Consider the following 144179-nt stretch of genomic DNA (forward strand, 5'->3'; position numbering starts at 1 on the left):
ATAGAGCTGCAGAGTTGGACACAACTAAGTGAATATACACATCATTCTTACCAGTGTTACATCTTTGGAACCGCTATTCTATCTTAATCTTTTTATCCAGAACATAACTTTGAAGCTTATCTTAAAATTCCCTAACCAGTTTTGCTGTTGCATGTGTTAGAAGCTTCTGTTTACTTTCTAAGAAGCCACCCTTGATGACATCTTGTTTAGTGGTTTTTTTATTGTCTTGTACAAACTCATGTGCACTAGATTCACCTGGAAGGCTCATTGTAACAGACTGCTGGGCCTGGGCTGGACATTTCTATCAAGTTCCCAGGTTACAGTTGCTAGTTTAGGGGCCACATTTTGAGAATAACTGGTCTTACAGAAAGGACAAAATCTAACAGTCTGATATATTGTGAAAGTTCTGCGATAGCTTAAATAAGTGTATGAAAGGATTAAAGAGGTTTAGCTTGATGCTATTCTAAAACCTATTAAGATCCTGACACTCCGATGTTTCCCAGTTACAGCCTGCTCATAAAACTCATCATTTGTTAAAAACAGTGTGTACTGGGAAACTGACAGATGAGCAGAACCTCTCAATGAGATGAGTAGTACAGTTTATTTCAGTTAAATCTTTCCTAGTCTTATTTTCTTTCTAGAAGTGGAATAAAGGGGGGAAATTCAGATTAGTTAAAGTTTAAGGCAAAGTACCAATACAGTTATAAAGAAGACCAGAGGAGGAAGGTGATAATAACCCAAAGTAACCAAGGGAAGAGAAAAATGAAAAACCCTGACACGTTGGCTGTAGCACAATTCAAGTTTATTCCATTTGTTCTTGCAACACAAAACTTAAAACACAGTATTATTTAGCATTCTGATGTACATGAACTAGGATAATAAGAGAAACCCAACTGTGTCAAATGTATTACACTGTGGAAAAAATGAACTCAAATATATCAAAATGCACAAAGCACTAGTCTTCCTCCATTACTGCTTAGAAAGATATGATTGTTTCTCCATTTACAAAATAGAATCAGGACAATTTAAATTTTTTAAAATTTTGCATGCAAACACTGCAATTGCTTATGTAGGAGGGCACTCTCACCAGCTTCTTCTATACACAATCGAGTATACAATATTGCATGGAAGAAAACAGCAGCTTAGTTGAAGTTTTAGGGGAAAAAAATCAAATAGGTACATATAGATTTGAAATCCATTATTTGGGGGAAGGAAATCAATGAAGGAAGGGCCTGCTTGCTGGCAGCTTCCACCCGTGGCATCCACCTACTTCTCCTTCAGGCCCCACTGGTTTAGAAGGTGAGCTGTGCAGAGAACTACTGGGTCGATTCCGGGGCCGTGAGCTGAACTGTAAGTCTGCGGATGCCAGTCTGAAGCTGCAAGGGGGAATGTTAGGATGCTAATGTAGACAGGTAAACCACCTGTTTTCACTTGAAATAGTGCATATAAAAAGACTGACTTAATATAAAACTACAGAACATGCAAGAGTTTTTTCTGAGATGTTAAATATTACTGCAGTGGAGAACAGAACTTACTTAACCTTTTACTAATGCATGTAGTACCAAAAAAGCAGACAAGGTTTTAGCTTTCTTTACTCAAAATATGAACATTAAGTGTTGTAAATTTCTCTGCCAAGTGGTTCAGAAATACATTATAAATAACCTAGTTAAAAAAAAGAAACTAAACCATCTTGGTCAGTCTATTCTATGTTTATCTGTTATTTTCTCAAGCAACCGCTTCATAATTACGGGGTTTACAAAATGGTTGAGAAAGAAGAGGGAAGGCAAAGTAGCCTCTACTGCATTACAAGGAACACCAGGATAAACTGTACAAAGAATCACATGGTCTCTGGACCAGGTGGACTGGAGGAAGCAGACCAGGTTTAGGAATGGTAGAACAGCACTCTCTCTACAGTAGCCCACTACAGAAAACACTCGGAAAGTAAAGGTGAAAACTGTGCAGAGAGTAAAAGTCGAGCCTTTTAAACAGCAGTATGCCAAGAAGCGAAAACAAAGATATCAGAACACCTGATAGAGTGCCCTCCATCTTCAGCGAGGATCACTGTGTTTCAGTTCAGTGATGTCATAAAGCACTAATTACTGACTTCTAATCCAACTCGAATAGCCTGCATCAAGACAGCAGAATTAGCCACAGGTATCAAAGTATTTAAACCAGTATTCTGTGATTGTTTTCTTGGACGCAGGAAAATTCCAGGGTTAGGCTAGTTTTAAGTGAAAAAGCCACAGGATAAAAAAAGGGTTCACCAGGGAAAAATACACACAAACAAACCCACACATCAACCAACCAATCAGCAACTGGTAAGATTTGTTATTGGCCAGGTTGACTGTTCTTGGTACTAGTTTAACCCTGTTGTTAGGATGCTACATGGCCTTAAAAAATTGTCATTAATTCTTTATTAACCACAATCTGAATGTAAGTCCCTAACCCACCCTCCCCCCACTTTTAAAAATTTGAGGTACACTCAATTATTGCATGACATGGCTAAGGAAAAATGCTAGTATTTTTAGTAAGCATATATGGATGGCAAGTCAAATGAATCTTATTTTATATGCAGGACAGCAAATTTAAGGGTATATGTATGTTTTAATCAGCTGTACTGCTCAAGAAATAAACATAAGAAAATGTGCCTAACTATTTTCTGCAGGTCAGAACACCGTTTTAGGGCACTGTATTTTTAATACAGAATACAATTTGAAGGTGTCCCATTTTATGCAGTACATAAAAGAGAAAAGAAAAATATATTAGGCAGGTGGGCTGGCACACATTCAGCACAAGTCTATCAACAACTCTGGGAATCCTGGTGACATGCGTATTTTTAAGAGATGGGGTTAAACTGGTCCGAACAGTACATCTCACCCCAGTGAGAGCTTTGGTGTAGTAAGTAATTCCAAGGTGGGTCTGACAGAGGCATTCCAAAAGAATGTTCCTTGATTCTCCAAACAGAACTGAGGCCAATCTACTCAAACAGCAAATGAAGAAAATCCATAGGTACTAAGACAACTGTTCTCTCTTTATCTAACAGGCTTATGGCTATGATTCTATTTTTAAATCCCCTTTTACTACCAGCAGGAGTTGGAAAAGTGTTTCAATGTTCTATGTGTGAATCTAGAGGACGGGAAAAAAATGCAGACTGGAATGATTTCTCCTTTAGACTTCCAAAATTTGAGATTTTATAAATAAAACTAGTCAGTTTTACCTAAAGATACATGAAATCCATGTGAAGGGGGAGAGGAAACCCAAAGTCCAGCCGTCCAGCAGCGGAGGAGTGTGCGCCCCCTCGCCTTAACCGAGCTCTCATGTAAAGCTGGAAGTCACCAGGGGAGATTTGGTCACCAACCACAGGCAGCGCTCTTAACTACGCCGGGAAATCCCCACTAGAGTGCATCTTAAGGCAGAAGGCTAGAGCTAATTGCTTGTCTCAGCACCCTAAGTTTTGTCACAGCAGCCACTACTGCTCACAGATAGGGCTACCAAACGTATAGTTGGCCTTGGTATAATCAGACCCTCAACACAATCTAATAAATTAGCTAGGGAGCTGAAAAGGTCAAATATTAACGGTATGTTTTGTCTTTGCTCTCCCATGGGTATCAGTTTTTTTTTTTTTTTTTAAACTGGAAATGGAAAAGAGGCTGACCTGATCAGGAATCCTAGTAAAAGCCTGATCTTGTTTTTTTTTTTGTTCATTGTTTTTTTTGTTCCTGGTAGTCTGATTTGTTATGAATTTCTCTCTCCCCTCACCCCTCTAAAAGTATTTTAGCTGAAGAAGCTGGCAGATAGAGAGTAACAGACAGACAGGCAGCAGTGTGAGGCCACAGGAGAGTCATTCTTCCAGAGCTGTTAGCCCATCCGTCCATCACTGAAGAAGGGCTTTGATTGCCTGGTTGTCAGTAGCTTCAAAGGCAGTCAGTCCATCGGGACCTTTCACAGTCTTATCGGCACCCTGGAAAACAGAGGAAAGAACCTTTGTCATTAAGCCTACAACCAAGAGAAGAGAATGAAAGGCTAGATTACTTGGCACATACAAAACTTCTTTGTTCCTGGAATCTGTTCCACTGAAGGAAAAGCCCCAAGTTGTCAAGGATACAGATTAAGCTGTAAAAGTATCAGATTATTTTTCAGGCACTAGAAATATACAAACTACAAACACAACTTGCCAATAATATAGGCAATGACTGGTTTTTATTTATAATACCCAACTAAGTTTTAAACAGGAAGATTCCTGTGTGTAGTATATAATGTGGGTGGGGAGAGAACACTTTTGCTAAAAAAAAAAAAAAAAAAAAGCATTACTGTGACAACACTTTCTTCTTTGCAACACTTTTTGGAGAGTGCATAAATATTACACACATATTTTTAAAATCTAGAACTTATAAATCTTTTAGACAAATTCCTAAAGAACATGTATGGTACTGGCCATTATACTTCCAAAAATTGAGCAGTAAATGACTGGAATGTGAGCCAGGAAAGGAGGGTCCCTGTTATACTCCAGAGAGATTCTCTCCAGTTTGCTCCCTTGTGCTTCAGGAGGAGAGTGCTGTTCTGAACATTTTACTTGCAACATGGCACTTCAGTTTTGAGAATGTGTACATATGCTTTGGTTGGTGTCTGTTGTTCTTATCCATCTTCCCTTATTAGAATAAAAACTCAATGGAGGTAGAAATCTTATTCATATTATCCACGACTGTGTCCCCAGTATTTAAACAAGTGCCTGGTGCACGGGAGGTGGATTTGCTCCCAAACCATGTCTGAGCTCTCTAACTCCCAGCGACAGCAACACTCCGCCGTCTGAGGGCTCTCTGATAGCTCCAGCCCAACCAGGATGTATTCACCACATAACCTCTAGTGTCCTGTCCTCCTACCACTGCCAAGGCTCTTCTCTTCCTGAGGCCTATAGAACGGTCTAAACTTGGAGTACATGGTCCTGTAGAGACCAATGTCAGTCAAATTCACCAGTCTCTGTTCCCATTCATCGTTCAATGTGCTAATCCTCTAGAATGTCTCACCATTCCTAAACCATTCCATACCTTTACATTGCTGGGTTCCATAGGGAATGCCCTGCCCCCTTTCTCTGGGGAACCCATACAGTCATTCAACAAATATTGACTGAATGCCTGAGGTCTGTGTAAGGGGCTGGTGGTGATTCAGTCACTAAGTCGTGTCCGACTCTTGTGACCTCATGGATGGTAGCCAATCAGACTCCTCTCTCGATGGGATTTCCCAGGCGAAAGGGGCTGGAGAATCAAAGGAAAAACAAGATACACTCTGCCAGTCTGAATCGTGTGAGAGACAAACAAATGAACAAATATGATACAATGGGATGAGAACAAAAAGAGCACTATGCACAGTGGTGAGTGGCCCATAAACCAGAATGGGATGAGGAAGGAGGGTGCAGGAGTCTTTCTGGATGAGGTAATGCTTGAGCTGGGTCTTGATGAGTAAGTACAAGCTGATTAGGTGAGCCAGGAAGGAGATGACAGAAATTCTAGCAAGTGTTAAATTATCACAAAGTCCTTCCCATTACGAATATAAAGGTTTGCTTTCTCATTTTCTAAGTGATTTTAACTGCACTATGAGACACACAGAACTTACAGTCAAGTGACAGAGAAATCTGCAAGTGAGAACTTCAGTGGCGAGCATGCCAACCCAGGTTCAGTTCAGTTGCTCAGTCGTTCCGACTCTTTGTGACCCCATGAATCGCAGCATGCCAGGCCTCCCTGTCCATCACCAACTCCCAGAGTTCACTCAGATTCACGTCCATCGAGTCAGTGATGCCATGCAGCCATCTCATCCTCTGTCGTCCCCTTCTCCTGCCCCCAATCCCTCCCAGCATCAGAGTCTTTTCCAATGAGTCAACTCTTCGCATGAGGTGGCCAAAGTACTGGAGTTTCAGCTTTAGCATCATTCCCTCCGAAAAAAATCCCAGGGCTGATCTTCAGAATGGACTGGTTGGATCTCCTTGCAGTCCAAGGGACTCTCAAGAGTCTTCTCCAACACCACAGTTCAAAAGCATCAATTCTTCGGCGCTCAGCCTTTTTCATAGTCCAACTCTCACATCCAGGTTGGTGACAATAATTGGGTCAGTTGTATTCAAAACAAATTCTTTAAATTTTTTTTTTTACTGAAGTCTAGTTGAAGGACACTGTTGTGTTAATTACTGTTGTACAGTAAAGTGATTCAGTTATATGTATATACTTTTTTTCATATTCTTTTCCATTATGTTTACGTGGGACTGTAGTGTTCACCATTCTATACGTACCAGTTTGCATCTGCTAACCCCAAACTTGGAATCCATGCCTCTTCCCCATCACTATCCCTCTGCAGCCACCCGTCTATTCTGTGTCCCTGTTTCTGCTCCACAGGCAGGTTCATCTGTGTCATAGTTTAGATCCCACATATAAGTGATATCGTACAGTATTTGTCTTTCTCTTTTTGATTTACTTCACTTAGTATGATAATCTTTAGGCCCATCCATGTTGCTGCAAATGGCATACTTTCATTCCTTTTTATGACTGCGGAGTGTTCCACTGTATATATCTGCACCACATCTTTATTCATCTGTTGGTGGACATTTCGGCTGTCTCCATGTCTTGGCTACTGTAAACAGTGCTGCTGTGAACAGAGGGTGCATGTATCTTTTTTAGAATTATAGTTCTGTCTGGCTTATAAGGCCAGAAGTGGATCGTATAGTGGTTCTATTTTTAACAAAACAATGTTTCTTACTCTTATTGGTAACTGTTTTTATGACTAGCATTGTAAACTGTAATTCTGCATTAACAAAAAGTCAAATATCACAGTGAACATCTGTTGCTTTTTAGCTGCCAGAGTTCACGTCCCTTCTTCTGATAACAGCATCCTAATTTCATTCTAGGGAATCATTTGTCACCACTGTGTGGACTCCTCAAACTATAACTTAAGGTGCCAGGTACTTTTCTGGCCAACCATCAGAGCAGGACACTCACTCCTGGATTTTGAATCTTGACTGAAAAGAGCAAATGAAAGGCAACAAGAAGTTGGACCTCTCTTATTTCTGTGGCGTCACTCAGAAAAGGCAGCAAGGAGAGAAGTCTCTCCTATCTAAAGTCTCACAGCTGGCATAGTTCTGGCCTCTTAGCCCAGTACTCCAACTTGCCAACTGATTCTATGATTAGTCCAATCATCTTCTACTTCTAAGAGTTAAATCCTGCTATTTGCAACCCCCAAAATCTGGCTGATAACAGTATCTAAAATTTTATATAAGCCATCTCTTTTTTCCTAATTATAACACAAACTAATCACAGAACTCAGACACACCAAAAAAGCCCCCATAATACTTATTATTCTATAAGCCAGATACAACTAACATTAACATTCTAGTGTTTCTATCTACTCATGTCCTAAATATGTATGTGCATGTACCGTTTTAAAAATAAATGAGTAACCATAAGAGAAACAGAGTGACTCTTACACCACACAAAAGAAGCTTTAAGATAAAGAAGTATTACCAGAGACAAAGTGGGACATTTCGTATTATTAAAAGGCTTAATATCCAAAATTTAAAAATAAAACCAAGAAAACAATTCCATTTATGATAGCATCAAAAATAAATGTTAGGAATAAATTTAATTAACTCAAACCAGTTCCTCTAAAAGTGATAAAGCAGTTCTGTCAACAAGGAAAAAGATATTAAAAGAAAATGATTTTTGGTAGCTGATTAGAGAACTTAAGAAATATCTGGCCTCATCCCTTCCTCGAGGAAACCATTTTCAATCAATTGTTATTAGTTCTAAGGATCGTTTCATGGCTGTAACAAATACACTTATGCCACTAGAGTTATTAACTTTAGATATTACCTTCTGATTCTCCACCACACAGATGCAGCTCTAGCACACTACCACCTTCTACCCCAGATCCTCCCAATTTTTTATACTTAAAAATAGCAGTTTTGTTTCTCTGTAAATTTGTGATGTATTTATTTAAACCTGTGTTTATTATTCCATCAATTCTGACAGTATCTCTGCTTTGTAAGATACTTTCTCTACCTTCACCCATTCCTCGCACCCAAATGAGTTTTGAGATTCATACGAATGAGATAATACAGTATTTGTCTTTCTCCAATATATCTCACTTAACAATGCCCTCAAGGCCTCTCTGTTGTTGCAAATGGCAGGATTTTCTTTTTTAATAGCTGAATAATATTCCATTACAGTGTGTATGTGTGTACACACACACACACATCACATTTTCTTTATTCACACAGGTTATTTTCAAGTCTTGGTCACAGTAAATAATGCTGCAGTGAACACAAGGTACAGATATCTTTTTGAATTAGGATTTCTGTTTCCCTCAGATAAATACCCAGAAGTAGAACTGCTGGATCATATGGTAGTCCTATTTTTAATTTCTGAGGCCCCTCCATACTGTTTTCTACAGAGGCTGCACCGACTTACACCCTGACAATAGTGCACTGCTGCTGCTGCTAAGTCGCTTCAGTCGTGTCTGACTCTGTGCGACCCCATAGATGGCAGCCCACCAGGCTCCCCCATCCCTGGGATTCTCCAGGCAAGAACACTGGAGTGGGGTGCCATTTCCTTCTCCAATGCATGAAAGTGAAAAGCGAAAGTGAAGTCGCTCAGTCGTGTCCAACTCTTTGCGACCCCGTGGACTGCGGCCCACCAGGCTCCTCCGCCCATGGGGTTTTCCAGGCAAGAGTGCTGGAGTGGGGTGCCAGTGCCTTCTCTGGCCAATAGTGCACAAGGGTTCCCTTTTTCCCACATCCCTGCCAACACTTACTGTTTCTTATATCTGAGATAACAGCCATTCTAATAGGTATGAGGTGACAATTCATCGTGGTTTTGATTTCTATTTCCCTGATGATTACTAATGTTGAGGAACCTTTTAATGTACCTGCTGGCCATCTGAATATCTTTTGTAAAAAATGTCTATTCAGATCCTCTATCCATTTTAAAATAAGGTCTTTTAACTGAGTTTTTTTTCTGGTTATGTGAATATTTTGTTTCGGATATTAACCCCTTATCATATATATGATTTGCAAATAATTCTCTCCCATTCTATAGGTTGCCCTTTCATCTTGTTGATGGTTTCTTTTGTTTTTGGTGCCAAATTCAAAAACTTATCACCAAAATGAATGGCAAGGAGCTTATCATCCATGTTTTTTTTCCTCGAAGTTCCATGGTTTTAGATCTTATTTTAAAGTCTTTAATCCATTTTGAGTCAATTTTTGTGTGTGGTGTAAGACAGTGGTCCAGTTTCATTCTTTTGCATAGACCTGTCCACTTTTCAATATCATTAATTGACCACACTGTCCTTTGCCGATTGTATATTCTTAGCTGCTTACGGGTAAATTCGTTGACTGTATGTGTATCAGTTCAGTTGTCCAGTCGTGTCCGACTCTTTGTGACCCCATGGACTGCAGCACACCAGGCTTCCCTGTCCATCACCAACTCCCAGAGTTTACTCAAACTCATGTCCATTGAGTGGGTAATGCCATCCAACCATCTCATCCTCTGTCATCCCCTTCTCCTCCCGCCTTCAATCTTTTCCATCAGGGTCTTTTCCTTCTTTGCATCAGGTGGCCGAAGTATTGGAGTTTCAGCTTCAATATCAGTCCTTCCAATGAATATTCAGGACTGATTTCCTTTAGGATGGACTGGTTGGACCTCTGTGCAGTCCAAAGGACTCTCAAAAATCTTCCCCAACACCATATTCAAAAGTATCAATTCTTTGGCGCTCAGCTTTCTTTATAGTCCAACTCACATCCACGCATGACTGCTGGAAAAACCACAGCTTTGACTAGATGGACCTTTATTGGCAAAGTAATGTTTCTGCTTTTTAATATGCTGTCTAGGTTGGTCACAACTTTTCTTCCAAAAAGCAAGCGTCTTTTAATTTCATGTGTGTGTGTGTGTATATATATATATACACACGGGTTTATTTTTGGGTTCTCTATTTTCTGTTCCACTGATCTATGTACCTGGTTTTATGTCAATACTGTACTGTTTTGATTCTTGTGCATGTATGCTCAGTCATGTCTGACTCTTTGTGACCCCATGGACACAGCCCACCAGGCTCCTCTGTCCATGAAAATTCCCAGGCAAGAATACTGGAGTGGGTTGCCATTTCCTACTCTTCGCAGCTCAGGGACTGAACTCACATCTCCTGTGTCTCCTGCATCAGCAGGGAGATTTATTACCACTGGGCCACCTGGGAAGCAATTTTGCTTCCTACATATTTGTTAATATAGTTTGAAATCAGGAAGTGTGACACTGCTAGCTTTGTTCTTTTTTCTTAAGATTGCTTTGAGTATTCAGGATCTGCTGTGGTTCCATACAAACTTTAGCACTGTTTAATCTATAAAAATTGCCATTGGAATTCTGAGAGAAACGGCGTTAAAGCTTCTTTGGGCAATATGGACATTTTAACAGTATTAATTCTGCCAATGCATGAGCACAAAGTGTCTTTCCATTTATTTGTGTCTTCTTCAAAATTTCATCAATGTAGTTTTCAGCATACGAATGAGTCTTTCGCCTTCTTGGTTAAATTTACTCCTAGGTATTTCATTCTTTTTGATGCAATTATTTTAAGTGGAACTTAAATTCTCTTATAATTTGTAATTAGTATACAGAAACACAACAGATTTTTGGATATTGGTTTTGTATCCTGATACTTAACTGAATTAGGTGAATAGTTCTAACAGTTATTTTAGTGGAGTCTTTAGGGTTTTCTATAATATATGTTGTGTCATTGGCAAATAGAGAACATTTTACTTCTTCCCTTTCAAATTGGGATACCTTTTATTTCTTTTCTTCTCTAACCACTCTGGCTAGGGACTTCCAGTACTATGTTAAATAAGCAGTGTGAGTGGGCATCCTCATCTTGTTCATTATCTTAGAGGAAAAGCTTTGTTTTTCGCAGTTGAGTATGATATACAGGTTGTGGTCATAATACAGCCTGTGTTATGCTGTGGTATATTCCCTCTCCATCCGGTTTATTGAGTGTTTTCATTATGAATGAATGTTAAATTATGTCAATGCCTTTTCTGCATCTACTGAAATAATCATATGATTTTTATCCTTCCTTGTTATTGCATTATATCACAATGATTGATTTGCAGATTCTGAATCATCCTTGTGTCCCTGGAATAATCTGATCATGGAGTATGAACCTTTTAATGTATTGCTGAGTTTGGTTTGCTGACATTTTTTGAGGATTTTTGTATCTATGTTCATCAGGGATACTGGCCTGCAATTTTCTTGTGGCATCCTTGTCTGGTTTTGGATGAGGAAATGCTGGCCTTGTAAAATGAGACTGGAAGTGGTCCCATCTGTACTGATGTTTTTGGGAAGAGTTTGAGAAGGACTGATATTAACTCTTTAAATGTTTGGCAGAACTCACCAGTAAAGCTATCTGATCCTGGATACTGATAGATTTTTACAGTTAAAATATAAAAACAATGCTTAAATTACTTCTGGGTAGACAAAGATGCCACACAAAAAAAGAAAACTACAGGCCAATATCACTGGTGTACAGAGATGCAAACAGAATCCAACAACATGAAGAAGATCAAACATCATGACCAAGTGGGCTTTATCCCAGGGATGCAAGGATTCAATATTTGCAAATCAATCAAGGTGATATAGCACATTAACAAACTGAAAGATAAAAACCATATGATTATCTCAACAGATGCAGAGAAAGCCTTTGACAAAATTCAACGCCCATTTATGATAAAAACTCTCCAGAAAGCACAGAAGGAAAATACCCCAACATAATAAAGGCCATATATGATAAACCCACAGCAAACATTATCCTCAATGGTGAAAAACTGAAAGCAAAGAATTACCTCAAAAATATACAAGCAGCTCATGCAGCTCCATACCAGAAAAATAAATGATCCAATCAAAAAATGGGCCAAAGAACTAAACAGACATTTCTCCAAAGAAGACATATGTGGCTCAAAAACACATGAAAAGATGCTCAACATCACTCATTATTAGAGAAATGCAAATCAAAACCACAATGAGGTACCATCTCATGCCGGTCAGAATGGCTGCCATCAAAAAGTCTACAAACAAATGCTGGACAGGGTGTGGAGAAAAGGGAACCCTCTTACATTGTTGGTGGGAATGCAAACTAGTACAGCCACTATGGGGAAGAGTGTGGCGATTCCTTAAAATACTGTAAATAGAACTGCCATATGACCCAGCAATCCCACTCCTGGGCATACACACTGAGGAAACCAGAATTTAAAGAGACACATGTACCCTAATGTTCATCGCAGCACTGTTTACAATAGCTAGGACATGGAAGCATAGGCTGTATATTGTCACCCTGCTTATTTAACTTATATGCAGAGTATATCATGAGAAACGCTGGGCTGGAAGAAGCACAAGCTGGAATCAAGATTGCCTGGAGAAATATCAATAACCTCAGATGATACCACCCTTATGGCAGAAAGTGAAGAGGAACTAAAAAGTCTCTTGATGAAAGAGAAAGGAGAGTGAAAAAGTTGGCTTAACATTCAGAAAACGATCATGGCATCTGGTCCCATCATTTCATGGGAAATAGATGGGGAAACAGTGTCAGACTTTATTTTGGGGGGCTCCAAAATCACTGCAGATGGTGATTGCAGCCATGAAATTAAAAGACGCTTACTCCTTGGAAGGAAAGTTATGACCAACCAAGACAGCATATTCAAAAGCAGAGACATTACTTTGCCAACAAAGGTCCATTTAGTCAAGGCTATGGTTTTTCCAGTGGTCATATAAGGATGTGAGAGTTGGACTGTGAAGAAAGCTGAGTGCTGAAGAACTGATGCTTTTGAACTGTGGTGTTGGAGAAGACTCTTGAGAGTCCCTTCAACTGCCAGGAGATCCAACCAGTCCATTCTAAAGGAGATCAGCCCTGGGATTTCTTTGGAAGGAATGATGCTAAAGCTGAAACTCCAGTACTTTGGCCACCTCATGCGAAGAGTTGACTCACTGGAAAAGACTCTGATGCTGGGAGGGATTGGGGGCAGAAGGAGAAGGGGACAACAGAGGATGAGATGGCTGGATGGCATCACTGACTTGATGGACATGAGTCTGAGTGAACTCTGGGAGTTGGTGATGGACAGGGAGGCCTGGCGTGCTGCGATTCATGGGATCGCAAAGAGTCGGACAAGACTGAGCGACTGAACTGATAGAATATAACCACTATGCTGCTGCTGCTACTGCTAAGTCGCTTCAGTCGTGTCCGACTCTGTGCAACCCCATAGATGACAGCCCAACGGGCTCCCCTGTCCCTGGGATTCTCCAGGCAAGAACACTGGAGTGGGTTGCCATTTCCTTCTCCAATGCATGAAAGTGAAGTCGCTCAGTCATGTCCGACGCTACTTCAAATACAACTAATGAGACAGCAACAAAAATTCAATCTAATTGTAAAGTACATTAATATCATGGATCTATAACCACTAAATAAAAACTTAGCAACCGTGGTTTGATATATTCAACTCACTTCTGGAAAAAAAGCGAGTTAGAATCAAATACAAAGTGAATGCCTGAATGAATATATCTGGTATTAAATGTCCCAGAGGACTCTTAAAATGTAAAGGAACAAAGCAATTCTTTGTCCTCTCCCTTTAACCACTCGACTAACTCTTATTCAACTGTTATTCTCTGTGAAGCCCTTCTGGAATTTTCCAGAGAGTGACTTGGCTTGGCTTCTCTCCTCCTGTATGCAAGGGCATGTTGTTGACCACACTTCAAGGCAGACACTGTAGCTTGGCTTATCTAAAGTCTAGTACAGCCCCCTTTTTTTCTGTGCTTTCCTCCCCTACAGAGAGGAAACTGAATCCCCAGACTCCCTTAAAGCTGCAAGCGGCCCTCTGGCACAGAGCTGGCCTCTCCTGTGGACAGCTTTCTTTCTCCATAAAGCCCTAGGGACGAGAGAATCCTTAGTTGTCTTGAGACAGTAAGGACTACGGGAGACAGGGGAGAAGAGAGTGTGAGATGCTAAGGACAAGGGGAGCCAGTCATTCAGCCTTGGACTGTCATACCTTCAGGCCACCTTTTCTTTGAGATATAACTGACACAGAACATGACACTAGGTGTACAATATGATGATTTGATATATGGATATACTGCAAAATGATTACCACAATAAGACTAGTCAATATCTATCAGTACACAGAGTTACAAAATTTTTTCCTTAGGATGAGAACTTGTAAGGTTTACTCTCTTAATAAACTTTCAGATGTATAATACAGTATTGTTAACTATAGTTACTATGTTTTATGTTTCATCCCCAGGACTTATTTATCTGATAATTGTAAGCTTGTATCTTTTGAACCCTCCCACCTCTGGCAACCATCAACATCATCTGTTCTCTGTATTTGTGAGTTTTGTTTTAGATTTCATATGTAAGTAAGATCATATGGTATTTTTCTCTGACTTATTTCATTCAGCATAATGCCTTCAAGGTCCCTCCATGTTGTCACAAATTTTGGAAAGGATATACTGTACAACACAGGGAATATAGCCAATATTTTATAATAATATAAATGGAATATAACCTTAAAAAAATTGTGAATCACTGGATGGACCTAGAGATTATCCTAAATAAAGCAAGTCAAAGACAAACATTATATGGTATCACTTACATGTGGAATCTGAAAAACAGTACAAATGAACTTTTATATAAAACAAAAACAGATTCACAGACATAGAAAACAAATTTGTGGTTACCAAAGTGGAAGGGGAGGGGAGGGATAAGCTGTAACAGATGCACACTACCATATATAAACACGGGTTTATATTCAGTATCTTATAATAACCTATAATGGAAAAGAATTTAAAAAGAACAGATATACACATATATATGTATAATCATATCATTTTTCTGTACACCTGAAACAAACACAATATTGTAAATCAACTATACTTCATTAAAAAAATATACTGTACACCTGTAACTTATACAACATTGTCCAGCTACACTTAAAAAAAAAAAATCAAGCAGGTGGTGTGGATCAAGGACATACTGAACCTGACTGTGAATCCCAATTCTACCCTGAAGTAGCTGTGTGACTTTAGGCAATCCTTAATCTCTCTGCAGATGTTTTATTTGCTTTACAATTTGTAAATAAAATGGTAAGGCTTACATGATCCCTGCACAAAGTCCTCCATCAAAAATTCTGTTAATCTCTTAAAAATAAGAGTTAAATAGTGGAATATTATTCAGCCACAAAAAGAGGAAGCCACTTTGTTTAAATCTCCATAGCAGGAGTTTTGTTACAGTTGAACTCCACTTCTCTTAAGAGTGTTTGTCACAGTCTTTAACTGTGCTTTATTGGCTGTGAAGTCACAGGTGGTGGTTTAGTCGCTCAGTCATGTTCGACTCAGACAATCCTGTGGACTGCAGCCTGTCAGGCTCCCCTGTCCATGGAATTCTCCAGGCAAGAATACTGGAGTGGGTTGTCATTTCCTTATCCAGGGGATCTTCCCAACCCAGGAATCAAACCCGGGGAAGTCATAGGACCAGGTATTAAATCTGTCTTTGCTAACTTCAGGACCATACACCCCGTCTGCCTCTCTAAACAATGTGCTAGACAAGCAACAGGAAATGGCATGTATGAACGACAATACTTGCGAGGACTTCTAGTTTATATGGTGGGCTGTGTTGCTATTTTAACCTTTTAGTTTGAAAAAAACAAACAAACAAACAAACTGATTCTTATAACCTTGATTAACTCTTAAAGAGAAAAGTAGCCACTCCAACCTATTTACATAACAAAACCTAACAAATGAAGCCCCTTTTCCACCCCCGGAGCAATGAGACACATTCTATGTTTCACTGTACTTCTCATTTGGAGACAGTGACTACAGTTCATTTTCAGCTGCATATATAATGATCTTGGATTTGTTCTTATGTTACAGCTCTGGTGTCAAAGTAGTGGGCCTTGAATCCTCATTCTCCTCCTAATGAGCTGTGTGATCCTGGGAAAGCTTCCCAATGCTTGCCTTAGTTTCCCCATCTGTAAAATGGATTAAAAATCATACCCACTTCATTGGGATTACTGTGATGATTAAATGAATCAACATATGTAAAGCACTTAAATGACATTTCTTAGGTATAAGTACTATTTTAACTAGGAGCTAATTCATTTACCTTCCCATCAATTCTACGTGGTAAGTACTAGCCCCATGTCTCAGAAGAGAACATTTAGGCTGAGATGATGAGGAATTTATTTGACATCACAGCACACACTTTATGTCACTAACAGAAACTATCTAAAATAACGATGCACTCCAGTCTGAAAGAGCTAAATAAACAAACAAACAAAAAAAGCTTACAAAGGACATAGCTGTGGATGAGATTTGTAAGGTGTATCAAAACAGTGAAACAACTGGTTTCTACAGTATCTGGGAGGTACTTTTCTAGCTATATCAAGCCTGCTAGTTCTTTCCTCATGCAGTTTCTTAAAACAAGGCAATTCAGAAAAGGTATTGCTCAGTTCTTTGCAGGTCACTAGTCCTAAAATTTTTTTGAAACTAAACTTGCCCATGTTACATGGGAAAGAACTTTGGGGGTTAAAGCAATAATCAATAATATGTGTGCTTTGAGAATATGCAAAACTGTTTAGATTTTACCAGGAGTGGAATTGTGAGTAATTTGAGTAAAAAAATGTTTCTACCTACCACACATCTAGTTGTTTAAACTGAAAAGGGGTTGACTTCTAAGCCCTTGTATCTTCATTCTCAATTCAAGCAGCAGAATCTGTACCACAGACACCTCTTTTGACAATGCCGCTATTTGAGAGGGATATTCAAATTTTATTATCAACTGGCTGCTTGAGTTTTTTCAAGTACAGCATAGAAAACATATTGAGCAAAATTTTCAGCATTATCAGGTAAGGTGCTTTTCTAATATTAGCAGTTTTAGTACTTTTTATTCTCTATAGCAGTTATACATAAGATGTTAATCATTTTAACTTCCTTTTTATAAAAGGAAGGCCATTGAGTAAAGCTGTTTTTCACTCATTTATCCACACAATGAACACACAGTGGTCTGAATCAGCTGTGCATCAGAGTTGCACAAACATCAGTGGTTACATATTTCTCTTGAAAGGTTACAGGAGATGTCCTAAGGAGGTAAATTCTGTGACACAAAAAAGCCAAGTTTATTTTGGACTTTTCTCTCTCAGATATAGCTTAGTATGCTAAATGTCTCTACCAAGAAATGAATTTATAATAACAAGTATATTGTCAGTTTGATTCTATAATAATAAAACAGTAATTATGTTTAAAAACTCATTAAATTTTATAAGATTTGTGATTCTCTCATGCTAGGGTGCCTTTTCTCTTTATTTAAAAGAATTCTTATTGAATAGGAGGTTGAGTGGTCATTTTTAATAGCAGTATATCGCATATAAGGGACAGAGTATAAACATACACTAGAGTAATGAATGCTTATCTGTCTGAATTCTAAATGATAGTAAACTTAAATGTTACTTTGATGATAAGTATTTCCCTTTTCCTTACAATACCCTAGAGTGGATTATTTAGAAACAGTTTTCTTAACAAGACTTCTTAAAATCTTTTATTATCAAAAGAATTACATAAATTATAAAGAATTTTAGTAAGTATAAATACAGAAATCTGATATATATTAAATACTATACTAGATTAGAGGAAATGTCTAGCCTGATAGTGTATTAATGTTACAGGCAAACAATTACTTCTCACAGAGAACTGTTTTTTTAACCACACAGAAATTAGATGCTGCCAAATTATATGTAACTGTGAAAAATAAATGAAATTTAGACTTACAAATATCCATCAGCTATAACATAGTTCAAGAGTACCATTTTATGATTAACTCTCTTCTACATAATATGTGCCTGCAACATTACTATTATTCAGGCATTTGAGATTTTAGTCAGAAAGTCAGTAATATTTTTATACATCTTTTAAATATCTTTTATTTCAAAAGTTTCCTGTTAAGATTTTTTTCAGGCAAAAAACAAAAAAAATCTTATTCAACTGTGAGATAATTACAATTTAAAATGACAGGTGCTTAGATGGTCTGTTTTTGCTTTCATAACATTAGGTCGAGGTCTGTTAGGTTTCTTTTTAGTGACTGTGGGGCCGCTGCCACTTCTGTTTCATACCCTCACACGGGCTTCTTACTCCCTAAGACTACTCTATTCCCCAGGATGCTTCTGGAGCCTGAATTTTTAATCTGTTTCATCTGTCTCCTTTCACCAGTTTTACCACTGTTTCTGAGGTACTCTGGATTTGGTGAGTACCAGGAGTTTTGTTCATTTTCCTTGAATTTTATTTAGTATTATTTAGCAGTTCTATAGTTTTAGCTTATATTTTTAAACATTCATGTTCATTTTATATTTCAATATTTGTTTTCATTCACATAGTAATTTCTTGCGTATTCATTTTTACATCTCAGTCTTCTCCTTTGGGTTTAATTTGTTTTTTCACTTGTTTGTTGCTCAAGGGTGCTGACCACTTCTGGGCTTCAAGCTGCCTTGGATCGACTCCTAACTTGCAACAATCCTCTCTTACTAATGTTTGGGAATGCCTTCTTCTTCAGCTTCATCTCACCTGCTTTCTGTCTCTCAAAGATAATTTATTGTCTCATGAATCCCATCTTATGGTTTAAAGCAGATGTTGATTCATTTATTTTAAAAAACCTCTTTTCTATTATCAGAGGGTTAAAGGGGGATACCCTGGCACATGCTCAGACCTCAGTCTTGAAGTGAAAGGCTCACAAGTGTTGATCTCTACATTTTTAAAATCATGAGTGTAACAATAAAAAATAAGGCCAAATAGCTTTTACCTGCAGAAATATAATCATTTCTCATAATTGTCCATGATGATAAGTCTGAAAAGGAACTCTCAAGGAGAAAGAACATGTGTGGAGTCATATCTTGGAAAAAATCTTGATTCCATTACTTTCTGTTAGACTTCAGGAAGTTGTTTAACTTCCTTTATGGTCACCTTATGTATTTGGAGATTACATAAACCAAAGTTATATTTTCCATAGATGTTACCTTCCTTTTTTGCTATATGAATAATAAAGAATTAAACATCTTAAATTCCTACTTGTGTCATAACTTCATCTTCTACTGCATTAAAATAAAAATTGTCCAGTAACTGGCACAGCTTGTTTTAATATAAAATCAAATCACATAGTTTGATTTTATACATTCTAGCAACTTTTTTGTTTTTACCATTACTTGTGATCATATTGAGTTTTAAAATATTATTTTGGCTTTTCCCTTATGCTAATGATGTATCAGTGGAATAATACAGTTGACCGTCTGTGTAGCTGAAAATCCATTTGTAACTTATAGCTGGCTCTTCGTTATCTGCGGATCCTCCACATTTGTCAATTCACCCAACCATGCATCTTGCAGTATATTCAGCATTTACTACTGAAAAAAATCTGCATGTAAGTGTGCTGGTTCAATACAAACCTTTGTTGTTCAAGAATCAGTTGTATATTAGAGCTGTCAACAAATCTGGAAAACTTCTAAACTATGTACTTTCAAATGAATTCATAGTAATTGATAAGGATTCTAACTTTGATAAAAAGCAGGACAAACCAGATTACATAATATAAACTCTGATCGGACTTTAAATAAAGGCACTGGAATAGCCTTATTTTAGTTAATTAAGGATTTTTGAAAGAGCACAATTTCCTCCTTTAAAAATTTTGTTAACAGAACTATTGGGTATCCATTAAGAAGCTTATGCAAAAATAAAATCAACATAATTAACTTAAAAAAAACCCACTACATTGTATTACATTGCTTTAAAAAGGTAATATGTTGCTTTCAAAAACATAAAAAGAAAATCTTTCTTTCATCTAAAATAACAACTCTACATGGTTACAACTGGTTTGCCATCAATACAGCCACCACTGAATGTCACTTATTTAGCTACAAAAATTAAGGCTCAGATATAATGACAGGACAAAATTACAGGCACAAATAAAATTAAAAACTACTTTAAAGTCAGGAAACTCAACTTATAACCGATAATTCAGCAATATAGTATATATCTATGAAGACCCTTCTGGGATAACATATAATGGCTTATCATACATTCAAATCAAGCCAGCTTTTCAGGAACTTATCTAAGTAGAAGATTAAGGTCTTAATGACCTACAGCATAGTGTTTTGGGAATAAGAAATATGGAACAATGGTCTGTGCTCTCTCTATCTTAAGAGTAATCACTTCTTGTTTTGTTTGTCCTAGGTGGAAAAAAGCTGAAGTTGAATGGTTCTATGAAGACCTAAATGACCTTTTAGAACCAACACCCAAAAAAGATGTCCTTTTCATTATAGGAGACTGGAATGCAAAAGTAGGAAGTCAAAAAGTAACAGGCAAATTTGGCCTTGGACTACAGAATGAAGCACCGCAAAGGCTAATAGTTTTGCCAAGAGAACAAACTGGTCATAACAAACACTCTTTTCCAACAAAACAAAAGAAGACCCTACACATGGACATCACCAGATGGCCAACACCGAAATCAGATTGATTATATTCTTTGCAGACAAAGATGGAGACGCTCTATATAGTCAGCAAAAACAAGACCAGGAGCTGACTGTGGCTCAGATCATGAACTCCTTATTGCCAAATTCAGACTTAAATTGAAGATAGTAGAGGAAAGACTAGACATTCAGGTATGACGTAAATCAAATCCCTTATGATTATACAGTGGAAGTGAGAAATAGATTTAAGGGACTAGATCTAATAGAGTGCCTGATGAACTATGGACGGAGGTTCGTGACATGGTACAGGAGACAGGGATCAAGATCATCCCCATGGAAAAGAAATGCAAAAAAGCAAAATGGCTGTCTGAGGAGGCCTTACAAATAGCTGTGAAAAGAAGAGAAGCAAAAAGCAAAGGAGAAAAGGAAAGATATAAGCATCTGAATGCAGAGTTCCAAAGAATAGCAAGGAGAGATAAGAAAGCCTTCCTCAGTGATGACTGCAAAGAAATAGAGGCAAACAACAGAATGGGAAAGACTAGAGATCTCTTCAAGAAAATCAGAGATACCGAGGGAACATTTCATGCAAAGATGGGCACAATAAAGGACAGAAATGGTATGGACCTAACAGAAGCAGAAGATATTAAGAAGAGGTGGCAAGAATACACAGAAGAACTGTACAAAAGATCTTCATGACCCAGATAATCACAAGGGTGTGATTATTCACCTAGAGCCAGACATCCTGGAATGTGAAGTCAAGTGGGCCTTAGAAAGCATCACTACAAACAAAGCTAGTGGAGGTGATGGAATTCCAGTTGAGCTATTTCAAATCCTGAAAGATGATGCTGTGAAAGTGCTGCATTCAATATGCCAGCAAATTTGGAAAACTCAGCAGTGGCCACAGGACTGGAAAAGGTCAGTTTTCATTCCAATCTCAAAGAAAGGCAATGCCAAAGAATGCTCAAACTACCACACAATTGCACTCATCTCATACACTAGTAAAATAATGCTCAAAATTCTCCAAGCCAGGCTTCAGCAATACGTGAACCGTGAACTTCCAGATAGCCAGTTTTAGAAAAGGTAGAGGAACCAGAGATCAAATTGCCAACATCCTCTGGATCATCAAAAAAGCAAGAGAGTTCCAGAAAAACATCAATTTCTGCTTTCTTGACTATTTCTGGTTTATTGAGTATTCCAAAGCCTTTGACTGTGTGGATCACAATAAATTGTGGAAAATTCTGAAAGAGATGGGAATACTAGACCACCTGACCTGCCTCTTGAGAAACCTATATGCAGGTCAGGAAGCAACAGTTAGAACTGGACATGGATCAACAGACTGGTTCCAAATAGGAAAAGGAGTATGTCAAGGCTGTATATTGTCACCCTGCTTATTTAACTTCTATGCAGAGTACATCATGAGAAATGCTGGGCTGGAAGAAGCACAAGCTAGAATCAAGATTGGCGGGAGATATATCAATAACCTCATTATACAGATGACACCACCCTTATGGCAGAAAGTGAAGAGGAACTAAAAAAAGCCTTTTGATGAAAGTGAAAGAGGAGAGTGAAAGCTCAACATTCAGAAAACGAAGATTATGGCATCTGGTCCCATCACTGCATGGGAAATAGATGGGGAAACAGTGTCAGACTTTATTTTGGGGGGCTCCAAAATCACTGCAGATGGTGAGTGCAGCCATGAAATTAAAAGACGCTTACTCCTTGGAAGGAAAGTTATGACCAACCTAGATAGTATATTGAAAAGTAGAGATACTACTTTGCCAGCAAAGGTCCATCTAGTCAAGGCTATGGTTTTTCAGTGGTCATGTATGGATGTGAGAGCTGGACTATGAAGAAAGCTGAGCGCCGAAGAACTGATGCTTTTGAACTGTGGTGTTGAAGAAGACTCGAGTCCCTTGGACTGCAAGGAGATCCAACCAGTCCATTCTAAAGGAGATCAGTCCTGGGTGTTAATTGGAAGGACTGATGCTCAAACTCCAATACTCTGGCCACCTCATGTGAGTAGTTGACTCATTGGAAAAGACCCTGATGCTGGGAGGGATTGGGGGCAGGAGGAAAAGGGGACGACAGAGGATGAGATGGCTGGATGGCATCACCGACTCGATGGACATTAGTGTGAGTGAACTCCGGGACTTGGTGACGGACAGGGAGGCCTGGCGTGCTATGTATGATTCACGGGGTCGCAAAGAGTTGGACACAACTGAGCGACTGAACTGAACTGAACTCTGGTGGAAAGAAAGGCTTATCAGAAAAAAATACAGTTCTGATCTACAGTTTGAGATCTGACTACAAAGAAGGAGCTGGCTTAGGGGTACCTCATTTGGTAAATGACCAGAGAGCCCTAAGCTAAAAAAGGATCCCATGGAGGTTTTTATTTTCAGAGAACCAAAACCCTTGGCTAGGTACAAAAGGTCACAGAAAGAGGGAGAAAGAAGGAGGAGTAGTCATTCATTTCTTGTTTTTATTCTGACTTATTAATTTGTAATTGAGATATAACTGATAGTATAATGACAATTTAAGGTATACAACAAAATGATATGTGTATGTACTGTGAAATGGTTACCCCAATAAATTTAAATAAAAGTCACCTCACATAGTTTAAACTTTTTCCTCTGAGAACTTTTAAGCTCTAAGCAACTCTCAAATATAGTATTGCTGCTTCTTTTGCTCTACACTCAGAAGCTATATTGAGGTGGGAGAATTAAGCCAGCCCTGAGGAAGAGAGCTGAGAGATACACACAAAGAAATCCCATGTTGGTCATGCTGCTTGAATCCCCGGACAAGCTGTGCCTCAACCTAGAACTATGTGAGTCAACATGATCTCTCTTATTGCTTGAGCCTGTCTAAGCTGGGTTGAGTTACTTTCAATAGAGAGTCCAAACCAATAAAATATTACAATTAAATAAACCTTTCATGAACTGTAAATTAATATTTTGTAGCCTGCGACAACCAGTTTTTAACATAATACAAAAACATTCCCCCAAGGCTGAAATTTTCCATAGTTCTCAAAGGTTCTTTTTAATCTTTACATGGGTGTGGGGGACAGTTAGACAGGAGAAAGATACAGTGGCTGGAAATCTTCATGACCACATCCTACCAAAGATGCTGGATCCATTACAGTGGCAAAGAATAATGTGTTCCTTTATTTTGGCTTTTTAAATCAGTGTGGTATATAATATCTAAAAATTACCCCAAACCTCCCAACTCTCCAAAACTTGCAAAAACCACCACCACCACACACTTCAGGAAATCCAGTATTTGTGCTGAAGGTACGGGTAAAACCCCCTAATTTTAAAGGACCTGGGTTAACTGCTTTCAGATAATACCTTTGAAAAGTTGTCAATAAAGTGCTGGGACAAAAGTACTACTTTCTTTCCCAATGTTCTCCAAATCCTACTGAAACTGAATCTATGAAGCATCAAATCCTCTTTAGTCTTAAACATAATAAAAGCTACTATTTATTGACTATTATGACGTGTCAGGTACTGTGCAAAATGCTTCATATATATTTACTCATTTTATTTCTAATTCTTTCTTGCTTCTTTTAGCAGGACTTATTGAAAATTCCAAATTAAACATTATGAACATCTTATGGCCATGAAAAGATAATCTTGGGATTAATGTGAGTGCCTTATTTTATGACTATTTCTTGTCTTCTAACATTTGCAGTTTCCATCTAATACAGTTAGAATGGTTGCAACTGACTGGTTAATTTCTAAGGCTGGACTCTGATCTTCATTTGAGAGCTTGTAATGAAAGACAAAACACCGGAAAACTCCAAATGTACCATGATCTCAATCACATCAAGAAACCAAATAACTTGTTGGAGAGCCCTTACAGCAATCCTCAATAATCTTGCTCAGAAAGATCACTACATACAAAGTTTACAAATTTCAAAGGCAAGGTTATTAAAAATGTGGTATGTGAATGTGACACCAGTCTGCAAATTGTTACTAGCACAGGACAACATTTTAAATACAATGTCTAGTTCAGCTAACTTTAAAAAATTGCAAGATATTCTTAATGAAGGAGACTGTGTTGACTTATTTTCTAGCTCAGGCTCTTTACCCACCAAGAACCGGTAACAGCGTGTGGATCAGCTCTTTCAAGCAACATTGCTCTAGACTTCAATTTTGGCTGTTACCTCTAATTTTTCTGTTCCTGATGCCACACAAACTTTAAGTAAATTAATAACCAATTACTTAGCTTGAATGGTTATAAAACAATAGAAAAAGCAATAAAAATCAGCAATTGACCTCACCTTTGACAGAAGCAATTTCACGCAGGAAACATGACCTTCATAGACGGCAGACAGAAGAGGTGTGATATGATGTTTATCTGGAGCCTATGAAAGAATGAGATATAGATCACTTTATCCATTTTTCATTTCTTCCTTCTCTCTAGATCATTAAGGAATGCTTATAAATAATTGAAAATCAATGTTCTCCCATTTTTAGCCTCTTACAGAGCTGACAGAGGCCTAGGCTCACAAGCAGTTTCTCCTTAGAAGCCAGTGAAACAGAAGGAGCAGGACTTTGACCCCTGCTCAAATCTGGACTCTGGCACTTAACTGTGTGACTAGTTACTTAACCTCTCTGAGCCTCAACTCCCCACTACTGTAGGCACGCCAGTATGAAGAGGTAATAGATGCCCACAGTAGGGCCAGGTGACATGGCAGCCCCTGAGATGTGAAAAGTTCATCTCACTTGGTGTTATGGTTAAACATTTTTCTGAATCTTTGAAATGCAGAAGCTACAAAAGCCAAGAATCAAGAGATAACTGCTGCCTGACCGTTGTCCAAAATCCACTTTTAGATTTTTCATATAACTACAGGGCCTATCCTCCATTGGGTGATAGCCATTTGCCACCTACAGATAGTGCTAACTCTCAAAATGCTTTAGAACATGAAAAGGAAGCATGAATCTATCTATCCTGTGTCTCCCACCCCCTAGTTTTATCAGTTTAAAAAAATAAACTTGTTCTGCTTATTAAAAAAAAAAAAATCACAACCATGTACTTCTAAGCTACAGAAATTCGGCAATATTTCAGACTATATTCTTACTTCACATGAGATTTCCACCAGTAACTATTTCACAAATCTACTGAAAACAACTACCCAAAAGCATACAACAGGAGTTTTTTTTCTAGAATGACAATGTTCTTTACATACATTAATATCTGCTCCTTTCAGCAGCAGAAATTCCAGGATTTCAAGCTGTCCACAATCTGCTGCATAATGAAGAGGCTTTCTTCCACCTTCTAGTGTCCGGTTGACATCTTCTCCCTTAGAAGCCAAATGAAAACAGTATTCCTAAGGATGGTAGACTGAAGAAGGGAAATGAGGCACCTGGTAGCTTTACTTTCTTAAAGCTACAAGGGTTTCATTAAAGAATTACATATCCTGCCAAGTGAAAACAAGCAACCGAGAACTTGAAATTAAATTCTGCACAATGGTTAGCACACAGTATGACTGCAATTCAAACCATTAGTCAAGCTGAAAACAATTTTAAAAAATGCTAAATGTAATGAAATATATTACTGGGCTCTATCTCTAAGGAATTTTAATCACCATGATGTCAAGATGTAACCAGCAAAGAAAAAATGTTGAGTTTAAATACTTAAGATTTTACACAGATCATATGACATGAATTTTAATACTTCAGAGAAAGCATCACTACTTTGATGGAGGCAGACATCACCATCAAAAGGTAATCAGTATTAGCTGTTAAGAATTCATTTCATTCATTCATTCAAATTTAAGCTCTATTGTATGGTCAGGTCTGTGGACAGAGTGAACAATGGTAAACAAAATCAGAAATGGTTTCTGATTCCACAGAGCTTACCACCCAGTGTGGGAGGCAGATAGTAATCTAATAATCACGTGATTAAACATACATTTAACGGAGTTGTGAGAATTAAAGTAACTGATCCATGCAAAGCACTGAAAATAAGGTGGGATAGCTAAAATTAGCAGATATGTGATTAGCTTTTATTATAAGCTACCTATGTAAATAAGTATTTATTTAAATACTGAGTCAAATCCTTTACTCAGTATTTTCATTTTAAGGTTCAGTTCAGTTGCTCAGTCATGTCCTACTCTTTGCGACCCCATGAATCGCAGCACGCCAGGCCTCCCTGTTCATCACCATCTCCCGGAGTTCACTCAGACTCACGTCCGTCGAGTCCGTGATGCCATCCAGCCATCTTATCCTCGGTCATCCCCTTCTCCTCCTGCCCCCAATCTCTCCCAGCATCAGAGTCTTTTCCAATGAGTCAACTCTTCGCATGAGGTGGCCAGAGTCTTGGAGTTTCAGCTTTAGCATCATTCCTTCCAAAGAAATCCCAGGGCTGATCTCCTTCAGAATGGACTGGTTGGATCTCCCTGCAGTCCAAGGGACTCTCAAGAGTCTTCTCCAACACCACAGTTCAAAAGCATCAATTCTTCAGCCCTCAGCTTTCTTCACAGTCCAACTCTCACATCCATACATGACCACTGAAAAACCACAGCCTTGACTAGACGGACCTTTGCTGGCAAAGTAATGTTTCTGCTTTTCAATATGCTATCTAGGTTGGTCATAACTTTCCTTCCAAGGAGTAAGCGTCTTTTAATTTCATGGCTGCAGTCACCATATGCAGTGATTTTGGAGCCCCCCAAAATAAAGTCTGACACTGTTTCCACATCTATTTCCCATGAAGTGATGGCACCAGATGCCATGATCTTCATTTTCTGAATGTTGCGCTTTAAGCCAACTTTTCCTCTCTCTTCTTTCACTTTCATCAAGAGGCTTTTTAGTTCCAAGGGTCATTATATAGATAAAGCATCTATTTTACAAACAATAAAATCATTAAATTCAAACAATTTGAAATCATTAAATATATAGAGGTATTTTTTTTTTCCCTTAAGGAAAAAGTTTACCTCCAGGGTTTTACATCCTCGAGAAAGTATTAGCATTATCATCTTGTTTTTCAAGGGTTGGTACTTAAAAAAAAAAAACATTCCAAGAGGTAAAACCACCTGCCTGTCACATCAGTGGAGGCCTCAGAGCATTAAGTCAGGAAACTAAATTACACACAGTGTTTCTGAGTTCCAGGCCTGATGTATGTTTTAAATATATTGTCTCTATGTCAAGAATTTAATCAAAAATAATTTTTCTCCTTTTTAATTCCTCGATGATAAAACAACCTTTTTCAGTTACGAGGACATGAGTAATTTACAGCAGTAACTTCTAATGGATTATTCAAGTCATCTGAATGCAGAGTGCCAAAGAATATTAAGGAGAGATAAAGACTTCTTAAGTGAACAATGCAAAGAAACAGAAGAAAACAATAGAATGGGAAAGCCTAGAGATCTCTTCAATAAAATCAGAGATACCAAGAGAATATTTCATGCAAAGATGGACACAATAAAGGACAGAAATGTATGGGCCTCACAGAAGCAGAAGATATTAAGAAGAGTTGGCAAGAATTCACAGAACTGTACAAAAAGATCTTCACGACCCAGATAATCACGAGGGTACAATCACTAACTTACAGCCAGACATCCTAGAAGGCGAAGTCAAGTGGGCCTTAGGAAGCATCACTATGAACAAAACTAGTGGAGGTGATGGGATTCCAACTGAGCTATTTCAAATTCTAAAAGATGCTGTGTAAGTGCCACACTCAATACGCAAGCAAATTTGGAAAACTCAGCAGTGGCCACAGGACTGGAAAAGGTCAGTTTTCATTCCAATTTCAAAGAAAGGCAAGGCCAAAGAATGCTCAAACTACCACACAATTGCACTCATCTCACACACTAGTAAAGTAATGCTCAAAATTCTCCAAGCCAGGCTTCAACAGTACATCAACCATGAACTTCCAGATGTTCAAGCTGGATTTAGACAAGGCAGAGGAACCAGAGATCAAATTGCCAACATCCGTTGGATCATCCAAAAAGCAAGAGAGTTCCAGAAAAACATCGATTTCTGCTTTCTTGACTATGCCAAAGCCTTTGACTGTGTGGATCACAACAAACTGTGGAAAATTCTGAGAGAGATGGGAATACCAGACCACCTGACCTGCCTCTTGAGAAACCTGTATGCAGGTCAGGAAGCAACAGTTAGAACCGTACATGCAACAACAGACTGGTTCCAAATAGGAAAAGGACTACGTCAAGGCTGTATATTGTCACTCTGCTTATTTAACTTATATGCAGAGTACATCATGAGAAATGCTGGGCTGGCTGAAGCACAAGCTGGAATCAAGATTGCCAGGAGAAACATCAATGACTTCAGATATGCAGATGACACCACCCCTATGGCAAAAAGTGAAGAAGAACTAAAAAAGGCCTCTTGATGAAAGTGAAAGAGGAGAGTGAAAAAGTTGGCTTAAAACTCAACATTCAGAAAATGAAGATCATGGCATCTGGTCCCATCACTTCATCGCAATTAGATGGGGAAACAGTGGAAACAGTGTCAGACTTTATTTTGGGGGGCTCCAAAATCACTGCAGATGGTGATTGTAGCCATGAAATTAAAAGACGCTCATTACTTGGAAGAAAAGTTATGACCAACCTAGACAGCATATTAAAAAGCAGAAACATTACTTTGCCAACAAAGGTCCATCTAGTCAAAGCTATGGTTTTTCCAGTAGTCATGTATGGATGTGAGAGTTGGACTATAAAGAAAGCTGAGCGCTGAAGAATTGATGTTTTTGAACTGTGGTGTTGGAGAAGGCTCTTGAGAGTCCCTTGGACTGCAAGGAGATCCAACCAGTCCATCATAAAGGAAATCAGTCCTGAATAGTCATTGGAAGGACTGATGCTGAAGCTGAAACTCCAATACTTTGGCCACCTGATGCAAAGAACTGATTCACTGGAAAAGACCCTGATGCAGGGAAAGATTGAGGGCAGGAGGAGAAGGGGACGACAGAGGATGAGATGGTTGGATGGTGTCACCAACACGATGGACATGAGTTTGAGTAAACTCCGGGAGTTGGTGATGGACAAGGAAGCCTGGAGTGCTGCAGTCTATGGGGTCGCAAAGAGTCTTGACACGACTGAGCGACTGAACTGAACTGCTTCACTTACTGCACGAAAGCCTTTGACTGCGTAGATCACACAAACTGTGGAAAATTCTTCAAGAGATGGGATTACCAGACCACCTTACCTGCCTCCTGCGAGACTTGTATGCAGGTCAAGAAGTAACAGTTTGAACCAGACATGAACAATGAACAAACTGGTTCCAAATTGGGAAAGGAATATGTCAAGGCTGAATATTGTCACCCTGTTTAACTTACAGGCAGAGTACATCATGCAAAATGCTGAGCTGGGTGAGGCACAGCTGGAATCAAGATTGCCAGGAGAAATATCAATAACCTTAGATATGCAGATGATACCACCCTTATGGCAGAAAGCTAAGAGGAACTAATGATTAAGGTGGGGAAACAATGGCAGTGACACATTTTATTTTCTTGGGCTCCAAAATCACTGTAGTCGGTGACTGCAACCACAAAATTAAAAGACACTTGCTCCTTGGAAGAAAATGACAAACCTAGACAGTGTATTAAAAAGCAGAGACTTTACTTTGCCTACAAAGTTCTGTATAGTTTTTCCAGCAGTCATGTAGGGATGTGAGATCTGGATAATAAAAAAGGCTGAGTGCCGAAGAACTGATGCCTTCAAACTGTGGTGCTGGAGAAGACTCTTGAGAGTGCCTTGGACTGCAAGGAGATCCAACCAGTCAATCTTAAAAGAAATCAACCATGAATATTCACTGGCCGACTCACTGGAAAAAGACCCTGATGCTAGAAAAGACTGAAGGCAGGAGAAGGGGATGACAGAGAATGAGATGGTTGGATGGCATCGCTGACTCAAGGGACATGAGTTTGAACAAACTCTGGGAGATGGTGAAGGACAGGGAAGCCTGGCATGAAGCAGTCCATGGGGTCATAAAGTCTGACACAAGTGAGTGACTGAACAACAGGGCTCCTTATACAGTAAATTAACACATTAGTAGAAAGAAGGTGTATAACATACTTAATATCACTGGAGACTGGGTGAGAGCTCCAATTCTACCACTGAGTTGTAGGACCTTAGACTACTTTCTAAATTTTTGTTTTTTTTTTCCCATTTTTATTCCCATTTGGGACTAAAAACACACCTCACTGGATTTTAGTGTATCATCAAATGAAATAATCCATGCAAAGTATCTAACACAGTACTAGACAAGGTAGTATGTTTAAAAAGGTTAAGTATTATTGCTGTGGATTGATTCACACTAGTTCTAAAAGACTATCCAAAATTAGGTTAATGAAGGTTCAGAATAATGGCTGAAAAATAAAGATATGACTTATTATACTTTATATTCAGAAACAAATTTAAAAGTAAGGCCAACCTGGAGTACCAGCTTAATCTTTATTCACAACTGCAGAAATGTGAGGCTTTGAGGCAAAGAAGTATTGCTTAAAATGATTTAGATAAAACTAGTTTTCCTTTCACTTCCTTTCCATTATTCATGTTAATATTAACTGGAGAGGATTAACTAGATAGGCCTTTCTAGTGGGACAAAGTAAAGAAATAACTGCAGTAAGTAGTCAGTAAGACAGCTTTGTCAAAAGTTGTTTTCCTGAATTAAAATATGTGATACCGTCCTTCTCAACTTGGTATAAATGTGCAAAAGGCATATGAAAAAGAACAGTTGTGAGTTTAAACTCCCCTTTATCCCTGCAGATGCTGCCTTTACAATTCTTATTTTAGCAGACAAAAATGACAATACTGGAAAGGCTTAGTGTGACTGACAGGAAAGAAAGCATCTTCTTCTGCAGGCCTTTGAGGACTCTATAGTACTAAATACCTATATTGGGCAAGTAGAAAGGTCTCGAATTAACCATCTCTGTCCTTCTACAGTAAGAAAATGCATGGGAAAAAGACATATGGAAATCTCTGTACCCTGCTGCAAACCTGAAAATGCTCTAAAAAGTAAAAGTCTATTTAAAAAAATTAAATTCAAAGTGAGCAGAAATCAATGAAATGGAAAACAGAAAGATAACAGAAATCAAAAGCTATTTCTTTGAGATCAACACCATTGATAGATCTCTAGCTAGAATGATTAGGGGGGGAAAAAAGGACAGAAAGTGCTAATATCAGATTTTACAGACCATCTTCTCACAAAGAAACTCCCACGTCACAGATGGCTACACTGTAAGTTTTACCAAACACTTAAGAAAAAATGAATAATAATAATTCTGCACACTCTTCCAAAATAACAGGAAGGCCAAAATGTGTTCTTTGAGGTCAACATACTCTGATTCTGAGACAAAGACGTTACAAGTCAGGAACAGCACAGGATAATGTTCCTAACGAACACAAACTCTAAACAATTTTAGCAAATTCAATCAAATAATGTATAAAAGTACAAGAGGCCATGACTAAGTAGTATTTATCCCAGGAATACAAGGTTGGTTGAATATTTGAAGACAGTCCACATAATTCACCATTTTAACAAACTGAAAAAAGAAAAACCGTACAATCATCTCAAAAAGCATCTGACAAAATCCAACATCCTTTACTGATAAAAGCTCAGCAAACTAGGAAAAGAAGGACATTTCTCTGGACTAATGAAGGGCCTCTACAGAGAAACTACAATTAACATCATACTTAACTGGTGACAGATTGAATGAATGCTTTTCTCCTCAAACCAGGACATCTTTTTTCTACCACCTATACTGTACACTGTTCTAGAGGTTCTGAACAGTGCCACTAGGGAACAAACAAACCTCATCCATTATGAAAAGGAAGAAGTATAACTGTCTTTGTTTATAGATGATGATAGCTACGTAGAGGAAAGTCCAATGGGATCTACCAAAAAGCTACTAGAATAAGTAATTTTAGGAATGTTAAAGAACAAAAGATCAATATACTGACTCAACTGCATTTTTATATAGCACCAGCAATTAATAATTACAAATCAAAACTAAAACCAGTATTATCTACAATAGCAAACAAATTTATAAAACATCTGGTAATAAGCCTTAACAAAAAATACAATACGTATATACTTAAAATCACCAAACACTGTTGAGAAGAATTGAGAGGATCTAAATAAATAAATGGAGAGATAAGCACATTCATGGGTGGGGAGACTGAATATTGCAAAGATGTCAATTTTCCACAGATTGATATACAGATTCAACGCAACACCAATTAAAATCCTAGCAGGCTTTTAAAAAAAGAAATTGACAAACTGACCCTAAATTTCATGTGGAAAAACAAACAATCTAGAACAGCCAAAACGACTTTGAAAAGAAAGAACACACTGGAGAGCTAACAATATCTGACTTCAAAAATTATTAAAAACTGCAGTAATCAAGAAAGCATGGTACTGGCATAAAGGTATAAAATACAGAAACTAATATATACTAATAAAAAACCAGAATAGTAGTTGCTTACTGGGGTATTATGGAAGGTAGGGACTATGAAGGGGCACTTGAGGGTGATGGAATCCACCAATTCATTATCTTGATTGTGGTGATGGTTTCATGATTGTATACATGTCAAAACTTATCCAGTTGCACTCTTTAAATATCTGCAATTTCTTGCATTTAAATTATGCCTCAATAACATAGATTTTCCTAAATCAAGTCTCTGTGGCTCTATTCTTGATGCTAACTAAAATTTGATATAGAAGAGGGGCAGTAATGACTAATAGTGCCTTCATGGGAGACTTAAAAGGAAAAGCTACTTGGGGTCAAGTTATTTCACTGTTAATGCTAAATGAAAAGCTCCCGACCTCTGTATTCTATAACTCAACAAACTAGATGGAAGAAAAGTTTTAAGGTGGAGTAAGTGTGGATCAGTATGGCCCCTACTAGCTGAATGGGCTTCAGATATCAAAACAAGGTAAAAAAAATCTTACTCAGCACCTCAACTTCCAGACCCATTATGCCGACACCATTCCTTTCCACTGTCTTTTACTCAGTTAATTCCTACTAATCCTTTAGAATCAAGCTTTAATCAAACTTCCTCTGAAAAGTCATCTCTGAGTAATATGACCTTCACAGGGGTGCCCAAAGCAGCTTGTATTTATTTCCCTGTGTCACATTCAACTCAACCTGCCTTTATCTGTATCCTCTATGAATGCAGGTCACACATCATGTCACTATTAGTTACTTTTGCAGCTCTAATGCCTATATAGTTCTGATACATAGTAAATTTTACATAATAGAAGCTTTTATACTGAACAAATGTGAAGTTGCTCAAGTGACAGACTTGGAAGTCAGTCATACACACCATCTTCTACTTCAAGCAACTACTGATATTACTTATCCAGTAATAGCAGCAGTAACTTGAGGCCAGTGCTGTTTACTGACGGAGGGATTGGAATGACAGTTTAACCAGCTCCCCAGCAGTTGGAGAGGTGTTAACTTCAGTAGTGGTGTTGAAATAGGGAAGGAAGGCAGCGCTCTATCTAGTTCCTTTCTCCTCACTCTCGGTCGGCATCAGCGATCAGAAGAAAGGATGTCAGACATATTCTTCACCTTCATTCTAACTTCATGAAACATTACCAGCTACGAAGAAAAATCTAACCCTAATTTTGTCACCCAGATTCTGGGGCTAGAAGTGAGAGATGCACAATTTCAACAGGTCCCTTAGCATTACATGGCAATCCTACCATGTTCCTGTTTTTCTTGCTTTTCCATGTTGCACAGAGACTATTTTAAATCTCTTCCACTTTTTGTAAGCCGCCTCCTTTCTTTTTATTTTCAGTAGTTAACCTTGTATTCTTCTCCAAACAGAAAACGGTCTTCAGACGTGAATTTCCTCCTGAACTTCTCTCTACTTTCCTGCAACGGACAAATCCTTTCTTATCTAAAGACAATCCCTCACGTAAGTTTTGGATATCATCCTTTTTTGTTGTCTTACCAAAAAACTCATTCCTTTGTTATCCCTTTTCTTGCCTGTGTTTTCAACCTCTCCTGCTCTACTTGTTCCCTTTCATCAGAATATGCCACTCACAACTCTTCATTAAAAAAGCAACAGCAACATAAAAATCTATCCTTAGGCCTGACATCCACCTTTTAGTTACTATTCTTTCTCCTCCCTTTCATACTAAACTTGCCAAAACAATTGTGAATATCTGCTATCTCGTTTCTTACTTTCTGTTCTAATCTGGCTTCCACCCTCATTATTATACTACAGCCATTTTTGCTGATGTCAAAGACCTCCATGTTGTGAAATGCAAAGGTTATCTCTTAGCCCTCACCTTAACTGAGGTCCCAACATGACAAAGTGGATCACTTCTCCCCTCTTAAAGCACCCTTTCTCCCCTGGCTTTAGGGACACCACATTATAGTAGTTTTCCTTCTGCTATTTCTTTGCTGTTTCCTCTTCTGATTTGTCCACTTCTAGGAGATGTTTGGAGAAGGCAATAGCACCCCACTCCAGTACTCTTGCCTGAAAAATCCCACGGACAGAGGAGCCTGGTAGGCTGCAGTCCATGGGGTCTCGAAGAGTTGGACACAGCTGAGCGACTTCACTTTCACTTTTCACTTTCATGCATTGGAGAAGGAAATGGCAACCCACTCCAGTGTTCTTGCCTAGAGAATCCCAGGGATGGGGGAGTCTGGTGGGCTGCCATCTATGGGGTTGCACAGAGTCGGACACCACTGAAGCGGCTTAGCAGCAACAGCAGGAGATGTTTAAAACTAATTTTTGAGACCTTGGTTATGAATTCTGATTATCATATATAATTCAGTTGATAAAAACTGGTTAGCTTTATAGTCCAGTAATAGTATACACCTTGATTACTTCTTCAGTGATAGTTTTCATGTTTTTAAAGACATTATGCAGTAACATCGGGCAATAGTATCATATCATGTGTCACAGAGTTGCAGCAATAAATTCTCATCATTATGGGTGTGTAAATAACCAGGCAGGTGACAAATAACTGCACACAGCTTCTGTTTACCACATCAGTTCAGGTAAAGCAGGCTGACAAATCTAACTTGTCAACACATCCAGGCTGGTTTAGCTTCACTTTTCCCTTTTTAGCAAGAATAATTTATCCAGTATCATTTTACTCTCCTTTCCATCATCACAATGTGAAGCCTGTTGGTTGTTAAATATACAACAGATTTTTGTTACATTAAAATTATACTTTTTACTATATTTTTCTTGTACCAAGAAATCTGTTTTGAAGCTATTTTGTTTCTAAATATGATATATTCTACTTGACAATCTCTGAAGAGACTTTCAAAAAGCTTACAAATTCTTTTGCGTGTATACATTTTCTAGGTAAAGAGCCCAGGTCACTTTTCATCAGATTTTCAAAGGGTACCATGATCCCTGAGAAGTTAGGAACCCCTTCCTTTAACTTTTCTACTTTATGATGGGAAGTAGTATTTAAACAGTGGAAAGACCACCAGACAGAAACCCTTAGTGCTAAGTTGCCTCTGCAACTGCCCACAAGGAAGAAGCAAGAAGCTTGAAGACCTTAGTTTCCTCACTGAAAACTATGCAGCTGGAGCAGATGGCCTCTTAAGTCTACAACTGTTCCCCCTTATATTTGAGAAAATAGGTGTTTCTACACTTCTGGCCATGAAAACAAAGTAGTAGCTTAAGAGACTGGAAGCGGAAAATGGCTGCTACATAGGTACATTTAACTTTCCACACAAACTGGACCAAGCATGAAGGTTTAATACAACAACACGAATCATGTAAAAAATACATCTACATTTCAAAGTAAAAAACTTTTTTTCAAACCTATTCTTAGAGTTGTTTTGCTAACAAAAGCAGGCAATGGTTTTTAAAAAGACGCAATATGGTATTTGAAAAAGACACACTACTTGCAATCAATTTAATTCAACATTTACTGAGCCTACTATATATAAGTTAGGCACTGTGCTACTTGCTTGGGATAAAATAGGACGGCCGAACTCTGATTAAAAGAATTTGCTACCTTCTTGGGAAGCTAGCATGCAAATAAATGAATGCCATTTAGTTAAGTACCACAAAATACAGAGGAACCTTAATGAACTGAATGTTCGACAACTTTGTTGGCAATTCGTCTTTTACTGCAATTTAACCTTTCATCTATTTATATCTTGTATTGTTAATTCAATGGCCTTAGGGGTCAGACACCACATCTTATACTTTTTCATTTGTACCATAATTTTAAACGTGGCTCTTCTAAACCTTCAGGAAATCCAGGTGCTCATTTGGAAAGCACCTACAATAAACTGTCGCTGTGAACTGAACTGAAAATCACTCAGTCCTGTCCAACTCTTTGCAACCCCATGGACAAGAATACTGGAGTAGGTAGCCTTTCCCTTCTCCAGGGGATCTTTGCAACCAGGGGATTGAACCCAGGTCTCCTGCATTGCAGGCAGATTCTTTACCGTCTGAGCCACCAGGGAAGCCCAATAACACGGGAGTGGGTAGCCTATCCCTTCTCCAGCAGATCTCCTGTCCCAGGAATTGAACTGGGGTCTCCTGCACTGCAGGCAGATTCTTTACCAGCTGAGCTACCAGAGAAGTCCCTGTTGCCGTGAGGCTTCACTGAAATAAGGTAATGTATCTGGAACAGGAAGCACTCAATAAATGTTAACTGATAATATTATCAGAGGTCTCAATAGTTCTCATTTGAATAGTTTTCCAATCAATTTTCCCACTTTCAACAATTTAAAAAATGTAAATCAATGTTCCTGAAGAGTAACACAGGAACACTGATCACACCTCTTTCTCACGCAAAAAAATTTCACCTGCTCCCTTTCGTTAAACAGAAAATCTTTGCCACGATACTAAAGGCATCTTCAGTACCAACTTACCACTCTGGACTTTTTTATTCTCAGACACACTGCCCCCAATGTATCTGGGAAACTTCACTTTGTTGTTCTTCTTGGTCTACTGAAATTCCATTGCCCTTGAAGATCTATTTTATCTATGAAACTTTTACCTGATACTCTCCCTGCCTTTCACCCTTGATACTCTTGATAAACAATTTCCTCCGTTTAATTCTTACAGTTCTTATTTATATGTCTTTTACTACATTTACCTTTATTTAATTAGGTGTATGTCATTTCGATGGTAACGCCACTAAAGAAAGGACAATGCCTTATGCACATACTGCCTACCTACTACGTCTGTGGGTGACTTGTACGTGAGAGTCCAATTCAAAGAATTAGTGTACTCATTTATACCATGTTTGTCACACTGTGTGGCCTTTTGCTTACCAAAACATATACAAAACAGATATAAAGAGGTATTTAAAAAACGCTGTTAAGAGTGTCTGAAAGCCACCTAATCTCACTGTTGGAAAGGACTCTGTCATCTAATTCAACCACCCATATTGCATCTGAATCCCTGCTTGTGTATGCCCAGCATACAACTGAATTTCTCTAATGAAAGGCAATTCAAGACCTTACAAGTCAGTCTATCCTTGCTTTAAATGCTGGAAAATTCACTGCTTACTGGTTTTGATCCTGTTCTTTGGGGACACATGGAACAAGGAGTCCTCCTTTCATTAGATTACTGTTTAGTAGCCATGGTACTCGGAGAAGGCAATGGCACCCCACTCCAGTACTCTTGCCTGGAAAATCCCATGGACGGAGGAGTCTGGTAGGCTACAGTCCATGGGGTTGCGAAGAGTCAGACGACTGAGCGACTTCACTTTCACTTTTCACTTTCATGCATTGGAGAAGGAAATGGCAACCCACTCCAGTGTTCTCGCCTGGAGAATCCCAGGGACGGGGGAGCCTGGTGGGCTGCCGTCTATGGGGTCGCACAGAGTTGGACACGACTGAAGCGACTTAGCAGCAGCAGCAGCAGCCATGGTACTAAAATGAGATTTTTTTCTATATGATTTGCTGTCATCTTGAATTTCAGTTACTTTCTGAGTATACATGGAGGACATAAACTGCTATTAAACTGCATCTTAAAACAGTCATCTTCTTTTTCCAGGCTCCCAAGTTCTTTCTAGATTTTATTAAAGAGTTTTATTAGTCCTCATCTGCCCCTCCCTCCAGCTGTATCTCACCTATCCTCATTATGGTCACCTAAAGACATTTATTAAAAAAGTAAATAAGAAAAAGACTAGGGAATGAGCCCCATGAGTGTCAGAAAACTTCCTTCAATTTGCTGCATAAAGAGATAGGTATTGTATTTGCGTACTACCATTCAAACTATCTTACATCTAGTTCATCACACTCTCTTCTAACCATCCTTTCCCATATGGCCCCAAGCATAACATTCTATCATCTATAGTTTCAATGAAATGCTTGAGATTTCCTTTATCTAACAGTCAAGAACTGCAAAAAAGAGAATAGAATATTTCATACTTTGAAAGTAATTTTATATGATTTTGACATAATGAAGAGATTAAAGTTAAACCCCAAAAGGACACATTAAACCCCAATGCTAATATAAATGTTTACAAGTTCTGACATTATCTGAATTATGTCCACAGACTTAAAAGGAAAGTAAACTGAACTCCAGTTTAAGTAACATATTCTAAGGGAAACATTTTCTGATATGCCTGTCCTAACTTCTGGGAAAACAAGCAAGAAAAGACAATCCAAAAAAAAGTTCAGAAAACTACTTGCATATTCATTCTTAGCTGCAGAGCCTGCTCCCATGAGACAGAAAAAAAGTGATCTACTATTTCTCTACTCACAACGGATTGTCTTATGCAGAGTCAAAGAGACCTAAGGCACACTCCTGTCTGAAGAATTTTTTTCTGAAGTTTATTAGAAGCAGGCAATATCAATATAAAGTATAAAATATCTCATATCAGGCCAACAAAGTCACCTCAAACTAGAATTCTAGCACACGAGGCAGAAGCAATCATCCCATCCTATCTGTTCACGTACCCTGAAACTGGACAGCTTTCCCACTTTAAAAGGTAAGTAACAGAAGAAAAACAATATGAGAATGCATAAAAATTAATCATATAGCAAAAGAAAAGGAATATCACATTGAAATCTCAAGAAACTTAATTTTAGCAAGCACTTATAGTGTGACCAAAATGGAATCCAAAAGACATGGTTTCTTTGAAACAGGTATTTTAAGAAGAAAACAGGCAAACATACACAGTGAACAAACTGAGATGCCAGCTGATAGGAAAAGCAAGTTGGCTAAGAAAGTAAAATGTAGCAAGAAAATGAAAACTGTAATAGCAAAACTAAAATCTGCACCAAAGTCAGTAGTATTGGGCAGCACTACTCAAGCTAAGAAAAATTAAATAAAGACTTGAGAACAAGCTTATCTTCAAGAATATAAAGGTGATAAAGAAATAAAATTCATTTTAAAAAAAGGATAATTGGTATGTCTAAAGTTCAAACCTATAAACACAGAAACAGACCAAAGGGAGCAGAAACAGTGATAAAAGTAAGTTTTTTGAGCTCAAGAAAGACCTGAGTCTGCTGACCATAAAAGGTAATTATATTACAAACAAAACTGAACAGATCCTCTCCATCAATACAGCTTTTCCATTTTTTTATAAGAATAAAGCAAAAACAAAAAGTGTAAAAAAGAAAAATACATTAATACAAAAAAAAATTAAATTAGCGCGATCTTATTTTGACCTCTCCACAACACAGTTCCAAAGAGGGAGGAACAATCTACAACAAAGGTATCCAGGGGAGGCTTGGATATCAGATACAATCCCCTGAGGAGTTATTGACACTAATACTAATGGGAGATGTGTGAGGTGCTGGAGGGTTGGTAGAAGGTTGAGAATCTCTGATCTCCAGTTTGCAAAGAATACGTTATGCCAAATCAATATTCATTGATTGTAAAGGCAACTGACTGTAAAGGCAGTCTTGGGAATCAGCAAATCAGAAAATAGATCACCTGTGCTCCCTTGAGAGTGGGAGAAAAAGGTGAAGAAAATCTTAAGATTTCTAGTGCAGTATTCGCCAACATTTCAGTTCCAAGATCCCAAAGAACTTTTTCTTTTAAAGGGGATTATATCTGTAGGTATTTACTGACTGTGAAATTAGAAAGCCTTTTAAATGTTTATTAATTCATATACAAATAATGACATTACATGCTAATGTAAATGCAATTTTAATAAAAATAACCATATTTCCCCCACCCCAAAATTGAGAAGGGTGGTACTGTATATTTTTTTTTGTAAATTTTTAAAATGCTTGCTTCAACAGAAGACAGCTGAATTCTCATATCTGCTTCCACATTCAATTTATTTTGACATACTGTTTTGGCTGAAATATATGAAGAAAAATGTGGTCTCCTGAAGATACATAGTTTAACAAGTAAAAAAAAAATTTAAGTCTTTTTAGTCAATTATGGATATTCTTCTTTGACATTATAATAAAAACTAAACAAGTGGTAGTTTATTAAAGGTTATTTACAATGTGCAATTTGAAACTGTATCAATGAACTTCATACTGTTACAGTAAAATCCATCAGTCAGTCTACTTACACTTTGAATAGCTATCCATGCAGCATGATTCTGTAATCTCATGCCCTGGCCATTTAGAATATACTGGATTACCCATTTATTAGAATATATTGGTTTACCAATATTGGTTTTTCAATATATTAGAATACACTGGTTTATATTTAGAGTTATGCAAATCTTCCTGATGTTGACAATTTTCTTTATACAAAGCAAAACATCACATTCATTGATATCATCTCAGATTTCACTGAAAAAGTCTTTAAGTACTGAGAAGTTGTCAAGCTCAGAACGGCAGATATAAGTGTTCCAAAATTTTAGTTTTCTCTGAAAATCTGAATTTTGTCATTGGCAATAAAAATTATCACCTGTTTTCCTTGAATTGAGTCTCATTAAATTCATCCTCAACACAGTATCTGCCAAATATCCAAGTCTGAATAACTGAACTCATAATTTAATCAACTGGTTAAAAAAACAACAACAACCAACCAAACAAACAAAAAAAAACTGATGTGGGCTTCCAGTTCAAGATGGTGGACTAGACCAAAATCACAACTAGCTGTTGAACCATCAACAGGAAGACACTAGAACCCACCAAAAAAATACCCCATGTCTGAAGACAAAGAAGCCGCCACAGTGAGATGGTAGGAGGGGTGCAAACACAATAAAATCAAATCCCATACCCGCTGGGTGGGTGACCCACAAACTAGAAAACATGATACCAAAGAAGCTCTTCCACTGCTGTGAAGGTTTTGAGTCAGGCTTCCCAGCCAGGGGAAGCAACAAAGGGATTGGGAATCCCCAGGGAATCTAACATTGAAGGCCAGTGGGATTTGATTATAGGACCCACAGGACTGGCGGGGAAAAGAGACTCCAGTCTTGGAGGGTACAAACAAAATCTTGCACTCACCAAGACCCAGAGGAAAGGAGCAATGACCGCACAGGAGACTGAACCACAACTACCTGCTAGTGCTGGAGGGTCTCCCACGGAGGCAGGGGTCAGCAGGGGCTCACCACAGAGACAAGAGCACTGGCAGCAGCAATCCTGGAAGGTCCCCCTTGGCAGAGGCGCTCATAGAGCTACCAGGGCTGGGTTGCCTTAGGCCAAACAGCAAATGGGGAGGGGGGAGGGCAACCCCACCCATCAGCAGAAAACTGGATTAAAGCATAACTGAGCAAGGCCCTGCCCACCAGAACAAGACTGGTTTTTCCCATGACCAGTCCCTCCCATCAGGAAGCTTACACAAGCCTCTTAGCCTCCATTAGAGAGCAGACAGAAGCAAGAAGAATCACAGTCTCACAGTGGCTAGAATGAAAACCACATTACAGAAAGTTAATCAGGATGGAAAAGCAGAAAGTTACATCCCAGATGAAGGGACAAGATAAAATCCCAGAAAAACAACGAAATTAAGTGGAGACAGGCAACCCTGCAGAAAAAGAATTCAGAATAATGACAGTGAAGATGATCCAGGATCTCGGGAAAACAATCAAGAAGATGCAAGAAGTGTTTACCAAAGACCTACAAGAACTAAAGAACAAACAGAGATGAATAATACACCAGAAAGAATCAACAGCAGAATACCTGAGGTGGAAGAATGGATAAATGATCCAGAGAATAGAATGGTGGAAAGCACCGCTTCAGAACAGAATACAGAAAAAAGAATGAAAAAAAAAAAAAGACTGCCTAAGAGACCTCTTTAGTGAAAGTCACTCAGTCATGTCTGACTCTTTGTGACCCCATGGACTATACAGTCCATGGAATTCTCTAGGCCAGAATACTGGAGAGGGTAGCCTTTCCCTTCTCCCAACCCAGGGATTGAACCAGGTCTCCTGCATTGCAGGTGGATTCTTTACCAGCTGAGCCACAAGGGAAGCCCAAGAGACCTCTGGGAAAACATTAAACTCACCAATATTTGCATTATAGGGGTCCCAGAAAGGAGAGAGAGAAAGGACCTGAGAAAATATTTGAAGAGGTTAATAGCTGAAAACTTCCGTAACATGGGAAAGGCAATATCAACCAAGCCCAGGAAGCAGAGAGTCCCAGGCAGGATAAACCCAAGGAGGAACACACCAAGACACACAGGAATCAAACTGACAAAAATTAAAGACAAAGATAAAATATTAAAACCAATCAGGGAAAAACATCAAACAAGGAAACTCCTATCAGGTTAGCAGCTGATTTCTCAACAGAAAAGCTACAAACTAGAAGGGAATGGCACGATATATTTAAACTGATAAAAAGGAACAACCTACAAATAAGAATACTCTACCCAGCAAGACTCTCATTCAGATTTGATGGAGAAATCAAAAGCTTTCCAGGGAAGCAAATGAGAATTCAGCCCCACCAAACTAGCTTTACAACAAGTGCTAAAGGAACTTCTCTAGACAGGAAACAAAAGAAGAAAAAGATGGACAGACAATAAACCCAAAACAATTCAGAAAACGGTAATAGGATAATGTGCTGTGCTTAGTTCCTCAGCTGTGTCCAATTCTTTGCAACCCCATGGACTGTAGCCTGCCAGGATCTTCTGTCCATGGGCATTCTCCAGGCAAGAATACTGGAGTGGGGCTGCCATGCCTTCCTCCAGGGGATCTTCCCAACCAAAGGATCAAACCCAGGTCTACTGCATTGCAGGTGGATTCTTTACCATCTGAGCCATCAGGGAAGCCATAAATATATTGTAAATTACCTTAAATGTAAATGGGTTAAATGTATCAACCAAAAGACAAAGGCTGTATGAAAACGTGCATTTATGCTCTTTCAATTACCACACCACTCTCCTTGAGCCCCCCCAAATGTATGCATTTATTTTATACTCTTAGGTTAATCATGTTCCTATTATGGCTTGCAACTATAATTATCTTTTATTTTTTGTATGGCTATGGATTGTGAAAACAGATGAACATACTTTACTACTGTGATTATGTAACTATTATTCACTTAATAGCATTGTATCATGATTGATCAACAGAAAAATAACAGAATTCTATAACATCAAAACTACCATTGATAGGAAAACCTTTAATCACTTTTTAAAATCCAGATGCCTATCAGAATTATCTTGGAAGTTTTTGAAAAATACAAATGCCCAAGTATTGCTTTTTTTTCCCTCCAAAGTTCTAGATATGTTTCTCGTGAGCCAGCCATGTTTAAAAACAACTGGACTATACGATGATTTTTTACTTTTATCTAGTTTGTTTCCCTTTTTCTATTTCATATTCAGTGCTCCCATTTCATTTATTTTTCAGTCTCTTGTTTTTTATGTTCTTTCTCAAGGCTTTATCAAGCATAGTGGAAAAAGGTTTTATATACATATATATATAATATATATTTTAGAAAACATGAATTTTTGCCTAAAAAATTTATGACATTTTGATTCCACTGGTTTGACTAAGCATGAACAGAACGCTAGATTTCTAATTAAAAAAAAAAAAACCACCAGATATGCAACAAGCAGGAAAAGCTTACTGTATAGCACAGGGAACTATAGTTAATACCTTGCAATAACCTAAAATGAAAAATAATTTCAAAAATAATGTGTATATGTACAACTGAATCATCTTACTGTGTACTTGAAGCACTGTAAGTGAACTTTGTGTGTGTGTGTATTGGTCGCTCAGTCATGTCCAACTCTCTGTGACCCCATAGACTGTATCTCACCAGGCTCCTCTGTCCATGGAATTTTCCAGGCAAGAATACTGGAGTGTGTTGCCATTCTCCAGGGCATCTTCCTGACCCCAGGATTGAACCCTGGGTTCAATCTCTTGCATCGCAGGCAGATTCTTTCCTGTCTGAGTCACTATTTCAATAATATATATATATATATTTAAAAGTTTCATATAAAAGCAGCTAGTTTAAGTTGCAAGTCCAACAAATGTAGGACATTTGCACACAGAATAGTAAAGATGTGCACTCCACAATGAAGATTTAATAAAAGCCTGGCTTCCCTGGTGGTAGGGGTTGGGAATCTGCCTACCAAGGCAGGAGACATAGGTTTGATCCCTGGTCTAGGGAGATTCCACATGCTGAAGGGCAACTAAGCCAACATGCCACAACTACTGAGCCCACACGCTGCAACTACTAAGCCAACACAACCTAGAGCCCATGCTCCACAACAGAGAAGCCACCGCAATGTGAAGCCTCAACACGGCAACTAGAGTAGCCTCCACTTGCTGCAACGAAAGAAAGCCTATACACACAACAAAGACCCAGCTCAGCCAAAAAATAAATATATACAATTTTAACAAACATTTAATAGAAATAAATTTTTAGTAGGAAACGGCAACCCACTCCAGTACTCTTGCCTGGAGAATCCCATGGAGGGAGGAGCCTGGTAGGCTACTAGTCCATGGGGTCGCAAAGAGTCGGACACGACTGAGCGACTTCACTCACTCGCTCACTTCAACAAGGGCCTGTTTCTCAACAACACATGTGTGTGGGTAAAGTTCACAACAACTGGCAGCTACACATTTTGATGCCACTGCCTTGATTCACACACCAGGTATACTTACCTTTGTTTTTGCATCATCAGTAAAAGTATCACAATCAAAAGAGAAAATAAAAGTCTTAATACTATTATGAAAAGAGTTTTGACCTCATGAATCTCTTGAAAAGGTCTCTGGGGCCCCAGGAGATCTATAATACTTTGAGAACTGCTAATCCAGTGAAACAAAAGAGGGGAATTCAAAATTAGAACACAAAAATGGGGAGTTTGGCATAAAAGAATAATGAAAAGTAAAGCTAAGTGAGCCTTTACTTAGGCAAATATGATTAAAAAATAAATATTGAGAGAGAAGATATACCATGTAACAAGTATAAATAATCACACATTTATATAAAGTAGTAATGGGTAGAAAATAAAAAGCCTATTACATTTTGTCAGATACAAGGTCTTATTAAGTGACACACTGAGCTAAATGCTGTACATGGGAGATTTTTAGATAAATACAGCATATTCTCCCTGAAATACTATGCAGAATCATTCAAAATGAAAATGAGAATGGCTCATACTCCTTGAATGCTTACAACATGCCAGGCACTGTTGTAAGTACTTTCTGGGTATTAATTCCTAATTCACTTCATTAGCACAAAAGCTTTAGAAGTTAGTACTCTTTTTGTACAAGAAAACTGAGGCACAGACAAGGTAACTCATCCAAGTTCCATATTGTTGAAATGTGAGATGACCATGCTATTTCGTCAGTAAAGGAGGTATGATCCCCTTTATTTCAAAACTCAGATGATGCTTATAATCATAAAATTTCAGAGAATACATACAACAAATTTATTAGTAGTTATCTTTAATAAGAGGATTATGAGAATATTCATACCTTTGTATTTCAGTAACATATTTTTAAAAATGAGCACATATTACTTTTAGTCAAAGCAAGATAGACATTTTTCTTTTGAAAAACTAAAGGCTGCTGCTTAGCAAAATCTAGACCTAAACATTTTTTTTCTGATGAAATTAAAGTTTTAGTAGACTTAAGTAGACTTTCAAGTCATGGAAGAAAAAGAAGTAAATTCCTACACCTAAAAAATGAAAGCAAATTTAAACAAAGTGAAAACGAAGTCTAAAAAGCAGAGATTTTAAATGTGAATAGGTTTATCTACAGAAGATAAAAAGAATCAATCTTGGATTTTGTTAAATTACAAAAGAAAGAAAAGCAAACAAAAAACCCAAATAGAAGCTGATATTGAGAAACACAACTAAAGACAAAGTAATATGAGAAAGAATATAAAAGAATGGGCAAAAGCATATCAGGCACATATATCTAAAAAACTAAGAAAACTAATATTAATACACAACAGAGTAGAATTAAAGACAAAGGAAAGTAAATGGGGAAAAGATGTTTATTTTACATTTTTTAAAATGTAGAAGGTAGTCATGAATTTTTATCTGAAAAATATCAATAAAACAACATAAATAGCAGTGCACACAACTTAACATTAAAAAAAAATCAATTAAAAAATGGGCAGAACTGAACAGACATTTTTCCAAAGAGGAAATAAGGATGCCAACAGAAATATGAAAAGATGCTCAACATCACTAATCACCGGGGAAATGCAAATCAAAAACCACAATGAGACAGCACCTCACACTTGTCAGAAAGGCTATCATCAAAAAGAACACAAACAACCAATGCTGAAGAGGATGTGGAGTAAAGGGAACCCTCGGACATCATTGGTGGGAATGTAAATTGGTGCAACCACTATGGAAAACAGTATGGAGGTTTCTCACTAAAAATAAAACTACCATATGACCCAGAAATTCCACTTCTGGGTATGTATCCAAAAAACCAGATACACTGACTTGTAAAGACACATGTATATAGCAGCACTACTCACAACTGCCAAGACACAGAAACAACCTAAATGCCCACTGACAGATGAATGGATAAAAAAGATTAAAAAGAGATTTATGTATGTATCTTCCCTGGTGGCTCAGACTGCCAGCAATGAGGGAGACCTGGGTTTGATCTCTGGGTTGGGAAGATCCCCTGGAGATTTTCTAGGATAAGGAAGTAAGATCCAGGAAGGTGCCTGGAGAAGGGAACAGCTATCCATTCCAGTATCCTTGCCTGGAGAATTCCATGGACAGAGGAGACTGGCAGGCTTACAGTCCATGGGGTTGCAAAGAGTCAGGCACAACTGAACAACTTTCTCGTGCGCGCGCGTGCGTGCGTGCGTGTGTGTCTGTGTCTGTGTGTGTGTCTGTGTCTGTGTGTGTGTGTGTGTGTGTAGAAAATTACTCAGCCCATTAAAAATACGGAACTTTTGCCATTTGCAGCAACAGGGACAGACTTAGAGGGCATTATGATAAAGTGAAATAAGTCAGACATAAAAAGACAAATACTACATGATACCACTTATATGAAGAATCTAAAAATACAACAAATTAGCAAATATAACAAAAAAGAAGCAGACTCACAGACATAGAGAACATGCTAATGGTTACCAGTGGGGACAGGAAGCAGGAGAGGAGTGGTATAGGAAGCATAAGGAAGTAAGAAATACAAACCATTAGGCATAAAGTAAGCGTCAAGAATATACTGCACAACTAGGGAATAGAGCCAATATTTTATAGTAGCTATAGCATATAACCTTTAAAATGTGATTCACTACGTTGTGTATCTGTAACTTATATAACATTGTACAGCAACTATACTTCAAAAAAAATCTATCAATCTCCTGTTAAGAAAGATGAAGGAATCAACAAAAAGAAGTATACATTAAAAAAACAGCACTGTAGTGAGGGTCTATCATAATAATCTAAGTCTCTGGTAGGTAAGAATATAGCAGGGCCTGATTAATAATTAATGAGACTGCATGAGTATATATTAAACTATGGACTGTATGGAAACAACACCTTCTATTTCCATGGAGTATTAAAATTCACAGACCAAAGGAAACTTCAATACATTCCCAAGTTCAGAAGCTTACAGAACCTATTCCCTAATCACAATGCAATAAAACTAAAAATTAATACCAAAAGCTTTAGCACAAATACAAAGCAGAACAAAAACCAAGAGAACAAAGAACAAAAATAACACAAAAAATAAAGCACAAACACAACATCCTAAATTACTGATGGAGTAAAAAGGAACACAATACTAGAATTACAGACTCTTGAAAATAAAGGTAAAAATATTAATTATATTATAAAATATTACTTATAGTCAGAACCAAAACTGACTGTGAAAAAAACAAGTGAGTTTCTGTGAGATGGTTGGTTAAATCAAAAGTATGAATTTGAAGTCTGTCACAGTTCTTTTATTTCACATTAGATTTCGGAAACATTTCTAATTCTGCTTAAGTCTTGAAACAACAAAAAACATTTTTTAAATATTGGTGGGCAGAGGGGTCTGCACTGTGCAGTATGTGGAACCTCTCTGATGAGAGATCTAACACGTGACCTCTGCAGTGGATGGATGGAGTCTTAACCACTGGATCACTAGGGAAATCTGACAAAAGTTTTAAGTATCCTGTGATAACTTTTCATATTAACTGAAAGGTAATGACAATCTTTACAAATTTAAAAATCCATAACAAAGTCTGATTAGAAACATCATTCAATCCATCTTCCTTCCTAAGAAAATTGAAAATTAACCTCAGAAACATCTGACTTCAAAGATCTATCCTTCCAGTTTTGGGAAAATCAGTGTTAATAAGAGTTCATTAAATAGAGTTCTTAATACTTGAGAAAAAAACCCAGTATTTATATATATTTATAAATATATCTACACATACATAAAAAAAATACATTCCATCAATATTTCCTTTAAAATAATTATTCCCAAACCTGACACTGTTCAAAATATATCCTTATAAAATAAGTATTCTAAACAGAAACACAGAGAAGGCACTGGCACCCCACTCCAGTACTCTTGCCTGGAAAATCCCATGGACGGAGGAGCCTGGTAGGCTGCAGTTCATGGGGTCGCGGAGAGTCGGACACGACTGAGTGACTCCCCTTTCACTTTTCACTTTCATGCATTGGAGAAGGAAATGGCAACCCACTCCAGTATTCTTACCTGGAGAATCCCAGGGACAGAGGAGCCTGGTGGGCTGCCGTTTATGGGGTTGCACAGAGTCGGACACAACTGAAGCGATTTAGCGTAGCAATTACAGCACTAACTGATGAATATCTCCAAGCTAATTTAAAAATACAAGTATTAATATTTTGGGCCAAAGTAGCTGCTGAATTAATATTTCACTTTAAATAAAACTTGCAAACTAATATCTGGCTTTAGTGGTACTGTGTAGCAATTTGACTGTTTTCTCTTGAAATACAATTAGGAAAAAAAAAAAAAGAGCAACATTCTGTGCCAAAGGTAAAAATGTTTACAATGACTTAAGTTAAATTATTATTTAATTACGAAGTCTGAAATGCTGAACCATTTTTTTCACATGATTAAGTCAAAGCAGTCTGGCATCTTTATTTGATCTCCTGTCCTTTGTTTACTTTCACCTTAGAAGAGTAAAAATAGTTGAAAGTATCAAAGAACTCAGAACCACTCTCCCCTCAACCCACCCACCTTGTAATCAACTGGTTGACAAGAATCAAATCCTGTAAGGATGCCACTCCCCTCCTCCATCCCTACCCGTCCAGACACCCTATCTGCCAGTTTGCTAAACCCGAACTCTGCTAATGCTCTTTTTCCTATTCAGACTGTGGATGCTCCTCTTTCCCTGTTATTTAGGCTCCAAATTTTGCCAATGACTTTCACCTCGATCTGATATTCCTTAATCTTATCTCCATTCTGCCTTCTGGATAAAGAAGAGCTGCAAGCTCTTTCTATACACACACTCCTCTTACCCTGGTATGTATACACGGCTCTAGATCTTTCCTAAGACCTTGAAGCTTTAAAGAGCTTATTATTAGTCACTAGTCATTTATTTAGTCAGTCAGTCAGTCAGTCATTCAAGGAATATTTATGAGCTCCCATTATGAGCTTATACATTATCCTCAGTGATAGAAATACAGACATGAACAAAAAAGGCAAAGTTCATCAGGTCAAGTCATGGCTGTAACCTACTCAGCATGAGCTGGTCTATGGTCACTGAAGTTCTAAAAGTTTCTCTTTTGACAACAGGTTTGTGCTAAGTCAAACAAAAGTTCAAACTCCATTCCTCCTCTCCCCTCTTAATCTTAAATAAAAATAATAATACTCATGTTCCTGTAATGGAGTTAGAGTGGTTTCTGGAATCTAATGGGTCCAAAAACAAATTCTGGCTCTGCTGTCTATTAGCTTGGTTATCCTAGGCAAGTTACTTGAATTTCTCCAAGTCTCATTCATCTCATTTGAAAAAAACAATCTTTAATGGTTTCTTTGAAACAAAATTTTCTGACATAAAAATGTAAGCACTAAGTAAACAACCTCACATTAAACAGGGACCACAGCCTGCTGTCCAGGTACCTGTTAATCCCATACTCTCAATTTATCCCTTACCCACTTCTCTCCCCTTTTTGGTTTGTTTTCTATGACTAGAGACCTAAGATTTGCCCTGTGCTATGAAATAACAATAATCACAATACAGATACATACTACCATACATGGGCTTCCCTGGTGGTTTAGACAGTAAAGAATCTGCCTGCAATGCAAGAGACCTGGGTTTAATCCCTGGGCTGGGAAGATACCTGGAGAAGGGAATGGCTACCCACTCCAGTATTCCTACCTAGAGAATTCCATGATGGAGAAGCCTGGCAGGCTGCAGGCCACGAGGTCACAAACAGTCAGACACGACTGAGCAACTAACACTGACTTTCTCTACCATATATAAAACAACAGGATTCAATATCTCATAATAACCTATAATGGAAAAGAAAGAGGACGAGATGGTTGAATGGCATCATCAACTCAATGGATGTGAGTTTGAGCAAGCTCCAGGAGATGGTGGAGGGCAGGGAAGCCTGGCGTGCTGCAGTCCATGGGGTTGCAAAGAGTCAGACACAACTGAATGACTGAACAACAAATATATATGACTGAATCACTCAGCTGTATACCTGAAACAAACACATTTTAAATCAACTATATTTCAATTAAAAAATTAGGCCTCTGGTTTGGTTAATCTGTATTCTAAGGATATTACTATTCTAATCACATATGGTCCAGAGAGAAAAATTTCTCCTGTTGGACTGCTGTTACTATTTCATTGTAAATGCAGCTATGCGTTAGGCAAACAAAGGGCAACAGTTTAGGTACACTGGTAAAGAAAAGGCAAGTTCAAGGAGCTTTATGATCAGAATTGTTCTAACACCCACAATCCAAATACAGAGTAAATCAAGAAGAGTCTAGTTTACCTAGTATTTCTGTTTTTTTTTTAGAGCTCACTCTTCCTTTCACTGGAGAAGGAAATGGCAGCCCACTCCAGTATTCTTGCCTGGAAAATCCCATGGACTGCGGAGCCTGGTAGGCTACTGTCCACGGGGTCGCAAAGAGTCAGAGATGACAGAGCAACTTCACTCACTTCACTTCCTTTCACTAAATTTCCTCCAGTTTGTCTCCATCTTTGCCTTCCTCACTCTTCTAAATGGCTTTAATATGGAATAAAAATGTATTTTTAATAGTTTTAGATTTCCTATCCTTAATGGTAAACTTTTTAAAATGCATCTCAAAAGTGTAGTTTGGTGGAGATATTTACCATAGAGCCAGTACTTCTTACAGGCCTCTACTACACAGCATGTGGTTCACTTGAATGATTTCTTTTTTAGGTCTTTCTTCGGGTAAAAATAAACTATTTATTTTCCTTTGATCTATAAGATATGTATACATTGCTGAGTTCTAAAGCAAAAGTACATACTGTACTGTCATAAGAAATCAGTATGCTGAAAAGCTCCTTAACAGAGTAAATTAGCACAGGTGTGACCATTTTGGAGCACAGCATGTAAATTAATACTAGACACCTGACTGATTGTAGAATGCAGTAAAACTATTAAATTTAAATGCTATATAGTTGAGTCAACATCCCCAGTAATTCAGTTACAGCTAACCCTACATTTCCCCACTTAGAATTCAGGAGTTGGTAGGCTGAGTGTTTAGTCATGATGACAGATCCTTTTGAGAACTAGATGGATGCAATCAATTCTCCTTTCCTATGAATCTCCTGTCCTCCTCCCTCCCCTGCCACTCAAGGTTAAAAGTCCCTGCTGCTGCTGCTCCTAAGTCGCTTCAGTCGTGTCCGACTCTGTGCGACCCCACAGACGGCAGCCCACCAGGCTCCCCTGTCCCTGGGATTCTCCAGGCAAGAACACTGGAGTGGGTTGCCTTTTCCTTCTCCAATGCACAGATGTGAAAAGTGAAAGTGAAGTTGCTCACTCGTGTCCGACTCTCCGAGGCCCCATGGACTGCAGCCTACCAGGCTTCTCCATCCATGGGATTTTCCAGGCAGGAGTACTGGAGTGGGGTGCCACTGCCTTCTCCGATCATTTCTCTAGTCTAAAATAAATATAAAATATGCTTTCAAATTGCAGTGCTGGAGAAGACTCTTGTGAGTCCCTTGGACTGCAAGGAGATCAAACCAGTCAATCCTAAAGGAAATCAACCCTAAATATTCACTGGAAAGACTGATGCTCAAGCCCAAGTATTTTGGCCACCTGATGCAAAAAGCCGACTCATTGGAAAAGACCCTAATGCTGGGAAAGACTGAGGACAGGAGGAGAAGAGGGTGACAGAGGATGAGATGGTTGGACAGCATCACCGATTCAATGACATGAGTTTGAGCAAACTCCGGGAGACAGTGAAAGACAGGGAAGCCTGGCTTGCTACAGTCTGTGGGGTTCCAAAGAGTCAGACACACGACTTAGTGACTGAACAACAACACAGCAAGTAATACATCATTAGCAAAAACATAAAAGTGAGAGATGCAAATTAAAATGATGTATAACATAACCACACTTATTTAGAAATATATTCTAATATCAAACAGCAAAGTTCAACAATGCAAAACTGCAATTACTTTTGTACCAACCTAATAACTGAAAATGTGAACTATCAGAATTTTTTACTGGTGACTATGGTTTCTCCAGGAGTCACGTGTGGATGTGAGAGTTGGACTATAAAGAAAGCTGAGCGCTGAAGAACTGATGCTTTTGAACTGTGATGTTGGAGAAGACTCTTCAGAGTCCCTTGGACTGCAAGGAGATCCAACCAGTCCATCCTAAAGGAGATCAGTCCTGGGTGTTCATTGGAAGGACTGATGTTGAAGCTGAAACTCCAATACTTTGGCCACCTGATGAGAAGAGCTGACTCATTTGAAAAGACCCTGATGCTGGGAGAGACTGAGGGCAGGAGGATAAGGGGACGACAGAGGATGAAATGGTTGGATGGCATCACCGACTCAATGGACATGGGTTTGGGTGGACTCCGGTAGTTGGTGATGGACAGGGAGGACTGGCGTGCTGTGGGTCATGGGGTCGCAAAGAGTCGGACACGACTAAGAGACTTAACTGGTGGTATAAAATTTTTAATTTAACAAAATACATATTTCTATGTAAATAAAAACTACCAAAATTAATAAAGTCCATCCAAAACAGTATAGCAGTAACTGAATGTGGAAAAAAGATTAGTATGATAAAAAGTAGCTTCATTTTCAATAAACTAATTCATGGCTCTGTAATTGGAATATATTCCCAAAAACTTATGGACCCAGGGAAAGACCCTGTGTTCTGTTCTAAAGGTCTACATTCTTAAAAACAACATCTGTAAATAATCCTATGATAGGAAGAGAGATGGGGAAAAGACAGAAAAGAGGGGGGCAAGAGAGAAGAAAGAAAAATTATCTCTCTACAATTTCAGGCATGGTCTCTGTAGAAATTTGTTGAGTGAGAAGGGGGGGCGGTATATACTTTCTTAAGACTGTTTTCTTTTGTCACCATCATATGTGAATGACAACTTAAATATATTTCTTTGTATCTTTTATTCCTAACGGAATTGCTTATTTCACTGTTTTCTAGTAACATAGCTAACATAAAGGTTAACCTCTTAGCAATTAATGTTATTTTGCCCAGAAGTTTGCAGACTAAAAAAAGAAAAAAAACAAAGTTCAGTTAATCATTTTAGCCAGCATCATCTATCTTGTTCCTCATTTGGGCTTATTAACTTTAAACAGAAATACAAGGACCCTCTTATTTCCAATCTGGGGTCTTTTTTCTGCAAACTTGTATCTCTATCAATCAATTCAAACTTATAAGTTCTCCCCTAACCAGCAAAAGCTAGTTACAATGTTTTATTTATTGTAACACTCAATCTTCAATTTTTTTCCACCTATAAGAAGAGAAGCGAAAAGCAAAGGAGAAATGGAAAGATATAAGCATCTGAATGCAGAGTTCCAAAGAAGAGCAAGAAGAGATAAGAAAGCCTTCCTCAGCGATCAATGAAAAAATATAGAGGAAAACAATGGAATGGGAAAGACTAGCGATCTCTTCAAGAAAATCAGAGATACCAAGGGAACATTTCATGCTAAGATGGGCTAGATAAAGGACAGAAACGGTATGGACCTAACAGAAGCAGAAGATATTAAGAAGAGGTGGCAAGAACACACAGAAGAACTGTACAAAAAAGATCTTCATGACCAAGATAATCACGATAGTATGATCACTCACTTAGAGACAGACATCCTGGAACATGAAGTCAAGTGGGCCTTAGAAAGCATCACTACAAAAACAGCTAGTGGAAGTGATGGAATTCCAGTATCATCCTGAAAGATGCTGCTCGAAAGTGCTGCACTCAATATGCCAGCAAATTTGGAAAACTCAGCAGTGGCCACAGGACTGGAAAAGGTCAGTTTTCATTCCAATCCCTAAGAAAGGCAATGCCAAAGAATGCTCAAACTACCACACAATTGCACTCATCTCACACGCTAGTAAAGTGACGCTCAAAATTCTCCAAGCCAGGCTTCAGGAATACATGAATCATGAACTTCCTGATGTTCAAGCTGGTTTTAGAAAAGGCAGAGGAACCAGAGATCAAATTGCCAACATCCACTGGATCATCAAAAAAGCAACAGAGTTCCAGAAAAACATCTATTTCTGCTTTATTGACTATGCCAAAGTCTCTGACCATGTGGATCACAATAAACTGTGGAAAATTCTGAAAGAGATGGGAATATTAGACCACCTGACCTGCCTCTTGAGAAACCTATATGCAGGTCAGGAAGCAACAGTTAGAACTGGACATGGAACAACAGACTGGTTCCAAATAGGAAAAGGAGTAAGTCAAGGCTGTATATTGTGACCCTGCTTATTTAACTTATATGCAGAGTACATCATGAGAAATGCTGGGCTGGAAGAAGCACAAGCTGGAATCAAGATTGCTGAGAGAAATATCAATAACCTCAGATATGCAGGTGATACCACCCTTATGGCAGAAAGTGAAGAGGAACTAAAAAGCCCCTTGATGAAAGTGAAAGAGGAGAGTGCAAAAGTTGGCTTAAAGCTCAACATTCAGAAAACGAAGATCATGGCATCTGGTCCCATCATTTCATGGGAAATAGATGGGGAAACAGTGTCAGACTTTATCTTTGGGGGCTCCAAAATCACTGCAGATGGTGACTGCAGCCATGAAATTAAAAGACGCTTACTCATTGGAAGGAAAGTTATGACCAACCTAGACAGTATATTCAAAAGCAGAGACATTACTTTGCCGACTAAGGTCCGTCTAGTCAAGGCTATGGTTTTTCCAGCGGTCATGTATGGATGTGAGAGGTGGAGTGTGAAGAAGGCGGAGTGCCGAAGAATTGATGCTTTTGAACTGTGGTGTTGGAGAAGACTCTTGAACGAGTCTATTCTGAAGGAGATCAGTCCTGGGATTTCTTTGAAAGGAATGATGCTAAAGCTGAAACTCCAGTACTTTGGCCACCTCATAGGAAGAGCTGACTCATTGGAAAAGACTCTGATGCTGGGAGGGATTGGAGGCAGGAGGAGAAGGGGACGACAGAGGATGAGATGGCTGGATGGCATCACTGACTTGATGGACGTGAGTCTGAGTGAACTCCGGGAGTTGGTGATGGACAGGGAGGCCTGGCGTGCTGCGGTCCATGGGGTCGCAAAGGGTCGGACATGACTGAGCGACTGAACTGAAGTGAACTAAACTGATGTATTTCAAATGTGGTTCTGAAACATTTCAATGCAAATGATGCAGAAAGAATACTCCGCTGGAATGAGTCAGACCAAATCCAATCCTTCCACTTATCAGTTGTAGAACTGAAGGCAATTTACTTACTTTCCATTTCCCTAACTATAAAACGGAGACAAGACCTACATGTGTAGATATAAGGATTAAATTTCATACACATCTGTATGTTCATTAATTCTGTGGGACCATAGCTGGCATAAGTACTCAAAGAGAAGGCATATATTCTCACTATCTTCCCTTCTGAATCTGATGTTCTATAGCGTTCATTCTCCTCTATATTGCAACCAAACATAACTTCTTGGCTCTTAAGGCTGTTTATTCTTTTTATACAGTTGTATGTCTTCTTAAAGCGTTTTTACAGTTGCTAAGTTTTATTCATAGATCATGTATTAAACAGGGAAATAATTCATTGAAAACCTACATATCTACCTTATTTGTTGTTGGTGCTAAACACCCTTTTTGTTCTTTCCTGGTAGCTCAGCTGGTAAAGAATCCACCTACAATGTAGGAGACCCCAGTCCAACTCCTGGGTCAGAAACATCCCCTGGAGAAAGGAAGAGCTACCCACTCCAGTATTCTGACCTGGATAATTCCATGGACTATACAGTCCATTGGGTCGTAAAGAGTCGGACACAACTGAATGATTTTCCCTTTCATACACCCTCTTATCAGAACCTACCCAGGAAAACTCATCCTCAACAGTTACTGAATACACTGGCCAACACTACAGGTCTCAAATGATACTGGCTGAATGAACTGTGAATGAACCAGTGAGAACTGTGCTAACTAGCCTTCTTTTTCACTTCTAGTGTTGGAAATCAAGCCCAGTCATGTGACTGGCACTAGTGCTGGAAAGAGAAGAATCTGGCACATTTCTGAGGATGGGTGACCTTTGATAGCCAAAAAGACTTTGTAAAATTCCCTTTCAGTTTTAAGATTTAAATTAGCTTGTTTGCATGTTTGTAAGTAACGGTCTCTTGCCTAAGGTTCAAATTTACAATAAAAGCTCAATACTTTTAGAGAACTTCATTCAGCCTCTCTCATCTTATCCCAATCTACACATGGCTTTCCATGACTTGCTTTTCCTTATAGTTCAGTATCTAAACCATAAAGATAATTTTTTTGGAAAGGCTGATCCCCAAAATAAGTTTCACATTTGATCATATATTTTAATTATTTTAGTTCTCAAAAACTCAAGGGGAAAAAATGAAATTTAGTTTATTGGACAATCTAGTTTTGGGAACTTGAGTGTTACACAGGAGTGAAGAAACTATGTCCCATGTGCCAAATCTAGTCTGCTGCCTATTTCTGTAAGTAAGATTTTATTGGACACGCTCATTTGTTTACATATCACCTATAGCTGCTTTTGAACGATAACAGACATGAAAAGCTGTGATAGAGACTGTAAGGCTTACAAAACCTAAGCCAAAAGAGACACTAAGAAAAGGGTCTAAAACAATACAAACAGCACCCATTTACTATACAGTTACAATATGTTAGGCAATTGCTTTGTTAAATTTTATCTTAACTATCTCCTTTAAAAATTGGGTAAAATTTTTGGATAAAATTTATGGTTAAAACATATGAATTGGGAAGTATTATAATTCCTGTTTTCAGATGGGAAAGCTGAGGTCTGGTCAAAGTTAACAGGTAGACCGGGAGTCAAACCTAGGTTTACTGGAAACAAGAGTAGAAGAATAATTACTCTTCTTCAGGGGGTTTTAAAAATAACACTAAAGGTGTTTTCTAAGGACTTAGTCTGTGGCTAGAAAGCTTTCAATTTTATTGGTTTGATGGTCCACATGCTTTTATACTGTAAACAGTATGTAAGTACTACTACTTATAAGTAGCAGTAGTAGTAGTAGTATGTAAGTACTACTTAGTATGTAAGTATGGAATTAAGTATAGATTTTAATATCTGCCCACTAATACCAATGAAAGAAAAATGATTTTTACTTTTCACAAGGAAATGAGCATAAAAACTACCTTTACTTTTACTGAGACTGTATGGTTTTAAAATTTTTTTTTAATTGTTATTTATTTTTTAAAAACAAGTTATACTGGGATTAAATGACAATTTAAAGCAATTATTAATAATTACATAGTAAATAAAATGGAGATACCCCATATCCAAGGTCAGGAGCAGCGGCTGTGAGGAGATACCCCACGTCCAAGGTCAAAGAAACCCCAGTAAGACGGCAGGCGCTGGAGCGGCTGTGAGATACCCCATGCCCAAGGGCAAAGGAGAAGCCCCAGCAAGATGGTAGGAGGGGCAGATTCGCGTTTAGAATCAAACCCCATTCCTGCCAGAGACGTCAGAGGGCTCAAACAAACCTTGTGTGCACCAGGACCCAGGGACCCCACAGAGACTGAGACAGAACTGTGTTTGAGTGTCTCCTGTGGAGGCACGGGTCAGCAGTGGACTGCCACAGGGCCAGGGGCTCTGGGTGCAGCAGGCCTGGGTATTGGCATAAGCCCTCTTGGACGAGGTCACCATTAACCCCACCACAGAGCTGCCAGAACTTACCCAGGACTGGGAAATAGGCTCTCGGAGGGCACAAACAGAACCTTGTGTGCACCAGGACCCAGGAGAAAGGAGCAGGGACCCCACAAGAGACTGACCCAGACTTACTGGGGAGTGTCCAGGAGTCTCTGGTGGAGGTGTGGGTCGTGGTGGCCTGCTGCAGGGTTGGGGGCACTGAGGGCAGCAGTGCATGCATGGGACCTTCTGAAGGAGGTCGCGTTATTTTCATTACCTCCACCATAGTTGGGCCTCAGGTCAAATAACAGGGAGGGAACAGAGCCCCTCCCATCAACAGAAAACTGGATTAAAGATTTACTGAGCACAGCCCAGGCTCATCAGAACAAGACCCAGTTTCCCCTTCAGTCAGTCTCTCCCATCAGGAAGCTTCCATAAACCTCTTAATCCTTCTCCAACAGAGGGCTGCTACTGCTAAGTCGCTTTAGTCGTGTCCGACTCTGTGCGACCCCATAGACGGCAGCCCACTACGCTCCTCTGTCCCTAGGATTCTCCAGGAAAGAACACTGGAGTGGGTTGCCATTTCCTTCTCCAATGCAGGAAAGTGAAAAGTGAAAGGGAAGTCGCTCAGTCATGCCGGACTCTTAGCGACCCCAGGGACTGCAGCCCACCAGGCTCCTCCGTCCATGGAATTTTCCAAGAGTACCGGAGTGGGGTGCCATTGCCTTCTCCGCCACCAGAGGGCAGACAGATGGAAAACCACAATCACAGAAAATGGCCCAATCTAATCACATGGATCACAGCCTTGTCTAACTCAATGAAACTATGAGCCATGCTGTGTACGGCCACCCAAGACGGACAGGTTATGGTGGAGAGTTCTAACAAAATGTGGTCCACTGGAGAAGGGAATGGCAAACCACTTCAGTATTCTTGCCTTGAGAACCCCATGAACAATATGAAAAGACAAAGAAAGGACACTGAAAGATGAACTCCCCAGGTCGGTAGGTGCCCAATATGCTATTGGAAATCAGCAGAGAACCAACTACAGAAAGAATGAAGAGATGGAGCCAACGCAAAAACAACACCCAGTTGTGGATGTGACTGGTGATGGAAGCAAGGTCTGATGCTGTAAAGAGCAATATTCCATAGGAACCTGGAATGTTAGGTCCATAAAGTTAAAGTTAAGTCACTCAGTCGTGTCCAACTTTTTGTGATCCCATGCACTGTAGCCCACCAGGCTCTTCCGTCCATGGGATTCTCCAGGCAAGAATACTGGAGTGGGTTGCCATTTCCTTCTCCAGGGATCAAACCCAGGTCTCCCACATTGGAGGCAGACGCTTTAACCTCTGAGCAGATGCTTTAACCTCTGAGCCACCAGGTCCATGAATCAAGGTAAATTGGAAGTGGTCAAACAGGAGATGGCAAGAGTGAACGTCAACATTTTAGGACTCAGAGAACTAAAATGGACTGGAATGGGTGAATTTAACTCAGATGACCATTATATCTACTACTGTGCGCAAGAATCCCTTTGAAGAAATGGAGTAGCCATCACAGTAAATGAGTCTGAAATGCAGCACTTGGATGCAATCTCAAAAATGACAGAATGATCTCTGTTTGTTTCCAAGGCAAACCATTCAATATCACAGTAATTCAAAGTCTATGCCCCGACCAGTAATGCTAAGGAAGCTGAACTTGAACCGTTCTAAGAACACCACAAGACCTTCTAGAACTAACACCCAGAAAAGATGTCCTTTTCATTATAAGGGACTGGAATGCAAAAGTAGGAAGTCAAGAAACACCTTGGGTAACACGCAAATTTGCCCTTGGAGTACAGAATGATGCAGGGCAAAGGCTAATAGAGTTTTGCCAAGAGAATGCACTGGTCATAGCAAACACCCTCTTCCAACAACACGAGAAGACTCTACACGTGGACACCACCAGATGGTCAACACCAAAATCAGATTGATTATATTCTTTGCAGCCAAAGGTGGAGAAGCTCTATACAGTCAGCAAAAACAAGACTGGGAGCTGACTGTGGCTCAGATCATGAACTCCTTATTGCCAAATTCAGACTTAAATTGAAGAGTGGGGAAAATCACTAGACCATTCAGGTATGACCTAAATCAAATCGCTTACAATTATACAGTGGAAGTGAGAAAAAGATTGAAGGGACTATATCTGATAGAGTGCCTGATGAACTATGGATGGAGGTTTGTGACACTGTACAGGAGACAGGGATCAAGACCATCCCCAAGAAAAAGAAATGCAAAAAACCAACAAGGCTGTCTGAGGAGGCCTTACATATAGTTGTGAAAAGAAGAGACGCGAAAAGCAAAGGAGAAAAGGAAAGATATACCCATTTGAATATAGAGTTCCAAAGAATAGCAAGGAGAGATAAGAAATCCTTCCTCAGTAATCAGTGCAGGGAAATAGAGGAAAGGAACAGAATGGGAAAGACTAGAGATCTTTTCAAGAAAATCAGAGATATCAAGGAAACCTTTCATGTAAAGATGGGCTCGATAAAGGACAGAAATGGTATGGACCTAACAGAAGCAGAAGATATTAAGAAGAGGAGGCAAGAATACACAGAAGAACTGTACAAAAAAGATCTTCACGAGCCAGATAATCATGATGGTGTGCTCATTCACCTAGAGACAGACATCCTGGAACGTGAAGTCAAGTGGGCCTTAGGATGCATCACTATGAACAAAGCTAGTGGAGGTATGGAACTCCACTGGAGCTATTTTAAATTCTACAAGATGATGCTGTGAAAGTGCTGCACTCAATATGTCAGCAAATTGGGAAAACTGAGCAGTGGCCACAGGACTGGAAAAGCTCAGTTTTCATTCCAATCCCAAAGAAAGGCAATGCTAAAGAATACTCAAACTACTGTACAATTGCACTCATCTCACACGCTAGTAAAGTAATGCTCAAAATTTTCCAAGCCAGGCTTCAGCAATACGTGAACCATGAACTTGCAGATATTCAAGCTGGTTTTAGAAAAGGCAGAGGAACCAGAGATCAAATTGCCAACATCTGCTGGATCATGGAAAAAGCAAGAGAGTTCCAGAAAAACATCTATTTCTGCTTTATTGACTATGCCAAAGCCCTTGACTGTGTGGATCACAATAAAATGTGGAAAATTCTGAAAGAGATGAGAATACCAGACCACCTGACTTGCCTCTTGAGAAATCTGTATGCAGGTCAGGAAGCAACAGTTAGAACTGGACATGGAACAACAGACTGGTTCCAAATAGGGAAAGGAGTATGTCAGGCCTGTATATTGTCACCCTGCTTATTTAACTTATATGCAGAGTACATCATGAGAAACACTGGGCTGGCTGAAGCACAAGCTGGAATCAAGATTGCCAGGAGAAATATCAATAAGCAGATGAAACCACCCTTATGGCAGAAAGTGAAGAAGAACTAAAGAGCTTCTCGATAAAAATGAAAGAGGAGAGTGAAAAAGTTGGCTTAAAACTCAACATTCAGAAAACTAAGATCATGGCATCTGGTCCCATCACTTCATGGCAAAGAGATGGGGAAACAGTGGAAACAGTGACAGACTTTATTTTGGGGGGCTCCAAAATCACTGCAGATGGTGACTGTAGCCATGAAATTAAAAGACGCTTGTTCCTTGGAAGAACAGTTATGACCAACCTAGACAGCATATTAAAAACCAGAGATATTACTTTGCCAACAAAAGCTGGTGTAGTCAAGGCTATGGTTTTTCCAGTAGTCATATATGGATGTGAGAGTTGGACCATAAAGAAAGCTGAGCGCCAAAGAATTGATGCTTTTGAACTGTGGTGTTGGAGAAGACTCTTGAGAGTCCCTTGGACTGCAAGGAGATACAACCAGTGCATCATAAAAGTAATCAGTCTTGAATATTCATTGGAAGGAATGATGCTGAAGCTGAAACTCCAATCCTTTGGCCACCTGATGCAAAGAACTGACTCATTTGAAAAGACTCTGATGCTGGGAAAGATTGAAGGTGGGAGGAGAAGGAGACAGCAGAGGATGAGTGGCATCACCGAGTCAACGGACATGAGTCTGAGTGAACTCCAGGAGTTGGTGACGGACAGGGAGGCCTGGTGTGCTGCAGCCCATGGGGTCGCAAAGAGTCAGATACAACTGAGCAACTGAACTGAACTGAAAACGGAAACACATTTAAGACTTATTTACATATTTGAGTGTTTTTCTTGGTAATAGTATTTTCAAATGCTGTTACTAAAAGCTTTTTTCATGTATGTAATCTTATTTTTTAACTGAAATATAAACGACCTACATACAACACTACGTTAGTTCCAGGTGCACAACAGTGATATCACACTTCCAAAGATTTCAAAATGACCCCCATGATTAGTAATAGTTACCACCCGTCATTACCATATTAACTATATTCACTACACTGTACATTTCATCTCTGTGACACATTTATTTTGTAACTGAAGATTATAACTCTTCATCTCCTATTTCACTTAACTCTCCCACCCTCCTCCCCTCTGGCAACCACCTATTAGTTCTCTTATCTATGCATCTGTGTTGTTATGTTTTGATTACATATTTTGCTTTTTAGATTCCACATATAAGTAAAACTATACAGTATTTGTCTTTCTCTGACTTACTTCACTTAATATGATAATCTCTGGGTCAATCCATGTTGCTGCAAATGACATTATTTCATTCTCTTTTTATGGCTGAGTAATATTCCATCATATATACGCATGGCACATGCTTCATTCTTCTACTGATGGATGCTTAGACTGCTTCCATATCTTGCCTATTGTAAATAATGCTGTAATGAAATTAATAATTTGAAAATACTTAACTGAAATTCTAAAATGATTGTCATAAGAGGTTATAAGTGGAAGTTAGTTTTATACCTATGTAACTGCTATCATTACTACTGTTTTTCACAACTATTATAGTAATAAAGAAAAGGTGAATAGAGTAGTTTGAAACTAGCTTTAAGTGAGGAAATGAAGAAATATTTATAGTAAGAACATATGTTTTAAAGAGGAATATGGTAAAAGAAAAAAAAAAACTTTGGAAAAACAAAGGAAGGGTCAATTGTTGGAGATACTTCAACTCAAATTTAACTAAGCTACAGGTGGGTAAGAGATAACGTGATAAATACTGGAAATACAAAGATAAGTTCTAACTTCAAAAACTATACAGCACAACAGGGTAGATAGGCAGGCAAAATTAATATAGGGTTCTTAACTGCAAGCAATAGAAACCAGTTTACAGTGATGAACAGAAACGTACAGATATTAAAAGCAGCTCTCAGAATTGCTGAGACATTTGAAGAACCACACTCAGGAAATGGGTAGGAACCAAGTGAGGAGGCTTAAAGGCAAGAAATCAAAATCAAAATTTGTGACACGAACCACCTGGGTAGAGAAAAGATACCACAACAGACACTACTTCTCCTTTTGGAAAGTGGGTGCTTTATCGTTTCCTGTGCCTGAGTATCAGCTCCAGATAAAACCATCCAATTAGCCATGTTTGGGTTATGGCCCATTTCCTAAACTTTGGGCAAAAGAAAGCAATTTATTTGTCCTTTTCTGCTTGTGCAGTGGGAGCTAGGCCTTGCATTTCACCAAGATTCATACTATATATAAATAGCAGAAAAGAAAATGAAGTCGCTCAGTTGTGTCTGACTCTGCGACCCCATGGACTATAGTCTACACCAGGCTCCTCTGTCCATGGGATTCTCCAGGCAAGAATACTTGAGTGGGTTGCCATTTCCTTCTCCAGGAGATCTTCCTGACTCAGGGATCGAACCCAGGTCTCCCACATTGCAGGCAGACTGCTTTACCCTCTGAGCCACCAGGGAAGCCATACATATAGCAGGTAAATCTTCAAAAGCAGGAAGGGGCTCAAAGGCTGCGAGGTCCACCCCCAAGAAAACAAATGCCTCTCTACAAACACTGTAAATTAAATCGAGACTTGCAGAAATATTTTGAGGAGTCTCTGTGTTCTCAGTTTGAAAGGCATTAGTCAAATACTTAAATAACAACAAGTGATAAACTCCTATACCTGGCACCTTTGCTTTTTTAACCATTCATTAAGACAAAACTCTTGGAACATTCAAAACTTAAAAGAGATATATTCCACAGAGAAAGAGTTTCTTAAGCCACACACAGTTTTTCAAACTCAAATCCAATGACTTGTTAGTCAAGCCCAAAGCCCATAAGTTTAAGTTTAAGCAACTCTACATTAAAACATAATACAATAAGAAAGCTCTATATTATTAGCATACTACACTGGCTTAAAAGAGAGATTAATAATACAGGAAATGTTATGCAAAACAAAAACTTTAAAAATAAGCAGAAATTTACCAAGCAAATAGAGTGGAACAAAAAAAGAATATAACAGTGGTAACAGCTATATAAAGCACTTCATTAGAAAACAGTGCAATGCAGTGAAACAGGCACCTGTTCAGGACAGAAAAAGTGAACTGAAGCCCTAATCCTAATTAGCAGTATTATCTGAGTCAAGTCCTTTAATATCTAATTTTTCCTCATTTACAAAATGAGGAAGGTAGACTAGATGATCTTTAAGTAGTTTCACTTCTAAACAAATGTTGGGTTGTTATTAATAACAATGGTTAACATTTACTGGCACTCACTATAATCCAGGGAAAATAGTATACAGTTTACATATATTAAGTAGGTATCATTATCCCCACTTTCTCCAATTCAGGAAATTCAAGCTCTAAGCAGTTAACTACCTCACTGAAAGTGATCAGGTTAATAAGCTAGCCAGAATTTAATTCCAAAAGGATGAGATGGCTGGATGGCATCACCGACTCGATGGACATGAGTTTGAGTGAACTCCGGGAGTTGGTGATGGACAGGAAGGCCTGGCGTGCTGTGATTCATGGGCTAGCAAAGAGTTGGACACAACTGAACGACTGAATTGAAAACAACAACAAAAGATAAAGCCAAGAGACAAACCGGGAAAAACACTTGCAAAATATATGATAAAAAACTAACTTAATTTATAAAAGGCTCATACAAATCAATTTAAAAAATCAGACTGATTACCTACTAGAAAAATGAAAGAAAGGTATAACCAAGAAATCTGAGGAAATGAATACAAATGCTAAAAGTTCTGATGTTTCATTTCCTCATTAAAGAAATGCAAATCACCTATTCAAATAGCAAAAATGCAATGTCATTAGGGAATGGTCAGTCTCATGTGCTACTGACTTGTGTCTAAGTTGATAAAACTCATCAGGAAGGTCATAGAGCTATGGCCTCAGAAACTGTCAAGGTGTGTACACACATACAAACATATCTATATATATATATATATATAAAGGTAATCACAACAACACGAGCCAGAAAAAAAGATGTTTATTATGGAGCATTAGTTAAATTATGGTATATCCATAAAATGGAATAATATGCACCACTTAAAAAGGAGGGATGAATAAATGTAATGTGGAACCTAAGATAAATTATTAAGGAATTAAAAAAAGAGCAAAGTGCAGAAGTGTGCACAGAAATTTTTTAAAGTGGGGAAATGGATGAGTAAGTGGGTTTCCCAATGTTTTTCTGGAATTACAGGAAGCTGTTAAGAATGGCTAACTTTGTTCACAGGTACTGGCACAGGGAGCCACAGGTGCTGTATTTTCTAGTCTGTACCTGAGTTAATTTCACTTGTTAACAGTAATTATCTAGAGAGCAGAATTACAGACCAAATTTTGTCTTTTATACTTTTCTGTCTTAAAAAAACCTAATAAAATCTGTATTTTAAATAAAAAAAACACTCCAGTAGGGATAATGGGCAGGGGGTACTTTGTTTTATTTTATTAACAGGAAGGCCTGGCATGCTGCAATCCATGGGGTCCCAAAGAGTCAGACATGACTGAGCAACTGAACTGATGATTCTATCAATAGAGCTTAATCCTTTAAATAATAAGTATGTTATTTTAAAATTTAAATCAGCTTTATTACACTTTTACTTGTTTGCCCTAGTTTTGTATAATGTTTAGATTCTCAAAGCAAAACATGACAAATAGCTGATGTACATATGAGTAAACACTCCTCCTGCAATGTAAAAAAGATCTTCTCATTTTAAATTCAAAGTAAGAGACACACAGAAAAGTATCTAAACTATTCTGTATCTACTGAGGGCACCTTTTTACACAAGCTGACCTACTGGCTTTCTGACTGGGTCACAAGCCCTACTGCAGAAAGGGCCTAAACACAGTGACAAATTTTTATAAGAAACAAACTGGTAATTTAAAAAAGAAACAAAAAAGAGGAAACTATGTAAAACTGATATATGCAAGATAGTTTGAATCAGGACCTCTTTTCAATTGCCTATTAGGAAAGTGAAACATAATCCCAATAAGTCATGCAATTTCTAAAGATTAGAGTTGATACTTTTCCTCAGGTTCAAGAGATCCTTTTCTCTCACAAGATGAACAATTGTTGCTTTTCAACCTATCAGAATGTCAAAGGCAGGTGTAACTAGAAAGGGGCTGGAGTGGGAAAGAAAACCACAGAGAAAGAGAAGTTAGAGAGAGACCTGATGTCTAGTGTTTCACAGCAAGTGAAACAGAAGCACATGTAAACAAGAGTACATATATCAGACCTGCTGGAAAGTCTAAAGTAACTACTTACCATACCACTCACAAGCATTTACCTGAGAGCTGGAGACTCAAAACTAAACACAAAGCTCACCTCTAAGTAGTCTCAACGGATAATTACCATCTTGCTGTGATTATTTTTAATACTTAATTATATTCAATAATATATCATCCCTGAGTTATCCAGTATTGTTGAAAAATGAAAGTCAATGTTATGCTTACGTAATAAGAGCTCTGACGTCAGAGAGACTGACTTAAAATCTCAGCTTTGTCACTCAAGAGCTCTATGACCTTGGGCAAGTTGTTTAACCTTTGGCTTTGTTTCTTCATCTCTAAAACCTCTAATGCTGGGTTAACAAATTAACTGCGTTCATGGGTTGGCGTGATAAATAAAAGCAGTTACACTTCCGCATGGCTTCACAGTATTCAAATAAAGTTTTAAGAACATACTTTTTGAAAAAAGTGCCATTTGTTTAAACCATTCTGAATAGAAATCTCAATACTTCAGTTAACTTTTGTTTCTTCTTAAAGCAAACAGACACAACTTAACTTTTTCTATAGGATAATTATTAATACAAATGATAAGATTATGTATGACTATGAGGGCTTCACAGGCAGCACAGCAATAAAGAATCTGCCTATCAATGCAGGAAATGCAAGAGACGCAGGTTAGATCCCTGGTCAGGAAAACCCCCTGGAGTAGGAAATGGCAACCTACTCCAGTATTCTTGTCTGGAAAATTCCATGGATAGAGGAGCCTGGCGGGCTACAGTCCACGGGGTAGCAAAGTCGGACACAACTGAACATGCGCACGTGCACGCACACGTTTCCAGAAGCTGTCAATCAGTTTCTTTAGGAACACTTTTGAGAAGATAGCACCTGACAAGATTTGAAGTTTATAGAGAAGTCTCCATGCTAATTATTTCCAAATGTAACAATTTTAAAAGGAAACAGCTAAAATTTTAAAAAACTATAGCCATTTTACTATATCCTTGCTGCTGCTGCTAAGTCGCTTCAGTCGTGTCCGACTCTGTGCGACCCCATAGATGGCAGCCCACCAGGCTCCCCCGTCCCTGGGAGTCTCCAGGCAAGAATACTGGAGTGGGTTGCCATTTCCTTCTCCAATGCATGAAAGTGAAAAGTGAAAGTGAAGTCGCTCAGTCGTGTCCGACTCTTCCCGACCCCATGGACTACAGCCCACCAGGCTCCTCTGTCCATGGGATTTTCCAGGCAAGAGTACTGGAGTGGGGTGCCATTGCCTTATTCACAATCAAATAACTTGTGCTTGCCTCTTGCAAGCCCCTTTCTCATCTTCTTAAGGTGCTCACGCTAAGTAAGTTACTGTGAGCTAAGAAGCCAGACAACCATTTCATGACAGACCGATCTGGTGAAAAATATATGGGCTGTAAAGACAGCTCTGTGTTTAAATCCCAGGTATGCTACTTATTTTGTGATCTTGTCAAATTACTTAACTTCTCTTTAGCTTCAATTTCCTCATCTTTAAAATGGGAATGCAATTATCTACACTGAAATGCTGTGGTAAAAGGCAAATAAAAATTGAGGTAAAAATCGTACAGAGTACTTTCCAGTATTTGCCAAAATAAGTCATCTTGTCAATAATTATTATTACATAACTAATGCAGGATGTTAAAACTACAGTGACCTTAAGAATATAAAGGATTTATTTGGAACATATGCTTTTAATGTGTGAGATTCCTTGGCACCATACTGGAGATACAAAGATGAAAAAGGATAATGTAACTATCCTCCAGAGGCTCACAGCCTTTAATTAAAGACAGACATATAAACAAAATCATAGCAATTTGGTAAGTGACACAGTAGAAGCAGCACTCTATTTGAAGTCAAAATGCCTTTCTGGAGGAGGTGATAGTTAAGCTAAGAGGATAAATAGCTCACCAGGTAGGACTTAGGGACTGCGGTGAACTGACTTGGTCAGGAAGGATGAAGATCACAGGTGAAGAAAATATACAAGTAAGAAACAGCTTGGTGAGGTCTGGAACAGAGCAAGTGTAAAGAGGAGAGTTTAAACAGGCCAGCATAGGCCAGATCTTCATGATCTGGGATGCCAAACCAAGGAGGAGTTGGCCCTTTTAAAAATAAATAATGGGGAATCACAAAAGTATAAGGGTAATGAAGGAGGGTGGCTGAAAAAGACACTCAGATTCCTATTACATAGAGATTCCTCCAGCTGAGATGTTCCAGCTGACCAGGGACGAGAGAGAAACTACAGTCAAGGAAAATATAGTCCAGATGGTCAAGTAGCAGTTAATTTAAAGTAATGATGTTAAGAGAAAGGAACTAAGAAATAAGGTCGTCTTGATACCACTCAAAAAGTTGGGGAAATTCCCCAATTTCTAGTTTGGGCAAATGGGTGGGTCATGAAGTCATTAGAAGGTGGACAAGAAAAATAGAAACATTCAGGATTTATCTGAATGCAGTTATTTACTAAGTTTGGAGTGCAAATGAAGGCTGAGTTAACACCAATGGGAGAAATTAACATAAAGGCAGAAATGGAAGGCAAAAAAAAGGCATTCAGATGAATCACACAGATTGAAAACGGTGAATACTACTACCATTGCTGATGAATATCCCACTTCGCGTCTTTCACTTGTTTTCCAATTGAACAAACTGTTCTATGTGAAGTTACTTTTAATCTACATGCTACCCTATCAGTATGAATGCTTTTACCAGAGGTCAGATGAACATTAATGTCTAAGTTTTCTGAGCATCACTATCATGCCAAAATTAGCAGTGTTGGGGGCGTGCACGGTACCCAATAAAAATGGAAGAATTAATATAGTCTTTATATTTAATTTCTTATAGTCAAGAAACCAAACTGCTTCAGATACTGTTTTAATGATGATTCAGATAAGCATGTAACACGGAATAATCTGTTTTTCTTTATATGTTGCTTTTTTCATTTAGGAACATATAATTTTCAATGGTTTTGGAACTTTGAATTTATTTTTCAGAATTTGAGAATTCACCCCAAGCCAACAATTTATGCGTATCCATACTCCAGACTTCTGTACTCAAGTCGGTAGAAAAATACAATTATTGCTTTTTAAAACATTAATTTTAAGGAAAAATACTAAACTGCTTCACCTACAGGTCCATTCTTATATGTTAACAATGTGAGATCTTCACAGGTGTACTCAGGAAGAGTATTTTAAAGATTCTCACCCCTCAGAAGGAAAACATGTTTCTTTATGTACTTTCTTTGTACACAACTCAGATAAATGCAGATTACATAAACTTAGAAAATAATAATGAGTGCCCACAGATGAAAAAGGTAAATCTATGAATAAGCAGGGAAGATGGAAGCTGGGCAGAAGAAACCATGTTAGGAGGACTTGAAATATAAAAAGGCACAGCAGGAGAGCTCAGTCAGTGAAAAATGGAGGGCTAGTTTTTGGCTGTTTTATCATTTTTCATTAACAAAGCAAAAGATTTTAAGAGACTCAACAGTCTCTTAGTTTTTACTCGATAAACACTAAGAAAAGAAAAAGCTCCATGATCTGTTCAAAGAATTACTTTTTTGGATAAATCAGTTCTTAATACTTTCTTTTGATGTCTACCCTTCCCTCTTATGCACATCTTTTTTGTTAATGAGTGTAGGCAGTATGGTTGTATTAGGGAAAAACCAAAATTAAACAGAAAACTTAAAAACCGAAAACAAATCAATTCATTGTTACTAGCACTTATTTTTACACAGATGTTTTTGTGTGACTGAAAACTGCATAATCTGCCTGGATGTGGACCTTGGAAATGTCCTGCTAGATATCTTGGTATCATAAATTCTCACAATTACAGTTTAGACTGTGAGACTGCATGGAGCAGTGAAGGAGTGTAAGTCTGGGAGTCAGCAGTTTAGTTCTGCCTTCCTTTGTTATCTCTGTAACTAGATTTTTTTTCCCCCTTATGCACCCTGTATCTCAGTAATCTTATCTGTAAAATGGGACTAATAAAAAGATTTACTTCACAAGATGCACAAGGATAATGTAACAGGATGACACTATGTAAAGCATGTTATTTTTGAAGCTGCAAGCTCAGTCCTTAACTTTTCAAATCTCAAGAATAGAAAATAAACTAGGTGCCACCATTAGTGGAAAAACAAGGCCACTGACTTCCAGAGTACTGCATGCCGTGTCTCACCACTGGAATTATACCATGAAAAGTTCCAAGTAACTTCTTTCCTTTAACCTTACATTGAAACATCCAAGAAGACTGGTTTCAGACTCCCACTAGCTGAAGGCAACCGGTTAACAGTATCCTAAAAATCCACCTCAAAGGACTAAGAAGATAATCTGCATGCGGAAAGTCTAGATTGTAATGGTATTAAACAGAGTAAAAACTAACAGTAGCTTGCCCTGCACAATCCTGTAAGTTTTAGGAAACTGCTTTTGCTTACTTGCTTCTAACACTCCACTGTGAAGCAGAAACAGCATCACATACCAGTGGTCACGCCTTTGAAGAACTAGAAGCTGGATCTCAAGCTTTTAGAAGTTGAGCAAGATGCCCTCCATGATCGTATCACAAAGTTATACATTTTAGAAACAACATGTGCTCCATATTTATGTAATAAAGTCCTATTTTGTTTCGGAAGATTTCTTTTTAGATCACCACCATGTTAGAATCACATATAAGTTCTCTCATAATTACACAAGGCGTAATTTCAGGGTCCTAAGGCAGGCCATTGGAATTTTAAGTTTACCACTCCATCACAACGTGGATTCACATTTGAGTTTAGGTTTGAGATGAGCTTTCATCATCATGAGTTTCCCTCTAAATGTACTGTGACTAAACTACATTACTTTTTATTACACATGTAAGCACTTCTGATGGAATCTAGGAGAAAGATGTAATCACTGAAGTTAACCCGCTGGTTTGAAAACTGCTCAAGTATCTTAAACACTCCCAGATGCTAACTGACAACTTGACCACTGGAGGCAAATTAAGTTATTCGTTGCAGCGGGGGAGAGGAAAAGAGGCCACACCCAAAGTTAAGAGTTCACAGTGAAGTGACACCAAGTTTCAGAATTTTAACTACTGCTATTTTCGGTACTCCTTTTTTTTCTTTCACGGTCAAGGAATACTTTAAATTCATAACAGGCCCAAAGTTAAATAGAAAACGTTACTCTGGTTCTAATCACTTAAGTTACTTCGTTCATTAGTGGGCAGGTCCAAGATGGAGAATTACCTCATCCAAAGATTGGAAGTAATGCTGGCGTCGAACAGGGCAGAACTCAAGTCCTCAGTGCTCTTAAGCGACTCTAGAAGAGCTGGTCACCCACTCTCCCCTCCCCCGAGAAGCCAGGAAGGCAAGACCCTGTGTCACCACGGCAGTTATCGGACCCAGAACGCGACCGCTTCCTGTGGACCCAGTTTTCGGCTTTAGACGCTCCCGGCCTCCCACTCTCTCCGCGCCACCTCCATCCAGGAGGTCGCCCCCGCTTCCTCAGTCTCCTCTCCATCCCTCCTCCGTGCTCTCGCCGACTCCACTCATTCCCCCACTTACCTTGGCCACATAGTCTTTCACCTCATCCAGGTCTCCGTTTTTCAGGGCCCACATGAACTCCTTGTCGCACATCACTGCAGCGGGGCGGGGCGGGCCGGCTGGCCGGACAGCAAGACGAGGAGGCGGTGGCAGCGGCAAGCGGATCCCGCCGGGCGAGAGGGACACAGGGCCGCGCGGCAGCCGCACAGAAGAGAAGGCGGGGTAGGCGGCCAGGCGGGCGAGGCAGTTGGCCGCGGCGACCGTTAGGGCGGGAGAAAGAAGTTTTTTTTTTTTTTTTTTTTTGCGGCCACCGGGCCCAGCAGAGCAGGTTCCGCCTGGCAGAGGAGAAGCAGTAGCGCTTGCACTTCCGGTTCACTCCCGGCTAGGACCGTCCCCCAACTTCCTCTTCCTCTTCCCCGCGGCGGAACGCCCTGCTCGGGACCCCGCCCCGAAGGCCCGCGGCGGTGCGCTCCGCGTGCGCAGACGCAGTGACAGAGCCGCCGGGCGAACGCGGGTCGGGGAGTAGTGGGCGTGTCTGGGAGACCAGACAACTGGGTTGGAGGTCAAGAAGGGCCAGAGCGCTCGTGGAGGAACTGAGCAGCGTGAATGGGAAAAACTTAAAGTAACAACTCATAATGTTGGAGCACACCTTGCTCACCTTCTAAGTGTTCAGAAGAAATTGAATTCCTTCCCTTTTCTTTCCCCTCCTTCCCTCCTTCCTTCCCTTCCTTGATCTTTCCTTTCCTTCCTCGACTATCGAGCATCCTTGGGCTCCTACTACATGTCAGGCTCCGCTAGGCACAGAGAATATGCTAAAAAAAAAAAAAAGCTTCAGTTCAGTTGCTCAGTCGCGTCGGACTCTTTGCGACTCCATGGACTGCAGCACGCCAGGCCTCTCTGTCCATCTCCAAGTCCCAGAGCTTATTCAAACTCATGTCCATTGAGTCGGAGATGCCCTCCAGCCATCTCATCGTCTGTAGTCCCCTACTCCTCCTGTCTTCAATCTTTCCCAGCATCAGGGTTTTTTAAAATGAGTCAGTTCTTCGCATCACGTGGCCAAAGTATTGGAGTTTCAGCTTCAGCATCAGTCCTTCCAATGAATATTCAGGACTAGTTTCCTTTAGGATGGACTGGTTGGATCTCCTTACAGTCCAAGGGACTCTCAAGAGTCTTCTCCAACACCGCAGTTCAAAAGCATGGATTCTTCTGCGCTCAGCTTTCTTTATAGTACAACTCTCAGATCCATTCATGAGTACTGAAAAACCATAGCTTTGACTAGATGGACCTTTGTTGGCAAATTAATGCCTCTGGTTTTTAATAAGCTGTCTAGGTTGGTCATAACTTTTCTTCCAAGGAGATTAAAAAAAAAAAAAAGGTGGCATAAAACAATTCCTGCCCTCAAGGAACTCTTCCATACTCAAGACAACGAAGTGAATGCTGTGTGTCAATACTACACATAATGTTCTGTGGAGGGAAAATTGATTCATCTCCCCAACCGGCAAATGCTGTCCAGAGACTTAAGACTTTAGTTTGATGCCATAGGGCAGAGCAAACTTAACTAACCACTGCAATTTGTATTTTTAAAAAATTTTGTTTTAAGAATTTTTGTTCTTTTGCTTTGATGCTTCAGGACCGTTCTAGCAAAACCGGTTCCACTTTTCCTAGAGACTGACTCTAATAACCTAGGGCACAGCCGCTAGGTGAATTGTGCTTTAACCCTAATGATCCAGGCGTGCACATACCAACACACAGAGAGACAATAAAAACTCTTATTGGAACAATTATATGTGTGTATATATATAGTCTATTATATATAATATATTATATATATAATATAGTCTATTATATTATATATATATATGTATAGTCTATTATTTATGACCTATTGTCACTGCTTATTTAAGTTATATGCAGAGTACATCATGAGAAACGCTGGGCTGGAGGAAGCACAAGCTGGAATCAAGATTGCTGGGAGAAATATCAATAACCTCAGATATGCAGATGACACCACCCTTATGGCAGAAAGTGAAGAAGAACTAAAGAGCCTCTTGATGAAAGTGAAAGAGGAGAGGGAAAAAGTTGGCTTAAAGCTCAACATTCAGAAAACTAAGATCATGGCATCCGGTCCCATCACTTCATGGCAAATAGATGGAGAAAGAGTGGAAACAGTGGCTATTTTTCTGGGCTCAAAATCACTGCAGATGGTGACTGCAGCCATGAAATTAAAAGACACTTACTCCTTGGAAGGAAAGTTATGACCAACCTAGACAGCGTATTGAAAAGCAGAGACATTACTTTGTCAACAAAGGTCCATCTAATCAAGGCTATGGTTTTTCCAGTGGTCATGTATGGATGTGAGAGTTGTGTTACAAAGAGAGCTGAGCACCAAAGAATTGATGCTTTTGAACTGTGGTGATGGAGAAGACTCTTGAGAGTCCCTTGGCCTGCAAGAAAATCCAACCAGTCCATCCTAAAGGAGATCAGTCCTGGGTATTCATTGGAAGGACTGATGTTGAAGGTGAAACTCCAATACTTTGGCCACATGATGCAAAGAGCTGACTCATTGGAAAGACCCTGATGCTGGGAAAGATTGAAGGCAGGAAGAGAAGGGGACAACAGAGGATGAGATGGTTGGATGGCATCACCGACTCAATGGACATGAGTTTGGGTGAACTCCAGGAGTTGGAGATGGACAGGGAGGCCTGGCATACTGTGGTTCATGGGGTTGCAAAGAGTCGGACTGAGTGACTGAAATGAACTGAAACTGATAAATGATAAACCAAGCTACTTTTCTAGGCTTGCTGTAGAGTATAGGGATCAGAAAACAGACTGTGTGTGGCTAAATCGCTTCAGTTGTATCCAACTCTTTGTAACCCCATGGCCTGTGGCCTGCCAGGCTCATCTGTCCATGGGATTCTCCAGGCATGAATACTGGAGTGGGTTGCTGTACCCTCCTCCAAGGGATCTTCCCAAACAAGGGATAGAACCCACCTCTCCTGAGTTGGCAGGTGGGTTCTTTACCACTCACACCACCCGGGAAGCCCTATGATTTAGCAATAGCAAATAGAGATAGGATTCAAACCAAAAGAAAAATAGAAAAAAATCTCCAAATATTTAATAGCTACCTTGATTGTTATTCTGTTAATTTTCCTTTCTGACGATTAGAAATACAATTTCACATACCTAACGATGACACATTTCTGGAAACAAGTCTCAAGGATGAGTTTGTTGGGTAACTCCTGAAGTTCTTTTTTAACTCCCACCTGTGTGATCTCTGAGTTACATCCTGCTGAAACCTCTTGATTTTTATCTCTAGCCCAGACTTCTCTTATGTGATCCATTCTGATATTTAACTTTTTACTCATTTGAATGTTTCAGACTTAATGTGTCCAAAATAGGATTTGGTCTCTTCGGTATTCTAAATTTAGTTGTCCTCTAGACCATCCCTTCTCTGTGAATGACATCACCAAGCACCCTGCCACTAAAACCAAAAACAACAACAAATTTTCTCTCCTCGACTAAACTATAGTCAGACTCCTATGAGCCCTCTTGACTAGGCTTCAACCTCTGTCTATAAAGACTCGAACAAACAGGAACATAGGTCCTCTCGAGGCCACATCCTAAAATAATCCCAGTCCTCTTAAAGTGCCTGCATGAGAAAATTCAAGGGTGCCAAAGCCGCTGTTTATTCCAGTCAACACCCAAGACTGGGACCTCTCTCTCCCAGCTTCTGCAGGAGGGTAGAATCCTGACTCCAGTCATCACCACTAGCAGACACAGCAGGCCTAATTGCATCAAAATTGACGGCGTCCATGTGCGCTAAGTCTCTTCAGTTGAGTCTGACTCTTTGTAACCCTAAGGACTGTAGCCCGCCAATCTCCTCTGTCCTTGGGATTCTCCAGGCATGAATACTGGAATGGGTTGTCATGCCCTCCTAATGGCTACCCACTCCAGTATCCTTCCCTGGGAAATTCCACGGACAGAGGAGCCTGGCGGGCTACAGTGCATGGGATTGAAAGACTCAGACACATTGACACTAAGCTTTTGTAATTTTTTACTTCCCTGACTTGACTCTCCCGCCTTTCCCTCATTCTCCCTTTAAAACACCTATTCATCTCTGTACAGATTGAAGTTTCGTTCAGTTCATGTTGGACTCTTTTTTCCTTACAGCAATAGTTATTATTAATAAAAATCTGTTCTTACCACATTAACTAATGTCCTGCTTTGTTCATCCTTGACAATGCGAGTCATGGACGACAACTGCCACTCCTAACTTTTCTTTTATTTCATCCATCAGTAAGCTCTGCAAAAAATATCTTAAGTGGTTCACTTCTTGGCATCTTCCCTGCTGACTACCCCACTATGGCCCTTCCTAACCCTGTCATCTCTTGCACTGCTACAAGGGCATCCCAGCTGGCATCCCCATTTTCACTCTCACCCTTTTCCGAGTAATTTACCACAGAGCCAGTTACTTTTTTAAACATAAATCAAACATGCATTTCTTATCTTAAGACCTTTCAATGACTTCCTATTGCATTTTAGAATAAATTCTATTTATTTGCTGTGGCACTCAGGGTCCTCTGTGATTTGACCCTGATGGTTTCTCCCATGCATAACACTCCCCTCACATCCCTTTACTTTTTTATTTCTCATAGATCTCATCTTCTGGCAGTTTCAGTAAAAATCAAGCCTATTCCACCCTAGGGCTGTTAAGCTTGTTGCTTCCTGTCTGGAATGTTCTCTTAATTCATGCTCACTTGGAGGTCTCAACGCAAATGTTACTTCTTCAGAGAGGCCTCCCACACTATTCACTTTAAATAGGCCCCTCAATTGTGTATAACCTACTTTTTTTTTTTTAAATTTAGCTCACTTATCACAAATATATTCATTGCTTTTTGGTTACCTGTTTTGGCAGGCATTCAGCAATTTTTCCTTTCGTCTGGCATCCCAGGCACAAGAGAGAATTGCTCTTCCTGGCTTCCTTGTGGTTGGATAATGTCATGTAACTTATTTTGGCCTATTAGTTATGAGCAGAAGTAACATGAGTCACTTCCAGGCTTGCCAATGCAAGACCCTTCAGAGGGCCCTTTTCTCTCTCCCGCAGCAACCAGCAACATTAGAAAAAGTGGCTGCAGTCAGCCGTGTTCCTGAGCGACCGCAATGAGCAGAATTCCCCTGCCACCCCATAATGAATAAAATAGTAATTAAACTTTCATTGTTTCAAGCCACTGAGATTGTGGTGTTTATGACTGCAGCAACACTGAGTCAATCTTGACTGACAGTGGTGGGCTATTACTAGAACAAAAATCTTCAATAGATGGCATTGATTTGGGGGCTAGGTGGTACACAACAAAGGAAGTGATATTGGAAGCCATATGGATGGTGATTCATATTCGCAGGAAAGAAACATTTGGCAAAACAATCTCCTGTGATAGCATGGTGAGGCATGGAAGGCAGATGATGAATGTATGCTGTAAACTTGTGGCTCTGGTGGAAGAGAACGGGAAATGGAAAGCTGGTGGCATGTGTTGGTAACTATTTTTATGTGTTGCCAACTATTTTTATGTGTTGCCTGGTGAGGGTGGGGTGGGGTGTGGGGGAGGTAAAGGGCATGTTTTTATTTATTTTCTTTCCAGCTTTACTGTGATATAATTGACATAACATTGAATAGGTGTACGATAACGGTATGATAATTTCATATGTATATATTGCAAAATTATTGCCTCAACAAGGATAGTTAACACAACCGTCACTTCATAGTTACTTTTTTTCTTGTGGTGAGAATTTGGGAGATTTATTCTCTCAGCATTTTTCAGGTATACAATACAGTATTGTTAAGTATAATCACCATGCTGAACATTAGATTTTCCAGAACTTATTCATCTTGTAACTGGCATTTGGTACTCTTTGACCACTTTCACCCATTTCCCCCACCTCACAGCCTCTGGTAACCACCTATCTACTGTTTCTGTGAGTTTGGATTTTTCAGATTCCACATTTAAATGAGACTATACAGTATCTGTCTTTCTCTGTCTGACTTATTTCACCTTGCATAATGCCCTCCATATAACTGCTTTGCTATATCCGATAAGTTGTGGTACGTTGTGTTTCCATTTTCATTGGTTTTAAGATATTTTAAATTTCCTTTTTGATTTCTTCTTTGATCCACTGGTTGTTCAGAATTGTGTTGTTTAATTTCCACATATTTTGGGGGGAATACATGTATACCGATGGCCGATTCATGTTGATGTATGGCAAAAACCATCACAGTATTGTAAAGAAATTATCCTCCAATTAAAATAAACAAGCTAATGAAAAAAATTTCCACCTATTTGTGAATTTTCCAGCTTTCCTCCTGTTACCAGTTTCATGCCACTGTGGTTAGAAAAGATACTTGATATAATTTCTATCTTGAATTTTTTGAGACTCGTTTTGTTGCCTTATATAAGGGCTTCTTCCCTTTACATATGGTAAAGAATCTGCCTGCAATGTGGGAGACCCAGGTTGGGAAGAGCCCCTGGAGAAGGAAATGCTGAGGCACCCCGGTATTCTTGCCTGGGAAATCCCATGGACAGAGGAGCCTGGTGGGCGACAGTCCATGGGGTCGCACAGAGTTGGACATGACTGAGTAACCAACATTTTCATATGATCTGTCCTAAAAAATGCTCCATGTACGCTTGAGAAGAATGTGTATTCTGATACTGTCAGATAGAATATTCTGTATATGTTTGTTAGGTACATTTGAGTGTTGGTAATTATTGATTACATAAGACTTTATAGGAAAAGACAAATCAGAGAGTAATTGTTGAGTTTATAGTTAGAAATGGAAGAGATTATAAAGAATCCAGAAATTTGGAAACTTGCTCTGTTGGAAGATACAAATGATTCTCATCTTTAAATGAGATGAGCAACAAAGGCTAATTAGAACTCAGCCTTATGTCAAGGATCAGATCAAGGATATGACTGTCACATTCATGACTAAAACCTCTGAGTGGATTAAAGTGGTGCCCAGTAAGTTGGATACACTGGCCCAGGTCTTCCTGTTAACAAAGCCTCATGGGCTCAAGTTACCCACAAGAGAGATATAAAATAAAAATTTGTGTCTCAGATGACTTGAATCAAATAAAGAAGATGACTAAAATTTTTAGGATAGTCCCAAAATATCTACCAGTGAGTGCTAAAAGAAACTGTAAGTGAAACTTAAAATGACCCTTGGTCCTCACCTTTCTGTGGTCAGAAGGTAGTTTGAGAAAACTGCTCAAAACCTGAGGACTTATTCTTTATGTTCAGGATCGGAAAAGGTTGGTTTTCATCGAAATGCCAAAGAATGTTCACACTACTGCACAATTGCTCTCATTTCACATGATAGCAAAGTAATACTCAAAATTCTCCATGCCAGGCTTCAATAGTACATGAACGAGAACTTCCAGATGTACAAACTGGATTTAGAGAAGGCAGAGGAACCAGAGATCAAATTGCCAACATCACAGAAAAAAGCTAGAGAATTCCAGAAAAACATCTACTTCTGCTTCATTGACTATGCTAAAGCCTTCGACTGTGTGGATCACAAAAAATACATGGAAAATTCTTCAAGAGATAGGAATACCAGATCACCTTACCTGCCTCCCGAGAAACCTGTATGCAGGTCAAGAAGCAACAGTTAGAACTGGACAGGGAACAACGGACCAGTTCCAGATTGGGAAAGGAGTATATTAAGGCCGTATATTGTCACCCTGCTTATTTAACTTATATGCAGGGTACATCATGAGAAACACTAGGCTGGAGGAAGCACAAGCTGGAATCAAGATTGCCAAGAGAAATATCAACAACCTCAGATATACAGATGACACCACTGTTATGGCAGAAAGTGAAGAAGAACTAAAGAGCCTCTTGATGAAAGTGAAAGAGGAGAGTGAAAAAGCTGGCTTAAAACTCAACATTCAGAAAACTAAGATCATGGCATCTGGTCCCATCACTTCACGGCAAATAGATGGGGAAATGAAACAAGTGACAGACTTTACTTTCTTGGGCTCCAAAATCACTGCAGATGGTGATAGCAGTGAAATGAAAAGACACTTGCTCCTTGGAGAAAGAGCTATGGCAAACCTGGACAGCATATTAAAAAGCAGAGACATTACTTTGCCGACAAAGGTCTGTATAGTCAAATCTATGGTTTTTCTGGTAGTCATGTATAGATATGAGAGTTGGACCACAAAGAAGGCTGAGTGCTAAAGAATTGATGCTTTTGAATTGTGGTGTTGGAGACGACTCTTGAGAGTCCCTTGGACTGCAAGGAGATCAAACCAGTCAACCCTAAAGGAAATCAGTCCTGATTATTCATTGAAAGGACGGATGCTAAAGCTGAAGCTCCATTACTTTGGTCACCTGATGCAAGCAGCTGACTCTTTAGAAAAGACCCTGATGCTGGGAAAGATTGAAGGCAGGAGGAGGAGGGGATGACAGAGGATGAGATGGCTGGCATCTTGGACTCAATGGACATGAGTTTGAGCAAGCTCCAGGAGTTGGTGATGGACAGGGAAGCCTGGCATGCTGCAGTCCATGGGGTTGCAAAGAGTTGAACACGACTGAGCGACTGAACAACGTCCATAGGGCACAGGGGAATGAAGGAAAAGACCTTCCGTAGAAGGTAGAAGATGGAGCTAAGGATCTGAGAAGAACAATGCCATGGGGGAGGGGAGTGTACCATGGATCAGAACTGGGGCCTAACAAGTAACATCCCCCAGCCTAGTGGAAAGACTAGGGGGCAACAACCTTGCAGGGTCTGCCTGGTAGGAGTCCACAGTTGCCGGACACTGATTGCTATCTCTCTCCCATTTTTCTCCATTTCAAATGGGAGTGTTTATAGCAGTTACCCAGTTTCTCCTCTGTCATTATCTATTAGGTAAGGGGTGTGGCGCAAACTTTTCTTCATTTGTCTCCAGATGCAGAGAAGATACAGATCTAGGCTTGACTACTGTCAGATCCTGGACTTTGAGCTTGATGTTGTGATAGCATGAAATTTTTTGTGTTATTTCTCTGGAGGAGAATGTGTGTATATTTTGCACATGGGAAGAAAAGTAAACCTAATATCTGATGAGCAGGGATGACTGTGGTAGTCATTGGTCTTGCTTGCACAGTCATCCCCTTTTGGAGCACTTTCTGGCCCCCTAGTGACTGGGTAGGGGTATGTGACTAGTTCAAGCAAATGAGCCAGGAACATAAGTGATGTATCACTTTTGGGCCTTAAGAGTTTTTTTTTTGGTCAGACATCATGGCATACGAGATCTCTTAATTCTAGGCCCTCAGCAGTGAAAGTGCAGAGTCCTAACCATTGGACAGTCAGAAAATTCCCACAAACCTTTAATTGCCATTGGGGGCTCCTCCGATGTTCCTTTTCCAGTAGAGAAGAAACCCTCAGTCTGAGTTCTTGAGTAACTCTGAAAAGCAGATTCCCCTGCCAATGTGTGGTAGACGAGTTGTATCATATCAACGAGTTGTATATTACTGCAGAATAATCTAGCCTATCCTGAATGATACCTATTTATTGTCTGCTTTTAATGAGGATAAGAATCCTGTCTATCTTGCTGTAGGGTATATACCAGATATTTATCACAACACTGGCTTGTTGACTAAAAAAGATAGTCACAACCTAAAAGTAGAGAGCTATTTTATTTGGTGGGAATGTTTAGGACTCTGAGCCTGGGAGACAGCATCTCGGTAGCTCTGAGAAAACTGCTCCAAGGAGGTAGGAGGGGAAGTCAGGCTATATATGAGTTCGCAACAAAGGGAGCAGGCAGTCTGAACAATCAAGGATCAAGTTAAGGAATTTAGCATTCTTTGTATGGGAAGAAGCAAGTCTCTGGGCTCACTGAATCCATTCCTTTCATGTTTACCTCAGCTATCTGAGGCCAATCCTGTTCCTTCGTTCACCTTGCTTCTTGCATTGGCCCAGCTCCTCAGCAATCAACGAGGAGGGTTGCAGCATCTGCTGGATCACAGTTTGGGGAGCCCTCATTAACATTTTGCCTGGCTTCGTGGGTGGCGCTAGTGGTAAAGAGCCCACCTCCCAATGCAGGATATGTGAAGAGTTGGGCAGGACTGAAGTGACTTAGCACAGAGCACACACTTTCACATTTGGAGGCCAGAAATCACTGATGCCTGTGACATTTCTTGTCTCCTGATATGGCAGGAAATATTTTCATTTCACAGGCTCATAGTAGGTGCTCAATACATATTTCATGAATTAATATATGGGTGAATTCTCTTAGCATAATTAAAGAAAGACCTTAATTAACCAAAATTTGTGTCTGAATAGTCACCTCAACTTTGCATGGTGATGAGTCAAGATAATAAACAGGCCTAAAGAGTTTTCAGAACAAATTCTGAGGTTGCTTCAAAATAACACATAAAAAGAATAATCTTAAGTAAAGTCATTCAGTCATGTTTAACTCTTTACGACCCCACAGACTGTAGCCCTGCAGGGTCCTCTGTCCATGGGATTTCCCAGGCAAGAATACTGAAGTGGGTTGGCATTCCCTTCTCCAGGGGATCTTACTGACCCAGGGATCAAGCCTGGGGCCTCTTGAATTGCAGGCAGATGCTTTACCATCTGAGTTACCAGAGCATGATCTTAGGAGGGCCATGTTCTTCAATTTCCATTTACAAAAGTACTATGTGAATGTATGCCTGTTTTTAAAATTTTTAAGGAAACATCACTGCACAGAGAGTAAAAAAGTGAAAACAGTCTTTATTGCAGTCTCTGATCTCTCTCTTAAACCACGCCACTTACTTTCCCACAGCTAAGCACTAACAATGTTCAGCAGTACTGGGGAGCTATGGTATGTGTGTTAAATTTGAGATAATAAAAACGTACAGAAATGGATTTATAAGAGTATTTTGGGGGCTTCCTTCATAGCTCAGTGGTAAAGAATCCACCTGCCAACGCAGAAGATAAAGGTTCAATCCCTGCCACAGAGCAGATAAGCCCATGTGCCACAACTATTGAACCTGTGCTGCAGAGCCCGGGAACTACAGCTGTTGAGCCCATGTCCCGCAGCTACTGAAGCCTGCACGCCCTCTGCAACAGGAGATGCCAGCGCAGTGAGGAGGCCACACACTACAACCAGAAGCAAGCCCCAGGTCGCCGCAACTAATGAAGAGCCCACGAAGCAGTGAAGACCCAGCACAGTCAAAAATAAAGAAAGAAAGAAATTTTTAAAAGGATTATCATGGTGCCATTGTGACTTATTATTAGAAATATATATTAGGTCTTTGTCTCTGACACAAAGCTCCTAAAACCTTTAGAATCTACTAAGTGCTGAGAACCATAAAGGTGAATTTTATAGTGTTAATAAAATAACTTTGGGATCCCATCTATGGATGGGGGCTGGTTGCCCGTAGAACCAACCATATGATTAGAGGGATGGAACTTTCAGAGGCACAGATAACAACCTGGGCTTGTGATTAGCATCTGAAACTGAGGTGGGGAGAGCCTGGCAGGCTCCTCTGTCCACGGGATTCTCCAGGTGAGAATACTGGAGTTGCTTGCCATTTTAGATAGTGTCATAACTGGGTTGAACTGTAGGACATCCAGCTGATATCTGAACGTTTCTTTTTGGTGTGGAGAAACCCTCTCATACTCCCCCCCACATACAATAGAATTGGGTGCAAAACCATTAACTGTGTGTGTGTATGCATATAAAAAACTAGAAGGAATCAAATATTAATCATGTCATGATTAATCATGTCATGATTAATCATGTTACTCTGAGTTATGGGAATATGGTTGATATCTTGCTTTCTTCTGTATATTTTCCCATATTTTCTAAGTTTTCTATCAACAAATATTATTTTAAGAATCAGAAAAATTAAATTAGCTTTATTAAGTCATATATCTAAGTAGTTGTTGTTGTCATTCAGTTGTATCCAAGTCTTTATGAACCCATGGATCGTAGCATGTCAGGCCTCTCTGTCCTTCACCATCTCCTGGAGTTTGCTCAGACTCATGTCCATTGAGTTGGTGATGCAATCCAACCATCTCATCCTCTGCCGTACCCTGCCTTGAATCTTTCTCAGCATCAGGGTCTTTTCCAAACAATGGGGTCTTTTTGTCAGATGGCCAAAGTATTGGAGTTTCAGCTTCAGCATCAGTCCTTCCAATGAATATTCAGGACTGGTTTGGTTTAGGCCTGACTGGTTTGATCTCTTTGCAGTCCAAGGGACTCTCAAGAGTCTTCTCCAGCACCACAGTTTGAAGGCATCAGTTCTTTGGTGCTCAGCATTTTTTATTGTCCAGCTCTCATACCTGTACATGACTACTGGAAAAACCATAGCTTTGACTAGATAGACCTTTGTCAGCAAAGTAATGTCTCTGCTTTTTAATATGCTGTCTAGGTTTGTCATTACTTTTCTTCCAAGGAGCAAGCGTCTTTTAATTTCAGGGCAGCAGTCACCACCCACAGTGATTTTGGAGCCCAAGAAAATAAAATCTCTAACTGTTTCCATTGTTCCCCCATCTATTTGCCATGAAGTGATGGGACCAGATGCCATGATCTTTGTATTTTTAATGTTGAATCTTATGCTAGCTTTTCCACTCTCCTCTTTCACCTTCATCAAGGGGCTTTTTAATACCTCTTTGCTTTCTGCCGTAAGGATGGTGTCATCTGCATATGAGGTTATTGATATTTCTTCCAGCAATCTTGATTACATCTTGAGCTTCATTCAGCCTGGCATTTCACATAATGTACTCTGCATATAAATTAAATAAGCAGGGTGACAATATCTAATATCTAGAGCAGATATCTAATATCTAGAGCATATCTAGATATGTTCAATATTTAGAGTAGAGCTTATGTCCAATTCAGTTAAATGAATTGCAGTCATTGCAATATAAAAATATTACAAAGGTAGGTGACAAGAAAGAGCAATGAGGTAGACATAGTTCTAGCAGATATTCAAACATAATATGAATTTACAACAAGTAGTTAATTCAATAAATATTTATTCAGTGCCTGACACTGGGAAATTGGAAGGAAGTGGTAACTAAACAGATAAGATTCCTGTTCTCAGGTGGATCAATAGTCTAGTGGAGGATAATAAACAAGTAGATTAGTAAGTTAATTTAGGTGGTATTTAGTGCCATGAAGAAACAAGAGAAGGGCGTTATAATAGTGAGTGTTGTTGGAGGGGGGCAAAGTTTGCTAAGTAGGGTGATGAAAGGCAGCCTCTTTGAAGCAGAATATTTGAGTTGAGACTTGGATGAGAAGGAGTGAGCCACTGAAGCTTCTGCAGGGAGAAACTTCCAGGAAGAAGGAATAGCAATTGCAAAGGTCAAGGTGGGTATAGGGTTGGCAGAATTAGGAGTTGAGTGGGCTCAGCTAGTAGGGAGGTGAATATGAACAGCCAGGGCAAGTCCTGACAATATTGTGGATTGCTGAATATGCTGTGGGGGTTTTCTTGGGGGAGATGAAAGAATGACCTATAAAATATTACTGACAATGTGGTAAAAACAATGCAGTTCTAAGCTGGCACTAACATCACACAGACAGTCTAATGAGTATAAAATTCAATTTCCTATTTCTCTTGTTATGGTCAAGTTTTTATTTAGATTATATTGGTGGCTCAGTGGTAAAGAATTCACCTGCCAATGCAGGAGCTGCAGATTAGATCCCTGGGTTGGGAAGATCCCCTGGAGGAAGGCATGGCAACCCATTCCAGTATTCTTGCCTGGAGAATCCCAAGGACAGAGGAGCCTGGTGGGCTACAGTCCATGGGGTCACAAAATAGTTGGACACAACTGAGTGACTGAGCATGCATGCATGCCTCAGTTAGATTCCATGTCATGAAGAATTAAGACCCTTATATGTAAACAATTTCAAGATGAGGTTTCAAGGTGGACTTCCTAATGGTCCTGTGGTTGGGACTTCGCCTTCCAATGCGTGGGCTGCACAGGTTCGATCCCTGGTCAGGGAACTAAGATTCCACATGCCTCATGGCCAAAAAAATCAGAACATAAACAACAAAAGCAATATTGTAACAAACTCATAAAAACTTTATAAAAAATGTGAATGGATATATTTGCATATGGTTCAAATACCTTAAAAAAGAGAGAGAGATGAGGCTTCAAAGAACTCTGTTCTTCATGTCCCGATTAAGCACTCACAAATTAATGCTTGGGTATCAGCACTGAGTTCCAGGCAGCAAGTGCTGATGATGTCTAAGGTCAAAGCTGGGCCTGGGGGCAGCATACAGACCATGCTGTGTATGCTTGTGGATGGGTGAATGGGGATGGCTGTGAATCTGGGTGGTCACAATGTCTGGGCTGGGCACACAACTTGAGTTGTCAAATACAGTGCTAGAGCCTAAGTACCACCAGTTCATAGGATCTAGATTCATTTTTAGATTGGGAGTCATTTGAGATTAAACAGCCTTGGCCATTTTAGGAAGATGGTGAGATAACATGACCAAACAGATATTTAGAGACATGGGAAGATCCTGATTTACTGCAGATATTTATGAGAATTTACTGAGATGTGTGAATTTCTTCCTTGTTCTGAATTATGTTTCACTTTACATTTAATTATTAGAGGATAATTTATTATTACTACCTTGGTTTATAGAAACAAATATATTGTTATGAACAAAATACAACCAAGTGGAAAATATGCTGTTTTTCCTTTTATTAATTCATACCTATGAGGTTCATGACATTATACAGGAGACAGGGATCAAGACCATCCCCATGGAAAAGGAATGCAAAAAAGCAAAATGGCTGTCTGGGGAGGCCTTATAAATAGCTGTGAAAAGAAGAGAAGCAAAAAGCAAAGGAGAAAAGGAAAGATATAAGCATCTGAATGCAGAGTTCCAAAGAATAGCAAGGAGAGATAAGAAAGCCTTCTTCAGTGATCAATGCAAAGAAATTGAGGAAAACAACAGAATGGGAAGGACTAGAGATCTCTTCAAGAAGATTAGAGATACCAAGGGAACATTTCATGCAAAGATGGGCTCAATAAAGGACAGAAATCGTCTGGACCTAACAGAAGCAGAAGATATTAAGAAGAGGGGGCAAGAATACACAGAAGAACTGTACAAAAAAGTTCTTCATGACCCAGATAATCACAATGGTGTGATCACTCATCTAGAGCCAGACATCCTGGAATGTGAAGTCAAGTGGGCCTTAGAAAGCATCACTATGAACAAAGCTAGTGGAGGTGATGGAATTCCAGTAGAGCTGTTTCAAATCCTGAAAGATGATGCTGTGAAAGTGCTGTACTCAATATGCCAGCAAATTTGGAAAACTCAGTAGTGGCCACGGACTGAAAAATGTCAGTTTTCATTCCAATCCCTAAGAAAGTCAATGCCAAAGAATGCTCAAACTACTGCACAATTGCATTCATCTCACACGCTAGTAAAGGAATGCTCAAAATTCTCCAAGCCAGGCTTCAGCAATACATGAACCGTGAACTTCCAGATGTCCAAGCTGGTTTTAGAAAAGGCACAGGAATCAGAGATCAAATTGCCAACATCTGCTGGATCATCCAAAAAGCAAGAGAGTTCCAGAAAAACATCTATTTCTGCTTTCTTGACTATGCCAAAGCCTTTGACTATGTGGATCACAATAAACTGTGGAAAATTCTGGAAGAGATAGGAATACCAGACCACCTGACCTGCCTCTTGAGAAACCTATGCAGGTCAGGAAGCAATAGTTAGAACTGGACATGGAACAACAGACTGTTTCCAAACAGGAAAAGGAGTACGTCAAGGCTGTATATTGTCACCCTGCTTATTTAACTTATATGCAGAGTACATCTTGAGAAACGCTAGGCTGGAAGAAACACAAGCTGGAATCAAGATTGCCAGGAGAAATATCAATAAGCTCAGATATGCAGATGACATCACCCTTATGGCAGAAAGTGAAGAGGAACTAAAAAGCCTCTTCTTGAAAGTGAAAGAGAAGAGTCCATCTAGTCAAGGCTATGGTTTTTCCAGTGGTCATGTATAGATGTGAGAGTTGGACTGTGAAGAAAGCTGAGCGCTGAAAAATGGATGCTTTTGAACTGTGGTGTTGGAGAAGACTCTTGAGAGTCCCATGGACTGCAAGGAGATCCAACCAGTCCATTCTAAAGATCAGTCCTGGGTGTTCTTTGGAAGGACTGATGCTAAAGCTGAAACTCCAATACTTTGGCCACCTCATGCAAAGAGTTGACTCATTGGAAAAGACTCTAATGCTGGGAGGGATTGAGGGCAAGAGGAGAAGGGATGAGTTGGCTAGATGGGGTTGCAAAGAGTCGGACACGACTGAGCAACTGAATTAACTGAACTGATGTAGATCCTAGTCCCCTAGCCAAGGACTTCTACTCAGCTTTGGCAGCACTTGAATTTTCAGGCATATTCTTGGGTTTGAGATGAATAGTCTCTGAGGTGTCAATTTTGCAATCCTGAACCTAAGATAGAAAAGGCAAAGGTCATGCTGCCACAAGTGATAGCAAATGCTGAAATGGACCGTTAGGGAACTAGACCAGGCAGGATGGATTAAAAATCAGAGATTTAGCTTGCAAAGTCTGCCGCATTCGGTTGAGTCCATGATACAACTAATGACCTCTTGAAGAGCTGAAATCTCACTGGACTATTAAACAACAATATGTGTTCAAGAGCAGGCACCATTAGTTGTCAGTGCTGATTCCAGTAACAATACAGAGACACAGTATTTGACTTCCCTGAGGGATCAGACAGTAAAGAAAATCTGCCTGCAATGTGGGAGACTCAGGTTCATTTTCTGGGTTGGGGTAGATACCCCTGGAGAAGGAAATGGCAACCCACTCCAGTATTCTTGCCTGGAGAATCCCATGGACAGAGGAGCCTGGCAGGTTACAGTCCATGGGGTTGCAAAGAATTGAACACTACTGAGTGTCTAACACTTCATATACATCAAGAATAATTTCCAAAAACATGCTTGTAGCTACAGGGAAGTGGATTTTCCATTTAGGATACACACATCAAAGTATCTGCATATATAATATTCCTGACTAAATAATCCTGAAATGTCTTCTTTATACATACTTACCAAAGAATACATATGGTGTGAAGGAATCACATTTTATAAAATTGAAAGGTGGTTTACTAGGAAATACAAGTAGATATCAAGTGTGGGTAGCTGGATAGTTGACACCCAAGATTCACCTTGCTGTGAATAGACTCAGTCACTCTGCAGTCTCTGAGGTAGTGTTTCATGCTGCTGTAAGTCTGGGAGGTAACTCAGGGGAGCAGCATGATAAGCGGAGAGGATGGGTCTTTAAGACCTGCTGCTCAAAAGGCTCTGTCATCAACAGTTCAGTCGGTCAGTCATGTCCAACTCTTTGTGATCCCTTGGACTGCAGCACGCCAGGCATCCCTGTCCATTGTCAACTCCTGGAGATTACTCAAACTCATGTCCATTGAGTCAGTGATGCCATCCAACCATCTCATCCTCTGTCATCCTCTGCTCCCACCTTCAATCTTTCCCAGCATCAGGGTCTTTTCCAATGAGTCACTTCTTTGCATCAGGTGGCCAAAGTATCGGAGCTTCAGCTTCAGCATCAGTCATTCCAATGAATAGTCAGGACTGATCTCCTTTAGGATGGACTGGTTGGATCTCCTTGCAGTCCAAGGGACTCTCAAGAGTCTTCTCCAACACCACAGTTCCAAAGTATCAATTCTTCAGTGCTCAGCTTTATTTACAGTCCAACTTTCATAACCATACATGACTATTGGAAAAACTATTGCTTGGACTAGATGGACCTTTGCTGGCAAAGTAATGTCTCTGCTTTTTAATATGCTTTCTAGGTTGGCCATAACTTTTCTTCCAAAGAGCAAGTGTCTTTTAATTTCATGGCTGCAGTCAACATCTGCAGCGATTTTGGAGCTCTCAAAAATAAAGTCTTTTATTGTTTCCACTGTTTACCCACCTATTTGCCATGAAAGGATGGGACCAGGTGCCATGATCTTAGTTTTCTGAATGTTGAGTTTTAAGCCAGCTTTTTCACTTTCCTCTTTCACTTTCATCAAAAGGCTCTTTGGTTCTTCGCTTTCTGGCATAAGAGTGGTATCATCTGCATATCTGAGGTTATTGATATTTCTCCTGGCAGTCTTGATTCCAGCTTTGGCTGCATCCAGTCCTGTTTTTCTCCTGATGTACTCTGCATATAAGTTAAATAAGCAGGGTGACAATATACAGCCTTGACGTACTCCTTTTCCTGTTTGGAACCAGTCTGTTGTTCCATGTCCAGTTCTAACTGTTGCTTCCTGACCTGCACACAGATTTTTCAAGAGGCAGGTCAGATAGCCTGGTATTCCCATCTCTTGAAGAATTTCCCACATTTGCTGTGATCCACAGTCAAAGGCTTTGGCATAGTCAATAAAACAGAAGTAGATGTTTTTCTGGAACTCTTGCTTTTTTGATGATCCAACAGATGTTGGCAATTTGATCTCTGGTTCCTCTGGCTTTTCTAAATCCAGCTTGAACATCTGGAAGTTCATGGTTGATGTACTGTTGAAGCCTGGCTTGGAGAATTTTGAGCACTACTTTGCTAACATGTGAGAGGAGTGTAATTATGTGGTAGTTTGAGCATTCTTTGGCGTTGCCTTTCTTTGGGATTGGAATGAAAACTGACCTTTTCATCAACAGCCAACTCATTAATGTTCACAGTGTTCACAGCCAGTGGACTGAGATTGTCCTTTGCGTCACTCATTTTCTTATAGTTTTCCTTATGTGGCTTGTTTTCCCATTCAATGCTGGAGGACAGAGGCAATGGGGAACTCAATTTCTTTGGGAAATCTTCAAATGCTTAGATACAGCAACCACTCTGTGAACAATGGTGTCAACATTACAAGGCTTTCTAAGGTAAATGGATTATTTATAATAAGTTTTGAGAAACATCCTAAGGGACAAGGAAGACGCGAATTCAAACTTCCATGAGCTGTGTTTTTATAACGTAAACTAACTGAGTCATCAATAAAAAAAGTTTTACAAATGTTACTGCTAAGTCACTTCAGTCGTGTCCGACTCTGTGCAACCCCATAGATGGCAGCCCAGCAGGCTCTCCCTTCCCTGGGATTCTCCAGGCAAGAACACTGGAGTGGGTAGCCATTTCCTTCTCCAAGGCATGAAAGTGAAAAGTGAAAGTGAAGTTGCTCAGTCGTGTCCGACTCTTAGCGACCCCATGGACTGCAGCCTACCAGGCTCCTCCACCCATGGGATTTTCCAGGCAAGAGTATTGGAGTGGGGTGCCATTGCCTTCTCCATATAAATGTTAAGCCTAACACAAATATTACGTATTGATCTGTCTGACACATTTATGTTTATTTTCTATGGGTTGGAGTAAATTTCTGTTTCAGAGATTACAGAATTTTGTTTATTGTTTGTCTTTTCTTAGATTTATTTGATGGTGGCTTTTCTTCTTTTTCCCTAACCACAAATCATAAGATTGCGCCTAATAGAAAATATGGCATTTTGTGATAATTCATTTTATTTTCTATCCCCAGGTGTCTTTTAGTAAAAATCCTGAACCATCTCTATAATGTTTTTTTTCTGCTAGATTTGGGGAGGGGCCAATTTCATTATTGTCCTTTTGCAATATTACTTGTTTTATGTTTTGTCTTTTTGGCCAGGAGGCATGTGGGATCTTAGCTCCCAACCAGGGATTGAACCTATACTTTCTGCCTTGGAAGGCGAGTCTTAACCACTGGACTGCCAAGTAAGTCCCTTGTTATCCCTTTTCTATGCTTTAAAATATGTAATTATGTGTCAATAGATTCATTGTCTCTATGGGTAGGAGCAAGAGTAACAAAAACTCATGTTATAGATATGCTGATTTTGTTGCTAAAAGCAAATGTTTGACTGGCATGCTGGGTGACATCCTTATCAGGGAGGCTACACAGATTAACCACAGGAGAGTAAGGTATGCAAAAGAACTGGCAAGAAAAAGAAGGATAATGGCAAAAGCATTCTACTGTTTCACTGATTATGAAATGCTTTTGTATTATTTCATCTGACTATAAAACTACCTTGTTGTTAATAGTTATTAATAGTTTCATTATATTATCTTGCAGATGTGGAAATGAAGCAGGGAGAGCTTGTCTGACTTTCCAAGGCCATGTGAGTTCTAGGTGGAGAAGCTGGAAGCCCATCAGGGCTTTAGGATGATACTGTTCAGAGAAACTGCGGGGGTGGGTGTACAAATGTGCATCTTTGGTGAGAACAGCAGTTAAGTGTGTTAAATCTTAGGTTCAAATATACATAACTGAGTGTTTCAGAAAAGGCTCAAAACCAAGCGGTATCACCTGCCCCTAAGTCCTAAAGGAGTCCATCTTAAAGGAGTCCATCTTAAAGCTGAAACTCCAATACTTTGGCTACCTGATGCAAAGAACTGACTCATTGGAAAAGACCTTGATGCTGGGAAAGATTGAAGGCAGGAGGGGAAGGGACAACAGAGGCTGAGATGGTTGACTGGCATTGAGAGGGTAACAGGCAGGAAGGCCAGGGGTCTCCAAAGGGAGGAAATTGCTGCAAGTGTCAGACATTTTTATCTCTTAAGCGGCAGGAGGAAACAAACTAGCAATATTTTTTTCCTTCTCTATACAAATTTAAAAGGAGGTTTCTCTTAAAATACTGTGTTGCCATAATGACACCTGTTTTCACCTGAAGTTAACTATTCTCAAACCTTGAGATAACCAATGCATTTTTCTTATGGAAATGTTTGTCTTAAGCTATGCTAATGTACTATGCATTTACCCCAAACTCTGTCTTCAAGTCGGTTCGCCTTTTGGGCTCAGAACCTACTTGACAAACCAGTATGTTATATTCAGATCTTGTTCCCCTAATCTATGTAAATGACACTATTTGTATGGTGATCTGTCCTTCAAGATTCAAGTTAATAATTTTATGGCCCAGGATGAACCATTTGGTGCCAAGATTATCCCAAAATGCATCTTATGGGTGAGGACCTGGTGCCATTCTGAGTTTTAAGACATTCCTTTCTTTCATTAACAAACTGCTAGTGACTATATAACATCCAGCTGAAGACTAGGAGGAGGGTACTCTTTCTGCCCCCTTCTGATGCCTATGTCAGAAGCTTTCTCTATCTCCTTTATACTTTAATAAAACTTTATTACACAAAGCTCTGAGCGATCAAGCCTCGTCTCTGGCCCCAGATTGAATTCTCCTCTTCCGGGGGCCAAGAATCCCAGCGTCTTTGCTTGATTCAGCAACAACCTTTCAGCATCACCAGCTTGATAGATAGGAGTTTGAGCAAGCTCCCAGAATTGGTGACGGACAGGGAAACCTGGCGAGCTGCAGTCCATGGTGTCACAGAGTCGCACACAACTGAGCAACTGAACTCAACTGAACTGAAGGGGTATTTATCGAGGCAAATTTGCCCAAAGAATTTTCAGAATTGAAGAGCAGGCTTCATCTACTACAGTTCAAGTTTGACGCTGGGCTCTGGGGTGATCATCTTGAGAGAATCTTGCTTCTTTAAAGACCTGAGAGCCACAAGATATCTCTAGACCAGGAAGGGAAAGGATTATGACGTGAGGAAGGAAAACCGGAAATGCCGGGGAAAGTCACTGTGTTCACATTAGGGTTTCTTGACCTGGGCGTTTGGGTGGGATGATTTTTTTGTCTGTTGTAGGGAGCTGTTTGTAGGGTGTTTAGCAACATCCCTGGCCTCTACCAATATCAGTAGCATTGCCCTTCCCCACCCCTCAGTTCCGTTCACTCAGTCGTGTCCGCTCTTTGCGACCCCATGAATCGCAGCACGCCAGGCCTCCCTGTCCATCACCAACTCCCGGAGTTCACTCAGACTCACGTCCATCGAGTCAGTTATGCCATCCAGCCAGCTCATCCTGTTGTTTCCTTCTTGTCCTGCCCCCAATCCCTCCCAGCATCAGAGTCTTTTCCAATGAGTCAACTCTTCACATGAGGTGGCCAAAGTACTGGAGTTTCAGCTTTAGCATCATTCCTTCCAAAGAAATCCCAGGGCTGATCTCCTTCAGAATGGACTGGTTAGATCTCCTTGCAGTCCAAGGGACTCTCAAGTCTTCTCCAACACCACGGTTCAAAAGCATCAATTCCTCAATGCTCAGCTTTCTTCACAGTCCAACTCTCACATCCATACATGACCACTGGAAAAACCATAGCCTTGACTAGACAGACCTTAGTCGGCAAAGTAATGTCTCTGCTTTTCAATATGCTGTCTAGGTTGGTCATAACTTTCCTTCCAAGGAATAAGCGTCTTTTAATTTCACGGCTGCAGTTACCATCTGCAGTGATTTTGGAGCCCCCAAAAATGAAGTCTGACACTGTTTCCACTGTTTCCCCATCTATTTCCCATGAAGCGATGGGACCAGATGCCATGATCTTCGTTTTCTGAATGTTGAGCTTTAAGCCAACTTTTTCACTCTCCTCTTTCACTATCATCAAGAGGCTTTTGAGTTCCTCTTCACTTTCTGCCATAAGGGTGGTGTTACCTGCATATCTGAGGTTATTGATATTTCTCCTGGCAATCTTGATTCCAGCTTGTGTTTCTTCCAGTCCAGCATTTCTCATGATGTACTCTGCATATAAGTTAAATAAGCAGGGTGACAATATCAGCCTTGATGTATTCCTTTTCCTGTTTGGAACCAGTCTGTTGTTCCATGTCCAGTTCTAACTGTTGCTTCCTGACCTGCATAGGTTCTCAAGAGGCAGGTCAGGTGGTCTAGTATTCCCATCTCTTTCAGAATTTTCCACTGTTTATTGTGATCCATGCAGTCAAAGGCTTTCGCATAGTCAATAAAGCAGAAATAGATGTTTTTCTGGAACTCTCTTGCTTTTTCCCCATCCCTAGTTGTGACAAAATATCTCCATACATTACCAAATGTCCCCCAAGGGACAAAGTTGCCTTGGTTGAGCCACTATTTAAGATGAGTCAAGCTGAATTAAATAATGAAGATTTAAACTTCGTGTTTACCAACCTGCACATGAATTGCATTTTAGTATTTTTTTTTGTTGCTTCAAACTATTGTAAAGTATTTTTTAAAGCAATGCAATCAACTTGTCAAGTGCTTTTTGGGTGACCCTCTATAGTCAGGAAGATCCCATGAAAAAGGAAATGGCAACCCACTCTAGTATTCTTGCCTGGGAAATCCCGTGGACCAAGGAGCCTTCTGGGCTACAGTCCATGGGGTGGCAAAGAAATGGACATGACTTAGAGACTAAGTCATGTTTAGAGACTAAGTCGCTAAACAACAACAAAAAATCAGGAATAAATAAAAGAGGAAATTATGGCCTCAAGGTAAAAGACTAGAGAAAAATTCCAGATTCTTGAGATAATGGCAGTAGAATATTACCTGGAGCAGAAATATCTTGTCTTCCTCTTTTACATTAAATGTAAGCTGTTGGTAGGCATGTAAAATGATCTTGATGTTGGTGTCAGCAACTCCTTCTTTAACGTGTGGAGTCTCTACTTCATATCAAGCTCACTAGTGCTGAATCAGAGCTCAGTCAGTAAAGAGTCTGCCTGCAATGTGGGAGACCTGGATTTGATCCCTGGGTTGGGAAGATCCCCTGGAGAAGGGCATGACAACCCACTCCAGTATTCTTGCCTGGAGAATCCCAAGGACAGAGGAGCCTGGTGGGTTACAATCCATGGGGTCACAAAGAGTCGGACACGACTGCGTGACTAACTTTAACTTTAGTACAGAATCACAAGAGCCCAGAGCCATCTCTTCCAAAGTTTCTGATGAGAGACGCTCTCATGACTGTCTCCTAGAAAAAAATAAAATTAAAATACCATAAGCAATAAGATTTTGAACTTCTTCCAAGGAAGTCATGAATAAAGACCACCTAATTTTTACAGGGCAAGAGGCTTGTAATATCACAGCTTCTGAGTGCTGAAAGAACACAAGGATTGCTGGAGAAGTATAATATGCAATTAATGATTTCCTGATGAAGGAAAATCCATTGGTGAAAAAATAGTAATGCAAATAAATTAAACAATTAGTATTTTGATCCAACCTTTCATTTCAGCTCCAAGAATGCCATTATAACTTTGAAAAGAATCTAAAGAGGGATGTAAATCCTTAAGAGAACTTCCCTGCAGAAACTTCCTGAAATTTTAATAAGTGTTTAACTACTCAGTCATGTCCGACTCTTTGTGACCCTTAGGACTGTAGCCCACCAGACTCCTTTGTCCATGGGATTCTCCAGGCAAGAATACTGAAGTGGGTTGCCATTTCCTCCTCCAGTGGACCATCCCGACCTGGGGATCAGACCTGCATTTCCTGTGTCTCCTGCATTGCAAGCAGATTATTTGCCCATGTATTAAAAAAATCATTCACTTTGGCCACCTGACTCAAAGAACCAACTCATTGGAAAAGAAACTGATGCTGGGAAAGATTGAGGGCAAGAGGAAAACAGGGTGACAAATGGTTGGATGGCATCACTGACTCAATGGACATGAATCTGAGCAAACTCCAGGAGATAGTGGAGGACAGAGAAGCCTGGGGTGCTGCAGCCCATGAGGTTGCAAAAAGTTAGACATGACTTGGTGACTGAACAACATCAGGGAGAAATCATTGATGACCACTTTAGTGGACATTCACCTTTAAAAATAGCTTTGGCCATCAACTATTAAGATGCTCATCTTAGGTTTTAGAAATCCCCCTTCTAATGAATCTTGGAAGGAGGTGGGCTTAGCCACAACCATAGAAGAAGATGCTATATCCTTGCTCTTCTGGGATCTCTCTGAGACCTAGCCTCCATCAGTTAGATGATCCCAGTTGGAGCCCACAGCCAGTGATATGGTGGTTGTGACAGCTGAAGAAAGACTGAATTCCTCAGGACAGCATCTGGAACTGGGGCTGCCAGCAGTGCAAGCCATAAATCTGAGATTCAGGGATGACAATTGCATAGTGGGGAAAGCGGGAAGAGGGGGTCCCACCAGACAGGCTCTGCCTCATGATGTGGGATGTTGTTACTGATCACATAGCCCCGTGCCATTTATTTAATTCTTCCAGCGAATCTGGGAGTCACTCCTTATGTCTTTAATGAACTCCATTTCATGTTTACGTCAGCTGGATTTGAGTTTTGTTGCCTGCAACTAAGAACCCTAAATGATACAACTATTAACTTATAAGAATCTCATTAACAACTATAAAAGCAGGAAACTCATTTTCAACACAAAACTTGGTAGTAGCAGTAGCAGTAATAATAATAATAGTAACTGGAGTGCTTATTCTCTGCTGAGTACTGTTCTAAATTCACCACATCTATTAACTCGCTGATTCCTGACAACTGGGTGCTATGAGCAAGCTGAGGCACAGAGAACTTGAGGACATGACTGGGAAGATGCAGTACTGAGCTTTGACTCTGAGCTATTTGATGTCAGGGCCTGTCCTCTTAATAAAGTAGACACATGCCTAATTTGTGAAAAGTTTCCTTTTCTATTGCTCTTTTAATTTTCATATTTCTTCAGGGAAGGATTCCTTATCTTTCCTTTGATCATTTCAAGAGACTTTACACTCCACAGTGAGGAATAAGAGTGCTACACCTGGGACAACCACTCAGCCAGAATAGAATCTTCATTCATTCACTCATTCAGGAATGAATGAGGTTTAAGAGGTTTAAGAACCTCCTGCAGCAGGCAGACCCCCCTAAAATGGCCCCTCATGATCTCTGCCTCCTGGTATCCATGCACTTGCATATTCCTCTCCCTTTGAATATACGCTGGCCTAGTGACTGGCTTCTAACCAACAGAGTGCAGCAAAGGTCATGCGATGTCACTTCCATGATCAGTTTATGTAAGATTGCAATTTTTCTCTTGGTAGCACAATCTCTCTGTTTCCTTCTTGGCTTGCATGTTTGATAAAGTGAACTGGAATGGAAGAGCTGCCTACACAGACAGGGACTGAGGGCAGCTTCCAGGCAAAAAGCCAGATAGGAACAGAGTTTTCTTCTAAGAGCCCTTAAAGAACTGAACTCAGCCGACAACCATATGAGCTTAGAAGCAGATCCTTCCCCAGTCAAGCTTTCAGGTGAGACCCCAGCCCTGGCCAATACTTTGATTGCAGACCTGTGAGAGACACTGGAGCAGAGCATCCTGGTTAAGTCATGTCAGAATTCCTGAATCGCAGAAACTGTGATATAAATAAGTGCTGTTTTAAGCTACTGAGTTTGTGGTTATTTGTTATGCAGAAATAGACAACTGATACTGTAAAAGAAAGTGTGTCCAGCACTTTTTCTAGGTAGACCAGATCCCTGCCCTTATGGAACGTATTGAGACAGGAAGGAAGTAAGGCACAATGTTTAAAAGAATGACAGCCTTTGAGGACACGACATAAACTGGTTAGAACCAACTAAGTCCAAGATGGTGGATGAGTCAATTTCCACTAGAACTTGAGCCTCAGAATATGCTCAATGTAACACATCAGCAGGCTAAATGACATATCTATAGGCACCATGACTATTCCAAGGCCCACCATGAAAGGCCAAAAAGTGGGTGATGGCCAAATTCATGGAAATCCCTGCTCTTTTCCCAAAATAGTTTGAATAATCCTCCCACACAGCCTATGAAATTACCTACCCCTATAAAAACTATGGGCTTCCCAGGTGGTGCTAGTGGTAAAGAATTCGCCTGCCAATGTAGGAGATGTGGGGTTGATCTCTGGGTCAGGAAGATCCCCTGGAGAAGGAAATGGCACCCCACTGCAGTATTCTTGCTGGGAGAATCTCATGGACAGAAGAGCATGGTGGGTTACAGTCCATGATGTGCAGGGGTCAGAGATGATTGAGCACCTGAGCACATAAAAACTGACAACCAGGTACCCTGGGGCCTCTTGCCTTCTCAGATGGTCCACACTCTGTAGAGTGTGTTTCTCCCAAGGGTCCTGTCACTTTCTGAGATAAACTGTGTTCTGCTTTTGGAATATGTAGCTTTCTAAATAAACATGCTTTCACTTTACTATGGCTTACTGTTGAATTCTTTCTGGCATGAAACCAAGGACCCACACTGGGCGGCCAGTCCCAGGGACTCACTCAGGTCCTGGGATATGGTTCTCCTCCCATGGCCCTCTTCTTCCTGCAACAGTATGAAAGAAATAAACATAACTTTAAGTAGTTACTGACGCACTGAGAAAAAGAAAATATAGTGGCGCTATAGTGTACATGGGACTATTCATATTAATATAAATTAAAATGAAATAAAATAAAAAACTTGGCCCCTTAGCTGCAGGAGCCACATTTCAAGTGCTCTGTAACCACATGTGAGTCCTGGCTCCCATATTGATTAATGATTAGCACTGAGTATAGAACATTCCCAACATTCCCATCACAGGAAGTCCTGTTGGACGTTGCTGAGAATGACTGGGGAAGTTTGAGGGACTTGTTTTTCTAAATGAGAAGCTAGAGAAGGCTTCTCTGAGACAGAAGTGTTTCAGGATGACTGGAAGGAAGAAGAGAAAGCCAGTCTTGCCAAGACCAGGTTCAGGATGTGAGGCAGAAAAAGTAAGATGCATGCAGCTCTTTGGGTGGAAGCCACTGTGGTGTGTTTGAAGACAGGGTGGTGGGAGCTTAGTGTTAAAGGAGGAGAGGAGGAGAAGGAGTGGAAGGTAAGGCAGGAGAGGGGAGCTAAGGGGCCAAGTGGTATAGGCTCATGTCCAGGGTCAGGAGCTTGGATTATGTTTTAAGTGCAGCAGGAAGCCCCAGAAGTCTTAAGTAGGGAGTAACATGATAGGATTTGTGTTCGTGCTCTCAGCAGGCCACTTTGGTATGTGAAGAATTGATTGTTGGAAATAATAACCAACAACTGATTATTCAAAAAACAATTGCTTAATGGGGGAAATAGGTAGGTCATGTAAGAGATGATTACCATAGCCCAGATGTATGCCTGTGTGCTAAGTCACTTCAGTCATGTCTGACTCTGTGTGACGCCGCGGACTGTAGCCCGCCATGCTCCTCTGTCCATGGGATTCTCCAGGCAAGAATACTGGAGTAGGTTGCTGTGCCATCCTCCAGGGGATCTTTCTGACCCAGGGAACAAACCATGTCTCTTACGTCTCTTGCATTGGCAGGCAGGTTCTATACCACTAGCACACCCGGGAAGCCCTTGAAGCCAGATACAGGTATCCTAAAGTGTGTGCAGTAGAAGGTTGTGGGAAGATGGGCAACATTTCAAACAATGAGAGTCCACTGCTATCTGAGTGGCAGAGCCCAGGAGGGCTGCTGGTTTAAATAGAATCAGGGCCTGGGCAGAGCTTCAATAGGGCAGCTCTGTGTTGCAGGAATCATGAGATATGGGTTCTACTATCAAATAGACGTATTCTAAAACAAGATGGAGAGGAATGGGAACTAGGCCTTTTCTTGGAACTAGAGCACAAAGGATAAGTCATTACTAGTTCACTAGTCTGTAACCGAACAGGCTTCTTCCTGTCACCTGGGAAAAAATGGAACAACTACAGGTATTAAGAAATTCAGTAGGGACCTCCCCGGTGGTCCTGTGGTTAAAAATCTACTTGCAATGCAGGGGACGTGAGTTTGATCCCTAGTCGAGGAACTAAGACCCCTTGTGCTGCAGGACAACTAAGCCTGTGAGCCACAACTACTGAGCCCTCATACTGCAAGGAAAGATCCCACATGATGCAAAGAAGGCCCCAAGGACTGTAACTTAAACCCGATGCAGTCAAATAAACTTAAAAAAAAGAAAGAAAGCTGGTAAATAAGACTCATAATTCTCGGTGGGGGGGCAGTCTTCCCTTATGTATTTATATCATGTTTGTTATTGTATATTTGTGAAATTATTTGAGTTGCATTTGTCTAGGTTCCACAAGGGTTGTTTGTTTCCTTTGCTCAGGGTTGTACGATAATGGCTCAAGTAACAGCACTAGTAGGGACCAGTAAATATTTAATTAGTGAGTGAATAATAATAAAAGATAGTCATACTAATAGGACCAAACAGGACACATGTTAAGTATCAAGAACTAAGTATTTCACACATATTAACTCAATTACTTCTTGCAAGAACTCTATGAGTAAGTCCAGTGATTTCCCACATTTTGTTGAGGAAATTAAGGCACAGAGAGTTTAAGTAAGTCACCCAAGATCATAGCTAATAAGTAGCAGAGTTAAGAATGGAAGCTGTTCTAGAGGTGGTGCTCTGATACTTTGTTACAACATCTCTAAATGAATGAACTCATGCACAAACAATTAAGGACCCCCTGCCCTGGGATTTCTTTGGAAGGAATGATGCTAAAGTGAAACTCCAGTACTTTGGCCACCTCATGCGAAGAGTTGACTCATTGGAAAAGACTCTGATGCTGGGAGGGATTGGGGGCAGGAGGATAAGGGGACGACAGAGGATGAGATGGCTGGAGGGCATCACGGACTCGATGGACGTGAGTCTGAGTGAACTCCGGGAGTTGGTGATGGACAGGGAGGCCTGGTGTGCTGCAATTCTTGGGGTCTCAAAGAGTTGGACACGACTGAGCGACTGAACTGAAATGAACTGGCATCTCTACTTTTGGACAAGGAGCATGCTACGACTGTTTTCAGATTTTTCTTTAGAAGATGAAGACATCCTGTCTACCTGGTCTTTCATTGGATCCATGAAGGGAGCAGCTGGCTTGCAGCTAACTAGATGCACACACCAAACAGCTGGATGTAGCTGGAATAGGGAGGAAGTGGCTGGAGGGGCATGCTCCAAATCACACCAGACTTGGAGTAGCTGAGGGGTTCCATGGTGTAATGGTTAGCACTCTGGACTCTGAATCCAGAGATCTGAGTTCAAGTCTTGGTGAAACCTAGTCGCTTTTACTTTCTAATTATTTGGGGCTTCCCTGGTGGCTCAGATGGTAAAGAATCTGCCTGCAATGTGGGAGACCTGGGTTCAATCTGGGATGGGAAGATACCCTGGAGAAGGAAATAGCAACCCACTCCAGTATCCTTGCCTGGAGAACTCCATGGATGGAGGAGCCTGGTGGGCTACAGCCCATGAGGGTGTAAAGAGATGGACATGACTAAGTGACTAACACACACTGAGTAAGGAAATTCTGAGAATTTAGTTCAGTCAGAGAAAATGGGGATGGGACACCCAAACCTGGGTGCCAGAAAGACCCTACAGGTGTACATTGAACAACATTTGCTAAATATGACTTTAAAAAAATGAAGATAAAATACAGAATGAAAGAAATTATAAGTTATCATCAAGATGAACATATATGGATTTATTTGTTGATTATAAAAATGAAAACAAGGGATTAAAATCTATACTTACAAATGTTATAACAGGGTACAACTAGCTGTATAAAAGAATATTATAAAGCATGACTGATAATATTACTTCAGCAATAATGGTGTGGTCTTCTTGTGGTTTATGGAATAATGGTAGAGCCTAAGGTCTAGTGCTTTTAAAGTTTATTTTTCTTTTTTCTATACTTGCCCTTCTATTTCTTAATCTACTACTGATCCTGAGAGTTTTACCTGATAGCCATTAAAAATGATATAATTTAGTCTTCCACATTACTCTGAAACCTAAATTGGAAACAAATATTTCCTAAAAAGCAATTACATTTTTCTGTGCTTATTATACTTGCTCTACATATATTATAAAAGTTGAGTGCTTTATGTTAGAGAAGTTAATCTGAAATCATCCTTAGTTAAATTCAGCATTCTCTGTACTTGTTAGAAAAAGTAAAATGAGATGGTAGGAACATAAAAGGTAGAGCATTGTTATTGTATCTTTGGCAAACTATGATAATTAACATTTGAAAAGTACTTCCCTGTGTCGACGTTTTATTATTGTTTAGCTATAATAAAGATGGAAATGTGAAAATATTTCACATTGGTTATGCTGCTGCTGCTGCTAAGTCGCTTTAGTCGTGTTCGACTCTGTGCGACCCCATAGACAGCAACCCACCAGGCTTCCCCGTCCCTGGGATTCTCCAGGCAAGAACACTGGAGTGGGTTGCCATTTCCTTCTCCAATGCATGAAAGTGAAAAGTGAAAGTGAAGTCGCTCAGTCGTGTCTGACTCTCCGTGACTCCATGGACTGTAGCCTACCAGGCTCCTCCATCCATGGGATTTTCCAGGCAAGAGTACTGGAGTGGGGTGCCACTGCTAAAGATGGAAATGTGAAAATATTCCAGGTGGTTTTATCTTATAAGTAAAGGAGAAAATCAAGTAAATACAAAGGATAATAATAACAATGTCTCATGTAGGATTTTGAGAAATATTTTTCACATATATTATTCTTACTGCATATTTATAACAACTCTAGGAAGTTGATTTCTGCTTTATTGGCTATGCCAAAGCCTTTGACTGTATGGATCACAACAAAATGTGGAAAATTCTTCAAGAGATGGGAATACCAGACCACCTAACCTGCCTCATGAGAAACCTGTATGTAGGTCAGGAAGCAACAGTTAGAACTGGACATGGAATAACAGACTGGTTCCAAATCAGGAAAGGAGTCCGTCAAGGCTGTATATTGTCATCCTGCTTATTTAACTTATATGCAGAGTACATCATGAGAAACGCTGGGCTGGAGGAAGCATAGCTGGAATCAAAATTGCCAGGAGAAATATCAATAACCTCAGACATGCAGATGACACCACCCATATGGCAGAAAGTGAAGAAGAATTAAAGAGCCTCTTGATGAAAGTGAAAGAGGAGAGTGAAAAAGTTGGCTTAAAACTAACATTCAGAAAACTAAGATCATGGCATCTGATCCCATCACTTCATGGGAAATAGATGGGGAAACAGTGGAAACAGTGGTTGACTTTATTTTTTGGGGCTCCAAAATCAAAGCAGATGTTGATTGCAGCCATGAAATTAAAAAACGCTTACTCCTTGGAAGGAAAGTTATGACCAACCTAGATAGCATATTCAAAAGCAGAGATATTAGTCTGTCAACAAAGGTCTGTCTAGTCAAGGCTATGGTTTTTCCAGTAGTCATGTATGGATGTGAGAGTTGGACTATAAAGAAAGCTGAGTGCCGAAGAATTGATGCTTCTGAACTATGGTGTTGGAGAAGACTCTTCAGAGTTCCTTGGACTGCAAGGAGATCCAACCAGTCCATCCTAAAGGAACTCAATCCTGGATGTTCATTGAAAGGGCTAATGTTGAAGCTGAAACTCCAATATTTTGGCCACCTGATGTGAAGAGCTGACTCATTTGAAAAGACCCTGATGCTGGGAAAGATTGAAGGCAGGAGGAGAAGGGGACGACCCAGGATGAGATGGTTAGATGGCATCACCGACTCAATGGACATGAGTCTGAGTGAACTCCAGGAGTTGGTGATGGACAGGGAGGCCTGGTGTGCTGCACTTCATGGGGTCACAGAGTGGGACACGACTAAGAGACTGAACTGAACTGAACTAGGACAGTTATTTTTACATGAGGGCTTTCTGTTAGGCAACAGATTCCAAAGAATTACTTACCCACAGGAGTAGTTGGGGAGGGTGGAATTAGAATGCAGTTTTCTGACTTCTAGTTCAGTACAGTGAATATGATCACTGTTCAGTTGAGTTCAGTTCAGTCGCTCAGTCATGTCCGACTCTTTGCGACCACATGAATTGCAACACACCAAGCCTCCCTGTCCATCACCATCTCCCGGAGTTAACTCAGACTCATGTCCATCGAGTCAGTGATGCCATCCAGCCATCTCATCCTCGGTTGTCCCCTTCTTCTCCTGCCCCCAATCCCTCCTAGCATCAAAGTCTTTTCCAATGAGTCAACTCTTTGCATGAGGTGGCCAAAGTACTGGAGTTTTAGCTTTAGCATCAGTCCTTCCAAAGAACACCCAGGACCGATCTCCTTCAGAATGGACTGGTTGGATCTCCTTGCAGTCCAAGGGACTCTCAAGAGTCTTCTCCAGCACCACAGTTCAACAGCATCAATTCTTTGGTGCTCAGCCTTCTTCACAGTCCAACTCTCACATCCATACATGACCACAGGAAAAACCATAGCCTTGATTAGACAGACTTTAGTCGGCAAAGTAATGTCTCTGCTTTTAAATATGCTAAGTTGGTCATAAATTTTCTTCCAAGGAGTAAGCGTCTTTTAATTTCATGGCTGCAGTCACCATCCGCAGTGATTTTGGAGCCCCCCAAAATAAAGTCTGACACTGTTTCCACTGTTTCCCAATCTATTTCCCATGGAGTGATGGGACCGATTCCATGATCTTCGTTTTCTGAATGCTGAGCTTTAAGCCAACTTTTTCACTCTCCTCTTTCACTTTCATCAAGAGGCTTTTGAGTTCCTCTTCACTTTCTGCCATAAGGGTGGTGTCATCTGCATATCTGAGGTTATTGATATTTCTCCTGGCAATCTTGATTCCAGCTTGTGTTTCTTCCAGTCCAGCGTTTCTCATGATGTACTCTGCATATAAGTTAAATAAGCAGGGTGACAATATACAGCCTTGACGTACTCCTTTTCCTATTTGGAACCAGTCTGTTGTTCCATGTCCAGTTCTAACTATTGCTTCCTGAGCTGCATACAAGTTTCTCATGAGGCAGGTTAGGTGGTCTGGTATTCCCATCTCTTGAAGAATTTCCCACATTTTTGTTGTGATCCATACAGTCAAAGGCTTTGGCATAGTCAAGAAAGCAGAAATAGATGTTTTTCTGGAACTCTCTTGCTTTTTGGATGATCCAGCAGATGTTGGCAATTTGATCTCTGGTTCCTCTGCCTTTTCTAAAACCAGCTTGAACATCAGGAAGTTCACGGTTCACGTATTGCTGAAGCCTGGCTTGGAGAATTTTGAGCATTACTTTACTAGCATGTGAGATGAGTGCAATTGTGTGGTAGTTTGAGCATTCTTTGGCATTGCCTTTCTTTGGGATTGGAATGAAAACTGACCTTGTCCAGTCCTGTGGCCACTGCTGAGTTTTCCAAATTTGCTGGCATATTGAGTGCAGCACCTTCACAGCATCATCTTTCAGGATTTGAAAGAGCTCCACTGGAATTCCATCACTTCCACTAGCTTTGTTTGTAGTGATGCTTTCTAAGGCCCACTTGACTTCACATTCCAAGATGTCTGGCTCTAGATGAATGATCACACCATTGTGATTATCCATGTCATGAAGATCCTTTTTGTACAGTTCTTCTGTGTATTCTTGCCATCTCTCCTTAATACCTTCTGCTTCTGTTAGGTCCATACCATTTCTGTCCTTTATGAGCCCATCTTTGCATGAAATGTTCCCTTGGTAGCTCTAATTTTCTTGAAGAGATCTCTAGTCTTTCCCGTTCTGTTGCTTTCCTCTATTTCTTTGCATTGATCACTGAAGAAGGCTTTCTTATCTCTCCTTGCTATTCTTTGGAACTCTGCATTCAGATGCTTATATCTTTCCTTTTCTCCTTGGTTTTTCACTTCTCTTCTTTTCACAGCTATTTGTAAGTCTTCCCCAGACAGCCATTTTGCTTTTTTGCATTTCTTTTCCATGGGGATGGTCTTGATCCGTGTCTCCTGTACAATGTCACGAACCTCATTCCATAGTTCATCAGGCACTCTATATCAGATCTAGGCCCTTAAATCTATTTCTCACTTCCACTGTATAATCATAAGGGATTTGATTTAGGTCATACCTGAATTGAAGAAAGCAGGGAAAACCGCTAGACCATTCAGGTATGACCTAAATAAAATCCCTTATGATTGCATCCAAGTACTGCATTTCAGACTCTTTTGTTGACCATGATGGCTACTCCATTTCTTCTAAGGGATTCCTGCCAACAGTAGCAGATATAATGGTCATCTGATTTAAATTCACCCAAGCCTCTGAAAAGAAACTCTGCCTTGACACACAGGTAACAAGATGAACACATGGCTGGTTTCTGACAAAAAAAATTCAAAGGACAAATCATGTAAGTTGTAAAGGGCTAGTGTGAAATTTGCACACTTGTCAATACAGATTTCCTGGCCTTAAGCTGGACTATTCTGAGTGACAACTGATCCACTCAATCATAAAGAGCCTGAGAACAATGGATTCATTTTTACCATATTTAATCAGCTAAAATTAGTTTTAGGAACTGTATTTGGAAATTGTTGCAAAGAGCATCTTTTACTCATTGATTTGCATAAACACATCCAGAATTACTTACCAATAGAAGATGACACCTTGGTGGTTTTTCTGGTATGCTTATTATTTTAATCCAAAGACCTCTTATATCCCAGACAGTGGAGAGTATGTGTTTCAGGACAATGTAATATCCCCAGAAGAGCACTGAACCTCCAGGTACACATTGATCCATTTGGACCCCACTGGGATTTTTGGGTGGAAGGAGAGGTGTCTGGAGTTTCTGGGTTGATTTGTAAATTGCTATCATATGGATGAAATGTCTTATTTTTTTCCCCCCAAATAAACTCATTCTTTAGGTTGAAGAACTGGCTAAACTGAAAAAGCCCTTCTATTGATTGAAATGGCATGAAAGGCAAGAAGTTTTTCCTTTAGTTGTTCAGAGTGATTATTCTTTTTTCTCTCATCTGTAGATAAAACATTTTCTGGGAAATGGACATATTTTGTTTCTCTGAATATCCCACTCACTGCCATGTACTCACCGCTTGTCACATTCTTCTGAAATAACTTCACATTAGACATCACATGTTAGGATCTGGGTGGGATTTAAGGAGAAACTTTGGAAATGCAAAATGCCTGAAAAAATTGAGGATGTTTAATTTGGATGCTGGGAGGGATTGGAGGCAGGAGGAGAAGGGGACGACAGAGGATGAGATGGCTGGATGGCATCACTGACTCGATGGACGTGAGTCTGAGTGAACTCCGGGAGATGGTGATGGACAGGAAGGCCTGGCATGCTGCATTCATGGGGTCGCAAAGAGTCGGACACGACTGAGTGACTGAACTGAACTGAACTGAACTGAACTTGGAAAAGAGAACTGAAGTTATGATGGTTGTTCTTAAATAATTATAGTGCAACCCTTTATACAGATGTAGAGAACAAAACTAGAAACAATGAGAAGTTGTCTTTGGGCCCAAAGTGTGATTTTATAAGATGAGAATTCTCAGGGTGGAGTGGGCTCCTGTGAGGGGGTGAAGGTAGTTAGCAATCTGTCATTTCTTAAGTGATGTCTTTTCAGAGGGGTTACTGAACTGTCTTTCACTTTGGGCTGGTTGAATTGGTTGACTTCCTAAGATGCTTTTTTAACTCACAGAATCTCTGGTTTCACAATCTTTAAGAACTAATTCTGAAAAAAAAAAAAATGATGTCCTGTGTACTCACTGTGCAATGTGGACAAATCCTGAGTTGTCACTGGGCTCTAGAGTCTTAATCTGCAAGATGAGATGACTGGATATGGGATCAAGGTACATTCTGTGGCCCTGAAGTTACATCCAGCCTGAAATGTTAAGAAGGAAGATTAGAAGCCGCCAATATGTTTTACCTCTCAAATATGTTCTCATGTTAGTGTTTTACTGGTTGTTAAAATGGTACCAATCTTCTCATTTGCATTTAAAAAACTCATTAAAGTGGAAAATCCAAGTTGTAGGAATGGTTTTCTCCCATAAGAAGCAATGATGCCATTTTCATTGGGAAGGAAGACAGAAATGTAACCTGAAAAATCTGAGTTTTCTTGACTAGTCAATATATAAAACCGCTTGACAAGCATCGTACTAGAGAATGTTAATGGTCTCCGCATCTTGAATATTGTTTCTCATTCTCTCATTGCTGTTAGAATGGCGGTGGTTGGTGGCTTAGTTGCTAAGCCATGTCCGACTCTTGAAACCCCATGGACTGTAACCCACCAGGCTCCTCTGTCCATGGAACTTTCCAGGCAAGAATACTGAAGTGGGTTGCCATTTCCTTCCCCAGGGGATCCTCCCCACCCAGGGATTGAACCTGTGTCCCTTGCTGTGCGGGCAGATTCTTTACCATTGAACCTCCAGGGAAACCACCAGCTCTTAGGATAATTTCTAAAACAAGTAATTTGAAATTGTTGGCATAGGAAGCTTCTACCTTTAACTCAGTCATTTCCTCTCAGAATCAAACATTGACTGGATCTCAGAAGAGTATATCAAAGGAACAGAGGCAGTTTCTCTTTCTAGTTGCCACAGGAAGTATATCTCTCAGAGCACAGAGGAGAACAAAATCAAATTTAACGCGTACTCCAAATCTTTTCAAAGTACTTTCTCAGCAACCAGAATCACCCAATCCCCAAATGAATGTCCTAGTAATAACAGCTTTTACTTAAGAAATAATGATTACTTTTATTAGAGGTAGCTAAAATTTAGAAATCAGATTCTAATTTCCCTGAGACCAAGGCCTTCCTACTGTATTCCTGGAAAGTAACAGAATTTGGCAGTTAGTAGGCACTCAATGATATTTTGGTGGATGGGTACGTGAATGTACAGTGGAGTGGATAATTTAAAATAATTTTTCCCAGCTACACTTATAATGGTGAGACAGCCCCCTGCTGGAAGAATGAATATTCTATACACTATCTGTACCTATTCACAATGTACTGAAAATATTTCAGTTAATCAGTCTTCTTTCTACACCAGGTCACAGGAAAAGGTGGCATCTTATCAGATAGAATGTTGTAAAAAGCTCCGTGAAGAATCACTGGATAGAACAGGACTCATTTGGCATTAATTGGGTATGTTGTTGATCAAACAATGGACTTCAAAACTGAATCTCATATACCAAAATTTCCTGTATGATGTTACAAACCAAAACCTGTAGCATGTGTAATACAAGGAGCTATAAGGGTTATTGTTAAATGAAGTTTATCTGATATATACATACACATATTTATGCAGCATAAAATTATATATAATATTCACACTATGCAACGATTATGCAAGTAATAAACAATTCATGAAAATCACTTGGTATTACTTTCTATGGAATCAAGATGAGATGTTACAGTTTTTCTTCCCATGAGTTATTCAAAATGATAATCACTTGTACTTTTTACACATGCAGTTTAAAACACCCATGCACACACACACACACACACACACACACACACACACACACTGTCTGGAACTAACCTCTCAATTTTTAAGTTCTTAGGCAGCTGTGTTTTTCCTGTGTTTCCTTCCATGTCCTCTCTTCCACGCTCTGGGTGTTTCAGAGGCTGCTCTGCTGGATCCTGGAGGCCTAAAAGAGAGACGGGGCCAAGGAACTGGGAATGACCTTTCCTGAGAGCAAAGCATTGTCCCAACACTTTGCGAGGAAGTTAGGATGGGGTAGAAGAGATTTAGGCAGCAGTTTCTATCGTGAGGTAGGTGGATAGCACAGTGAGATGGTGACTGGACCCTGGCAGCTTGGAGGGTCAGATTCGAAGGAGGAGACAGGAGCCCTTGGGGACAGTAACTAGAATGGGGCATCTTTCACCTGAGAATGGAGCACCCAGTCAGGGGTGAATGTAGCTGGAAGTAGGCAGCAGCCAACTGGGAGAGCTCCAGGTCCCTTAACCAATCAGGAACAAGTCTTTAGTAAAAACCCACAGGAAGAGGTCTTTACTAAGCATCAAGAACCTAGACCAGGGGTTTTCTAACTTGTCTGCCAAATGGAATCACCTGAGGAACATTTAAGACTCCTGATGTTTCTTTAGGTAGATATATTCCTAAGTATTTTATTCTTTTCGTTGCAATGGTGAATGGAATTGTTTCCTTAATTTCTTTTTCTACTTTCTCATTATTACTGTATAGAAATGCAAGGGATTTCTGTGTGTTGATTTTATATCCTGCAACTTTACTATATTCATTGATTAGCTCTAGTAATTTTCTGGTGGAGTCTTTAGGGTTTTCTATGTAGAAAACAGTGAGAGTTTTACTTCTTCTTTTCCAATTTGGATTCCTTTTATTTCTTTTTCTGCTGATTGCTGTGGCCAAAACTTCCAGAACTATGTTGAATAGAAGCAGTGAAAGTGGGCACCCTTGTCTTATTCCTGACTTTAGGGGAAATGCTTTCAATTTTTCACCATTGAGGATAATGTTTGCTGTGGGTTTGTCATATATAGCTTTTATTGTATTGAGGTATGTTCCTTCTATTCCTGCTTCCTGGAGAGTTTTTATCATAAATGGATGTTGAATTTTGTCAAAGGCCTTCTCTGCATCTATTGAGATAATCATATGGCTTTTATTTTTCAATTTGTTAATGTGGTGAATTACATTGATTGATTTGTGGATATTGAAGAATCCTTGCATCCCTGGGATAAAGCCCACTTGGTCATGGTGTATGATCTTTTTAACGTGTTGTTGGAATCTATATAGAAAACTATAAAACACTGATGAAAGAAATCAAAGAGGACACTAATAGATGGAGAAATATACCATGTTCATGGATTGGAAGAATCAATATAGTGAAAATGAGTATACTACCCCAAAGCAATCCCTATCAAGCTACCAGCGATATTTTTCACAGAACTAGAACAAATAATTTCAAGATTTGTATGGAAATACAAAAAACCTCGAATAGCCAAAGCAATCTTGAGAAAGAAGAATGGAACTGGATGAATCAACTTGCCTGACTTCAGGCTCTACTACAAAGCCACAGTCATCAAGACAGTATGGTACTGGCACAAAGACAGGACTATAAATCAATGGAACAAAATAGAAAACCCAAAGATAAATCCACACACCTATGGACACCTTATCTTCAACAAAGGAGGCAAGAATATACAATGGATTAAAGACAATCTCTTTAACAAGTGGTGCTGGGAAAACTGGTCAACCACTTGTAAAAGAATAAAACTAGATCACTTTCTAACACCACACACAAAAATAAACTCAAAATGGATTAAAGATCTAAACGTAAGACCAGAAACTATAAAACTCCTAGAGGAGAACATAGGCAAAACACTCTCTGACATAAATCACAGCAGGATCCTCTATGACCCACCTCCCAAATATTGGCAATAAAAGCAAAAATAAACAAATGGGACCTAATTAAACTTAAAAGCTTCTGCACAACAAAGGAAACTATAAGCAAGGTGAAAAGACAGCCTTCTGAATAGGAGAAAATAATAGCAAATGAAGCAACTGACAAACAATTAATCTCAAAAATATACAAGCAACTCCTACAGCTCAATTCCAGAAAAATAAATGACCCAATCAAAAAATGGGCCAAAGAACTAAATAGACATTTCTCCAAAGAAGACATATGGATGGCTAACAAACACATGAAAAGATGCTCAACATCACTCATTATCAGAGAAATGCAAATCAAGACCACAATGAGGTACCATTTCACACCAGTCAGAATGGCTGCGATCCAAAAGTCTACAAGCAACAAATGCTGGAGAGGGTGTGGAGAAAAGGGAACCCTCTTACACTGTTGGTGGGAATGCAAACTAGTACAACCACTATGGAGAACAGTGTGGAGATTCCTTAAAAAATTGCAAATAGAACTGCCATATGACCCAGCAATCCCACTACTGAGCATACACACTGAGGAAACCAGAATTTAAAGAGACACATGTACCCCAATGTTCATTGCAGCACTGTTTATAATAGCCAGGACATGGAAGCAACCTAGATGTCCATCACCAGATGAATGGATAAGAAAGCTGTGGTACATATACACAATGGAGTATTACTCAGCCATTAAAAATAATACATTTGAATCAGTTCTAATGAGATGGATGAAACTGGAGCGGATTATACAGAGTGAAGTAAGCCAGAAAGAAAAACACCAATACAGTATACTAACACATATATATGGAATTTAGAAAGATGGTAATGATAACCCTGTATGTGAGACAGCAAAAGAGACACAGATGTATAGAACGGACTTCTGGACTCTGACGGAGAGGGAGAGGGTGGGATGATTTGGGAGAATGGCACTGAAACATGTATACTATCATGTAAGAAAAGAATCGCCAGTCTATGTTCAATACAAGATACAGGATGCTTGGGGCTGGTGCACGGGGATGATCCAGAAATGGGGTGGGAGGTGGGAGGGGGGTTCAGGATTGGGAACTCATGTGCACCCGTGGCAGATTCATGTCAATGTATGGCAAAACCAATACAGTATTGTAAAGTAAAATAAAATAAAAAATAAAAATAAAAAAAAAAAAAAAAAAAAAAGTAAAAAAAAAAAAAAGACTCCTGATGTTCCCCACATTCAGAGATTCTGATTTAACTTGCCTGGGGTGTGGGTTGGTTATTTGTGATCATGCTCAGTTGCTAAGTTGTGTCTGACTCTTTTGTGACCCCATGGACTGTAGGCCACCAGGTTCCTCTGCTCATGGGATTTTCCAGGCAAGAATACTGAAGTGGGTTGCCATTTCCTTCTCCAGAAAATCTTCCCACTTCCCATCTCCTACTTGTCAGAAAGATTCTTTACCACAGAGCCACCTGGGAAGCTCCTGGGTTAGTTTTTAGGAGGTTTAAAAACGTCTTAGGTGATTGCAACGTGTAGCTAAGGCTGAGAATCACTGGTTTGTACAATACTCTGGTGAAACAAGGAGTTTCTAATCTCAGATGCATGGAATTTACAGACCCATTATTATTTCTACTGCTAATTTACCTTTCTCTTGCTCTATTTTATTCTTTTCCCCCTCATCACTGTGATAGGCAAACTAGTTACACCTTTCCCTGCAAAGATGTCCATGTCCTAATCCTTGGAACCAGAGAATATGTTACCTTATACAGCAAAAGAATTTTTGCAGATGTGATGAAAGGTTTTGAGATGAGGATTTTATCCTGGTTTATCCAGGCTCACCCAAGTGTAATCTCGAGGGTCCTTATAAACAAAAGGAGGAGGGAGGAGAGTCTGAATCTGAGAAGGAGGTGTGATGACAGAAGCAGAGGTCAGTGGCCATGAGATGCTTACTCTGGAGATGGAGGGTGAACACGAGCCAAGGAACATTGACAGACTCTAGAGGCAGAAAAAACAAGGAACAATTCCTCCCTAGAACCTCCAGAAAGAACAGAAACCTGGCTGACCCCTGGATTTCAGCCAAGTGAGACTCATTTTGACCTTCTAACCTCAAGAATGAGAAGAAAATAAACTTGTGCTGTTTCAAACTACCACATTTTTGGAAAGGTGTTGCCCCAGCAGAAGGAAGTGAATACAATGGTTAATTCCACTTTTCTGTACTTCTTTTACCACCTAAAATAATCAATGTAAGGACTTTACAAAACATGCTTGGATATACAAGTGTCCTTAAAGAATGTGTACATTTTACCCAAAAGACACAACCTAATGTGACAATGGGGACTTTCCTGATGGCTCAGACAGTAAAGAATCTGTCTGCAATGTGGGAGACCTGGATTCAATCCCTGGATTAGGAAGATCCCTTGGAGGAGGGCATGGCAATACACTCCAGTATTCTTGCATGGAGAATCCCATTGACCAAGGAGCCTGGCAGGCTACAGTCCATGGGGTCGCAAAGAGTCGGAGGTGACTGAGTTACTAAGCACAGCACAGTGTGACTATGGAGGGTTTCCCTAAGTTTCTCAAAGCCTTTAATAGGAAACAAAGCCCTTCTCTTCTTTATTTTTATAAAAGTTTAAATGACAAATGCTTACAATGAGCCTTGGATCATTTTCACTAATGCACACCAGACAAGTGCCAGTGAAGATGCTGAATGACTTCTGGTTCGGGGTGGAGGAAGTGGGATGGAGGAAGCATGAAGTACTGTGAGGTAGGGAGTAAGAAAAAGGATAAGATAAGGGGGGAACAGGAACCCCCAAACTTGCTCTGCTTCAGTTGGATGCCCATAATCAGAAGCCATGTGTGAAAGTCTTTCTCTGAGCTCAGTTGCACATGCACAAAATTTCACAGGAGTGTCAGTTTCCACATGGGGCTTCCCAGGTGGCGATGGTGGTAAGGAACCCACTCGAGTGAGAGACCTACCAGACTGGGGTTGGATTCCTGGGTTGGGAAGATCCCCTGGAGGGATTTGTACAGCATAATTATCCTTCTAGCCAACCTTTTTTTTTTTTTTTTAGTTTGCCTGTTTCACTGAATATAAGCTCATCTCAGTAAAGATATTTTGTGCACCTGATGGAATGGGAAAGCATTGACTGTATGTAGTAGAAGGGAGTTTAGATTTGGTGCAAAGGACAAGAATTGTTTAAATACAACACTAGCTATACATCAATAAGTGACAACAGGCTGGGTAAAATAGAGGATTTCTTTAAAATATCATAACTTTACATTGAAAAAATTGTACATATAAACACCAGAATCAAGAGAAAATTATTGATTTGGAAATCAAAAGTTAATCAGATCCCTCTCTCTTTATGGTCAGAAAGCTGGAAACTTGTGGTGAAGAGTGTGGTGTGAGTTGAGGTTGGAGGAGTGAGTGGGAATCCTACCAGCAAGGGATTTGTTGGCTGGGGTGCAGAGAAAGGCTTGGGCTTTATGGTACTTTCAAGGGGAAGTCATTGGAGGACTTTAAGCAGAGGCGTGACAAGATATGGTTAATGCTTAAAACAATCCTTCTGGCTGCTGCACGGAGAATGGGCTGTGGGGTTGGGGGCACAAGTAGAGTGGAAGCAGAGAGACTGGCCAGGAGGCTGCTGTAGGGGTCTATGTTAGAAATGATGGTGGCTTGCACTGGGATGGAGGAATAGAAATCGAAAGGAAGAAATGTGAAAGATATTTTGGGGGTACAGCCAAAAGGACTGTATGAGGGAAAAGGAAGAATCAAGAAGAATTCAGCTTTTGACTTAAGCAACTGAGTGGGTTGTTGGTGGTATTTACTGAGACAAAGAATGTGTGAGGTGACTAATAGGTTTGGGGGCAGAGAGAACAGAGAGTCCTATTTTGGGCATGATAATCTTGAGATGCCTATTTGACACGCAAGTGGAGATGTCATTAAGGGAGTTGGATATGAGGAAGGAACTTGGGAAAGAGGCCCAGGTTGGCTCTTTTAATTTAGGATTTTATTGATGGATCAGATGAGATTACATGAACAAGAGTTTAGAAAAAGAGAAACTCGAGGAATAAAGAGGTATAGACAGCAAAGGACCATAGTGAAGAAGAGGTAGGAGTGTATGGTGGCATACAAAGCCACAAGAAGAAAGCAGAAAGGCAGATAAGCAGCGTTGATTGAATTTAAGAAGTTCAGTGTTAAGTTTATTTCATGTAACTAAAAAATTACAGTATGTGTATGTTGTATCAACCAATGCTGGCCTAACTCCTAATGATGGAAAGTATAGTAAAAATAAAAAAAAAGGTGATAATTATTACTGTCATTATTTAATTTTTTCTGAAAGAATTAGCCAATAAAAGTATACAAAAGGAAAAAATTGCAGTTATGCAAGGTTAAAAGACTTTCCACTATTTTTACTTGGATCTCACTAAATTTATACGTTAATCTAAATGGAATTGATATTTTTACAAGCTTAAGATTTTTAGCCCAAGAACAGGGTATGTGATGTATTTAAGTCTTCTTTTATGGAACCTCAATATAGATAAAACATTTGCTTCAAGAAGGTTCTGCTTCTTTCTAGTTAAATTTATTCTTAGGTATTTTTTAAAAGTTTTATTTTGTATTGGAGTAGAGTTGATCACAGAGAAGGCAATGGCACCCCACTCCAGTACTCTTGCCTGGAAAATCCCATGGATGGAGGAGCCTGGTAGGCTGCAGTCCATGGGGTCACTAAAAGTCGACACAACTGAGCGACTTCACTTTCACTTTTCACTTTCATGCATTGGAGAAGGAAATGGCAACCCACTCCAGTGTTCTTGCCTGGAGAATCCCAGGGATGGGGGAGCCTGGTGGGCTGCCATCTATGGGGTCACACAGAGTCAGACACAACTGAAGTGACTTAGCAGCAATCTTGTGTTAGTTTCACATGTACAGCAAAATGATAAATACATAAATATATGTATTTATTCTTTTTCAAATTCTTTTCCTATTTAGGTTATTACAGAGTATTGAGCAGAGTTCCCTGTGCTGTACAGTAGGTCCTTGTTGGGTATCTATTTTAAATATAGCAGTGTGTACATTTCAATCCTAAAGTATTGTAAAAACTCTTTATGTTGCTACTGTTAAAATATCTGTATCTGTATATTTATCAATATATATCTATACTGATATTGACATACAGATGCTCTTTGAAATATATAAGTTTAAAGGATTATGCACAGAAAGACTAAACCAGAAATGAACAGAATCTTCCTAAAGAAAACACATGCTCTCTCTTCCCATATATATATACATAGACATATGGTATATTCACCCATATATATGTATATAGATATATGGATTGTGGTATATACATACATATACATTTATATACATATGTGTGTTTGTGGGTGTATATATATGTGTATATATAAATATAGCTTCCCAGGTGGCACTAGTGGAAAAGAAGCTGCCTGCCAATGTAGGAGACCCAGTCCCTGGGTGGGATGATCCCCTGGAGAAGGGCATGGCTACCCACTCCAGTATTCTTGCCTGGAGAATCTCATGGACAAAGGAACCTGGCGAGCTACAGTTCATGGACCGCAAAGAGTCGGACATGACTGAATCGACTTAGCACACGTGCACGCATACACACACACAGACACACACACACACACACAGCCTCTTTGAGCAATACTTAAATTTATCTCTGGGTGAGTCTTTTTTTTTCCTCTAATGCTAGAGTCTTTATTTCCCTTTCCTAATTGTGACAGGTTACATCTTAATTTCTTGGGCGTTTCTTGAGATGCCCAATAAAGAAAGTGTGAAGACAGTCTTCTTTTGTGAGTCTCTCCAAATGAAGGGCCTGAGAAGGAGGGTCAGTGAGGGTCACTGAGGGGAGAAGAGTGTGGTCATCAGAATACTCCTATCATATTTTTAGTCATGTCTAAAATTTGAGCTGAAGTCTTAAGAGTCCTATGAACTGAGATATTAAATTGCTTTTTAATTTTAACTCACAGTTTCTTTTAAATTCCATCTCTTTGGTAACATCTTGCTTTTTTCCTCTCTCTTTAATAAAACCTCATTTCCAGAACAACTAAACTGCTATAGCTCTTCAAATGATTCCTTTCAAAAGCCTTATGGGGAATGTTTTTAATAAACACTAAAAAAGTATTGTTCTATTTTTAAGCTTTTATCTCTGGTTTCTGAACATTTCCTAGGAGCTTTCTACTGGTCTGTTTAGTCTAATTCAATACAAAACAAGAAAACAGTTATACAAACCCTTTCCTAAAGAAGTGTTAAACAGATGCATGGTTTAAAGCACATGGAAACATTACATTTTGATAATATTTGGATAATTTATTAAACAATAGTCAGCACATTAAAATAGCATTTGACATATATGTTTTGATAGTGTTATATATTAATAATGTAGTTGGCTGCTTCTTCTGTATACAAAACCAATTACTGCACTTGCTTTGAGTTAGAAACAGCAGCGGGATTAAATATTGTCTTCTTCTGGAAATTTGACTTAATAAGTTAATTCTCTGAAAGAATAAACATGTAGGTAGGAGGCAGGGTGAACACAGTATGCCAAAACAGGATCAGCAGTGAGATTTGATGTCTTTAGAATATTGTTATAAGCCAGTTCATTAAACTACAGAATTAAAATTATATTGAGAAACTCAACAGCAAATGAATTTATGAATCATGCTTGTTGGCAAACTCAAAAGCTCAAATGATTTATGGAAAAACAAACGAGAGAAGAACCCAACTTAACTTGACTAGAGATGTAGTCATGAGGGCTTAATTTCCAAGGGATCACATGCTTGGCAAGATTTCCCTAAAGGCAGAGGGAGAAGCAGAAATGGAACTAGGGGTTGTAGATTTGAAAAAGTACAATGAGGGAGAGAAAAATGAATGTGTCCAGTGATTTATCCTTCACCTTTCTGCTATTTGGTTGGGTTCCTGGGTCTGATAAAACTCTTTCTGTTCTAAGTTTCTTAGGCAAATTCAGTGTTGGTATCAGAAAGGGGGCCTGGGACTGCTTGATTCCATAGGGAAACTCAAGGGAATATTTTCAGTCCTCCAGTAGGGATGGAGTATTATAGAATGTTCCCTTCCTGTACTCCAGTCAAATCTTAAATTTTGATAAGGTCAGGTTTTGCTGAAGTAGTTTAAGGCTAAAATATTCTATATCAAGGGGTCCTCCCATCAACCTCTGGGAGAACCATGTGTGACTCAGTACAACTCATGACTGCAAGGGGAAACTCAGCCCAAAGTATGTTTTCTAATATTGAGGGGTGAATAGCATCCTCCTCATTCAGGCTTACTCATACCCACATGTTTGGGATGCTGCTTAGGTAGTGTCACTGAAGGACTACAGAAACTCATTGTTACCAAGATGCACCCTCTTAGGGAGTTCTTTCCATAGGAAAACAGAAATGTGTTAGTCAGAGGTCATACAAGTCAGTAGCGACAGCAACAAAACAACACAATTTAAAAATGGGCAGAAGACCCAAATAGACATTCTCCTAAGAGAACATAGAGATGGCCAACAGGCACATGAAAAGGTGCTCAACAAATTCTAACTATTTGAGAAATTCTAATCAAAACTGCAATGAGGTACCACTTCAATCAGGAAAGAATGGCCATCATTAAAAAGTCTGCAAATAACAAATGCTGGAGAGGGTGTGGAGAAAAGGGAATACTTTTACGCTGTCAATAGCAATGTCGATTGGTACAGCCACTGTGGAAAACAGTGTGGAGATTTACCAAGAAAATAATATAGAATTGCCATATGATCCAGCAATCCCATTCTTGGGCTTATATTCAGACAAAACTGTAATTCAAAAAATACATGCACCCCTATGTTCATAGCAGCACTATTCACAATAGCCAAGACTTGGAAGGAACCTAAATGTCCATTGACAGATGAATGAACAAAGATGTGGTATATATATGTCCCACCAAACTACTTATTTGGGCACAGTTTACAATGCCCCTAATCAATTACAATAGTGACATCAAAGATCACTGATCACAGATCACTATAAGAAATATAATAATAATGAAAATATTTTGAGAATTACCAAAATATGTCACAGAGACATGAAGTGAGCAGATGCTGTTGGAAAATGATGCTGATAGACTTGCTTGACACAGGTTGCCACAAACCTTTAATCTGTTAAAAAAATAAAAGCTCCCCCCATCCCAGACTGTAGTAACTGTGAAGCCCAATAAAATGAGGTATGACCATATGAATAAATCCAGTACCAGATACCAACAGTTTATGCTTATAGCTTTTATAAATTTACAAACTAATTAGATACAACCTATAAGATCAACAGAATCCAAATCTGGGACACTTATTTAATGCTGGTTGGTTAAAAACTAAATTACCTTTCATTATGTGAGTGGATACTTTGTAGCTACCACCTTTCATTGAAGATAGGTCCTTTTATGATTACTATCCATCTTGGAAGAGGGTTCAGAAATAATTTCACAATGCCAGCCAGAATGAATAGGGAACAGGTCTCACTAGGGGAAACTTACAAGGCAAGAATCTGTGAGAAGAAAGACATACGGTTGTCTGTGGAGGGAGGTGGTTGGAGTTAGCAAGCTTAACTGGACATGCTGTGGATGTGTGATTTCGGGAAGGTTCTTTGCCCTCTACTGCTGTACCTTTTTTATAGTATAAATGCAGCAAAGTAGTCATGTTAGCAGTGAGACGGACTACTTAACTCCTTGGGATATCTGAATTTTTGATTTCAGTGTTAAAAAAGTTGTCTGAGAAAACCAGCTACTGGAAACATTAAGGAATCCGTGTAGAGTTGGGTTTTGGCCAGACTGTCCTTCTGGGGGAAGGTGGCCATTGGGCTTGTAATTCAGGTGACTCAGAGTGAGTTCTTAGGACCATTTTCAGACAATTCTGCTCATTGTGTCTTGGTGCTAGATGCTAGGACACAGGTTCATTTGAATTTGGCATGTTTAAATCATCATAAGTCAAGTGATGATTCCATTCTTCTACCATTTTTTTTCCCATTTGAACTATTGTAAACTTTTATTTCCTATTGTATGTCATTACATCACTTAGTCTTCTCTTGGAAAAAAGCCTCCTTTGTATGTTTGCTTAGATGGTGTTAACGTCATGGCAAATCCAAGAGCAAGCCAAGCCCCAAAATTTGGGAGATGTATTCATTTTTAAAGTAATAAGCTGACATGATATATCATTCTGAACATGCTTACTTTTAGATTACCAGAAAAACAAAACCACCAAACAAAAAAACAAACTATTGTAGAGAGGATTCCGACATCTATGAATTTGGGAAACACTGGGAAGATCATGGATATTAGGGCTCAGTAACCTTGGACTTGAAACCTTGGCACTTGTACTTTGGTATGTAGCCTTGGGGAAGTCATTGAACCTCTCTGGGCTGGAAGTTATGTATTTGTAAAGTGAGGATGAACTTCACTTATTCAATGTGTAGAAACTAAGCTAACTCTGTCCTAAGTGCTGGGGATCTAGCTGTGAGCAAGCTAAGTACCTGACTTCATGGAGCTCACAGTGCAGCCAGGGTGGAGAGTGGAGGGAGAAAAAACACACTTAAAATAATTTCACATAGTGATAAGTGGTATGAAGAATACAGGGCAATGGGATAGAAAGTGACTGTGAGTAAAGGCAGAGTAGGTACTTAGTCAGGGAAAAACTCTCAGCTGATATGTGCCATTTGAGTAGACACCCAAATGATGAGATAAAACTAGAAGCAAGATGAGCCAGGAGATGTGTGAGTGAGCTTGTTGTATCTGAAGGATCCAGAAAACTAATGTGATTGGAGCAGAGAGAAGAAGGCAGTGATGGAGTCTACTTTGTAAGGTTGTTTAAGGATCACAGGAGCTAAAGACATAAAGTGCCCAGCACAGAATATCAACCCAACAGATGGCAAGCATTACTTGTATTATAGATTATAAATTCACATTTTATTACTTAGTCTGTTCCAAGCAGGAAAATTTTGTTGATCTCACTTAAGTTCGTTCCCCTTAGAAACAGAGAAGCTGGCAAGATAACTATTTCAGTCAGTAGTCACTCTTTATTCACTACGGCTTTGTTCACACTTAATTCTTTGTAAAGTTGTCCTCAGTGCAGTCTGTGGTATGTTTTCTCAACAATCTCAGGATATACATTATTCATATAATCATAGAATCTTTATTTATTGAAGCTGGTGATACCTTAGAGATCATTCTGCCTCACTCATTTTTCTGGTAAGTAAGGTGCAGCCCAAGCAAATGATGCAATTTAAGGAGACAGAAATAGTGACAGAGCTATACAGGGTCCAGGTCCCTGAACTCCGAACTGTCTCTTCTTTTTATTATCTTAACTTATTGCCTCTTACTCTTCCTTCCTGGTCAGACCCTGGTTTTTTGTTGCTTTGTTATGATTAGCAAATGATACTTTAGGCATAGTTTGGAGTGAGCACAAGCCAGTGATAGGACCAGCAATCTAAAGCCTTTTAGACAGATCATCACAGAATGAATCTATGAATCATCGTAGATGGTTAGGGCATTGTTGTGGACTAAATGTTTATGTCCTCTGAAAATTCATATATTAAAGCCCCAACACAACTGTGATGGCATTTGGAGGTAGAGACTTTGGGAAGTGATTGGGTCTAGAGGAGGTCATAAGGGTAAATTCTTCATTATGGAATTAATGCCCTGTAAGAAGAGACTAAAGAGTTTGCATACTCTTTTTCTGCTGTGTAAAGACACAGCAAGAAGGTAGCCGTTGGTAAGCCAAGAAGAGACCTCTCACCAGGATGTGATCATAACCGCACCTTATCTTGGACTTCCCAAAGTTTGTTGTTTCAGCCCCCTTAGTCTATAGTATTTTGTTACAGCAGCTCGAGAAGACTAAGGCAGGCCTTCATATTGTAACATTTAGGATATATTATACTGTTGAACATTTACTAGGGTGAGTAAGAATAAAGCAGTAAGTTGGTTGCCCCCCAAAAGTTCACATAAAATTAGAGGAGTTTTCTTGGGCAAATTTGCTAGTTTTCCCATCTTGATGGTGAGGTGTCCATTTCAAAGTTACATATACCTTAAAAAATCTACTTTAAGACTGATCACTATTGATTTTAGGCTGTGAAGGAAAAAACTGAAGATCTAAAAGAAAAATACAATCTAATAATATGATATTAGGGGAACTTGTAAGGCTTACAGACTTGTCCCATCCTGAGGAAATACATCAGTGTCAAAGAATACTAATCAGTGTTCTCTGTTCGCCCTAATCAGTGTCAGAGAACACTTGTTGAACTAGATGGGTTTGATATATGCTAAAATGTAGGCTATTTTGTGCCTGTAATTGAGAACTGGATATTTGCTAGTAATTTTGTTAGAGACGTATGAGTCAGAGGAGAACACAATTCTCTTCTAAATCTGTATTAAAGATACAGTGCTGACACGGGGGACATTGTCAGTAAATAAATGTAATACAGACACAAAGAATTGGTGTGCATGGTAATAATTTTACTCCATTACTTTTATAAAGTCCTCTGGTCTACTGATGCTTAAGAAAATATACTACCAAATACTACCTTGATAGGGATGAATAAGTTGAGATATTGCTTCTCAAAATTTAGACTCAATTGCTCTCTATAGAGTAGAAGATGCCTGAGTGCTTAGGATTGAATATTTAACAAGTGAAAAATAAAGGCAAGTTCAGTGCATGCATCAGCTGGCCATTGCACATGCAGATTTTGTATCCTATTCTACTTATGAATTTGTCTGCAGAATATTTGTAGTAATTCTTCAGTATTGGGGTAATGGAAACAGCCTATGGAACTGAAGACTCCTATATGTCAATCTATGCTTTGATTTTTTTAAATTTTCAAAATAGGAGGAGTAATAACAGCTATATCTCAGGGTTGTCCTAAGAGTTAAATGAGATAAGGTATGTGAAATGTGGCCTAAAAAAACACTAAAGAGGTATTCTTAATATATATGCACAAAAGCATTTGACTTCCAAACCCAAGAACAAAGGAAATAAAAAATGGGTTTTGTCACTAGTAATTAAATGAACTACGGCTGCCTTACAAGCAATGGACATGTGAGTAGAAGAAAAAGAATCCAGTGACTAAGGAAGCTGGCTTAAGAGGTCTCCTCATCCACAGCCAGGGCAGAAAAGATGAACCAGCAGAGAAGTTGGTTGCCTTCCTGGAAGCCAGTTTGGAAGGAGAGCTGGGGACTCTGGACAAGGATGTGGGAAGCCGTGGAACCTTCTTTTCATCTGGTTCATGAGTGAGGGCAGCCTGAAACACCTCCATGCACAGGTCAGGCCTGCAGTATCAATAGCTGAAGCAATTCAGGTGTAAGCAGAAGGAGGCATTCTCTGCGGGGAGGTTGGCTGGTGCAGTGTGGGTAGGGCTGTACTGCCCATCAGCATTCCCAGTCCCAACCCCACGGACAGAGATTTTAGTAGAAAGCTAGCTTGCTTTGGAAATAAAGCCTTGAGATAAATCTCCATTCCATCAGAGTGCCTGTAAGACCTTTCTATTTAGAACTTCCGGAACTGTCATTCTTTTCTGCCCCATTTGAGAGGAAAAATGTCTAGCTCTCTTTGTATTCAGTTAAGAGTTTCCCTTCGCCAGGCAGTAAACTCTATGGGATGTGCCATAGAGTCATTTTGTTTTCCATTGGGTCTTCAAAGCCTGGCCCAGGGCCTGGCACATAATAGGGGCTCAGTAAACAGATGAAGGATGAATATGTAACACAATGTAAATAGGAGGAATATATAAATAAGAATGAGGTAAGTCCTTGGAGAAGTAACATTTACTGACTGCCTGGTTCGTCATTACTTACAGTAACGTTTGGTCGTCTGAACTACTCTGAGGTAAAGGTAAAATGACGTTTACTAAATGCAGAAAACAGAGACTTGGAGAATTTATGAAACTTATTTCTGGTTTCACACCTAGTAGTTGATATAGAATTTGGATGGGAAGTGAACAAGGCCAAAATCCATAATCCTCCAAAGGCCGAGGTTCCCCCTGCACAGCAGGGATGATACTTAAAGACAGGCAGATTTAGGTTCTGTTCTAAGGGTGTCCCAAGGCAACTCAGAAGCCAGTTGCAATTCCAAGGAAGAACAGAACTGAATTTTCTGTTTGTTATTGAATGAAGCTGGTGTTTGCTTGAACTGACTGCAATGTTCCCAGTGAATGAGGACCACAGACAAACATACTTAGCAGCACCTGAGATGTGGTAGGAACTCAGTCAGTGTTTGTAGCACAGATGAATGAAAAATATAAATGAAAGAAAGAAAAGGATACATCAACCAGAAGGTAACCAGTTTTAACCTAAAAGTCACAAGGATGAGCATGATGAGCTGCAGGGAGATGAAACGTCAAAGGAAGGAAGCCATAAAAATAGGCAACAGAGCAAGCCCAGAGCCTGAAAGTAATAGGAAATGAGAAATAAGGCAAACACATGAGAAATAAGCCCACACAGAAAGTTGCTGTGCCTTCTATTTAGTTCTCTAAACAATAATCATGCATTTCTTCAGTTCATTAGATAAACTATTCAAGAAAAACAAATAACCATATTGACCACTTTGGAAAGTCAATAAAGCTTTCCACGATGGGTTTCCAGAATCAGAGAAGGAAATCTTAAGAACCTGCTGGTGCCCTGATTGAGTTACTATGCTTGGACTGCAAACGTTCCTTGTGCTTGAAGCATAATATTGCAAACTTTATTGATGCACTTTAACTGAGTAGGCAAGATGTTTGCTATTGGCTGTGGCTAGAGTAAGGTCTGGGCTTCCCGTGGCTCAGATGGTAAAGAATCTGCCTGCAGCGTGGGAGACCTGGGTTCAATCCCTGGGTTGGGAAGATCCCCTGAAGGAGGGCATGGTAACCCACACCAGTATTCTTGCCTGGATTATCCCCAGAGGAGCCTGGGGACAGAGGAGCCTGGCGGGCTACAGTCCATGGGGTCTCAAAGAGTCAGACATGACTGAGTGATTAAGCACAGCACAGAGTAAGGCCTTCCTCACTCGTCCTGGCAGGTCTGGACGAGGAAGCATCAGAGTTTCCTGATAAAGAATATAGGCCCTTAGATGGCATTAATGTTCCACAACAGCTACTGTGCTTGAGTTGTCCTTTGACACTTTGAGGCGAGTGACATCCTGCTGGGCCACACTCCACCCCTTGGTGCCGTTCCCATTCCTTTGGTACCAGTCCTGACGTGAAAGGGGCAGGAGCCCTGATAAACACACAAGAAGATGCTCAACATCACTAATTATTAAGAAATGCAAATCAAAGCTACAATGAGATATCACCTCATACCAGCCAGAATGGCCAACATCACAAAATCTATAACCAATGAATGCTGGAGAAGGTGTGGAGAAAAGGGAACCCTCTTGCACTATTCACTTTCACTTTTCACTGTCATGCATTGGAGAAGGAAATGGCAGCCCACTCCAGTGTTCTTGCCTGGAGAATCCCAGGGACAGGGGAGCCTGGTGGGCTACCATCTATGGGGTCGCACAGAGTTGGACACGACTGACGCGACTTAGCAGCAGCAGCAGTAGCAGCTTGCACTATTGCTGGGAATGTAAATTGATATAGCCACTGTAGAGAACAGCATGGAAGTTCCTTAAAAAGCTAAAAATAGAACTATAATATGATCCATCAATCCCATTGCTGGGCATATACCCAGAGAAAACCGTAATTCAAAAAGACACATGCATCCCAGTGTTCACTGCAGCATTGTTTACAATAGCCAGGGCATGGGGACAACCTAAGTGTCCACTTACAGAGGAATGGATAAAGCAAATGCGGTACATATAGACAATGGAATATCACTCAGCCACAGACAGAAACAAAAGTGGGTCTTTCGTAGAGACCTGGGTGGACCTAGAAACTGTGATACAGAGTGAAAAAGTCAGACAAAGAAAAACAATGCATATATATTAACACATCCTTGTGGAATTTGAAAAAATTGGCATCAACAATCTTATTTACAAGGCAGAAATAGAGACACAGAAGTAGAGAACAAACATGGATACCAAGGTGGGAAATAGGGGCATAGGATGAATTGGAAAATTGAGACTATATATATAGTATCAATATGCACTATTGATACTATGTATAAAATAGGCTATTGATACTATGTATAAAATAGATAACTAATGAGAACCTATTTATAGCACTGGGGACTCTACTCAGCGCTCTGTGGTGACTTAAACAGGAAGGAAATTTTAAAAAAGAGGGTATATATGTATATGCTTAGCTGATTCACTTTGTTATACAGTAGAAACTAACATGTTATAAATCAACTATATGTCAATAAAAGCAAATACATAAATAAAAAAGAAAGGGGCAGGGGTCTTTCATGTTCATCTGCTCCGTCCCTCATCCTGTGAAAGTGATGGTTAGGATGGCACTGTCCTGCTCCAGCCGCCTGGACCAGAAGAGGTGAAACAAGAGCTCAGCGCCTCAAAACCCCTTAACTGCAAGTTTCTTCCCACTTATTATTATTGTCATTTGAAATCATTCCTTGAATTTTAAGATGAGAGAACTAAGTACATGTGACTTGTGATTTATCCAACTTAGTACCAGAAATGATGTTGATGTATACATTAACTGCTTAGTAGTGCTGTCTGCATTTCTTGGATTCTGCTGGGAGGGATTGGGGGCAGGAGGAGAAGGGGACGACCGAGAATGAGATGGCTGGATGGCATCACGGACTCGATGGACGTGAGTCTGAGTGAACTCCGGGAGTTGGTGATGGACAGGGAGGCCTGGTGTGCTGTGATTCATGGGGTCGCAAAGAGTCGGACACGACTGAGCAACTGAACCGAACTGAACTCAGTTATTGAATAATATCAAGATAGATTGATTCTGATGGTTAATTTTCTCTTAATGACTTTTATTGGCTATGATGTAATTAATTAGGAAGCATTTTGATACACTGATTAAACACATGGGATATGGAATCAGATGGGCTGGCCTCAAATCTCACTTGATTATTATCTAACTTGGTGGTCTTCAGGAAATTAATTAACCTTATGACCTCAGTTTCCTCATTTGTAAAATGGGCATAGGAGCTATAGCTTCCTAGATTAAATGAATTAAACCATGTGATTTACTTACATGAAAAAGTCTATGGTATATTATCTCAATAAAAGAATATCAGCTATTAGCTTGATATCAAGATGAACATTTCCCACATTGTGACATTTCTGAAATCAGGATGTGTCTGAAAACCTTTCCAAAGAGACTTTCCAGGTGCTTGTGAGAGAACCTGACAAGTTGCCATCACTTGGCTGTGTTCATGTACCAGCTTTACTAGATGGGGAGGGTAGATATTGACCTTGGTTTTGTTAGAACCGTTGGTAGTCCCACAGGTGCTATATCACTGAAATCAAATTTAGAAGTGTAATTCTAAGAATCAACAAAAATATTTTTAAACAAGCCTGCACCATAGAGCCACATAGAAACTAAAAGTTTTTTTTTTTTTTCAATAGAAGACAACCTTTTACTCATCAGGCAATACAATTAAAGACATCAGAGAAGGCCAGGTTTTTCAGAATACATCATGGAATCTTCAAAGCTAGGAGAAAGGTGTATACAACCTTTCTGTTTTGTGAAGGTCTATCACTCAAGCTTGGAACATCAGATAAAAGTTTTAGCTGACTTTCAAGAAAAGCAGTTTAAATTCCAGTAATATGTAAGTCCATTAAAAAATCTTATAAGCATAATCAAAGCAGAAATGTAGGCAAAATTCCAGATTCTTCGATGTGCTTTTAAATTATATGAGCAATCCAAAAATGTTACAATTGTCAAGACAATGGAGTTGAGTGATGAAAATTAGAACATCTTTATGACCCCAAAGTGACTCAGAATTATTTTTATACTTTGCAAATGAAGCTTAGAGACAAATTTTGATGGTCATACTGATTCTGGAGAAGAAAGTAGTATATGAATAGATACAGACTTTTGTAGTCTTTCTTCTCTCTCTCTCTCTCTCTCTCTCTCTCTCTCTATATATATATATATATATATATATATTTAATATGCTATTTGCTTTTCCTGGAAGAGTTTTCCGTAACTGATGTTTTTTTACAATGGCTGATGTCTTAGAATCTAGGGCATATAATATAATAAAGATGACTAAAAGCTTCACGTTGGATATGGCAATACATTTTGGAGTGTGTCCCAGCTCAGAATGCCTCCCTGGTAGCTGTTTTACACTAGGGAATGTCATTCTCTTTGCCTCAGTTATGAACCCCTGGTTCAAGTGGAGCCAGAAATCTTTCCTCAGGAATTTGGAATTAGGGCTTAGCACAGGAGTCTCTGAACTTGGGAGGGATGATAACATGGGCTGTACTGTTGGTGGGAATGTAAATTGGTGCAGCCACTATGGAAAACAGTATGAACTTTCCTGAAAAAACTAAAAAGAGAGTTATTATATGATCCAGCAATCCCACTCCCAGGCATATATATAGAAAAAACTCTAGTTTGAAAAGATACATGCACCCCAATGTTAATAGCAGCACTATTTACAATAGCCAAGACATGGAAGCAACCTAAATGTTCATCAACAAATGCGTGGGTAAAGAAGATGTGGTACATATACACAACAGCAGGCTACTCAGCCATAAAAGAAACAATCCCATTTGCAGCAACATGGCTGGACCTAGAGAGTATCATACTAAGTGAAGTAAGCCAGACAGAAAAAGGCAAATATCATAAGATATTCATTATATGTAGAGTCTAAAAAAATGATACAAATGGGCTAATTTACAAAACAGAAATAGACCCACAGACATAGGAAAAAACTTATGGTTACCAAGAGGAAAAAGGTGGAGAAGGAGGGGCTAAATTAGGAGTTTGGGATTAACCGACTCAATGGACATGAGTTTGAGTAAACTTCAGGAGTTGGTGATGGACAGGGAGGCCTGGCGTGCTGCAGTTCATGGGGTAGCAAAGAATTGAACATGACTGAGTGACTGAACTGACTACTATATATAAAATAGATAAACAATAAGGACCTACTGTATAGCACAGAGAACTATATTCAATATCTTATAATAACCTATAGCCTATAATGGAAAAGAACCTGAAAAAGTATATATATTCACATATATTTGTATGTATATATATATATATATATATATAACACATGAGCCACTTGCTATATACCTGAAACACTGTAAATTAATATAATTTAATAAAAATATAAATAATTCAACAGATACAGAAAAAAAGCATTCAGTAAAATAGCACTCATTAATGATAACAAACAACAAACCAGGATAAAAGCACTGAAAGAAAGCAGTGGTAAAATTTTAGTTAAGGAAATAATTGTGTAGTTTTAAATAGTAATACTAAGAGAAGAATATCTGGAACCACTGCATTTTATGGGCCTCTGAAATCTGAGATGATTGAAATCAGACTTACAGAGCTGGCCCCATGAAACAATATTCTTATATTGCCACAAAACTTCCTTTATGTCATCTCATGGCTGCTGGTGGCATACTCCATTAAAAAAGAAATATGTTCTCTTTGGAATTTCCTGTGGAACTAACGAAACTCAGCTGTTTGATTTTTGCAATTGTTCATCTTCTGTTTATTTTTTCCCCCAATGAATATGGAGAGGAGGTATGCTGCTGCTGCTGCTAAGTCGCTTCAGTTGTGTCCGTAATGGAAGCTTATTAATTGCTATGACATTCCTTTCTAATATATTTCTTTCTTTCTTTTTTTTTTAGTTTTTTAATTATCAAATTGTAGGAAATCTTTGTGCATTTTTCAAAAGACTTTTTAAAGAAATTATTCCTGCTGCTAAGTTGCTTCCGTAGTGTCCGACTCTGTGTGACCCCATAGACAGCAGCCCACCAGGCTTTCCCGTCGCTGGGATTCTCCAGGCAAGAACATTGGAGTGGGTTGCCATTTCCTTCTCAAATTTCTTTCTAATATATTTCAAGCCCAAGTGTTGAGGGAGTATGTGTCAGGTTTTGATTGTTGGAACTTGTTTCTTTATAGGGCATCTTGCTATTTTGTGCCTCTGGATATCAGATCTTTCCCTTCTTTTTCAGTTCTCTGTTTTTTAAAATCACTAATTCTTTGACTTTATTAAATATGACATCTGCCCTAGGTGCAAGGATCTTCCTGGACACTTCAACTCATGAAGAAAATTCTCTTCAATGATTTTTAGGGAATAGCAGAACTTACCCTAAGGTATAGCAGGCTTCCCTTGTGGCTCAGATGGTAAAGTGTCTGCCTGCAATGTGGGAGACCTGGGTTCGATTCCTAGGTCAGGAAGATCCCCTGGAGATGGAAATGGCAAACCACTCCAGCACTCTTGCCTGGAAAATCCCATGGACGGAGGCTACAGTCCATGGGGTCGCAAAGAGTCAGACACAACTGAGCGACTTCACTTCACCCTAAGGTTATTCAATGGCAGGAGTTCTTAACTCTATCATGAAACCTTGATTCTTTTGAATATCTAATCAAAGCTGTGTAATCATTGCACAGAAAAATTCATCTTCATGCTTACACATACATTTTGGATTAGCGTTTGGGAATTAATAAATCGGTTGAAGCCCATTCATGACATCTGAGCTAAAAACCACTGTTTGCTAAGCTCTCACACAGACCCTCAGAAATTCCTTTAGTTTCCACCTATAAATCTGACAAATTGAGTATTTTTGAGGGTGAAGACACATTTCAGGCCTGAGTATGGAGGTTCAATTTCCTTCACCCCTCAAAGTAAGAGTTGGAGGGGTGGTCTTCCTTCATCCTGAGATTAATCCTCTAATCTTGAGAGTTAAGTTATACTTCATCTACTGTTACTAAGGCACTCTCTGAGAGCCAAGAACTGTATAGAGCATTTCAAAGTATTTTATTTTCACAACACACTTTGAGATAGATGAAATCATTCTTAGAGGAATAAAGAGAATAGCAGAACAAAATTCCAGAGTCAGAAGAGAATGCGATTAGACCAGCAGACAAAAGTGCTTCTGCTCTGAGTAGTTCATGTTCCTATTAGTTCATTCAACAAATATCTCCTAAGAGTGTTCTATGGAATTTGTTCTATGGAGTATTTGGCTATCACCAAAAAAAAAAAAAAACAAAAACCCAGACATAGTTCATGTCTTCAAATAAGCATTAGGAAGATGAGACAAAACAGTTTATTAGCCTAGGTACTGTCTCCTTTCTCTGAATGACATCAAACAAGTAAGACCTATTATTGTAGTGAAAACACCCGTGAGCTGCTTAGAGGATATTGCAAGTAGATGCATGGCATTGATGTAGAGGCAAATAAAATAGGTGTTGAAAGAGTGAAATGAGCCCAATGAGACATGCTTGAGGGGAAAGAGAGATGGAGGGTGGCAGAGTGGACCTCTAAGCTCTCTCTTTAAGTTCCCTGGGGGAAACTATGGGGACCAAGCTGATGGAAGATAGAATGTCTATATTAATCTACTGACCCTGAGATCCTTGAATATAGAGCCCGAGTCTCATTTGTTTTTTAACAACATTTTTTTCAGGTCTTAGCACAGTATTTGCCAAAGAGAAGGTGCCCAGCAGATGCTGGGTGCATGGAGTTGGAAACAAAATGTTAGAAAACAGAACCCCTAAAACAAAACTACTGCTACCACCAAGAAAGAACTAGAAAAACCTATTTACATGCTTTAGTGCAAAATGCAAACCAAGGAATTACTTTGGTCCTTAACCACTATGACTTGACAGCCTAGTAGAGACGCCTTAAGGTAGACATAGGAAATGCTTTGTATACATCATGGACTTCCTTACTCTGTGAAGAAATAATCCACTCATTGGAAGAAACAATGTTAAAAATGAGGACATGTCATAATTATTATTATTAGTTATTATTGGCCTTTCCCAGTTGCTCAGTGGTATAAAACCCACCTGCAATGCAAGAGATGTGCAGGAGATACAGGTTAAATCTCTGGGTCAGGAAGATCCCTTGGAGGGGTAAATGGCAACCCACTTTAATATTCTTGCCTGGAAAATCCCATGAACAGAGAAGCCTGGAGGGCTACAGTCCATGGGGTGGCAAAAGAGTCAGACACGACTGAGTGACTAACCAATAACAGACAGCTAGTTATCATTTCTATTTATGTTTTGTTCTTTTTTTTTCCCTCTTTGGTACATGATGATTTGGCTGATCATCATCTAAAAAGTGTTGATTTGCTTGCTAGCTTTATACACAGACCATCTTTTATTATGACAGGGAGATACAACATTTCGATGGATATTGCTGGTTTTATTTGTCCTTTGTCATAATTTCCAGCAATTTTTCCATTATTGGGAATGCTTATGTAATCACACACTAACACCTCCACACCTGCAGGGGTGACTCACAGTTCATCCTGCGGATTTATGCATGACTACTGGGAAAGCGCCTTCTGACGCAAACATGAATATTTAAGTTACCAAAGAGACCCACAGCCCCGCCATGGGGTTTAGAGGTCAAAATTAAAAATGAATCCATTTAAACTCTTTTCTTCTGCATTTAAATTATGAGACAAGTCAAGTAGAATTGGGAAATGCTCTTAGCAAGCAGATAAGTCACTTATTCACAACACAGTTGAAATAGAAAGCTTCCACACGTGGGAGGATTCATGAATATTTGCAGCAAGCAAACTCGCTCTTCCCCCTACACTTCGATGAGCAGGGGAATGAAGGTCTGCAGGTCTGCCTAGATTCTAGACAGTTTGTCAGAGCAGCCCCTTTGCTTCTGAGCCATTTCCACGTGCCGTTGTACCTGTCTGTGCTGGCTAGTTTTATTCCACTGATAGCTGTCTTCAGCATTCAGCGAGAACTTAGCAAATATTTTTGTAGGAGTAGGGGGCTATGTAGTTATTATGTTCATGACTTAACTTTTCTTTTCTTCCTTCCTTCCTCATCAAGGCTTCTCCTGCCTTCTCTGGTTTTTCTTTCTGGGCTTTTGTTCCTATTTCTCTCTGATTCTCTCCTGACACTGTATCTGTGTCTCTCTCTCTCGTATCTTCTGTCTCTCTTTTTTCTATCTGCCTCTCTCATCACATATTTATTATGTGTTACCACATGCCAGGCACTAGGTTAGGGATTGGAGATTATACAGATCCTAAAGAAGGCAGTTTATACTTTCCAGAGTTCTAACAGGTAGGGGTTGAGAGGAGGGGAATGCATGGAAAGAGCAGTGATAGCAAGTCATAAAGGTGGAAGTGCGATGTTATAGTAGCACCAAGCAGTATTTAACTCTGTCTGATAGGGCGAGGATGAAGTGAAATTTGAACTAAGTCTTGAAGTATAAGCAGGAGTTTTTAGGTCAACAGCTGGGGAAGGGCAGGAGAGAGGCCATTCCAGAGGGGATAGTGTGTGCAAAGGTGTGCAGATGAGAAAGTATCAACAATTACGGAAATGGCAAACAGAAAATTCACTTGGTCCACTTAGAACCAGAAACCAAGGGTGGATCACAGAGCAATGATGCTTTCAATCCACTAGTAATCCTTACCTGCAAATGTGCAACCAGTGCTTTTGGTTTTCTGCCAACAGTCACCCAGAAATACATGTAATGAGGCCATATAGGGAAGCTGTTTTCCCTTGTAGTCTGTATCCATGGTGTTGGGCAGAGGGGAATCTTCTATTTCTCTGACCAGAGGGGTTTACACTCTTTTTAAAATTAAAATTAAAAGCCAAATGTTGGAGATTTGAAGACAGCCAATACATTATTCCTTGGCATTGTCTTTCTTTGGGATTGAAATGAAAATTGACCTTTTCCAGTCCTGTAGCCACTGCTGAGTTTCCAAATTTGCTGGCATATTGATTGCAGTACTTTCACAGCATCATCTTTTAGGATTTGAAATAACTCAACTGGAATTCCATCACTTTGTTCATAGTGATGCTTCCAAAGGCCCACTTGACTTCACATTCCAGAATGTCTGGCTCTAGGTGAGTGATCACACCATTATGATTATCTGGGTCATGAAGATCTTTTTTGTATAGTTCTTCTGTGTATTCTTGTCACCTCTTCTTAATATCTTCTGCTTCTGTTAGGTCCATGCCATTTCTGTCCTTTACTGTGCCCACCTTTGCATGAAATATTCCCTTGGTATCTCTAATTTTCTTGAAGTGATCTCTAGTCTTTCCCATTTTATTGTTTTCCTCTATTTCTTTGCATTGATCACTGTGGAAGACTTTCTTATCTCTCCTCGCTGTTCTTTAGAACTCTGCATTCAAATGGGTATATCTTTCTTTTTCTCCTTTGCCTTTCACTTCTCTTCTTTTCCTCACCTATTTGTAGGAGCCCCTCAGACAATCATTTGCTTCTTTTTGCATTTCTTTTTCTTGGGAATTGTCTTGGTCACTGCCTCAGAACCTCTGTCCATAGTTCTTCAAACACTCTATTAGATCTAATCCCTTGAATCTATTTGTCACTCCCACTGTATAATCATAAGGGATTTGATTTAGGTCATACCTGAATTGTCCAGTGGTTTTTCCTACTTTCTTCAATTTAAGTCTGAATTTGGCAATAAGGAGTTCATGATCTGAGCCACAGTCAGCTCCTGGTCTTGTTTTTGCTGACTGTATAGAGTTTCTCCATCTTTGGCTGCAAAGAATATAGTCAATCTGATATCAGTATTGACAATCTGGTGATGTCCATGTGTAGAGTCTTCTCTTGTGTTGTTGGAAGAGGGTGTTTGCTATGACCAGTGTTTTCTCTTGGCAAAACTCTATTAGCTTTTGCCCCACTTCGTTCTGTACTCCAAGGCCAAATTTGCCTATTACTCCAGGTATTTCTTGACTTCCTACTTTTGCATTCCAGTCCTCTATAATGAAAAGGACATCTTTTTTTGGTTTTATTTCTAGAAGGTCTTGTAGGTCTTCATAGAATCATTCAACTTCAGCATCTTCAGCATTACTAGTCTGGGCATAGGCTTGGATTACCATGATATTGAATGGTTTGCCTTGGAAACGAACAGAGATCATTCTGTTGTTTTTGAGATTGCAACCAAGTACTGCATTTCAGACTCTTTTGTTGACTATGATGGCTACTCCATGTCTTCTAAGGGATTCTTGCCCACAGTAGTAAATATATAATGGTCATCTGAGTTAAATTCACCCATTCCAGTCCATTTTAGGAAGAAAAGCTATGACCAACCTAGATAGCATTTTAAAAAGCAGAGACATTACTTTGCCAGCAAATGTCCGTCTAGTCAAAGCTATGGTTTTTCCAGTAGTCATGTATGGATGTGAGAGTTGGACTGTGAAGAAAGCTGAGCACCTAAGAATTGGTGCTTTTGAATTGTGGTGTTGGAGAAGACTCTTGAGAGTCCCCTGGAGTGCAAGGAGATCCAACCAGTCCATCCTAAAGGAAATCAGTCCTGAATATTCACTGGAAGGACTGATGCTGAAGCTGAGACTCCAATCCTTTGGCTACCTGCTGCGAAGAACCGATTCATTGGAAAAGACCCAAGTGCTGGCAGAAGGAGAAGGGGATGACAGAGGATGAGAAGGTTGGATGGCATCACCGACTCAATGGACATGAGTCTGAGTAAACTTTGGGAGTTGGTGATGGACAAAGAGGCCTGGTGAGCTGTAGTCAATGGGGTCACAAAGAATTGGATACAACTGAGTGACTGAACTGAATACATTATTCTACTTTTCCTTTCCAATTCCTTCAACCAATTGAGAGAGAAAGAATAAGGCAGATGGAATTCTGAATATCCCCTTTGTTAGTAATAAAGGTTAATTCGGAGACTATGACTTAAACCTTTGAGAATACTGAACTTCTTGGCTTTTTATCCCAGAACTAAGGAGGTTCATCTACCCAGTTGTAAAATAGGGGCTTCCTTGCAACCTTGAGGAGATAGAGGATCAGACCAGAGCTCTTTGCAAGGCAGGTAGAAGAATGGGAAGATGAGGTCAAAGACCTCAGTAGTCTTACAAATCATTCCACCCACCAAGGAATGAAATGAGTGAGCATGTGGGGAGAGGTCATGAGCTATAGTGATGATGTCCCATGGAAGCCTGAAGCCAGGTTAATAGAAGTACGTGTTATCTCTCTTCCTCACCATGAGAAATTGACATGGGTGAGAAGCATATGTGAAAGGTGATCTTGTGATTTATTTTTTTTTTCTGAATCCCTAGCATGAACCAGTGTGGCAAGCAGAGACATCTTTTGTAAAAAATGTTTGTAACTGCCTTCTTTCTTAGAGTAGAGGGACAATGTGTTGACCTCCCAGGAATCTCCTAGATCTGGAACTCTAGATTGTATTCCATTAAAATTAGTGGAGAAACTCTAGCATTATTGTTCAAAAACTGTGAGAGACCCAGGTTTTTAGGAGAAATCTAGAGTTGAGCACAAGATTTAAGGTGTGTGGCAGTGCAATCTTTTGAGCAGACTATAAATTTGGAAACAAGGTTCTCAGGTTGTTGCCAAGACTTCAAGGGTCTGTTCAGGACTTTTTGTTCTGGCAATATTTAACTGCACTTGATCATGCTAACAACTCCCCTCTCCAGCTCTCAAGGACTCTTTGCTTTAGCTCTGATATAGATTTTGTTGAGGTGTTGTGTTCCTTGAAGATTAAGATAGTGATTCTGTGCTAGCTTCAAGATGCCTGCATTTTAGTGTCCTTGTTTTTTTTTTTTTTTAAAGAAAGTTGAAACAAGACTTACAATTTAATTAGTAAGGAGTTGTAATCTGTTAGCACACCACACCTTTAATAGCTGCAGAGGCATGCCTGGAGGGGATGGCGACTGTGGTTTTCCAATGAGATGCCATTGGATCCAGAAAATATTTTGAGACCCTAATGCTACCTTTCTGATTCTATGACTTTGACTCCTGTGACCTTACTCTTGTGGCTGGATTTCCCCACAGTCTCTGCTTTAAATCCTTACTTCTACCTAGAGTGGGCAATTTTGGCCTATGGACTCTAGTTTTCCCTGATCCTACTTTCCCTTGAAGTTGGTAACTCTCCAGTGTTAGTGAGCACACCAGTCACTTACTTGGTGCTTACTCACCGGGCAGATTCCTGGGCAGCAACCTCAGAGATTCTGATGTGTTAAGTCTGTGATGTGCCCCAAGAGTCTCACCTTGAACTAGCACCCCCAGAGATTCTGAGAAAGGTGGAAATGCTCACTCACATAAGTGGCCTTGGTCTACCTACGATTTCTGTCCTCAAGATTCTCGTTTAGGTGCTGAAAACCTGAAGGAACGGGGCTGCTCTAGCTTGATATGAGATGCATTCCATGATGTACCTGGAAGAAGAGAATGAAGCTGGTGACATGCTTTGAGATTAAAGGGGTAGCTTAATTAAGTTGTTAGCACGCACTTTCCTTAAGGTTATGAGTTTATGGAATGATTCAGCTCTGTCCAGTTCAACTGAGTTCCCCTCAGGCTCTGTGCTTCATGATGGGGTCCAGTCCTCTGAGATCTTACAGTCTTAGAGGGGTCCCTGGGAGAGTATTGTTTCTCCTCTCCAGGCAGTCTGCCAAGAGGTTGTTGACTTCTGTGGTTGTATTGTTTATGAGGTGATTTTTTTTTGGTTTGATTAGTAATTGGAAATGTGATCTACAGAAGTTACTTTGAGACACTCTCTGGACCACGTGCCTCTGTTTAGGGATATTTGCCCAGAGATATAAAACCTCTTGAAAGGCTACCGTGAGTCGTCTTGCTTCAAGGGACCCTATTTACTTCTCAATAGGGTATTAATCATAGGACTTCTGAATTTCTAAAAATGTTTACAATTTTATTTTGTTTTCTGATATTCTTTTAATTGATATTCTAAATTATTCTCACGCTCCTTACGTTTTCTAGAATATTCTTTTACCTGAGACTCATTTTTGTTGTTTTTAAAACTTAGTTTACCATTTTATCAGTCTTTTTAGTACATCAGTCTATTTAATTGTGTTTCATTACTTGTTGTTGTTCAGTCACTAAGTCGTGTTGGACTCTGTGATCCCATGGACTGCAGCACACCCGGCCCCCCTGTCTCTCACCATATCCTGGAGTTTGCCCAAGTTTGTGTCCATTGAGTTGGTGATGCCATCCAACCATCTCATCCTCTGCCTCCCCCTTCTCCTCCTGCCTTTAATCTTTCCCAGCATCAGGGGCTTTTCCAATGAGTTGTCTATTTGCCTGAGGTGGCCAAAGTATTGGAGCTTCAGCTCCAATTTTGTCTTTCTTATTCACTTTTTAAATTTAAATTTTATCTATTTATTTTGATCATTTCATAGCTATGACTTTTTATGAACAGAAAAACTGAATTGTGGCTGAATCTTTCGCATTTTTGTTTAATATAGGAAATTACTTTCAAGTTAGATTTGTTGTCCTGGTCTTTATTGACTTGCTTTGTCATCATCTTGGTTCCTTATTTATACTGTTTCACTCAAGAATTGTTTGAAATTCAAATTGTTCATTGTATGCTGCCCTCAGGTAAGTTTTATGAGAAGATAGTGTGTTTAGGTGGGTGTTGGCATGGTGCTAGCATGCCAGCTATTTTCAGTATAGACTGGACTGCAAGGTGGTGTGACCAGAGGCCAGTAAAATTCCTGAAATTGTCATTAAAAAGAAACAAAAACACTTATGTGCCTCAGTGAAAGGCATACTATACGTGGCATTAAAAATTATTATTTTTTATTGTTTATGGTGGGTGAGAAATGTTTATTAACTTCCTCAGTGTCCTTTGAGGGAGCTGTAAAGCAAGCTTCACTGTGCAACCATTGTGTCATAGACTGAAATGTCCTGGATTAATTTTTAAGGTTGCTTTTCTTAGAACACTTTGGACCCTCATGCAAAGACCTAGAAAAAAAAAATCTGTTTCCATGATCCCTAAAATGTTGACACCAGTTCTCTCACTTGCAAAACTGCAGGTTGTGATTTAGTAAAAAGATTCTGTTTTCAAGCAAAAGAATCCAACAATAGACTTCAGATAGGAGAGAAACCAGGACAGATGAAGGTTCGGTTAAGTCTCCACAATGCATCCCTGAAGGTCCAGTGTACGTCCGTGTTCCCGCAGAGTCCTCAGCCTGGTTGGAATCTATCAGATACATTGGCTGCGGCACCAGCTCTTGCTCTGGGTTGCTAGAGATCTGCGCTCATCCACAAAGCACTTTTCGGACCCACTTCTGTCCATATCCTGGTCTGGTGATGTCTCTAAACTGATTTTATCTCCCATATTTGAAAGAGAATAGGAAGCTGGATTTTAGACACATGCTACATACTTTGGATAAATCATGTCTTTACCTTTATATGGGTGTTTGTTGCTGAGGATTTATGCACACTCAGGCATCCTGTCTTCCCACTTAAGGTAGAAATGATAGCCTTATTTAAAAAAATCTGCCAACTCACTTTTTGTAACAATTGTTAACTATCAATGAGTATATATATATATTTTTTGGTCTACCTAGCATCTTTATTTCCTTCTTTAGATTAATGTGTCTATATCTATATGTGTCTATAGTAGTTAGGTTTCTCCAGAGAAACAGAACCAATATCTCTATCAGCTCTATCTCAAGAGAGATTTTAATGAACTGGCTCTTGAAATAGTTGGAGGTTGGCAAGCCTAAAAATCATAAGATAGGAAGCAAGCTAGAGATTGGGAAAAACTGACGTTTCCGCTTGAGTCTGAATACAGCCTGCACGCATAAGTCCCTCTTTCTTGGAAGGGGGAAAGGAGAGGGCGGAGATGCGAAGAGTTGTTTGGAAAAGACTCTGATGCTGGGAGGGATTGGGGGCAGGAGGAGAAGGGGACGACAGAGGTTGAGATGGCTGGATGGCATCACGGACTCGATGGACATGAGTCTGAGTGAACTGCGGGAGATGGTGATGGACAGGGAGGCCTGGCGTGCTGCAACTCATGGGGTTGCAAAGAGTCGGACACAACTGAGCGACTGAACTGAACTGAAGTGAAGGACTTCAACTGATTGGATGAGACCCACCCTGATCATTTGCTTTACTCAGAGTGTACTGATTAAATTGTTAATCTTATCTAAAAAATATCTTAATAGCAACATGACCAAATATCTGGGTCCTGTGGCCCAGCTGAGGTGACATATAAAATTAACCATCACATATCCCACCTTGCTTTTGGAGAACTGCTTTCCTGTCCATGTGCTTTGGATGGGGCCCCTCATTTTTTTTTTTCCAAGAGTGAGCATGTGATGCAGGCTCAGACAATCAGCATAAAATTACCCTGACCAGAGGGACTGCTTCAAGGATGGACAACAACCAAATCCAGGTCAATGAGAGCCCTTCCTGGGATTTCTGCTAGAACTACCAGGAATGAGGTGCTATTCTCAGAGTCTGAGTGCTAAGGCAAAGTAAGCTTGGCTCTACAAAGGCCATCTTTGCTCCCAATAGGGAAAGTGTGCTTGAAAATTAAGCCAACCAGGGGAAAGAAAGCAGGGCCTAGAGAAGGAGAACAAGAGACCATTACTTGCAGGTATTCAGTTCAGTTCAGTTCAGTTCAGCCAGTCAGTTGTGTCCGACTCTTTGTGACCCCATGAACAGCAGCACACCAGGCCTCCCTGTCCATCACCAACTCCTGGAGTCCACCCAAACCCATGTCCATTGAGCCGGTGATGCCATCCAACTATCTCATCCTCATCCCCCCTCCTCCTGCCCTCAATCTTTCCCAGCTTCAGGGTCTTTTCAAATGAGTCAGCTCTTCTCATCAGGTGGCCAAAGTATTGGAGTTTCAGCTTCAACATCAGTCCTTCCAATGAACACCCAGGACTGATCTTCTTTAAGATGGATTGGTTGGATCTCCTTGCAGTCCAAAGGACTCTCAAGAGTCTTCTCCAACATCACAGTTCAAAAGCATCAATTCTTCAGCACTCAGCTTTCTTTATAGTCCAACTCTCACATCCATACATGACCATTGGAAAAACCATAGCCTTGACTAGACAGACCTTTGTTGGCAAAGTAATGTCTCTGCTTTTCAATATGCTATCTAGGTTGGTCATAACTTTCCTTCCAAGGAGTAAGCATCTTTTAATTTCATGGCTGAAATCACCATCTGCAGTGATTTTGGAGCCCAGAAAAATAAAGTCAGCCACTGTTTCCACTGTTTCCCAATCTATTTGCTATGATATTATATAAGCATTATTTGAAAACCTGATTACAGCTGCCTTGATCCATGGATTTATTTTTTTTTTTTAAGTTATATAAGGCAATGGCACCCCACTCCAGTACTCTTGCCTGGAAAATCCCATGGATGGAGGAGCCTGGTGGTCCATGGGGTTGCTAAGAGTCGGAGATGACTGAGCGACTTCACTTTCACTTTTCACTTTCATGCATTGGAGAAGGAAATGGCAACCCACTCCAGTGTTCTTGCCTGGAGAATCCCAGGGACAGGGGAGCCTGGTGGGCCGCCGTCTATGGGGTCGCACAGAGTCGGACACGACCGAAGCAACTTAGCAGCAGCAGCAGCAAACTAATATATCCCTCTTCTTGCTAAAGCTAATTGAATCTGAGTTTCTGTCACTGGCAACTGCAATAGTTCTGATTAATACACAATCTGCTGAGCAATGTTCTAGGTGCTTCCCAGAAACAACCACGTTCAACAAATTTAGCTGTTTCTTTTCATGTTTGTCTTTACACAGCTGAACAATATGCCTTCGCTGCTATTTCTTGATTGGTTGATTTTAGTCAGTAGTGATTGATTTCCTGTTAAGGTGCCGTATTCCCTCCCCATTTCTCCCTCCCTGCTTCCAACCCTTCTATAGTTACAATGTTCAGTTACATTGCTAGTCAGGAGTTACATCATTCTGACTTTGGCCAAGATCAATTTACTCTGTATAATAGGAAGTAGCAAAATCTTCTAACAAGGCAAAGGATTAAAAAATAATGAGGAAGAATTTTGTACAGATTCTTTACAACACATCAGGAAAACTCAAAGAAAATAGAGACTGTGTATGAAATTCTAGTTGTTAAATTTTCTGTAGAAGTAAGGAAACCTTGACTGATGTCTGCTGTCTGTGCGCCACACCCTGTATTGGTATTTAATGATGATCTTTTTAGTGCTTACCATAACCCTATGAAGTTGTGTTGCTTTCTCTTTTTCATGGATGAGAAAACTGAGGGTCAGAGAAGATCATCATTTATGTGAAGCAAAAAACAAACAAACAAACAAATAAATGTCATCATCCTTTTGAATAATATGGGAGCAATCTGTGTACCCATAAAAGA

At 39.7% G+C, this 144179-nt stretch overlaps 2 protein-coding genes and 1 non-coding gene across 3 annotated transcripts; 1 reads left to right on the top strand and 2 right to left on the bottom strand.

Moving 5' to 3' along the window:
• Positions 1–785: 785 nt before the first annotated feature.
• On the bottom strand, positions 786–2131 carry LUZP6 (leucine zipper protein 6). Its single transcript, XM_040259896.1, is given in 3 exon segments — positions 786–1389; positions 1391–1470; positions 2105–2131. Coding segments are annotated over 3 exon segments (180 nt in total). The 3' UTR covers positions 786–1316.
• Positions 786–73558, bottom strand: MTPN (myotrophin). The gene is made up of 4 exons (XM_040259951.1): positions 73177–73558; positions 25698–25811; positions 24789–24872; positions 786–3961 (listed from the first exon to the last, which is right to left on the bottom strand). The coding sequence occupies exons 1-4, from the start codon at positions 73246–73248 to the stop codon at positions 3875–3877; spliced, it is 357 nt and encodes a 118-aa protein (XP_040115885.1). The 5' UTR covers positions 73249–73558; the 3' UTR covers positions 786–3874.
• A 29335-nt stretch (positions 73559–102893) lies between these two features.
• On the top strand, positions 102894–102965 carry TRNAQ-CUG. The gene has a single exon. It is a non-coding gene; the product is annotated as a tRNA-Gln (tRNA).
• Positions 102966–144179: the final 41214 nt, after the last annotated feature.

The sequence above is a fragment of the Oryx dammah genome, unplaced genomic scaffold, assembly GCF_014754425.2.
Source record: "Oryx dammah isolate SB20612 unplaced genomic scaffold, SCBI_Odam_1.1 HiC_scaffold_18, whole genome shotgun sequence".
Classification (NCBI taxonomy): Eukaryota; Metazoa; Chordata; class Mammalia; order Artiodactyla; family Bovidae; genus Oryx; species Oryx dammah.

Bases quoted from the DNA above. Each gene is read 5' to 3' on its own strand.
- MTPN (XM_040259951.1), bottom strand. From the start codon at position 73,248: ATGTGCGACAAGGAGTTCATGTGGGCCCTGAAAAACGGAGACCTGGAT. The intron at 25,812-73,176 runs GTAAGTGGGGGA...TTGGCTTCTAAG, and splicing joins TGAAAGACTATGTGGCCAAG to GGAGAAGATGTCAACCGGAC. The intron at 3,962-24,788 runs GTGAGGTCAATT...TCTGTTTTCCAG, and splicing joins TGAAATTGCTTCTGTCAAAG to GGTGCCGATAAGACTGTGAA.